We start from the raw sequence: 128,023 nt of genomic DNA on the forward strand, positions 1-128,023 counted from the left end.
AACTGCTTGGAGCTTGATTACAATCCTGCCTGTTAGCCACACACACACACACACGACCACCCGCCGGATGCGTCAGGTCCTTTAACCCCGAGCACTGAATTTAAATAGGACTCATGATCACAACATGAATATAATGTAAACACAAAACTCTTACTCTGTTACACTTTGAAAACAATTATATATCTTTACAAACCTCGAGGTGTCCACAAATATTGTCCTGTTTGTACCAACACTACCCTGGTTTTTACTGGTTAAAGCCTAATAAAATATTAAGTACTGATCTTTGCGAAGCATTTATTTGGTCTTGCTAAATGAGCAGCACTGGTATGTCCGTATAGCCTCTTCTGCCATGTACATTAGTGCCAGAAATTAATAAAAAAACTATGCAAAGCAGCAACAATTAGATATGATTTTGTAAACGCATCTATCGCTGACATGGAGCCTGGTGTCCCACCTGCTGAACATTCAGCCAAAAGACAAAAACAGGACTGCAGGTAACAGGAGGTAGATCGTTCCTGCCAAACAAAGCATGTTGCAACGTCTGTGGGAAAAATGACTGCTGTTTACCACTGTTTGTTGACACTGACTGTAATGCACAGGAGTCCACATGACCATAGCCACCACAAACTCCCCTGGTCTTATCTCGCCACCCTTCGTAACTCTTACTCGTCACCCATTAAACACCAACAAACACATTTGTCTGTACCCGCCTCCAACATGTCTGTCCTAGATACATGAATGTACCTTAAAAACCTGTGTTGTGTGTTCATTTGTCATTTGCATGGTTCAGTGTGTATATAGGATTTCTGTGTGTGCCTCAATCATGCTCGGCTGCACCTTGTTGTGAGGTAGCTGTGCCTATGTGTTGTCTCCCAATAGCAAGTGACAGTAGGTACCAGACCAGAGCAGGGAGAGCCCCAAACAGGCAGCATGGTGGGGGGAGGACACAGAGAGAGAGAGCACCCAGGGGCTGTCCATGGTGCTGGGCAGGACATGAAGGTCATGTCGCTAAGCATCAGATCAGCTGGGTGGCTGGCCTGGATGGGGAGAGTTTGTGAGTTTCTCAAAGAACGGTATCATAAAATGCTCTCAAGGCATCTCTGATTTTCTTTGTTCATGTGGTTCAGTTTGGGAGGTTGAACCCTGTAGAACAAGAATACAACAAGTCTTTCTGAAGGATGCCGTTTTCTGACTTGAGACATCTGTTTTGATTTTTACCGCATTTGTAACCCAAATAGATGGCTTCGTAATCATGTGTTTTACAAATTCCATTGCAATTGCTAGAGATTGTCTTAAACTGTGATCTATAAATATGTAAAGCTCTTAAAGCTGCATTAGTTACGAGCCCCGCTGTTCCCCCTTGTTCTTCAGAGCATTTTAGCGTCTTTAAAGCATTTTGATTTTGCAGTGTTCAACTTTACAATTTAGATTTACTTTAATGCCTCACTGTCTCAGCATTGTTTCCAGCAGCTGTTTTCAAGAGGCACTAATAAATCACTGTATACTTCCAGGCCATCGCCATTGCTAAATTGCAGACTGACTAAAGCTGCCTTCACATGATAAGAAGTTTGAACTCACTGCAAGGAGGGCAAAGAGCCTTGTAACAAAAACAGCTAGTTACTTACGTTTGTGAGGTAACCTTCCCAGCTTCACTGTGCCGCCTTATACAGCTGCTGTTATCTCATTGGTTGGGTGTCCAATTGCATCAGTCAGTCCAAATTTCGAGCGGTTCACACCAAGGACGGGACACCACTCACACATTGAGGAGCATTTACGTCTAAAGAGACAGGTTTTTCCCTCAGGAGTTGGTGGACAACAAAACAGAGCTAAAAGAAAATGAATACTAGACTTCAAACTCACATAACAGAAACTACAAATGAACTATGATGCTGGCCTGTATGTGATGGTTGTAATCAATTGTTATTAATGACTGATGTGGGTGAACAACATGAATTCAATCTGAGGATTAGTCAAGTCAGTTTGCATATTTACAGCCCGATGATAAGACTTAGTCGCCTTTTAGTTTTCCCTTTTTGTTCACTGAAAATGTTGATGTGAGCAGCAACTTATAATTATTGTACAACACTGACATCCTTGGACTAATGTAGCTTCAAAACATTGTCCTTCCCTTGCTTTAAACCCTCACTGGATGAATTGAATCTACTGAAACGTGGGTTTGACATAAGAATACATGTTTTCATTTGCAGGCAACACAATGAAGTTAAATAAACAATGTATTGTAAAACATATAAGAGTAACAGATATATTGTCTATACCAGACCATATGGTCCAAACAAAAGCCTCATTGTGAAGCAAGATAATAAGAGTGGGATGATGGGAGACAAATAAAATGCTCATGACTCTTGCTACATTTGGAGGTTGAAGATAATTTGATATTCTTTTCATAAAAGTTGTCTGACAGTGCAAGGAGAACATTTTGATTTGTGTGTGTGCATCTGGTAGTGTGACTGAACCTGTCAGTGAATCATCAAGTCTCCTCTCTACCAGTTCAACAAATAACCGTTCCCCAAAATGCCCGCTTTACTCACAGGTCAATTTCCTTTCCACTGCAGTCTGACAGAGAGGACTCCCCAGGGAGAAGGGAATGAGTCAAGAAGCACATGCTGCTTTCCAATATACAGAGAGGAGCTGCAGGAGAGCCAACATATGACTCACCATTCACCAAAAGATGTATCCACCTTACCTTAGACCTGCCTACCGCTGTGAACCTCTTTTTGAAATACTTTTTATTGCTCAAAATTCCTATTTTTGGGTGAGGCTGATATTTGTGAATTCTATTTATTACACATATGACATTTAATAAGAATATATATACTGATGGTGAATTGTTAGGTCAATTAATAGAAGGCTTTTTTTTTACACTTCCGGTTCCATTGTCTCAATGTCAATGGAATAATGGTTATATGCCTATACGACATAAAATGTGTCAACAAATACACAACACATGCATTTTCAAGTTTTAATTTGTCTTGAAAAAAAGACGTTAACTCAAATGTTGTTCTTCCTCGTACTATTGGCAACCAGTTAATATTTAATTGGTACCTGATTTATCAACAAATACACTGTAAATTGTGCGCTAGACCTTAAAGTGTTACCAGTCCAGCTTGTGTGCTTTGTCCAAGTAAATTGAATATCTTTGGGATTTGGAGTATTTGGATTATTCCATAATGAAAACAATGAATTGGAGCCCTAAACTGAATTGTATAGATTTTATGACATTGTATCTTATGAATTATGTAATGCGTTTGGAGATATTTTAATATATTTTTGTATGAGCAAATGGATTAAAGTGTGAATGCTAAATCCAGAGCCAAATTGTAATGGCAAAAAACACAGAAAGTCAAGTCTTACCTCCAGCTGATATGCTCGTCTTGGCCTACAGCCTATCACGAGTGGAGTCACGTCAGTGCAGCGACTGATCAAAACAGGAAAGATTCAAGAGTAGTAGCTTACTGATTGAACTGTACATTGTGTATTTATGTTGGTAAAAGAAAGGTCAAATGGTGAATGAGAAAACATCCTCTGGTGTTTTTACTCCATACCATCTAATGGGTGTCGACAGGTGTATGTGCCAGCCGGCTGCAGGGCAGTAAAACAGAGCGGGGGTCACGTGGAAGCTGAGGTCAGGGTCCCTACACTCTCATGAGGATCACTGCCAGGGAATAATGCAACGTGGTTCCCCTCTCTCAGCGAGGGATTGCAAAAAACGTATTTCATTAAATAACATGTTGATGATGATATCAACAGTTGGAATATTTTGCACTCACAACATCAAAATAGTTTTCAGATGAACAAACTATCACCCCAATTTGACACCGTACCTACTTTCAATTGTATGTTGGCATGCAATTCCAAAAGAAGAAAAACAGGAAATAATGTCATACAAGTTCTCCAACATCAATATTAACAATCATACCCCAATGTAAAATCTGCATCTGGTAGTGTGTTTTCCTTTAGTTCTTCATCAGTTTTGTTATCCTCCGCCATCGATACCTTGAACCAGGCTGTAACAATAAGCACTGATTGAAACAGATTTAATCACCAATACAAATATTCTGATTGTTTCTAACCATAATGGCTTGTATGTTTCAATCCAAACCATGGGTGGTTCACCTGTAGGTGCACTAATAGCCGCTTTAACATTTACAATGTCCACTCCACAGCCCTGCAAACTCATATTTCATATATAAAAAACGAACTCAGAAAGCCAGCGCCTGTAGAAACCAGCTCCGAGATGTGTCTTTTTGGACTTTTGAAAGCAAGCTTCATCTGCCTTTCAAGACCAGGCAGAGCGGCCCATGTTCACACATTAGAGTGTGACCTCCTCTAGTTGACAATGTGAGATCAAGCCACAGGCTGCCGGGAGAACGTGTTGCATTTGGATCAGCGGCATGGACGGATAACTGAGGTGCACACGGTGATTTGAAATCCTGAAAAACACAAATGTGGACTCTTGTACATACCAAAATGCCCACACAGGCATTTTTAACACCTGCTTTCAAGTTCCCTAAAATCACACGGACACAAAAGCACCCAGAATAACACATACGCACACATACACACAGATAATGTGTCTTCATAACAGTATGGATGGATGAGTGAGCAGCTCCATAGAGCAGTGATTACTGGCTGCTGTGTGTGAAAGGAAATAGATTAGTCACTGTCTCAGCTCTCTCCCTTTTAATAACACAACATATAAACACTCCTTCATGCTGTCTGAGTGGAAAAGAATAAACTCAATATTCAATGTGAGGCTCCAAGGAAACTGCTTTTTAATAGTGTGGCATAAAGTGAAAATAATATGAATTACTTTGATATCCTCTTCATCATCATCATGAATGTGTCTGCTCTAGTTTATTACACAAATTTGAAAAACATGTAAACAAAAGAAAACCTACAGTACTCTGAATATCATCATTGCTATTATTATAGTCACATTTATGCAAACTGTTTTTGTGCATCTTTCTCAAAGTGTTTCACAAGCAATAAAGGAGAATCATTTTACATAAACATTTTTCTCTGGGAATAAATGCAAAGAAAATAGACTGCAGCAGCCTCAGAGGCCCTTCAAAAGATATAAAAAGATGGAGGAGGAGAGGTTAAAGGGAAAAATGTGCCTTCCTTTGGGTACGCTTCAGGTCTTAGCGCGGCTTTCTCTCATCACAGGTGCATTCTGGGCAGATGGGATATGAACCCTGTCCGTGAGCAACTCTCATGCAATCTTTTTTTACAGATAGGCCTACGTGAACAGATGGATGGACGGATAACGAACAACCCCCCAGTTCAGCAGGATTCCCTTGATTATGTTCATAATAAATGCGCAATTTAAAAATCTATTTTCACACAATCTGAGAACAATGATATTTACTGATTTGTTGGTGGAAGGAGTTATAATCCCTAAATGCATAATGGTGAGGTTGGTAATGAGTTTGACTGTATTTTCCATTGCTATCGTCCCCACAGCGTGATGCTGAGGAGCATGACGCCTCACCTAATCCTACGTGAGCGTTGAAGACAAGACTTCTGACAGCCGACACACGCCGAGAGGTGTCACAGCGGCAACAAAGGCTCTTGTTTATTAACGGAGCTTGTGAGATGCCAAATGAACCATGAAATGAGTACTTTGCACACAACAGACATACCAGGTATGGAGAGGGCATCGAGGGAACGAAGGAGAGCTACCTGTGTCACGCCGGGAAGACGCTCACAAACATACAGATAAAAAGAATCAATTTCATGGGCCGTGATAGTAAACACTGTAGAGGCATCTGTACAACAGATTGTGTGACCCAGATTTTGAAGGCTTTCTGCTGCTGTGTGTCCTCCCAGTCAGGCCTCTGGGTTAAAGGAGTAGTTCAACATTTTGGGATACACTTATTTTCTTTCATGCCGAGTTAGATGAAAAGACTGATACAACATGTAGTTGGAAACAGCAGGTTAGCTTTAGCTTATAAGGCATAGAAGCAGAGGGAGACAGCCAGCATGACTCTTTCTATGCTAACTTATTTTTAAAATGTCGTTTGTTTATTTAATACAAAAGACAAAGTTTTACTAGACAAATTTGTTTGATGAATTGCTAGGCAGGCGCAGTGACAATGGCCAAGAAATAGTCAGATACAAATCTGATTTACTGCAAATGACAAATTAATTATACAAAATATAGAGGGAATGTTCTTGTAATACTATACTGACAAGCCATTAAAAGGCAACTTAACACCATGTTTTGAATCTAACACACCAACTTTTACAAAATGCATAAAAAAAACTGACAGTCCAATTCACACTGTCTATTGTAATGCCCACTTTAAAGTAGGACCAGGGCAAGGATCAATACATAGTGTATTAAAGTGAGTGTACATACAATTTACCAAAAGAAAAGAGGGTTTAGATTGCATGTTCACTATGATGTCTCTAAACTGACTCGGTGTCCTATAAGCAGCATCATGACAGCAGGAAACCTGGCCTGCCTTTGTGTACTCGAGCAGGAAACTGAGACTTGAGCAGACAACAACCTATGTTGATCTCCTTATGAGGTGAGGAGAGAATGTGCCTTTAGGGATCAACAGTGTCACAGAGAAAGACTTTGCTGTGCTGCAGTGAAACGGTTGTAAGAGGGTGTGACTCGGGCATGGAGGACTCTGAGTGTTATGCTGCCATCTATGGGTAGGACAAAGCTTCAATCGATTCCTCTACACATTCTCCCTCTCATATTAGAGCTGTGTCAAAATCAGTATCCTGCCTCCACCAGAAGTGTGTCAACTACGTCCCCCAAGAGTCCAATACACAGTTACACTACTTAGCTCTTTAAAACATTACAAAGTCCACACTGCAGCCTCTCACCATGCTCCTCAGTTGAGCACACATGACCCGCAGGCCGCTGCTGAGTGGCATGCAGTTGCCCTGTTGGCACCAGCCAGCTCCTCACCTGGCAGACACCCTGGCAGCAGGTATAGAGGCAGGGCACCATTCAGAGGTCCTTAACCCTGTCACTTATCTGCTGCTGCTCACACACACACACACACACACACACACACACACACACACACACACACACACACACACACACACACACACACACACACACACACACACACACACACACACAACACACACACACACACACACACACACACACAACACACACACACACACACACACACACACACACACACACACACACACACACACACACACACACACACACACACACACACACACACACACACACACAGGCTGTCTTCAGGGGAACGAGAGCTCACACAGAATCCACAAACTCATGTTCACTCACAGGCATCACATCAGGCTCAGTACATTAAAGAAGCTAAATATGAATTTCCTTTTGTTGTCATAAATAGCGGGTGTGATGGATACAGTCCACATGCCTATCATCAGAGCTACATTGAACACAGTGTGGCTGATGTACACATGTAGTGGGTAGCCAAAGCCTTTCCGGAGAGTGATGGATAGCTAAAGTGAAGGCAGCTAATTGGAAGTTTAAGGTAAAATCACATTGTCAGTGGGGAAGGAAATTGGCAGCGTTTACATTTTGTTCCTCAGATAATTCCTAGTTGAAGTTAGAAGACGAGAGACGCCACATATAGAGCTTCTTTTTTTTTTAAATGAAAAAAATACTAATAATCACAAACAAGAAGTGGAACAAACAAAGCAGCAGGGTTGAAAGGAAAATGATTTGGTGTATTTAAATCAAATATTTGTTTACAGCTTTCATGCTGTGCCAGTCTGCACGACATAATTTCACTGCAACAAATTGCAGCGTGCAGCATTTAATAGAACTTCACCGTGTAACTGCTTTTGTCAGAGTGATACAAAGGCCAGTGCCTGTCCCCGGTTAATCAAAGCTTCTGTTGACACAGGAAGTCTATGTCTATGGGAAGATACCATGATAGAGTGGTTAGGCTGTGTGTGTGTGTGTGTGTGTGTGTGTGTGTGTGTGTGTGTGTGTGTGTGTGTCGTGGGGTGATCCAGTTGTACTCACACTGCCTCTCTTCTCTTTGTGTGACAAAGCCGATAGCCCCCCGTCAATCTGGGAAGATATAATCATTATACAAACAACACCCTTCTATTATTGACACTACATCTATGTGTGTGAGTACATGAGTGGCAGAAGGAGTATGGAGAAGAAAAAAAGAATGATCAGTGCCTGACCAGGCCAGTCTTAGTGACAGTGTCTGTCACACAAAGTGTCTGTCCGTGCTTTCGTCACACATGTGTATAAATGAGCCATGAATACATTTGAAGAGATACTTTCAGAAATGTTTTTGTTATCCATGTTTGAACTATTTACATCAAGACCTTTTCTACGACTGCAGGCTCTTCACCCCAGCTTCAAGTGCAGGTTGCAACATCTTTGTGTATTCACAAGTCCATCACAGAAACATTTTCAGTACTCGTCCGTCATCTTCTTGATAAGTGCATTACCCCCTGAACGACATGCCCTCTAACTGTAATTGTTCACTTAAAAACGACTTATTTTATACCTTAGCTGTTAATTTCAGATAAGGTCTCCAAGGGCATCACTCTGACTGTGTTTTAATGTTACAAATGAACACAAAACACCCTCAAACTTAACACTCTATCTGAACTAAGAACTGCATCAATTGCTGGAAAATTAAAGAAAGCTGGGTAAAGATTTTGTGAATTGAATAGAGCACACACAAATTAAATGTTAATAACAAAAAGGCATGGGTAAACCAATATTTGAGTTCTGTAAGTGTCTTTTTTCTCAGTATGTTTGATGCTATTTAAGTGTTGATGGCAAAACTGGGGAAATAACACACATGGACAATGAGCAAAAAGAGTAAATGGTGACAGAACTTTTTTACATTAAAGTAGTGGAACCGGATGAAATGTAATGCGAGCGTACATTTTATGTTATCTTATGAGTAAATTAAAGATGTTATCAAGGTAACGTATTGTATAGATTGCCCATGTTTGTGTTTGAAAATGAAACTTTAAAAGTTTGTAAGAAATGATTTCAAAGTATTTAAGCCAGGCAAGTCACCTGAATGATTCTGTTTTACAGGCAAAGTTGGTTTGATTTCAAATTGATATCTAATATTATCAGTAGTCCCAGACAAGAGGGCATTTTACAATTAAGTGATCTGAGAAGTTCTGGACTGACTGACACATTGCACTTCAACTTGTGAGTTGCTTTAAAAACAAACCTCTCATGTACTGCCCCTACAATTCAACAAAACGTCAGACACTCATAAACCCGTTGCTCCAGGACACTTTCTGGCATAATATCAAATATATTACACCTTGCCTGCAGCCAGAAACATGATTGTCGATGGCAACAGAATCCAAAAGCTGCTCTCAAATCCTGCGCACAGCCTGGCAATAAGCAAAGTCGAATCCATGTTAGCCCCTACTGCCGGCGTAAGAAAACAAATCCCGGCTCTAAATACAGAATAATGAGGCATTAAAGTCTGGGGCTGAGGAGGGTAGAATGTCAGGAGGGAATGACGGGAAAAGGGACAATGGTTTCCCGAGGAAAGAGTGAGAGAAATAACGATGGGGGAGAAGGAAAGATAAGGATTCTGGTTTAGTTACTGGGGAAGGATTAAGTGATGTGCCACTTTTGTATGTTGAATGTGTGTGTATGCTTATGCTTACACACACACACACAACAGGCATGGTCTTTCAGACGTGCGCGCACCCTCTCTCTCATTCAATCACCCTCGAGACGCACACACATCCAGGCATGTGCTGAGCGGGGTTAAGGAGCTGCGTTGCCCTCTGAGCCAGTCTTACTGGGCTGTAATGACTTTAGTGGATGTTTGATTCTTTTTATCCACCAGTGTAATATAATAAAGCAGAAGGGAGGGAGCTATCTTCCTCAAGCTGCCTCTCTAGGGCCTCAGCGGACCGTGCTCTGACTCCTTCTCTACTTCACTCTCTACGCCCTGAGATGAAATACTTTGTCGTGAATAACCTTGACCTCCTTCCCTTGTTCCCTCTCCAGTCCTTACAATCTGTCTTCACTGGGGTATTGGGTTAGTTCAGCCTTCTGCTTTCCTCTTTGTTTCCTTTCTTCCAAGTTCATCTCCAGTGTCAGCCGCAGCACATAGGGTTTTTGAACTGCTCCACCCTGAGTGACGCGGTGTGTCAGGCCCTGTTTCACTCCACACACTCGGTTCAGGTCCCCTGCTGCTTCAGGGCCCCTCTGGTTATTTCTATTCTCTCTAAAGTCCTACCACCCTTTGTATTCAGTCTCTGTGTCTGTCTGTCTGAAACAGAAAGTGGGTCTCCCTGAGGGTCAAACTGAGACAGTACACCCATTGCAGCAAACATGAACTATAATATGATGGCGCTCATTTCACTATGTGTTAGCAAAGGAAAACTCTTCAAAAATAAACAAATGAAGACTTTACCTTGCATTTCCAGGCCCTTTTTCTGGCAGCAGATGTTTATTGTTATTGGATAACTGTCCGAACATAAATCACATGATGACATTTCTAGATATTTGCAGCACAGGTGTTAGTATCTGTTCCTCAGGGTGAAAAGGAGGGGATTTAATAGACCATGATGCTAATACATTGCATTATAAAAAGTGTTATTTGTAATATATTGTTCTCTCAGGCCACAGTTAGACAATATGCATCCTTATCAGCAAACACTTCTAAAAATAACAACTTTCAACATGATTTACTTTTCCAATTCTGGTCTCATCTCTTCAGGCTTTTCCTTTGATATAGAAGAGCAGTGAAATTCAAAAATATATCAAATAGAAATAAATATGTCTTCTAATATATGTCAAAACTAATGGTGACTTTGCATAACATACAGGAAAAAGAGAATGGAATAAGTGAAAATGTAGGTCTTGTAAAAGGAAGCTGTGTCTCACTTTCTTCTGACCTAATGTGCAAATAAGTAGGTCAGAGTTGTGTGGAAGGCAAACTTCTGACACACATGTGATTCACTGCTGATCAAGTCTGCAAGATAAAGGTGTCCGCCACTTGGCTTACAACTTAAAAGGTTGTTTTACCAAAATCAATTCGCACAAAACATATTTTCCTATTAATCATGTCAAAAGTTCTGCTTTGATTTGTCTAGGTGTTGAGATATCAGTGTGTGACATTTCAAAGGTTTGTATTACAGTTACTAATAACTAGACATCCTATAATCCCCATAATGCTTTGAGACTTAACATTTGTTGTCTGTATTATCAGGGTTAGATTTACATTTGATATAATTAATAATGAAAGTTTGGGGCTCTCTGCTGGAACTGCTACCCCCGCGACCCGACCACGGATAAGCGGGAGAAGATGGATGGATGGATGGATAATTAATAATGTAACCAACAACTTCTGCAGATGAGTAACCATATTGATACATCCGAACAGACTTAAACTAACTATCAATTTGTTATGATAGGGCGGAATATAAAACTTTAACACATCTCACAGTGAATCACAAAAGTTACAATAAATGTGCAGAAACACTTACCTCTCACTTTCTTCCTATTTACTCTTCTTCTTCCTCCCTCCATGCTGAGACCCCCCCACCCCACCCACCTGCTTCACAGAGCTGAGTGTGTTTATGTGTACGGTTGGTGATTGTGGTGGGGGGTCTAATTCAATCCACCAGCAGCCAGTTACAGTTCACATTAACGCAGTTTAATAAAAGACTATTCAATTAGCTACAGAGCTCCATGTGAGTGTGTGCTGCGTGCAGAAGCAGAATGGTGACTGTCATTGATGGAGTTCCAATTAGGCTCACTGTCGACTTCTCACATATGCAATGCCAAGTTGGCCGAGGGAAGAGAGAAGAAAGGAGGAGAGGGAAGCAGCGAGGGAGAGAGAAAAGTGTAGGGAAGAGAACTCTAACAGTGCGTGAACTCCAAATAAAAGTCTGTGGTGCATGTGTGGTAATGTGCGTCTGACAGCATGTGCATTCTACAAGTGTCTAACTTTCCTTGAATTGATCCCCATTAAGTGTTTAGAAAGGGCAGCGGTTTGTCAGAAGCCCTGACACCACCTCTCATTTGCTGACACCTCTTCAGCTGGATGAGAAGGAACAGCCGACAAACAGCGTTTCAAGAGCAGAACAAAGGAGACGGTGCAGGGATGCTCTAACATATACATTAGGCTGACTGTCCGACTCGTCTTCAGCTTGAGCTTCAAGAAGTATCAGAGGTCTGACAACAACTGAAAGAATCTTTTTTCAAATAAACACCTGCACTTAAAGGTAGGGTAGGTAATTCACTTCAGAAACACTTTTTGTTATATCCCATGGAATGCTCTTAACATCCCGATAGCAATGAACACATTAAATGCTTTGACAATAAATACATACACAAATGTCATCTGTGGAAGCCGTGGCGCTGTAAAAAGCACGACCAATCATTTTAGCTGGCCCGGCTAAAATAACTGGATGGCCTATACCTGCCTGTCAGCCTTCCATCTCGTGCACAAACTTATCTAGTGCCCTTACTGGTCATGAGGGCGTTCGTGTGTGTTGGAGGATAGGGCTGTGCATCTTCACTGGTCTCACGATTCGATTACGATTATCCTGTCACCGATTCGATTCGATATCCCGGTATATATGGGCTCAGAACAGTCTCATAATACACACATGCACACAGAAGGATTCACATTTGTATTTCATGATCCGCAAAAGGATTCAAACTTGTATTTCCGGATCCACACTTGTGTTTTTCAATGCACACACAAATGTGTTCCGTTTCATATACATGTGAATAAAATCCAAATACAGAAAAAAGTTTTACATATGTATTTTTGATCCTCACATATTTGTTTTCCGTTTAAAACCGCTACACCTGCAAACACAAACCGCTTTCTGTGCACGGATCGCTGTGCATTCGTGTGTGGGTTTTTTGAGACTCCCCTGACGGTCAGCCGATTCGTACTTGTAATTTTTTCTATCTATAGCCAATCAGATGTCTCCTCAATTCTAAGCCAATCACATGAGCGCGCCCCCACGAGGGTAGATTTCTTGCGTTCATGACGTAGCGCTTCATATACGCATTTTGCGCAGTCCGGAGCTGACAGCTCCATGGAGCCTGCCTGCATGCGCTAATCTCAGGACACCTCCACTCTCAGTACATCGCCACTTTCCGAACAGGAAATGCACGCAAATACAATCTTTTATATTTTTAAGGTACAGCGCCACTATCCGAACCATTCATGAATGCTTGTGTACACAAAAACGGCAGGCAAAACCGTTTTAAATGTGTGTTTCCTGTGTGGCGAATACAGTTGCTTTATTTATGTCTGTATGAAGTTGTTGTGAGTGTGGAGGGAGAAGCTACAGGTTAGCTTAGACTAATCGATCAGTGCACTACGAAGCCAGTGCTAGACAGTGAACTGTCAACGGGGGGAGCCCCGCCGGTCATTATCGGCCGATATTCACTCTTAATAGTTTGATCGGTGCTCTCTATAAAGGCCGATCAGGAGAGCTGGATCTGATCGATATGGACATAAACGCGAGTGAAGTATAACCGGACGCGAGAGAGAGATCAGATCAGCTGCTGAGTCTGACGGAGACACGCAGCTCTGCATAATCACCTGATGCTCCGCCCTCTGTTTAGCAAGCTGACCGGACTGCGCAAAATGCGTATATGAAGTAATCTTACCCTCATGGGGGCGCGCTCATGTGATTGGCTTAGAATGAAGGAGACATATGATTGGCTATAGATAGAAAAAATTACAAGTACGAATCGGGTGAGCGTCAGGGGAGTCTCAAAAAACCCACACACGAATGCACAGCGATCCGTGCACAGAAAGCGGTTTGTGTTTGCAGGTTCAGGGGATTTAAACGGAAAACATTTCATGATCCACACTTGTGTTTTTCAATGCACACACAAATGTGTTCCGTTTCATATACATGTAAATAAAATCCAAATACAGAGAAAAGTTTTACATATGTATTTTTGATCCACACATTTGTTTTCCGTTTAAAACCGCTGCACCTTTTTTTCTACCCTTAGCATCCTATACAGGGTCGCTACACTACCCCCCCACTACAAAGTTCCTCGCCCACGAGGAACAAATAAAACTCAGCACAAACACTACCCCCACCCTCTCCAGTGCTCTGCAGGGACCAACCCACTGGCTGTCCAGTTTTGGGCACCGGCCTTTCTTCCGTTGTGGGCTGTAGACCCAGACCAGCTCCCCGGCCCAGAAATGCTGCCCTCTTGTCCTAGTGTCATAGTTCCGCTTCTGTCCACCTTGTCCAGTCTCAGCTCCATCTCCTTCAGTTCGCCTCCGAGTCTGAACCTCACAGAGTCCAGGGTCTGCTCCGCCTCTGCCTTCATCGAGGCCTCTCTGTGTTGGGCGTTCTGCTCCATGGTACTCCTCTCCGCTATAGCTACGCTTGCCTGCTTCTTGGCCTCATCCAGCTGAGATTTACAGGTATCCAACTCTGCTTCTGTCCTTTTCAGGTCTTCTTGAGTTTTCAAAGTCTGCCGCTGCAGCTGCCGGACCACCAGCTGCTTCTCCCTCAGCAGCTCCTCCTGCTTACCAGACTCTGCTTCTGCTCTCTCTCTCTGTGCTTGCCTCATGTCCTCCTCCAGCCTGGCGGCCCGGTCGCTCTCGCTCTGCGCCTCAGCCTCCAACTCGGCCCGCTCCCTCGCCAACCGCTCCTCCTCCCGCTGCAGCTCGGCCAAGTGCTCCCGGTTGTCCGCCGCCTCCTGCTGGTAGTCTGCGATGCTGCCATTGAGCTGGGACAGCTGGTTCGTCAGACGCCACTCCAGGTTGTCCTTCTCGGCTTCCAGGCTCCTGAGCAGCTCTTTGTACTGTGCCTCCCTCTTGGCACCCTCCTCCACCAGGCTCCTTTCTCTCTCTTTGCCCTCTTGGAGGCACTTCTCCAGAGAGGCCACAAGGCTCTCCTTCTCTTTACTCTCCTGGAGATCTCGCTCAAGAGAGGCCAGCTCCGCTTTGAGTCTAGCCTCCTGTTGCTGCCGCAGTTCCCTCTCTGCATTGACAGCTGCTTCCATCTCCCTCATTTTCTCCTCTAATGAAACTTGAACACTTTCAGTCATTTCGGTAACCCATACAGGCTTCTCCTCCACTCTGCAGCTCCTCACAGCCGGTGGTACCGGCCCTCCGTTGCTCCTCGCCGCTACACTCCACACAATCTCTCTCTCCACAGCCATCTCCAAGGCCGCCTGCAAGGACTGTAGATGCTGCAGCTGTACCCCAACCCTCAAGTCCGCAGGGAGGAGGGCCCTGATGAATTGATCACGTACCAGCTCACTCTGCACTCCGGGTGGCATGTGTGCATATACCCGCCGCGTCAGGCTCTCCACGTCGTTAGCCAACGCACGCAGCGTCTCTCCAGACTTCCTACAGCGGTTACTCAATTCGTTCCGGAGCAGCTCTGGCGGGAAACACTGTCCAAACCGCCTCTTCAAAGCCCCCGCTAACGCTTCATAGCTGTGTCGGTCCTCAAGGCTAAGTAGTAGCAGACATGAAAGAGCCTCGTCTGTGAGGCACAAAGCTAGCTGTAGTGCTTTAGTCTCTATCGACCAACCCCCGGCATGTGCAAGTAGTTCAAATTGGGCATGGAAAGCCTCCCCGTCTGCCTTACCCGAGTATTTGGGTGTTTTCACGGACCCGGCGGCGGCTGCTGCTGCTGGTTGATGGGCGCCGCCATTGTTGTTTACATCCAGCTTGGAAATGGCGCGAAATGCCGCTGAAGACGGAGACATTCCCGCGTCTCTAGCCATCTTCACCGCCGACTCTCTCAGGCGCTCTCTCGCCTCCCGTGCACTCATGAACTCTCTACTCATGTCCTTCGACCACCCGCATGCTCCATCTTCCTCTTCATCACTACTTTCCTGCATCACTCCCATCTTGCTGAACTTTTCCATCTCCGCTAGCTTCCCGGCTAGCTCCGTGACGCAGTTACTGACTCCCGTCAGGATAGACGTCCTCCGTTCGAAAAGTCACTTCTGACACCAATGTAGCGTTCACAAGGTGAGTCGGAAACAGGCTTCTCGTTATTAGGCTTTAATAACTCTTGTTTGACAACAGATGATCACAGGTACATGTGCACTTGTGGGTTCAACCTCACACTCACTCTAACTCCCACACATACCCATATATATATATCAGTGTCTACGTCATAACTTCCCGCCCTCCCCCGTCTGCTCCCACAACCACAGGCCCGCACCTCAACCAGCATCACTGTGCAGCTCTGTACATGTCAAAATTCTTCCGAAAGGTCAAGGAATACCATGATCATAACACCAGAGGGAGCTCCACAAATCATGTGAAACCCAGATTTGGCACAAAAAAGGGGGAATACACGTTTCGCAATTATGCCACATCAAGGTGGAACGCTCTTCCCACAACTGTAAAGGAAAGTAAAACTATACTTACCTTCAAAACCTCTCTTAAAGAGCACCTTCGGGGGAGAGCATTGCAAAACTGGCCCCGGTAATGGTACAAATCTCAACCTGTCGTTCAATGGACAGCTTCCCCCCCATCTATGTATATACTCGCATTTTAGACTCTGTTACTAACTGTATATCTGTAGACTTGGTATGTCTTAAATGTCCGGTTAGGATGTATTAGAACGAAATCTAAAATGAAAATTGTAAATAAGCAATCTGTATGTAAAAAAATCTGTATGTCTTATATGTCTTAAATGACATGATGAATTGGAAATGGGGGACCCTGATGTAAACAAGACGAAAGTCTTTCTCTGGTCTGCATCCCCTTAACAATTGTATGTTTTGAGCTGTACTGTACTGTACCCAATATACAAGCTGTTAATAAACTTTTCAATCAATCAATCAAACTCTATGATTGGCAGAGAGACGGGGGATGCCTGAGTGACACCCTCAGCATCCTATACAGGGTCGCTACAGTATTATGAGACTGTTCTGAGCCCATAGATGTATCACGATGCATCACGATTCATACCAATGCGTTGCATCCTAAATTGTCTATATTACTGCACATGGCTTCTTTTTCATCAATGAATACATGCAGTAAATACATATAAACTCTCTTTTTATTATTTAGAAAGTGCTTCGAAATCAATAACATAAACGTCTTGACATTAATTTATAAACCAAAATCAATCAATTGTATAGCATCCCTATACAGTATCTGTGTGTGAAATGTTTCCATCCTCAAAAACAAAAAAAGAATGCTTCGGCAGTCTAGCTGCAGCTTCTAGCCACGGTCTTCTGCTAAAAAAAGGAAACTGAATGTTCTGAATGTGGCATCACAAACAAGACTTGAGTCTGAACACAGCAGACAACAGGAGTATTTACAACAGCATATAAAAACTAAAATACTGCATGTGGGTGCACACTTACATTCTCTGTCTTACTGTTACATACATCCCATGATTGTAGGAGATTAAAGTTAGCTTCCTCATATCTCAATCAGTGATTAAGTGAATAATAATCAGGTTACTATCAGCCTGTCACTCATTATTTTCAGGGTTTGGAGGAACAGAGGAGACGGTGATCGCGGAAGCTTTTTCCTCCTGCCTTCACAAACACCTATGCTTTACACACGTATATATCGTCTGAAAATAGCAAGAGGGCATTCATACTCTGCAATCCAAGACTTAACTAAATCCACCAAAAACCTGACATGATTGTAACGCGAGTATTTAAAAAAAACATAAATCCCTGTGTCTCTGAGCCGCAGCGACACGGACTGATTCAGAGCGGGTCCTTCTGCTGTTGGTTCTGGACTGGTGTTCTTGTGTTGATGGATAAAGCAGACTGCCCCGTGTTTGGTGTCGCTGTGCCGCTGTGCCGCTGTCACGTCTGTTCCCTGATCTCTGCGTCACCGACCGATTTGATATTAAAGTGACAGAGAAAAAAACATTATTGTAAAGCCGCGGCCGTAAAATCAGGAAGCAACGTCACTACGCTATAATCGATTATGTTGTGTCACTGCATCGATGCAGAATCGTCCACGTCCGCATCGCATCGTAGAAACGATTAATTTCAACACCGCTATTGGAGGAGGGGCTCTGTAAGGAAGTCTGAAGGAAGGGGCAGATTTTTTTTCGGCTGCGTACTTTCAAATTCTAGCGCACTAGAGCTGGTTTCTCCATTCTTACCTACCCTACCTTTAATAGAGTGGAACAAAGCAAGACAATTACTGTATGTGTGACGCAGAGAGAGCATTACAGTCACACACACACACACACACACACACACACACACACACACACACACACACACACACACACACACACACACACACACACACACACACACACACACACACACACACACACACACACACACACACACACACACACACACACACACACACACACACACACACACACCTCTGCTTTATGCACATTTTCCGGAGCTCGCACCATGAAGCTGTCTCCCCCAATCAAAGCCAGACCGGTTACCAAGGCAACCTCAATCCCCAATCTTTCATAGTAATAAGGCGGGAAAAATAAATGCTTGGCACTGAAGGTGCAGGGTTGATAATATAAAGAGAATATGTGAAATCCAGTTTTTGAGAAACTCTGTAAAAAAATAAATAATGAAATTACAGGCGCTGAGATTTTCTGCTGCAGCGCACATTCAGTGATGGGACTCGTTCAGATCCAACAAACCTCGGCTTCCTCAAAAAACAAACATAATCCCGCCATCAAGATTGTGTTTATCTCATTTCAGCACCAAAACCCATTCAAAACATCTCATAAAGCCCAGTCGTCTCTTTTTTCCACCCATTGTGCTCTCTTAACCCATATATTGGTGAAATATCCCTGATATTTCTGTAATTTAGCCAATTTAATTAAAAGGGGTGGGTTTCTAATAAAAGCCAAATGGAAGATAGCGGTGCCGGGGCTTTTCAGGAGCTTGTGTAATCAGAGAATTGCTGAATGGGAAAAGGCAATAACAGAGTGAATAGAGGCTGGTATTTGTAAAGAAATGTCAGGGAGAGCGCAGCGATATGAGAGTCGCCAGCTGAAACCTCTAATATGCTGTTGCTTTTAATATAGGTGATGTGCATCATGTCTGCTGGGTTAGAGCTGCCTAATCCCTGGAGAGGAAGTGGAGTTTGTGCTTGGAGCTGTTCTCTAGCTCACACACAGACACACACTCCAGTCCATTTCATTGGTCTCAGTATTTCACTTTACCAGTTTTGTGTAATAGAGCACTATATTTTATGGATTTGTCTTTGGCGTTATGAATGCTACGTGGGGATCGATGCCGTGGTGGCAAGTGAGAGTCAAACTGTGATCAATAGATCTCTTCTAACAGCCATCATTAACAAATACACTCTGCTACTTTCACATTGGCTAACACTTCTGTGAACATGTATTAAGACCCAGGAACAACTAGTAGGGGCATATTATAAGTCCATTATTTGTATCTGCTGTGTGTCTGTGTTTATGTGTGCAACATGTTTGTGTGTGTGTCCAATCACAAACCTCTATCACTCCGAGGGTGGGGAAACCGGCCAACCATGTGCCTAGATATAAGGGAAAGGCAGAGGGAGGGACGAGCGCCTCACACACACACACACACACACACACACACCAACACACGGACACCACACTACCACACACAACACCTAACACACTACACACAACACACACACACAACTACACACATACACACCACACACACACAAACTACACACCCACCCACACACCACACACACAAACACACACACACACACAACACACATATACACACACATACACACACACACCCAACTACACACACACACACACACACACCCAACGGACACACACCCACACAACTAACACACCACACACATAACAACACCACCACACACACACACACACACACACACACACACCCACCCACACCCCCCCCCCAACCCCCACCCCACACACCCACCCAACACCCCACCCACCCCACCCCCCAGCACATACACACACACACACACACACAGGTTAAGTGTGTGAGTACAGCGTAGAGCTGACCTTCAGGGTTATCTAGAAGGTTCCTCCACACCTTGCTGCTAGCTCCAACCCTTGCTTGTCACCATGGAAACACAGCTAGCAGGGACAATATGTGGCCTGTCCAGTGGGTTGCTCATGTGCATGCATTCAGGCAAGCACTTTTATGTGACGATGCGTACAATCCGGGGTTCACTACGGTGAAAAAAGCACAGCACACACACATATATATATAGAACATACACACTTCACTGTTCATCCGTCCTCCACTTAATTTATCCCTCATTCCCTTCACTCTCCTTTCCCTTCTCTCACTTAATGAAAACCATGAGCACGGCACACAATCAAGCCCCTGGGCCTGCACAGCGCTGTCAGAAGGGTGCACACGACCCCATTTTCAGTGGTGGAAGCATTATTAGCGTGCCGTGACAAGAGACAGCCATCCGCACCACACGTGCACACACATGCGCACACACACATGAAAGGAAGACACACATTGTACAGTCTCATCACCACCGGATAACTTGGATTTATTTCAGCGACAGCAGGGACGTGCCGGTGCAACATGACAATAAATCAGCACATCATACACTCTGGAGTGACATGTCAAGATAATACACTCAAAAACCAAGAAGGACAGTGAGTGGGAAAGAGGCGGAGGTTATTCAGTGATGGTGGATAGATAAATAAATGGATGGATGGACAGAGGAAGGACAGAAATGGACAGACTTGATATGCTCTCTCCTTCTTCTTCTACTTCTTCATCTCCTGCTTTCTTTGGGTTTCTCAGCCGTGATTGGTCAGTGAGCTCTGAAATAAGGAGGGAGGTAGGCAGGGGTGGAGGGAAGAAAAGAGAAACAATTAAATTAAAAATGTACCCAGGAGGAAAAGCCACAAAAAGTCAGGATGCATCATGGGAAATCAAATGATTCACACAAAAACAAGGCTTTCAAAGAGCACATCTCCAAAAATGACAGGAAACCATTAAATATCTAAATATTACAATGGAAAGCTGAGCGTTTTTCATATTCTTCTGAAACCTAACTTTTTGCCTAAAGAGAATTTCCTTTCACTTTTAGAACATGTCTTATATTGACAGTAGAGATATACTGTATGCATATTGAACTATCTAGCTAAATCCTCTTCGTTGTAAAATTAGAGGTTACACTTTCCATGCAGTCTCTCATATCTGCATTATTAGTTATCTGTTTGATATTACTGACTATTCAATTATATTTTATGTAACTGACATGCCAAGTTTTAAACAAGAGAAAAAAGGGAAAGAGGGAGAAACAACTGCTTAATATCTAAGAAAAGTATCAAATAACCTGAAGCCATTAGTTCAGACTTAGGGCTCTTTTTCTGATTGTGAGAGATGATCCTTTGAGACATGGCTTACTTTTGTTGGCTTTATTTTGATGTGGACGAGCAAAACTCAACATCCTTGAGTGTAAGACATGGAAAAATACATACTGTATGCCTACTGATGCACACAGAGCCTTATCGCTGCACTACCATGGCAGTGGTCGGTGCGTAGCTAATCAAATTGGTGTTTGACTGCAGGTGGCAACACAGGAAACACACACACACATTAACACACGCACACACACATCCAGTGAATCACAGAAGCTGCTGGGGAGGTGTTAAGTGGTTTATTAGCACAGTAAGCCACAAAAATTACCTACCATACCACACCCAAACCTTTAGAAAGACACTTCGTCAATTCCTCTGTGGAAGCTGCAGTGCAGTCATTTCAGTTCATTTATATAACTGCTTTTGATATATTTTTCTATTCCATCTTAAATTCCAAGAGCATATTACTGCTCTTTGCTTGCTTATTGGTACTCTGTACTGTTGTCATAGCACCCATGCTTAGCACTGGTTCTAATGTTTCTTTGGGATGTTACTGAGATTTCAATCTAGCCTCAAGTATTTCTACCACCAGCCCTAAATCAATACAATTGGTAACATCAATAATAATCCATCAACTCCTTATCCCTCTAGCCCTTAAATGAATGTATTCATTGTTATTGAAGGTTGTTTGCAAGTTACATGGTTGAAATCTTTATGAAACTATGTAAAATGACAAATTGATTGTCTCTGCAACAAATTAATAATAACCTCAAACTGAGGTAAGTATTTCCAAAGGGCCAAACATTGTACAACACAGTGATTGGAAGTGATGTTGGATGTTGTGTATTCATTTAGAAGCGTCTGTGTGTTGATGTAGTATTAAAAACACTGATAGCTGTTTTACAAAGCCAGTCTACTAGGGTACGACTCAACACGTCTTACATGAATACAAACACACAGTCATAGAGAGATACACAGAATGACCCAGGGGTAGTGGAGCATTAGCTTGTGGCTGCAGGGTGGGCTAGTTGGCATGCTAACTACCTCGGTGCTCGGCTGGCAGGCTGATACGCTGGCGGGCAGGTTAGCCCTTCACTTGCCAAGTGCATCCGAGGGCATCGCAGCCTGTGCCATTGAATTGGAGATGAGCGGCAAATGTGACAAGGGGATTTAGCTTTACTGTTCCACTCACGTCCCGAGATATAAAGGGGGACATGAAAATATGTGAAAGTGGCTCTGTGTGTGTGTGCAGTGAGTTTATACTCGCATTTACATGTGTGCAGATGCATTCACTTGTGAGTGTGTGTGGCGGCGGTGTGTGTAAGTATTGCCGTACTCATATACAGCAGTGTGATGGGGCATTACGCCTCATGCATAGTGTATGAAGTAGTTCTTGAATTTGAAAACTGACCCCCGGCACCTCCCACAGAACACGCAGTTCAATTTGGTGCCCTAGGTCCAAGTTTGGACTGCCGCCATCCACACTTGGATAATTTAAAGACAGGAAAAGCTTTTTATGCATGACACCTTGGGCAGAGAGGGCAGCCAAATATTCAAGCTCAAGGTCTGCAGTGAATTGAAGACGTACACTCAGTTCCCTGTTTATGAGGTACACCAAGCTACAGCTAATGCAGTCTTATCTAATAGACGATAAATCCTTCCTTCGTGAAGGTTATGATGTTCGCTTTTGTTGAAACTGCTTTTAAGGAGGTGCTGATTCGACTTTATGGTCATTCTGGGGATGCTGTTTGTGGTGCTGTTTAATTGTACTGCGTTACACTAAGAGCTTCTATGTACTTCTAATATCAGGTACACCCCATTTGCAGTAAATCAAATGGATGCTGTGGACAGACCCTCCAATAATACTTCTTGTTTCGAAGTTTAATCAGCTGCTTGACCTATACTACCATTAATAAGAAGCATGTTGCATTCAGTTTCTGTCTTAAGTGAACAAGTGAGTGAACCGGGCATGACACGCTGAAGATGAGAGAAGGTGATTCTGCTCAAACTGCAGAGATGGGATTTGACACATAGATCATTTGTATTACTTCATAGTAGAGATACATGGAAACTGTGGTGTGTCTTTTTCACTCACCTAAGACTAGAACAACACATGAAACCCCGGTACAAGAAGACACTGACACCTGTAGCCTCTTAACGCTTAAAGACATGAAACAATCAAAAACTGCACCACAAAAGATAGATACAAATTTGATTTAAAAAATATTTGAAATACATACAAAAATATATGTATACATCTAGTCCAAAATCCTTAAAACAAAATCAAACATCAGGTGCTAAAAAAAAAAAAAGCACCACACTACAACATCTAGGCATGATATGGCAGCATTGTTATGGTAAAGTCCAAAATAACCACAATGTGATTTGTAGTTTCTACATCTGATGCTTTCTAAACTTCTTCACTTGATGGAACCAACTCTTACACTCTATTTCACTTCATTATTTCTCACTGACCCTTGCTGAGATGGAGAAGTGTCTGCTGAGGTTAGATTCAACACACAGTGAAACAGCATATAGACACACCAACACACGTTCTGGTCCACCTGCCAGTTTCCATCCAATTAGTGAGCAGTGTGAGGAGTAGCGAAGAAGCAACAGTCTTCACACATGCTCGGTATGTTCGCACTTCCCCAGTCATAAGGAAATGCACAAGATACAGACAGCAAACCCGAATGTAAACACATATGCATCAAATGTAAGAAGACACTCACACACAAACACACTCGCTTCGCTCACTTGCATTTTCTCTGCGAAAAACAAAAATAATAGTAGAAAATCAATAAGTGTCTCCTCCGCTCAGTGCTAACAGCGCTGAGTTCTCTGCCTCTCTCTGGAGGAACGGAGACAGTTGCCAGGCAGGGATGTCAATCAGCAACTCAAAGAGTGGCCGGGGCTACGTCTGCTTTATAAACACACACACATTCACTGATTACACGGTCAGTAGGACAGGCAAACAGTCAATCAGTGGAGGACGCCATTTAATCAGTCAGTCGGCTAGTTGGTTACATCTTCACTAAAGATTTACTCAGTCTGTATGTTGCTCAGCTGGTCATTCTTACTACTCAATTATTCGGTCAGATAAAGGTTCAGTGCGTCAGTTATTTGCTGTATAGAAGCATTTAGGTGCTTGTTTGGAAAATACTCAATGTACTCTTCCAATATCAGAGTAGCACATGATAACAAAGGCCCAACTGTAACTGCGTACATGACGATGTATGATTATCTGGAAGAGCATCAGGACTGTTTTAGGCATATGATTGCTATGTGACAACGATTAACATGATGATTCAGTCTCTGTGGATATAGGCATATGACAAGCATCCTTTCTGACGTGGGCCTCGGCTAATCTGAAAACACACCTTTTTAAACTGGCATATTCAATATCTTAATAATTTTTCTAAACTGATTGTTGTTTTTAAGTCTTTGTTTCTAAGTCTTGTATTACTGTGTGATCTTCTTTGTCGCTTGTTTTTAATTATGCTCTGTAAGGTGTCCTTGAGAGCTTTGAAAGGCGCCCATAAATAAAATGCATTATTATTATTATTGTATACGGCTTTGAACCAGTATTCATGCATCTTGTGACTGCGTAACACCCTCTCTTGTATAGAAGTATCTGAAGGACGCTGTTCAGGAACTAGTTGCAAGTATCTGATGACTACTTCCATTCTTGCAAGGATAATAAATACATGTATCCTGATATTGAAGCTCAAGCCGGTGGCGAGAGATATTTTCCCGTCCGTGGATCATCAGCCATGAAACCACTGAAGATACAGGCATTGCTTTAATGCATAAGGTAAAGTCATTCATTTAATTTAAAATAATCTGATAGCTAAAATGGACATAAGGAGGTTTTAAATGGTGAGCAGAGTTTAAGCAAGTGTAAGAACATGTATTTGACTGTCAAGTGCACTATTTGTCAACCAAATTTGAGCAAAATCTATAATCTATTAGGCCTCGTGATGGTCCGTCAGTCCACTACTTTGCACCAGACTGAAAAATCTTTACTACTTCAACAACTATTGGATTGATTGCCATGAAATTGTGATCTTCACGGTGACAAAGTCAATGAATCCTGATGATGTTGGTGATCAACCAGTGTGACCAGCTGGCCAATGTTGTCACTTATGCAGTAACGTATCTGAAAATCTTTAAGATGGATGGATGCCACTTTTTGTTAGCAGCACTGTATGATGGATGACAAGTTATGCATTTCCTTAGCAATCTATTTTATTATTTCCTGTTCTGATTGATCTTTAAAAGATTCAGATTTTGTTTCCAGTTATCTCTTCCATCAACGTAATGTCATTGCCATGCCAAGTGCTTGTCGATTTCATTCATCTTATTTCATTGATTATTATTTTTGCACTACTGCACACAGACATTAGATTATCCCCCTCTGGGAGAGCAATATTATTCTTCAAAACAATATGGTTGTCCTCACATACCTTCACTTATAACCTGACGACCAAATGAACCAGTGTCAGTGAGATTAAGCATCTAACCCATCTAACAATATAATAATGAAGATGATAATGATGAATCCATTTTCAGATTTACAACACAGTCTTCTTCACCTAGTGAGTCCCTTTGTCACAATTTACAAATCAATCACATGCAACAAAGATGGTGGTCAGTGGAGTGTAGCAGCATGGAAGATTTGAGAGGATGAGAGAGAGAGAGAGAGAGAGAGAGAGAGAGAGAGAGTGAGAGAGAGAGAGAGAGAGAGAGAGAGAGAGAGAGAGAGAGAGAGAGAGAGAGAGAGAGAGAGAGAGAGAGAGAGAGAGAGACTGTTGGAGGATGGGGGAGGAGTGAGAGAGAACAGCTAATCTTTATGTGGCCTGTGCTTTCATGGGATGGTCGCCTTGGAGATGATGGATGTGAAGGAGAGTTGCGATGAAAGGACGGAAAGACATGAAGAGACAGAAAAGTGTGATGTGTGAGTGTGTGTGAGGGCAACATGTGTGGATATATAATACTCACATACAGGCGCATGGCAGTGTCTCTTTTCACATGCCATGCCAGAGCACTGTAATGATATGAAATGTGGCAAGTCATCTAAATAATAATAGTCATGTATAGATTAAAAACAGCAAAGAAAAAAGATATGCATGTATGTGTGTGTACGTGTGTGTGTGTGTGTGTGTGTGTGTGTGTGTGTGTGTGTGTGTGTGTGTGTGTGTGTGTGTGTGTGTGTGTGTGTGTGTGTGTGTGTGTTGCTGAACAGACAGGCTGTTATCAGACTAGTGTTCGCATACAGGTCAAGTCTCACACTTGGGTTCACCGCCTGCAACTCCAGATAGCCATATAAGTTTATATATATACTGTATTGATACATATACACACTTATTCATTATTTACTCGATATTTTACAATCCAAAAAGTGTGTTTAAAATGTCAGTCTCTTTATTCTCTTCCACATAAGTGAGTGACAGATCGTCCTCTCCTCTTTCTTCCATACTTTCACCTCAAACCTCCCGCTGAGAAACCCTCTCCTGTACTCTGCGTACATCCTCTCTACACTCCTTCCATCATCCACTCACTCCTACTGTATCTCTCTCTTACAGTTTTTCTATTAACCCTTCTTCACTGACAGGCAGTCTTAAGACTCTATCTCCCCCTACTCTTCCTCTCTTTCATCAGTCTCCATCCATTCCCCCGGTTGACAGGCCTCTCTATTGCTCTTTCATCCCTGCTGCAAAGTCTCATTCCTCTTTTTTCTCCCCTCTTTGAGGTAGGAATAGCAGAATTCCACTTCCTATCAATCAATGTCTTCACCTGGACACAAAGTGAACAGGTCAGAATGAATACTTGGAGTCTTAATATTGTGTTGCTAGTGTTCGTGTGGCAGGCAGATGGGGAAATAGCAAAGTGAAAGACTTTACTTTTAAAAGGCTCTATTTTTCATGGGGAATAGACGTCTAAACATTACATTTAGAAAAGAACATCTCCCTGCAAAATAGTTGGTGAATTAGTGTGTGGTTGAAGATGGCTGGTGGGAAAATGTCAACTGAAATGTTTTTGAAGAAGGGGGAATTCAGAGATACGGAAGATGCACAGATCCTGCCACACATACATAGAAATGCAACACCCGAACCGAACGCACACACATTACACAACTGATGGAGGTGACATTAAGAGAAGAACACTTAAACGCGGAAGAATCCATCTGTCAACCCATGCACTCCAAACCTGGCTATTTTTAACACACATTCACAAAAATCGATGTACAACTTATATAAAAAAAAATGTAAGTGTTTTGTTTGTCCTCAAGGTAAGAAGATGTGACCATATACACACTCTGGACAATGTTCAAAGAGAGGACCACCACTAAGAGGATTTTATCTGTTGTTGACACTTGAACAAGGGTCTGTTAAAAATAAAAGCATCCGTATACGTTTTTATTCCTTCTTGCTGTACAAAACTCCTTAACCGGGCACTGAACTGAGCTGTAACGGTTATGTACCGTTACAGCCCTAATGCATCAGACTGCAATACATTAAATAGTGTTTCTATGCTTTACCATTCCATTTTTCATATAATCAGCCACCCCCTTAACATCCTCCAGGTATATTTTCTACAGGTCGAAACCCGGAGCCTATTTTCAAACTGTTATGCATCCATAATTGAGAACATACTGATTTCTGAATACCTTGCACCATATAGCCAAGTACAGTGGATTCCTGTTCAACAAACTATTTTGTTCAACAATGCTATAGTTCTCAAAATCAAGGCAGAACTAGAGGGGCACACACTTACACATCAGGACGAATACGGCGTTCAGTAGGCCGATATGTTCAAGTGGGCTAAGTATGTGGGATATGGCGGCAAGTGTTGCTACGATGCAGTTGGCCCCTGCTAATGGTATTAAATGGCACAGCACTACTATTCGGGAAATGGTTGGCACTAAAGCCTTGGAGTATAGTGGAGGAGGAGGGGGTGACACTTACAGTAAGTGGTGGTTTGAGAGATGTTTGTTCTTGAATGTGACTTTGAGGACGGCTTTGTTTAGTTTGGCTAAGAAAGAGGTTGAAAAAAGACTAGACGGCAAGAGGTAAAGTGTGGACTCGCAAACTCTCTCATGAGCTTACACTTAACACACACACTGAATATAAAACCGTACAATAACAATGACTATATAGTGACAAAAAATAAGATAACGTCACACTAAGAAGATACAAAACCCAAAATGCTGGAAGGTAACGCAGGGCCTTAGTGAGCTGACATTTACCCTGGAACTGACACACACACACACACACACACACACACACACACACACACACACACACACACACACACACACACACACACACACACACACACACACACACACACACACACACACACACACACACACACGGTGACATATGCATGACAATGGGCAAACCAGACAGTAGAGGGACGGGGGTAAATGCAGAGAAGAGGTGTCAGGCCATATCCTGAAGCAACTGTATTTAATGAATGGCAAAGGGCAGAATGTGGGAAAAGTGTGTGTGTGTGTGTGTGTGTGTGTGTGTGTGTGTGTGTGTGTGTGTGTGTGTGTGTGTGTGTGTGTGTGTGCATGAATCTTAAAACATAAAATAAAAATTGAATGACATATATGGAAGGCTGCGCCACTGTAGATAGGGAGTTGGGTGGACTTCAAGCGGGAGACAGAAAAAGTGAGATAGATACTCTAGTGATGTTCAGATCAAGACATTGGCAGAGTAGACAGATAAGCAGGTTTCATTGGCAGATTGATTGACAAACAGACAGGCTGACAAAGACGAACAGATATATATATAGTCGAGCTTATATGAAAAAACTCTTGGAAAGTCATAAAAGAAAGTAGTAGCTGGGCAGAAGTGATCCTAGCTAAGAATCTAATGCTGCAGTGATTCCTTTATCAAAACTCTGCTTACATGATACAAAAGTAACCAGAAGACGAGGAGGAAAATAGGCAGACAATGTGCAGCAAAAGACAAAAGGGAGAAAGATAACTATATTCAAGAAACGCCGTAAGGTATCAACTTCAGACAAAGATGAATTGCTGTGAGAAAAATACAGCATTCTCCCTTTAATCACAGGGAAAAATGCCTTTGCTTTAGAAAATTGTTAAAAGCAAATATAGATAACAAAAGAACAGAGCTTTTAAGCTGTCGGGGGGTTTTCAGCAGGCTAAAGCTCTGCTGTCTATGGGCAGTCATGTTATTGGCACACAAAGCTGGAAAATGACTGCATCCAATTACACTGCATGTCTTTTCTAACTCAGTCACTCTTGTCTGCCGATGAACAGTCAGGGTTTTGCTTGTTTGCTCACAAATATTGTTGGATTATTATTGTCCTTCAGCGCAGCAGATAAATGGTCTCTTGAAGATTACAAAATGACAAAAACCCAGTGATAACACAATGTATTTCAGAAATCTTACATTACCTTGAGACATTTGATTGTTAAATCTTTTGTTTTCTAAATCAAACAATCAGTTTTGTTTTTGTAAAATCTCGCAATCCAACAAAACAACATTTTGCTATTGAGTTTTTCATAATGTTACTCGCAGAACATGATGTTGTGTAAATGCAATATCTGTTCCACTTTTTGAAGGAAAGCACAGGAAAGGTATACATTCCATTACTAACAGTATCACCTTTAACAGTATGTTTCCTCCGAGGTCTATTGAATTTCATATTTCATACTGTAATATGATGAGGTGCGCTCTCTCATGACTTAATCTGCAGTGCACGTTGCTCCCTGTTGACCCTGAACAACCTGCAGCCATACTTTACTTTCCCCAGTAAAACTCTAAAGCTCTAAAGCCTGTGTGTCCAGAGGGGTCTTGGGACTGCCCACTCATTTTATTTTCATTAGGTCTGACTGATAAAGAGCCTCTTGTGGAATCTTTACTCGTCTTTACTCTCTATTTGACTCATTTCCAGTTATTTAGCTATCATTCAAAGGGGCTACTTGAGTATTCATATTTTAACCCAGGGGTCCAAGAGTTTTCAATCTGAAAACTGATGGTGTTTACATGCAATTATTCATATTAAAATATACAGATACAAAGATGTGTGTCCTACTTGTGTAGAAATACAATGCTGCATTTATTTGGGCCACGGAAATTTGAGTTTTCAATGAATAAAATACAAAGTTTTCATAACAATATTAATATAAAATACGAAACCACTCACATTGGTCCAATACTATATATATATTTTATTAAAATGTTTCAGTTCATGACCAGTTACAGAAACGGTATGCTGCATAAGACACATTTATTATTACACATTTGTATTGTTTAAGTTCACTATATAACTTTTTATTCACTAACCCCTCACCCCTATTCCACCTAGCTTAGCACTTTTTACTTTTGTTGTTATTTTTTCTTGACTTGCTTGTAAAATGCTTTGAGCACCAGGAAAAGCGCTATATAATAACATGAATTATTATCATTATGATTATTATTATTATATGGACAAACTAGCCCTTTGTTGCCTGTATAAATGTGTTTTAATGACTCAGCCTCAAAAGGGCCTTTTGAGTAATTGTGTTTTCAACAAAGACAGCAGTGGGTCTGAAAGACATAACAAAGCTCCACAGCTAGTAGTGCAGCTCAGAGCTAATGCACTAGCTAATGTGACAAAGTGTGCCGTGAAGGGCGGTAAAAGAAGCTCTTATATATAAAGAGGAACAAATGGAGGATGGGGAGTGGCGGAGAAAAGATGGATCAACAACGACAGCTGCACGAAAGAGCCAAGGATGAGCAGATAAAACTAAAGATGGGTGGATAAAGAGAGAAATAAAACTGTAAAGGACACAAAAAAGGATGTATATAGGATGTGGACTGCTTAATCAGGCACTTAAATGGGAGGTCTTTTATACTTACATCTTAAATCTAGGAACATTTATATGCCCTTTTGAGTTTGAACCTGGGATAGAGCACTCTTTAGAAGTCTTAAAGGTCAGTCTGAAAATCCAACCATCTTCAAAAGAGTACCGCAGGAGAGCAAGATTTAATCTCTGCTAGATTATCCCAATAAAGAAAGGTTAGACAGAGAAGATGTCAGCGATAAAATGTTTGGGATCGAGATGGTACGAAAGAAGCTGTCTGGAATTTCAAAAAGGTGTAAAATCTTAGAGTTATGTCTTTCAGGCGGACACACTCTGATTTTTAAGATGAATACACTTCGGTTCACAGTCATTTGACAGTTTGGCCTGCAATACAACAAACACAGTAATGTTTGACCTCCAAACAACAGTTTGAAAAGGACTAGACCTCAATTATAAAGTCAAATCAACCTTCTTCTACAAACGTTAAGCCCACAACACTTTTACTTGTTGAATCAGACTGAAGCATTATTGTTAAATGCATTTTCCCTTTCACTCGTTCTCTTTTTGTCTCTTCTGTGTTCCCCCTCTCTTTCTTTCTCCTTCACACACACTCTGTCAAGGATAAGCCTGATTGAATCTGTATTCAAGAAGAGGAAAACAGCTTGCCTTTACTCTGACACTCACAATCTGAATTCATACCACACATGGTCACAAACAAAACCCACCAAACTCACATTAACACGGTTTTTTCCTCCAAAGAGCACCATCCCACTGGCAAATGGATCTTTGGAAGTAGTTTAAAAAGACTGATTGCTTTGAATTTGTGCCTTTGCTTGGCTTTTATCGACCGTTTAAACTGCCAAATTCACCAATTGTTGTGTTGTGCCTTTTATCTACTTTGGAGCCGTATCAGTGCATTTTGTCACGATAATAATGTGCAAATTGCCCCATTCATTATTGTTTTTTGATGGAGAAATTGGGTAAAATAAGCACTTTGTAGATAAGCGCAGGGTCTGCACAGTATTTGTGAAAGTATCAGCAGAAAACAGAATGCATTTCAAAGAGCTGAATGCCAAAACTGACTTTAATACACTAATAACTGTGTAATCTTCCTATCAGAAAGTTCCAAAACACAGAGCACGCCTGGCGAAATCTGCTCAATAGGCATGTCTCATGGATTTAGCTTCCTATCTGAAGTGTGGAAGTATGCAGATGACTATTCTCTGAAGTTAAATGAAGCTTAGCGCAAATTCAATTAGGAAGACCAATATCCCCTGGTGTTACACGTCATTTCAATACCCTCTCCTCTCCCAATAAGTGATCAGGGGCGTTACTCCCCAGCTAGCCAATCATTGCACCCGCTAACTCCTTTAAATCTGCTCTTCCCTCTCTGTCAGTTGTCATTTCAGGTGTCAACGCACAAGTATACGCGTCACTGTGTTCATGGTTAAGGCAAGCAGCAGCAGGGCTTCGTCCCAGCTCCAGGCATATATTCACCAGCTCCGCAGTCTTGCGGATTAAGCTACAGGCGGCGTTCCCCAGTCGGCTAGCGGTTCCAGCCGGCCGCCCCGCAAACCCGGACGCGGGAGGAAAAGACAAGGAAATCGGCTCCACGGAAGATCCTCCGGCTTAATGGAAATGGCTTATTTCACGAAAACAATTGACGCACGCCTTCAGTCTCTCGAGAGGGCATCACTGGCATCAGGGCCGCTCAAATGCGGCGCTTCCGGCTTCACGCGGAACGGGCCCTCATCAAGCCCCCAGGAAGTGCGCCGGACTCAGATGAAAATATTCGTGCTGGCCAAACGGCGGTACTACACTTCCGTTTGGTTGCCAGGCCCGGAAACACTTTTTCCCATTGACTTACATGGGGAAAGAGTGGTCTGTAAATCGTTGGATAATTTTTTTTAAACTAAATAAACTACCCAGTATGAACACTTGTATAGCCCTTATTAAAAACATTCGTTCCTCAAGTTGTAATAATGTGCTAATAACGTTATTCTGAGAGTTATTTCCCTCTGCATTATGAACGCGCATCTAACCCATGGATGTATAATAAGAACTAGATCTAACCCACGGGACGTTCATGTTACGTGTCCCGACCAATCAGAGCACACTGTGCTCACAGGGAGGGTGGGGGCTGGAGCAGCGCCATATAGACTGAGAGTTACGTCATCTCCGTTCACTCCAATGGACCACTTTTTTACAGCAATGGCGGATCGTGGAGCCTCTCAATCGTTCCCCGGAAGTTAGCGCCAAGGCTAGCAGAGCTGTAGAGTTGCAGCATAATAGACCGTTCGTGACGGACTTTTAAAGGTAAGAAGAAGTTTCAAGACTTATATTGCGGATATTATCAGTACATCTGATTCAAATTAACATGTGTATTAAAGGATGTCAGTGGATTATCCCTAAATTAGTAGATTTAGGGAACGTTTACAGATAACAGATTAAGCTAGGATACCGAAGCAAGTTAGCAACACACGTTGAACAGCCTTTTAATTGTAAATTCCGTTCTCTTAATGTCATTTCGTCCAACGTTGTTGAATTAGAGAAGAGGGCTTCTAAATGGGATTGTATGCGGGGGTGGAGGGAGTTAAATATTAGATAAATATAACTTTGGTGCGTGTAAGAGTGAGTGTTTTTAGCAGAGCCATATTGTGTCCTTGTGATTATGTTGATTATTACCTGACTTGATTTTGGATTGATGGCAAAGGGAGAGGGACTTAAGTGAGAGTGAAAACACAAGGTAAGTTTAATACTACTGTTTTATATAAGTAAACACCTTATCTCCCCAAGGCAATTTCCCATCCAATAGGTGTGCTATATAGGTGTGTATAACCCTTTCTGCTGTCTGTTACTCCCTCTTTCAGCACAAGAACCAGAGGGGGATTAAATGGAGCCTGAATACCTGCACTGAGACCCTCACCCTGCACCCTGAGTCTCAACTCTGTGTTTTTCAAGCTTTTCCCTGTTTTTTGTATTAAACAAAACATTAAGCTTTCCCAATGGTGTGGTTTTCGTTTTGTGAAAAAGTGCAAATGTAGTGTTTGTATATAATTACATCACATATGTTTTTGCTGTTGGTCGTAAAATTGCTCCTGCTGACTTGAGCCAGCCATTTTTTCCTCCGCTCTGTGTCAGTGGGGAAGCCGTACATTCGTACTCCTTTCTCGGAGCGATTTGAGCATCCCCAGGCAGCACAGCAAACCATGGTGGCGACTAGGAGGCAGCACAGCAAACCAGGACAACACGGAGGAAAAGGCACAGACAAACTGCATGATATGCTATTCAATGTTTATTGAATTCCATGTATTTACAATGGATGTTCCTAAAACAACACATTTAACATCATCATCATCATCATCATCATGCTGCTGCTGCTGCTAGTCCTTTGATAGTCACCTGTCGGTCTCCTGTCCTTTCTGAAAGCCATAAAGATGACATTAGTCATTTAGATAACTTGTGTCCTCAATTACCATGGGATTACTGAAACTACCATGAATTTAAGAAAATGGTAGACATTAATCTAATCTGAATTTTAAAGCATTACTTTAGATCCCCTCCCTCTAAATATATCAATAAACATTAGAAAGTGATGCTCCTGACTACAATACAAGTTTAAGAAGATAATATTGGTTTTAAAGAATTCAAAGCTATAAATAAACAGCAACAGGCTCTTTAACCAAGGCACTGTTAGCCTAACATGTAAACTAGTTGTTCACACTAATCCTAATATTATCACTTAATATTAGCAAATTCTATTTTATTTTTTAAAACATATTGATGTAAATACATACACATATCGATTTGTTGTATAAATATTGCAAATCAAAACCTTTATTCACTAATAATTACCAAAAATCGTAGTTCTATCTCCTGTTATCAATGCATTCACATTGCCCGCCATGAACTTCCGGGGAACGATCCTCGTCTACATGAACCACGTGACGATAACCGTTTTTGGACTTCCGTTGTCGTAACTCTTCTATCTATATGGCGCTGGGCTGGAGCTATTGGAGCTACAACGAGCCATTATAGGCAGAGAGTGAAATTCAGTGAATACAATACACGTAGTTTACAGAGATGCTGTTTGAAAAACCAATGTGAGTTGCGTTTATCTTTACCCAGAAAAAGCAGGCAAAGCTCAAGATCAAAAGTTTCCAGCACCGCATCTACACGCATAAAAGCTGAGGCCGAAGTGGCAGCCATGAAAGTACTCCAAAAACTCCTAAAGGACAAACATGTCCTGGAAGCACAGGAGCAGGAATTGAGGAGGAAAAAGGAGCAAATGGAATTAGAAGGAAACATTGCTGCCACCATTGCAAAAATGAAAGTGTTAGCAGCCCCCAGGGGATCAGCTAATTGTTCTATATTATCGAATGGCATGCAGTCATATTTTGAAACGGGACAAAGGGAAATACAGTTTGTACCATTTAAAACAACCAATCATAACCACCACAGACAGAGCTGTCACTAACATTGATACAGCTCCCCTAACACCTAATGCAAGCATCAGGAATCTAGATGAACATTTACATGTAGCATCTCCAGATCCAGTAACTGCCACAAGCAACAGTGACACGTGCAATATATTTTCAGTCATGGAAAAACAAAATGAAATAACCGCTTTATTAATCCAGCAACAGTGTCTATCATCCATGCCCAAGAAAGACATTCCAGTGTTTAATGGTGACCCACTTCAGTACCAAACATTTGTGAGATCTTTCAAATTTAATATTGAAAGCAAAAACAATAACCCCAGAGACTGCCTCTACTACCTGGAGCAATATACAACAGGACTGCCCAGAGACCTTGTACGGAGTTGCCAACATATGGCATCAGACAGTGGATTCAGCAAGGCCAAATGGTTACTGCAACAGAACTTTGGCAATGAACATAAAATTGAATTACAGCATACATGGAAAGAGCTCTTTCATGGCCATTAATAAGGGCTGAGGACACAAGGGCTCTACAGGCATACACGGTCTACCTTAGAGGATGTAGCAATGCGATGGAAGATGTAAACTACATGTTTGAGCTCAACATTCCAGCAAACATGCTAGCCATTTTAAAGAAACTTCCATATAGGCTGAGGGATTTATGGAGAACTGTAGCGTGTGACATCCAGGAAAAACAACACCAAAGGGCTGCCTTCAAGGATATTGTGGAATTCCTTGAAAGGCAAGTAAAAATTGTTACAGATCCCATATTTGGGGACATTAAAGACCCCCCTCCCGTAAGCAAAGACATAAGAAGGCCACAGCCTCATCCAAGAGGAAGCATCTTTGCAACCAATGTGAAAGTTACAGAAAATAAATATGACTTTTTTTTTTTTAGGGATTTTGTCTGCTGTGAAAAACTGCTTGTATTATAGATGTGAACATGCTCTGGAGATGTGTCCACAGTTAGAAAGGACACATCATGAAAAAATCACATTTCTTAAAGAAAATGGTCTTTGTTTTGGCTGCCTGTATAAAGGACACATAAGTAGAGACTGCAGGAAACGAATGAGGTGCAACATATGCAATCCAAATCATCCCAGAATGTTGCACATCTACCAACAAAGGAAGGACATGGAAGAAGCATCTGCAAACACTGCTGAAGCCTCAATTCAGACAGGTGGCCTTACTGGGGCCGGTGAAGATGGTTGCAAACTCTGCATAGTACCAGTCCAAGTTAAAGCCAAAAAGGGAAACACAACAGTGCATACCTATGCATTTCTTGACCCAGGCAGCACTGCATCGTTTTGCACATTAGGGCTTATGAACAAACTTAACCTCCAAGGAAGAAGGTCAAACATTCTGCTGAGAACTATGGGTCCAAGGAAGGTCATTGAAACCAGCATTGTGTCAGGCCTAGAGGTTGCTGGACTGGATAACAGCGACTTTTGTGATCTACCCGGCACATACACTCAGAAGACTATGCCCGTGCACAAAGGAAACATTCCACGTCAAAACGACATCAATCAATGGTTGCATTTGAGGGATGTTTGTCTACCTGAAATTGATGCTGAAATTGAGTTGCTGATTGGTTCAGATGTTCCAAAAGCCCTTGAACCAATTTAGGTAATCAGGAGTGTGGGGGATGGACCTTATGCTGTAAAAACCATGCTCGGATGGACAGTTAATAGACCATTAGGAGGATGTCCTGATGATACTCAGGACAACACTTCAATAAGTGTAAACAGAACATCAGTTGTGCAACTTGACAAGCTGTGGGAACAGCAATTTAAGACTGACTTTGCCGAATGTGGGAGAGACAACCAAGAACCTTCCAGGGAAGACAGTTCTTGGATCTGGTTTCAAAATCTGCCCACCTAGTCAATGTATATTATTCTATTGGATTACCATTTAGAGAAAAGGAAATATGCATGCCCGACAATAAAGGTGTTGCTGAGCAACGCACTCTGAACCTTAAAAGAAGATTTAAGAGAGATCCTTCCTTTCATTCTAAATATACCAACTTTATGTCTGAGATGATATCTAAAGGCCACGCAGAGAAAGTACCGGATCATGTTTTGGAACGTAGAGACGGCAAAAAATGGTATCTACCACATCACGGAGTTTTGCATCCACAAAAGAACAAACTTCGAGTAGTGTTTGACTGTGGAGCAACATTTCGGGGAGTTTCACTAAATTCTCAGCTCTTCCAGGGGACGGATCTGACTAGTACCGTGCTGGGAGTTTTGTCAAGATTCCGTAAAGATCTTGTCGTCATCACCGCAGACATCGAAGCCATGTTTCACCAAGTGAAAGTTCCAAGTGAAGACCGTGACTTGTTACGGTTCCTCTGGTGGCCTGATGGAGACTGCAGTCAGAACCTGGTGGAATATAGAATGACCGTGCATCTCTTCGGAGCAACCTCATCCCCAAGCTGTGCACATGTTGCCCTTAGGAAATGCGCTGAAGACAATCTAGAACAGTTCAGCCATAAATGCAATTATGAATAACTTTTACGTAGACGACTGCCTCACTTCAACAGCTTCAGAAGAACAGGCAACAGCCCTTTATCATGAACTACGAGCCATTTGTTCCAAGGGAGGCTTTCTACTAACAAAATGGATAAGTAACAGTCGGCATGTGTTGGCTGCAATACCTGAAATGGAAAGAGCAAAGGAAATAACAAATCTGGATTTGGACCATGACAATCTTCCAGTGGAGAGAGTGCTGGGTGTACAATGGTGTGTTCAGTCTGACGTCTTCAAGTTCAAAATCATCTTGAAAGATAGGCCGCTCACAAGAAGGGGGATTCTCTCAAGCGTCAGTTCAGTGTATGATCCCCTTGGAATATTGGCACCAGTTGTCCTCACTGCAAAAAAGATCCTGCAAGATTTGTGTAGGAGAAAGCTTGGCTGGGATGACAAATTACCAGAATCTATCTTGCAGGAGTGGATGAGTTGGACCCAAGACCTTCATAAGCTGCAAGACTTCAAGGTTGACAGAAGCTTCAAACCTACCGACTTTGGAACGGTGTCATCTGCTCAAATGCATCATTTTGCTGACACTTGCGAAGAGGGTTATGGAACTGTAAGTTACCTGTTTCTGCAGAACAACTCTGGCCATTTACATTGTGGATTCGTAATGGGAAAAGCAAGAGTGGCTCCATTAAAACCAGCCACTATCCCTCGCATGGAGCTGACTGCCGCTACTATGGCAAGCCGAATAGACACCATGTTAAGAAGGGAGCTACAGATGGAACTATCAGATTCTGTATTTTGGACAGACAGCACTTCCGTACTCAAATACATCAACAATAACACTTCAAGGTTCAGAACTTTTGTGGCCAATAGAGTTTCGGAAATTGCCAAAGTACCAAATGCACTACAGTGGAGATATGTTAACACCATAGACAATCCAGCAGACATGGCTTCACGAGGTTCGACTGTAAAATATTTTCTGAAGAAAGAAAACTGGTTGTCCGGACCTCAGTTTTTACTTCGACCTCAAGAAGAGTGACCCAAAACCCTGATGGATTGAAAGTAATCTCACTAAAGGACTCTGAAGTCAGGAGCATAACCGTTAACACTACTCAGATCATGTCCGAGGAAATGGATCCTGTCAACCAATTAATCCATCACTTTTCCTCTTGGAATGGTTTGAAAACTTTTACTAAATCAGCCTACTATCACCTAAAGAATATATCTAGGATTAAAAGACTAATGTCACAGCAGGATTTGGAAAAACTTGTCCATGCTTTTATCTTCAGTAGACTCGACTACTGCAATGGTGTCTTCACAGGTCTCACTAAAAAATCTATTAGGAAGCTGCAGCTAATTCAGAACGCTGCTGCTCGAGTCCTCACTAACACTAAGAAAGTGGATCACATCACTCCAGTTCTGAAGTCTTTACACTGGCTTCCTGTGTGTCAAAGAATAGATTTCAAAATACTGCTGCTGGTTTATAAAGCACTGAATGGTTTAGGCCCAAAATACATTTCTGACCTCCTGCTAAATTATGAACCATCCAGATCTCTCAGGTCTTCAGGGACTGGTCAGCTTTCTGTCCCCAGAGTCAGAACTAAACATGGTAAAGCAGCGTTCAGTTATTATGCTCCAAATATCTGGAACAAACTCCCAGAAACCTGCAGGTCCGCTGCAACTCTTACTACTTTTAAATCCAGGCTGAAGACTTTTCTTTTTGTCGCTGCTTTTAATTGAACTATTCATATCTTAGACTGCACTGTAACTTTTATCCATGTACTTTTTCTTTTAATGTTTAATTGCACTGTAACTTTTATCCATGTATTTTTTCTTTTAATGTTTATTTTATTAGCTTTTCTTTTTAATGACTGATTTTAAATGCCATTTTCTTAATCTCTTTCATTTTTTGTAAAGCACTTTGAATTGCCTTGTGTTGGAAAGTGCTATATAAATAAACTTGCCTTGCCTTGCCTTGCCTTGCCTTGAAAAGGGCAGTAGCATTATAATATTATTATTATTACAATTATTTGTTTAATCTCTCAAAGTGTATCAATATCCCTTGTTGTGAAGCACTTCGAGATTTGTCTTGGCAGATGAGAAGCGCTATATAAATTAAATGTATTTATTTATTTATTTTATTTTAGCATGGATGCTCAGACTTAAAAGACTGCTTTTGAATCGCAGCAGAAAGAGAAACCAAACAAGTGTTCTTCCTCAACTAATTCCAGATAACATACATCAAAGAGGTCTATCACAAAATGAGAGAGGGAATTTCAACAGGCAAGAAAACAATGGTCTCACAGTTGAAGAACTGGCAAACGCTGAAATAGAGGTAATCTGTTTCTGCCAAAGAAAGAGGTACACCGATGAAATCTCAAATCTGAGAAAAGGAATAAACGTCAAGAAAACCAGCCACCTTCATAAACTCAACCCCATCCTGGAAAATAATGTGTTACGGGTTGGTGGACGACTTAGCCGGGCAGCAATGCCGGAGGATATGAAACATCCTGTCATAGTGGCTAAAGACTTTCACATTGCCGATCTTATTCTGCGAAATGTTCATGATAAGTGGGTCATGGTGGTCGCAACCATATGTTATCCCGACTACGCCAACAATATTGGATTCCTGGAGCTACCGTAGCAATAAGAAGAACGTTGTCGAAATGCGTAGTCTGCCGGCGTATAAATGCTACTCCTGGACAACAACAGATGGCGGATTTGCCCCTGGATAGAGTCTCTCCTGATGAACCTCCATTCACATATGTTGGAGTTGATTATTTCGGACCCTTTGGAGTGAAGCGTGGAAGGAGCATTGTGAAACGTTATGGCCTTATTTTCACATGCTTAGCAATAAGAGCAATTCACCTTGAAATGGCATCATCTCTTGACACTGATTCGTTCATCAATGCGCTACGGCGCTTTATAGCTAGACGTGGTCAAGTCAAAGAACTCAGATCTGACAATGGCCCTAATTTTGTAGGATCCGAACGCGAGTTGAAGGAGGCAATTGAAAGTTGGAATCAAGGTCAGATCCACAATACACTTCTTCAGAAAGGAATTCATTGGATCTTCCATCCCCCAGCTGGCTCACATCATGGAGGTGTTTGGGAAAGATTAATCAAATCAGTACGAAAGGTTCTCAACTCCACTCTGAATGTACAAAGTCTCGACGAAGAGGGACTTAACACAGTCTTATGTGAAGCAGAAGCTATTCTCAATAGCCGTCCAATCACCAAAGCTTCTACAGATCTAAACGACCTAGAAGCACTGACACCGAATCATCTTTTGCTCCTTAAGACAACACCATCCCTGCCACCAGGACTGTTTCAAAAGGAAGACATTTACGCTCGCCGCAGGTGGAGACAAGTTCAGTATATGTCAGACTTATTCTGGAAACGGTGGATTAAAGAATATCTTCCCCTACTTCAAGAACGACAGAAATGGTCAAAAATCAGACGCAACTTCACACCAGGAGACATCGTGATCATTATGGATGACTCAGCTCCTCGGAACTCCTGGCTTACTGGAAAAGTTGCTGAGACCATCGTTGACAAAAAGGGACTCGTGCGTATGCTTCGGATCAAGACCAAGACTGGTTTCCTGAGCAGACCAATTAACAAAGTTAGCCTTCTTCAGGAGTCAGAGGACTTTTGCCATGTCTAAATGGACTATTTTTGCCTATTTTATTTGTTGTCTCCTACCCCCTGCACACACAAACCACACTAATCATTTTTTGATACTGATTAGTGAGAAAAGATTATCACTTTTCCAAAAAGACTGCAACATATGAACTCTGAACAAATAATCCAAGAAAGAGATCTGGACGTATATTTTGTGTGTATTGTCATTTATTATAGTAATTATAATTTTGTGAAATGATAATTAGGGGCCGGTATTGTAGGTGCCATAACACTACTTAGCTAAAGTTCATTATTTGTATTATCATTATTATTTACGTCACCTTTATTTGCTTGTTGAGCACTTCCGGTAATTGTCACATGGGTGTGGTTTGGTTTGTGCTGTCATTTTTTCTGTTGACCGTTTTGTCCATAGTAATTATGTTTTGATTTTGTTTATTAAATATCCTTACAACTATATTGCTTCAACATGGACTTTCTTTTCGAAAACGCGTCACAGTTTAAAGCCAAGCTTAGCCTCTCAGCAGCTAACTCATAGGGAGTTATTGCCGCTACACCCTCGTTCTTATTAAACATCCATGTTGTAGTCCGCTGTATAGAAAACTGTAGTTTCCATAGTTTCCCCACAGCAGCAGACGCACATTCATGACGTCCGCTGGCGCATCATAAACACGTCGGATAGTGAAAGTGCATTCGGATTCTCTAAAGTACCGCGGTCTCTTCTCCTAAGTCCTTTTGAATTCTCTTATCCACTATCCCTTAACCCCGTGACGTTTCACTCAGAGGTCAAGGAATAGGAGATAGGGTTAGAACTTAGGAGCTGATTTTTGGATTATCGGAACGCAACCCAGTTCTTATTATACATCCATGGCCCTCATCGCAGGCGAAGCTTACCCATCTCTACGGTGGCTGGGAAGTGCAATGGATTACAATTACAAAGTGTGAAACACTTTAACAAAGCTTGAGACAAATTTACATTTTATAAAACAAAATTACATTAGCAAAAACACTTTTACCAAGGAAAAAAAACGTTAACATTAACGAAAACAAATTAACAAGATGCAAAACACTTTTACAAAGCTAAAAACAAATTTACATTTTATAAAACACTTTTACCAAGGACAAAACAATTTAACATTCCTTGGTAAAAGTGTTTTTGCTAATGTATTTTTTTTTTATAAAATGTAAATTTGTCTCAAGCTTTGTTAAAGTGTTTCACACTTTGTAATTGTCCATTGTACTTCCCAGCCACCGTACATCTCTGGCTTCAACCACAACCCCTCCTGCAGGCAGGCAGGGCTTAAGCCACATCCCATTGAAGCTACTTCTCCTCCCGGCTCAGTAGTTACTACTGGACATGGCGGCTAGCAGGTTCATTGCACAGCCAGGCTCTCGCCTCTCTTTCCTGCGCCTCACCTCTAAAACAGGCGTCACGGCCCCTACACACGGCGGCGTGCGTTACCGCTTCAACGCTTCTGCCCATTCACTTTGAATGGGGTGACGTCACGATTCGCCGAACTGCATTGTGGGAGCAAAGCGTAGCTTCTCTCGCGGTGCTCGCTGCAAAAGTAGAGCAATGTTCTACTTTTGCCGCCTCGACGGAGGCGTCAGCCAATCAAATCCCGCGTATGCAAATCTGACATTACAAGCGCTAGCCAATCAAACCGCGTGTATGTTGGGAGAGCCAGACCGCAGTTATTTCCCATATGTAAAAAAATGGAGGAGAAAAAGATCGTGGCGATACTATATGACCAGTCCCTCTTTACATACATGGATACAAACCGGAGAAGCCAGGCATGGGGGGAGGTGACAGAGACAGTGGGTGACACTGGTAGGTTTTCGCCTTTTTGGGGAGTTTATATCCAGTGTACTTCGTTTGAATGGACAGCTAGCAAGCATAGACAGTATATTTAGCCAGCATGGATGTAGCATGAATGCTTTGCTTTGTATGTCCGGGGCGGGACATTCATGTGATTGGTTGTTGGTCGCGTTGTTCGTAAAAAATCCCCAAGCTTCAGACACGCGCACCGCCAAGCGGTAACGCACGCCGCCGTGTGTAGGGGCCGTCAGGGTAGCACTGGTAAGAGGCAGTTGCAACAAATTCACGAGATGTTCGTTATATCGGAATAGCCTACATGTAACGGCGTTACGTAATCAGAATACAAAAATCAAGTAGCCTAACTGTATTCAGCTCCCGTTACATTTGAAAAACAACTAATCTGATTTCAGTTACTTTCGTAAACCTGAAGTGAATACATTTTGGAATACTTATTGGAATTATTGGTGGAAAAGTTTTCTCACAAAATGTATCCTAATATTCATTACCGGCAGAACTGTGTGCACAGCGCAGCAGCATGTCTGTGAGGCCCCGCCCCCGCACGCAGATGAGAGAGAGATCTCTTTTTAAATATATTGAAAGTTAGAAACGGAGATGGTTCGATAAAACGTGCAAGATAACGTTTATGTAGCATTTCTTTATTGTCGAAATTATGACATTTCATAACGGGATACAATCAAAGTGAATAGCCTGCTGCTGCTGAAGGCATGGGGCAAATATAAGTCCTTTGCCTAATTTATAAAGTAAACCTTAGCATCTCACGTGGCAACTGCAATCAGTTACAGCTGCCCTAAGTCTGTAGCCAAGTCTAATAACACCAGTGTACACGTTGCTGTGTCAATACAGATTTTATTTGTCTTTACTAGTCATAATACACCTGGTTTATCGTAGCAAGCAGTGGAAACTCCCCTCAAGAAGCGACAATTGCCAAGGGCGTTGCAACCCTCACTCGCCAATATTTCATCATAAATATAGCACGTTTGTTTATTTTAGCAAACCATGCTCCAAGTAAAATTGAATAGAAATGGTAATGAATAATATTTTTGAAAAATAGAGATCGCACATCAGTCCTGTGTACAGATCAGTTCGATAAAGTCAGTGGAGTAGAAGTACAAAGTAGCAAAAGAAACATTGAAATACTTAAATAAAGTACAAGTATCTCAAAATTGTACCCAAGTAGTACTTGAGTTTATGAACTTAGTTACTTTACACCAATGGCTATAAAGATAGAAAGACTAAGCCTTGCACAGAGGCATGAAAATACATTTTCAAAATGCTCAACAGTGCTGCCAGAATTATAAACTGACTGCTACACAATTAAAATAAATGCTTTTATATATATTTATATTAGATGTGACTCTTTGGCGTTTCTATTCTTATTAACACTGCTGCTTTAGTTGTCGATAAAGTCATGCCTAAACAGTGACATTTTACACGATAAATACGGGTTTAAATAGCAGCATTTGCCACGGAAGGCGAGTGGCAGCTACAGTAAACCTTCTCTAACGGGCCGTCCACACTACAGCTTCGACAGCTTCAAAAACGGTTTCCAACGCGTCTGCCCATTCACTTTGAATGGGGTGACGTCACGTTGCCTCGCTTTTCGCCGAACTGAATTGTGGGTAGCATAGCGGTCCGTCTCCGGCGTCAGAAGTTGAACAATGTTCAACTTCTGAAGTCCGGAGTAGCCAGCGCCAGCCAATCAAATCCCGTTTCTGAAAATCTGACAGCTCAAGCCCTAGCCAATCAAACCGCATATAAGCTGGGAGAGATATCCCGCCGTTCATTTCTATATTTCAAAAAAAGATGGAGGAGAAACTAATTATCGCCGTAGCAAATCACCCGGTTTTGTATGACCAGACCCTCTTCACCTACCGGGATACAAACCGGAAGAACCAGTCATGGAGGGAGGTGGCAGAGAGAGTGGGTGAAACTGGTAGGTTTTCGCCTGTTTGGGGAGTTTATAATATATATATATATATATATATATATATATATTGCTCGCATAAAATCCCCGGGTTTTTTTGCTTTGTATGTCGGGGGCGGGAGATTCATGTGATTGGTTGTTGGTCGCGTTGCTTGAATAAAATCCCCAAGCTTCAGACACGCCCAGCTCCAAGCTTTTTTTTAAGCTGTAGTGTGGACGCTCCGTTACTCTGGCATCTTGTGGCAACTCCCGCAGATGCCTCGGCAAGTTGTGGCATCGGTGGCATATACCGGAAGTACTTGCCACAGATGCCACAGATGCCACAGAGTAGTGGCATCTGTGGCATATGCCGGAAGTACTTGCCACAGATGCCACGGAGTAGTGGCCTCTGTGGCAGATGCCGGAAGTACTTGCCACTGCCTGCAGATGCCACGAAATGAGCCAGGCCCTACTGTGTATATGTAAAGAACCATGTGTACAAACAATACAACTGATTCTCTTCTGTTGAACATGTTGGATTGTGTATTGTCCGAGTCAGGGTCCTTTTTATTTTACTGTAACTTTGGAAATTGTGTTACCAATGCTTACTGTTTATTTTATATCAATTTGGTATTACAATTAATAAAAACAACAAGGTTTGGGTTCGTTATTCAGATATGACTGACGTTAACGTGTAAGATCAATAATGAACTCCAGCTCAACCAACCATATTGTAATATTTAAGTAATCATCTTGAAATATGACATTAATAATTGTAATATACACACATCTTATTGTGAGGTTGATTTCACATACACTACTTCGACGTTAGCTAAATAGAAAATAGCATGGATAATTTACAAAAACACAGCAGGAGCCCAAGACAATTATAAAATGTGTCATTATTTCAGCACAGTTCAATTGGTTTTATTTGTATTTGTATATGCCAAAGCAGTAGGCTATAATATATTAATTACTGCTAATTAATACTAATACTGTAGACTACAACCACTACTTGTTTAGCTAGCATAAACTCAACAAAGCTAGCGTTAGCTGGCTAACTGACGTTATTTTTCCGCTAAACTGCACGATAGAAAACGGTGGTCTTCAAAGCGGATTTAATCATCAATCACAATAATAATATTCAAAGTAATACTGGGCAAGTAATGGGCAACATTTACCGTTGATTGACGCGCCATGTCAGCGGACTGGTAGCGACACGAACCGTTAGCCCCGCAGTCATCCGGTTCGACCTGACTGTGGCTGTGACTGTTACCTCATTCACACCAACGCAACTCCGGTTCAAGCTCTGTGCTAGAGCTTTTCAGGTTCAGAACCGGTTCTTCGGTTTAGCTCCGGCTCTTTTCACACTGCCCAGAGTCCGACTGGTGCTGCGTCATCGTTTACGTCATGACGTAACCGTTTGCGTGCCTGCTTCATAAAGCCAAATCGCGCGGAAACCCCTCACAGCTGACACCGACAACAACAACAATGGCCGATTGTGCTCCAGCTTCCTCTGTACCTCTTCGGAAGACCAGATTCCCAGTAGGTAGCTGGTCTCTTCAGTGGACCACTGCTGCTTGTTAAGTTTCTCCATCGTTGTGTACAAACTGGATACAACGCCGGCTTTTTGTTGTTGTTCAGGAGGTGATCCGGCCCCTGCCCCGCCTCGACGTAAGCGTGACGTATGTGGTGCTTTTGCTCTGGCCGGACAATTTTTTGGTGCTTGAAACTAACCGGATTCCGGAGCTAAGAGGCTGCTCCGCTGCGGTGTGAAGAGGAAAACCCGGTGCTTTTCAAGCTCCAGCTCCGAACCGGCCCTGAAACACCGTTGGTGTGAATGAGGTATTAGTCTACCTTCTTTCACCTCAACTTTTACCAATCCCATTCTGGTTGTGTTGTTTCCCGTTGATTCCCCTAGCTCAGAAGGGAATGTAATACATGGGGGCTCGTCCGGGATATTAACTACTTTCCTGGGGTTATAAGTGGGTTTGTACAGCTAAAAACAGTTTGGTAAGGTTGTGTGCAGTTTTAGCTGAGGATGGCAACTTATGATTTGGAGTCGTTTTTGGTCTGCCCTTCTCATGAGCAGTTCAGTGTCGTAGAGACGACTTATATGAGCTAGCGCAACACTTCAGTCTCACAGTAAGTAAATAATCGTTGAAGAAAGAGTTGAAGGCATTGGTGGTGGATGAGATGGTAAAAAGGGGGTTACTTATACTGGCTGCACCAGTTGAGCTCCCTATGTCCGATGCTCTATCTGAAGAGATCTTAAATCAGAGGCAGGAGGCGGAGTTTCCGTTTACTAAAGGGGAAGGTGGTGACAGTGAGGGCGGTGGGCAGTTTAAAGCACCATTCACGCCGATTCCTTACAACCCACCGCCTCCTGGCAGTTCGGACTCTGAGGAAGAGAGTGATCCTGAGGTCCGTCTCGTCCGGCTTCAGTTGGAAGCTAAAGACAGGCAGCTTCAGTGGGAAGCTAAAGACAGGGAGCAAGACAGGCAGTTCCAGTTGGAACTACGAAAGTTGGAAATGGACAAGGAAGTCCGGATACGTCAGCTGGAGCTAGACTCCGAGCTGCGCGCCTCCGGTGCTTTTGGCCATGTCGGAGAAAGCCTTCCACTTCCTTCTCATCCCCCTGCATTCAACGTAGTCAAAAATATTTCGTTAGTGCCACTTTTCCGTGAGACTGAGGTGGATGCTAAAGCCTGGGCTCTGTTAGCCCAGTGCAAACTTTATGGAAGAGCTCAGGAAGCGGTTGCTGCTCTTTCGCTAGAGGACGGTCTAAATTACGACTTAGTAAAGGGTGCCATTCTCAGGGTGTATGAATTAGTTCCCGAAGCGTACCGACAGAAATGTAGGAACCACAGGCAGGGTCTTAATCAGACACATGTCGAGTTCGCCAGGGAGAAGGGAATGATGTTCACTAAGTGGGTTGCTTCATGTGAAGCGGCGGATTATGCTGCTCTGAGGGAACTGATCATGTTGGAGGAGTTCAAGAGATGTTTTCCTGATCGTATTGTGGTATACTTGAATGAACAGAAAGTAAACTCTCTCTCTGCTGCCGCTGTGTTGGCTGATGAATATGTACTCATTCATAAATCTGTGTTTTCTCCTGTGTATACCGAGAGGTCCCACCAGGTGTCCGACGCCCCATTTACCGGGCCGTTGAATGTGTATGATGTAACTACAGAGGAGAGAGAGAGCCTTTATTGTCACCAACCTGGACATGTCATCGCCAACTGTGCAGCTCAGACGCATAAGGAGCAGCCACAAAACATGTCCCCCCCAAAAGGCATTGGCCTGATTAAAGGTGAGTCATCCCTTATCCCTGCATCTGACCGTGACGATGGTGAGATAGATCCCTGTTTTAAGCATATGTGTTCGAGGGGTTAATATCCTTAACTGGGGAGTCTGCCGATCAAAGACCTATGTGCATATTACGAGACACTGGAGGCTCCCAGTCTGTGATTGTTGCCTCCGCACTGCCATTTTCTGAACAGTCAGCCTGTGGTTATGGTTCCACATTATGCGGCATTGAGATGGGTTACATCCCACGGCCCGTACACAAGGTACATGTACAGTCAGACCTAGCAACCGGTTTCTACCCAGTCGCTGTGTGTCCAGCGTTACCGTTAAAAGGGATAGTGTTTTTAATGGGAAATGACATTGCGGGTAGTAAGGTGACCCCTGCACTCAGGGATGACTCAGATGCTTTCTTGCCTGAGCCTGCGATTGTGCCGGTGCTCCCAGACAAGGTTGTGCCCGAGGGAAAGCCAGTAATTGTGGCTTACCCTCCTCATGAGGATGTTGCGACACGGCGCAACCCGTCGGCTCAGACAAGCCTTTCGACTTTCCGACTCTCTCAGTAATCCGAGAGTGTCTGCTGATTTATCGGATACTCATCTTAGTTTTGGTGCTAGTTCTACAGCACGTTGAGATCTGGGTAGGACTCAGCCTGTGGCCAATCATAGTCGTGTTCCTCTGTTATGATCCCTACGTAGCCTGTCTTAGCGTACACAAGCATGATCAGCGTCTCATGCGCTGGGCTCTGATCGTGCGGGACTACAAAACAAGACATCCGTCTTAAACAGAGCTCAGAGAACGCGTTGGCTGATGTATTGTCCAGGTTAGTATACGATGTTCAGGTGTGATATCAGGTTGGTTTAGTGATGTTAGTGTGTGTTATTAGGTAGATTTGTTAGTGTGTTTGGTTCACAAGCTGTGGGTTTGTGTCTTAAGGGGGGGGGGAGTTACGGCTGCTGTTTCTGCCTGCTCGGTAACCTGTTTGGGATTGTCTGCAGCTGTGTGTGATTATGTAAATGAGCTGTGTGGTTTTCCAACATCATTGGCTGTCATCTCCTGGTCCACTTCCGAGGACACTGATTGGAGCCCGCCGGGCCCGACGTTCTCCAATCCCTGTGCAAGACCAGCGCACACCTGCTGGAGAGGACTACAAAGCTGGGGACAATCATCACTCTGGAGGCTCTGTTGAGTGAACAGATGCCTCTCGCTATTTGCTCTTCATTCTGGGGGTTAACTTGTGTGGACCGTGTTATTGTGATTAGCAGTACTGTTGTGATTAGATGTGCTTAGATTAGTTTGATTAGATGTGCTTAGATTAGTTTAGTATTGTTTGACTGTTGTCCTAGCTGTGTTTTCTTACAGCCTTCCTTTGCTAGTTGTACCACTTTTAAAGTGAGGTTTTGTTTTGTTCCCTATATTAGTATTTATTTATTCTGTATGCGTTTAGACTCACTTTTTAGAGTCCTCCCTTAGTTTGGTTGCCCATTTAAACTTGCGCCCTTGTGGCCTCTATTGTTTGTTATTTAAACCGGTGGTTGTGGCAATTTGTTTGTTCCAGGCTGCTTGCCTGCCATTTTGTTCACCTGTTGTGCAATAAAACAACTTATAACTTTGACCAATCCCATTCTGGTTGTGTTGCTTCCCGTTGATTCCCCTAGCTCAGAAGGGAACGTAATACCTGAGCATTCACGTTGATCACCTCTCATTATAACTCATTATAAATCTATAAAACTATAAATATTAAACTTTACTTCACGTGTTCATTTGAGAACAGCTGTTACATACCTGGGTGAAGGTTACAGTTCATTTAAATGAAAGATACAACGTTACTCCAGTAATGGTGGTTCAGTCCACCTTAAGAAATAAGACCGACCTCGGAAGCAGTTGTGTTTTAAAAAAACCTTTATTGACACGAGTACACTTTTTTATAAGAATATAACTAAACCACAGAAATGACTCCGGAAAAGCTGCAGATAGAGCCATAAGAAATGAATGCAACTGATTTCATCCGCGCGGTTTGGCTTTATGAAGCAGGCACGCAAACGGTTACGTCATGACGCAAACGATGACGCAACGACACATTACCAGTCGGACTCTGGGCGGTGTGAAAAGAGCCAGAGCTAAACCGAAGAACTGGTTCTGAACCTGAAAAGCACGGAGCTTGACCGGTGTTGCGTTGGTGTGAATGAGGTATGACTGACCCGAGCCTCGTCGTTCTGATAGCTCCGCCCCTTTGCTCCAACCCCCCCCCCCCCATCTACAGGTGAAAATTACTTTTGCGACACATTTATCGCAAGAAGTGTAGCAAAAGTCAAGACCGCAGATTCGTCGATTTATACTGCCACTGAGCAGATTCGTAATGACTGATTTGAGAGGTTGTAATAACCAAGTTGCAGTTGTAATGGAAATAATATTTAAAAAATATGTATTTTTCTGCAAGTGAACATTTCATCACTAAGTTCATTTTTTTTCTACAAGCTACAAAACTTTTTTTTTCTTCTGTGACTTCAAATTTGGTTCAGTTACGTGGATATTTTTTACAAGTGCAAATTTGGTTCACAGTTACGTGGATATTTTATACAAGTGTAAATGTATGCACACAAGCTCAGATTTTTTTTCTGCAAGTGCTCACATCAGGTTTTACACGCTCTCGCATTTTGCACCATATCTACCTTCATAGCGGGGGTTAACTTGGTTGGTGATTGGTTAATGGTTACACAAGCCAAAAAATCTTTATGACATAAAGTGGCCAAAATCTGATCAGCTCATCTTCAGACAGGTTTTTATATAAATTGACAAAATCAGAACAAAAAGTGAGCGAATCTTTGTTCCTGAGGGGACATGTACTTTTTTCAACAAAACAAAAACACAATTTCTCTGGCGCTCCCACACCCACGCACAGTACAGTGTGTAACCCCCGCCTACCTTCTTGGCCTGCTGGACGCAGCTCATGTACTGTCGGGCCAGGCTGGAGCAGAGCAGGGTTTGCTGTGGATGGTCGCTGTAGCATTGCAGCACCTGGGACTGTAGCCCGCTGCACACGGAGCCAATCTGCCGGGGTCTGCACAGAAACACAGGGCAGGGGGCAGGGTCAGTGCGATTAGAACACAACACTGCAAACTGAGGATGTCTTTATTAACTGTGTGCGTCAGCCTACAATTACTATGCTCTGCGTTTTGGTGGTTCATACTGTCGTTTTTAAACTCTGCCTCTCCTGTTAAGAGGCCTAGTAAAAAAAACGAGTGATAACTTTGATCTTTTGTTAATCCTGTGTGAGTTATTGAGCACTGTTATTGCTCTTGCTGTTGTGCTTCCAGAATATTTGATTTGTTTTACAATTGTCATGTTTAATCTTTCTTTTGACAAATCATTTTTCAAATACTTTATGACATTTTGTTATAATTAAAAGTGAACTGTAGCATGGCAGAACATCTTCAACACAGAAGATAAATATGTTAAAATCAAAGATTAACTTTTAAATAAACGTCTGTTTTATCACTTTCATCAAAATGAGGTAACATAATGTTAATTGAGTCTCAGCCCAATTATGAAAGCTTTTCCATGTGTGGTTTCACAAACTGAGCGTCTGTGGGGACATTACCGGGATGTAACATCTGTAAAGAAAACACCTGGAATCACAAATTGAGAAAAAAAGAGAAGAAAACGAGGATCTTCAAAATGTCAACTTTAAAGCTAATCCAATTTGATACGTTTATTAGTAAATTATTATTTATGGTATAAGGAAAACATGATTTTCTTTCTTTACAACCTGGGATCTACCGTCATATTTCTGAAGTGGATTTTCAACAATTACACATTTATGTTTAGTCTCACTGACAAACTACACGTTGAGATCTGACGGTGTCTTACTAGAAGGAGTGAAACAGGTCATAGAGCAGAAACATTATCAAACATGATATAAACAGCTATAACACAGTTGAATGTTTAGTCAAAGAACTAGAGAGCCGTAAAATATGACTTCTCTCATCATATCTCACGATGACATTAGTAAACAAGTCAGCAACAGCGTAAAGCTCAAATTTCAGCTTCTTACTGGGATAAAAAAAAAATAATGGCTCAAAATCAATTAAAAAGGAAATCGCAGGTACTTACTCAATTCAACTGTTGAAATTCAATATCAAATTTGCACAAACAAAACAAGAAAAATCAATTAGATCCAAGTGACTAAATGTAACCAATTCCTAGAAGGCTAAATCCAAACTACAGTAACAGCCGGCGTAATGATTTCTGTTTGTGTCATTCAATCTGATGAAGAGACAAGGAAAATAATAACATTATAAGATTGTTTATGTTGTTTTTTGTTGCAGTTGGAGAAGCTGAAATAGTTTTTAAAGGCTCCAAGGTGCAGCCTGTGGAAAGAGATGCATTATGCATTGACAAAGCAGCTTAGGAGTCAGAGTCAAACTTTCTCATTTATTTTTATCTTACTTACGCACATACAGTACAAGCCAGTGTGGATGAAGCACACAATCATATCCACACACACACACACACACACACACACACACACACACACACACACACACACACACACACACACACACACACACACACACACACACACACACACACACACACACACACACACACACACACACACACACACACACACACACACACACACACACACACACACACACACACACACACACACACACACACACAGGTACGAATGCTAATCCTACATGAGGGTAATCCTTGAGTGCTCCGCTGCTTGTAGTAATTTACCTGCTGTTGTGACAGAACTCGTAACTGGAAGGATTGGGATATGGATACACACACACACACACACACACACACACACACACACACACACACACACACACACACACACACACACACACACACACACACACACACACACCACACACACACACACACACACACACACACACACACACACACACACACACCTTATTATTCACAGCGCTGCATCCTGTTCAACCTTTCATATTCACACTCAGTCCACTGGCAATAGAAGAGAGCAAAACTGAAAATAATACAAACCGGAGAAGAAAAGAACAATTGAATATAATAGAACAATACAAAACAGAAGTGAATTTTGAAAAAGACAAGAACAAATCAATCAAAGTATATAAAACAACAAAACAGAACAGAATATAATGGAAAATAACAGAATATAAATATATTAGAACAGAATAGGAACAATATTCTATAACAATATTTACTTTAAGTTATTTAGGTAGTTGATAGTTTAACATATCAATTTTTTTTTGCTTTTGCCCAGTTGTCATGGAAATAAAGATGTTCTTGTTTTTCTGGCCACCAAATTAGTTCTTATTCATGATGTGTTTTCATAACCCCTCGAGGTGAGATTGTTTTTTCAACTGCTGTCACATAGGTCAAGACTGAGCTTTGAATCTCAAATAGAATACAATAGTATACTATAATAGAATATAAAGCAATGAGATGTTATTCCGCAGTCTGTTTACACTCTGTATAACACTGAACTATTGAGAGGAAAAGAGTACACAAGACAGAGAGGGAAATAGAAAGAATTTGTGTTCAATTTGATAAAGAGATGCATGACTTCCTTTAACATGATGAGACATGCCTATTTATTTTTGGAAGCTGACCACCTTACATTCACATACGCAATCATGCACGCACACACCACACACACTCACACAACTGCCCTCATGCCATGCCATAAAGCAATTACAGAATCATACATCCTTCACATATGAATGAGCTCAGTAGTCCCTTCCTTCACTGACAAATACACACAATAAATTAGTGTGCACATTTTAACTGTGCTTTGTAAATGCACGGCATGTGTGTGTGTGTGTGTGTGTGTGTGTGTGTGTGTGTGTGTGTGTGTGTGTGTGTGGTGTGTGTGTGTGTGTGTGTGTGTGTGTGTGTGTGTGTGTGTGTGTGTGTGTGTGTGTGTGTGTGTGTGTGTGCCGTGTGCAGCAGAGGGTAGAGCGACAGGATTAAATAAATCACTGGCGGAGAGAATATTCATGAAAGGGAAGTGAATGCAACCTGAGAGAGGGAGACAGAGAGAGAGAGAGACTGAACTTGACAGTGACGTATTAGATGACAAATACCCTTGCAGCTTGCATAGACAAACAGTAACCCATGGCAACCACCATAATCTGCATTTTACCTCTGCCTCGTGGTGCGGTGCCACGCCACTCTGTGCCTTAATGTTTAGTTAGTGCACTTTGTGTAATGTTTGGCATTATATTGGGATCTGAAAAGGTGCTACCAGGTTCCATTTAAGTAATTGGTTGATGTTAATAAGAGTAGACTAAAATAATTTAAACCGTATTAAAGAAAGCTGGAAACACTCACCTGTCGTGGTGTTACCTTGAGATATTTATAAAATACTTAATAGTCTTTTGATATAGGGTATAGGTGTTTTGGGCTGAATGGCTCCTATTCAAATTAAAGAAACCTTATGAGATTTAAAATATAGGATTTGCCAGGTCAGCTCTTGAAAACAAACAATGTGTATTGTTGCACTGACAATACAAATGCTGTTGTTGTGTTAGTCAGTTTTAAACCTGTTGCCGAGAGTTTCAATCACATGATTTAAATGATACGACTGGCTGATGTTTGACAGCTGCTAGGCATTCTGAATGACTCCCTCAGAGAAGAAGATAACAGCAACAATAGCCCAACGGTATTCATCCAAGCTCAAGTAAAAAGGAAAAAAAAACTTTTCTCAATCCAACAAGAGAAACTTTCTGATAGCAGGAGTCCTTTAATAATGGAATCTGAAGCAGAAAATTGCCTCTGCTAATCTTCACCAACTGCCTCGTTTGACTGAAATTAAAGGTGAGCTCTTATTAGAAAAACATTAGCCGCCCCAGCTAGTTTGATAGCCAACTTTTGCAGGGAGAAGGAGCAAAACAACACTCCAATTGCTTTGTGCTTGTGATGTTTTGCATAAATGCGTGCAGAGTTTGGGGAAGAAGATTAGGTTCAAATTGGTAAAGTATTTCATTATTTTTTGTCTCACCTTAGCAGTGCGTGGTTTTCATGAAGAGAGCTCAAGTTCTTCGCCACTGCAAAGCGTGACATTAGGGAATTAAGCAATAAGAAGAAAAAGGAAAAATCGTAAGGGCGTAGCATCTTATTATTCTCCCAGTGTCAAAGTTGGTGTGTGTGTGTGTGTGGTTATTAATGTATGATGGCAAGGATTTCGTTTTTTCTTTTAGGCGGCAGCCATGGCATTGTACATTTGATTTGTATTATTACGCTGAGTGGAGGGGGCAGGGGCGCCGTAAGGGGGTGAAAAGTTAGGATGATTCTAAGGGCCCGTGACTGACAGGGGCCCCAAAAAATGTTAGAACATTAAGAAAAAATGTTAAGTAACCTGTCATCAATCATTAATAATTAACATTAATATAACATGATATTGATAATGTACTCACTAAATGTATGATTAATTTAACTTATTTTCTTCCAAAAGTTAATTATCCAAAGCATCGAACACCCCCCTCTATTTACATGTAATGGTTTGGTCCTGCCTCCAAACGCTGTGCAGCACCGCACTTTCTAGCAGAGAGACTAGTGAGAGCATGTGAGGAGGGATGCTAGTAAGGGGGAGAGAGGAGAGGATCAGAGATGTCATGGCTGGGGTGAGATCAAAAGGAATGACAGAGCATGCACACTGCATTGTTCGAGGCTTTGTAAAGCTTTTATGATACTTCCACAAGGATCAAATCCACATCATTATAGTTCAACTGGCAGAGATCTCCCTGTTCAGTAGTAGTAGTAGTTATTTTAGTAGTCATAATACTCAGTAAACTTACCTTTTCTAAGGTATAGAGCAATATCCTAAGCTTATGACAACAATCTAAAAACTTCAGAGTGTAATCTTCAGTCCACCATTTCTACGTCTCAAAAGGGAACAGCAATCAAAAACAAGTCCAAGCAGCACACAGACACAACTACACACACACACACACAACTACACACACACACACACACACACACACACACACACACACACACACACACACACACACACACACACACACACACACACACACACACACACACACACACACACACACACACACACACACACACACATGGATGACCCCCCCCTTTGCTGTCTTATTTTATTATTATTATTATTTGTATGTATTTATCTTTTCATATGTCTATTTTATTATTATTATTTGTATTGATCCCTTTTTGTACTTTTTTTATTTTCTTATGTTGGCTATGTAGATACAGCTAAATGAAAATGGAAAAACTGTTGACCAAAAGGTGAACATGTATGTTTAATGAAACTGAATCTGAAATAGGAAATAAGAAAACAAAAAAAAACAAGTCCGAGCCACGGACTGGAGACAGACAGAACTCTCCGTATCTTCTCACGCTGACAGCTGAAGTGCTGCAGGCAGATAGGAATGTAGGAGAACAATTCTCACTCTGTTAGCCTTGCTGATTGATCCCCACCAAACTCACTTTGTGGGAGTATAGGGACAGGGAGATGGGAGGGGATAAGGAGAGTGTTTCATTAAAACAGGTGACATGCGGGAACAAGATAAGGGCCGCATGTGCACTTGTGTTTGTGTGTGACATCTCATCACTGATAACTTTTCAATCAGGAGACCTTGCGGTTGGACGACTCACTCGAGTTGATGGGGATGGGGGGGGGGACATGCTCTCCGGAGCCATTGGCTGCTATCACTCTACATCACTAGCCTTTTTATCATCAACTATTTCAATTCCAGTTTTTTATCATTTGAAGCTCCTTTTACTTCAAACAACTTCACTTTTCTTTAAAAGAAGCACTGTAGCTTTTAAAATCCATGACACAAAGAGAAATAATCTTTTACTTTGCTTTGCTGTATGTTACATTGCTACATGAGTGTTAAATAATCTCCTGTTGTCTTGTCCAGAATGCAGATGACCCGAGCAGAGTTACATCACAAAGAATGGCAACAGTAGACTAAACAAGCAGAAAAGGTCAATAAAGAGTAGGAGGAAATACTTTTCCGACTACAAAATTGTCGTATTTCTGCTGTGATGAATATGACACACCACAATGTCAGAGTTAATAGGGGAGTTCAATCTAATCCATTTGGGAATTACTGTATATTTAACATAGAGACCCAAAACTGGTTGCAAAGGAAAGGGACCCAACCTTTCCTGATTAGAATATATGTGATTCTGATGCCGCCCGACTCAAGTTCTGGGTCAGGCCTCGGTTACTTAGATGATCCCTACTTCTTATACTAACAGCAGGCAATGTCTTATTTAACTAGAAATGCAAATGGCAAATAGACCAATTAAACTGTAACGTACATAACTGTCTTACATCATACATCATCAACATGTAAAAGGAAATGTCTTGAATAAATGATGGAAATGTGAAAAATGTAAAATGAGAATTTACACTGTCTTTATTTATCACATCTATTGCAACTGCACAGGCTAAATCTGTACTGTATCTGTGTGTAGGTGTTTATATATCTATATCCACACACACACACACACACACACACACACACACACACACACACACACACACACACACACACACACACACACACACACACACACACACACACACACACACACACACACACACACACACACACACACACACACACACACACACACACACACACACACACACACGAAGCACTGTGTGTACGAGCCTTCTGTCTTAATGGTAAATCTTTGTTGAACCACACAGTGCAGACAGGTCCTGTCTCTGGTAATGACTAGCAGTCTACTACCGTGTGGGGCACAGAGATCCTTAGAGTTAGCTACCTGTCTGTTTCACTAATTGGACATGCTACCCTCATACACACACACATAGACACATAAAGAAGAAATAACAAACCCTATATAAAAGAAGGCTTTTAACTACAAACTGTCAGCAGTTACTTCATGGTGAATACTCACAACAACATCCACCTGAGGTTCACTCAGGTTCTGTCTTTTTACAAACACTTTGAGGTTAACCAGTTTTTTTTTTAAGAGGATTAATGGATTTTTAGATCCTAAAGTAAGCTAAGCCGCAATCTTGTGGGTCTCTCGGGTGAGGTATTTTTGCGGAATATAGCTAGTCGGATACCCCAAGGCAAGGCTAATGGATGAACTTCTTTAAAATGCTCCATGTGTTTGGGCGAGGCAAGTAGACAACATAACCTTTTACAGATTTGTCCGATGCAGGAATAAAGAGGCAATAGCACAGGAGGCTTCCATCTTAAATTCAACCTCATCAGGTGAGAGAGGCAGCTTCTAGATTTCACATTTGCATTCAGATGTTGGGCTGGTTTTGGAATCACAGCTATTAAGAAGGAACCAAAGTTGGAAAACTGTCAATAAAAAAAGTGGAAATCACTAGAGATTTGTTATGGTGATGTCCTTTACAGCTACTCAGAACTGTACCTGATTTCCATCTCCCTGAAAACTAGATTTGTTTTGTTTTTTTCGTTAAATTGTAATTTTCTTAACATATAGGTTTAGTCTTACAGAACAGACTGTGTTATACTGCCGCTGGCTCTTCATTTCAGATGCTGCTTAGGTTAATGATAAAACTTGTTCCTTCTTCTTACAGCAGGAAATCAATTTGTCAACATCTTCCACCAATACTAACAGCTCCAATCACCCTCTCCACAAGTACAAATGCGCCAATAAAGATCTCCCGTATTACAGGAATATTGATTCCTAACTGCTAAACTCCTTTTAAGGTAACAATCATTGTGTTGTTGTCATTGAAGTGTATTTTGTGACTTTCTTGCGGCTTTTATCAGCCAATGTTTTTGCATGAATACTGTCTTTCTGCAAGTCAGGTACAACAGTTATACAGCCAAAACTGTCAAGAGGAAGGAGATCAAAAATATTATAACTAACACAGGCTACCTCATCACTCCTCTTCTTTCAAGACAAAAGGAACATCAAGAGAAAAGGAAGATCAAAGTTCCAGGAGAAACAGGCTTAGAACAATAAAAGAAGTTGCAACCATGTGTAGCTGAGATGGAAAATATATTTAAGAATTAGGTGAATGAGACAATAAGAGAGCGATTTATAGGTCGACACTGGAGACAGATACAAAGACAGAAGAAAGAGTCAGGCTGTAGCTACATAATGTGTTGGACTGCGCTGCACCCCCTCCCTTCACTGGTGGGTAAATAGAATAATTACTGGGTGGTCAGTGTAGTGTGAAATGACAGCGTGACCACGGCACAATGAAACGCTGCCCAAATGCTGACTGAACATGACGAGCTCGTGGCTGCCTGAATACAAAGTGTGCCTGTATGTGTGGCAGAGATAGAAAGAAAAAAAGGGAGTGAAAAATGTGGTGTGTGTGTGCGCACTTCAACAAAAATAATGAGCAACACATTGTGGAAGGACAAAATGCTCTTCTTTCGGCAAACTCGTGCAGAACTGATCTCCTAACCTTTTCAATGCAGAGACGGACAATAGCAAATCCTTGCTAATGTAATCATTCGGACAAAATGTTGGACTTGAATTGTGTTCTGTTCAATTCAATGGACCAGGTGCAAGAAAATGTGGATGAGGTCACTACCTATCATACAGTGCAAAGCTAGCAAGACGACAGAGCTTCTACCTTTTCCTCTTGCTGTTGCCAGGGAAGAACTGGGATGTGTGCTGCGCTGGTTTCTCAATTATAACATTCACAAATTTATTCCAGAACAGCGTTGCTTTATATTTTGTCTGACACTTTAAATGATAGAAGGAGGAAAGCCAATCATTTGATAGGAAGTTGCTTTTTTATGCACCTTAACTCACAAGGCCTCATCATACAAACTAATGCTGCAAAACTGTGCCGACAATGACAGTGACTTTCTTTCATTTCCCACCTTGTTAGTAACTGATGTATATTCAGATGGTTGTGATATTAAAGAGAGTTTGCTCTAATTCAATTACGCCTCTGCGCTGCTCCCACATCAACAAACCCTTTAATGACTTGAGCCACACATTTGCTCTCCCCTCATTATCCAATGGAAAGCTAATCGACAACATGTGTAATATCTAGTTCAAACTGCACGCAAATGAGAGGATCAAGAACAATTACAATTTTTCTTTTCAGATATTGCCATTTAAATATAAATGTAAAACTTCCCAATCAACCCAATACAAATGATTAATGCTCGCAGAGAGATTATTCCTTTTCATTTGTATTTGTTGTATCCCCAGTGAATCCAATGAGACTTGCATAAATGAAACACTTTTAATAGCAGAGGGTAATATAACTGGCTCCTACATTGTTACTTTTACAGGTTTGAATGCGCAACCATAAGTGTGAAGGTAAAAAAAGGTTTTATGTGTTAATAGGAACTAAAAGGTGATGAATGAGTGTGTGAAAATAACCAATGAAAAAAAAGATCTGAATTAATTAGTCGTCTTTCATCAGTTTTGCAACAATCATTGCCATGCATGCGGGAAGAAGATTTTAATGGCTGTCTGACTAAATTGGATTCACAGACCTCTTCGGCTCATTCTCCCTTCAAAAATGGTTAAGAATCGGTGTTAAAGAGGGGCGTAAATTGTCACAGCCCACACTCTCTGGCAGTTCAGTGTTGAATGACTCAGACATGTTTTTAACAGCAGAAGAAGAAGTCTGAACTCTGAAGAGGAACCTCTGCTTCTTGTCAAATCCTGCTGTTTCTGTTTTACTACTATTACTACCAGCCGAATGGGGCCATTGCAAAGGCCAGGGAGTTCATCATGTATTGCTATGATTACTAAGCAGGTACTGGCTACATGACAAAGGCTATTGAGGTGCATTATCATAAACAAAAGAAGAAGAAAGGAGAGAATGTTAATGTAGACATTTTAGCAGTTATTGGACATCGTAGGAAGAGTCTCAATATGCCACAAGAACGTATTCATTTTTGTACAAATCAATACATAAAATCGAGCGCACATTCACTGCTGAAATTATATTTAAAACCAGCTAATCCGCTTCACACGATTCTATCTGTCTCTCCGAGTACTGGAAAGACAAATAAATAAAATAAAATTGATATTGTTATGTATTTTTCACTATTTTCTTCCAAATGAAGCAAGACATTGAGAAAGAAAGCAGCAGGTGGTCTAGATGAAAGTACTGCCTCATTATTTAGGTATTGTTTTGTTATTAAATGCATGTAATGACAAGATGACAATTAAAAGCTATGTTAAGAACATTGTTTAACAATTCTAAAATAAGATAAATATATTCTGAGAGTCTGAGAAACAACAATGTCAGAATTATCTAATTTATCTTAATAGGAAAATGGTGAGACATGATATATTAATTTCATAGTTTTGTCACAATACTATGACAAAGGAGAGGGAAAAGATAATAAGAAAGCATCGTTTAGCCTAAACATTGTATGTGTGGGAAGTAATGTGTGGACTGTACCATTAACGGTATACACACATGGCAAACTCCTTCAAACTCAGGCCTCTGACCACATCTGCTTTCTCACTGTTGTTACGACATCAAAAAAAAATCACAGCCTCAACTAATAGATTATTTAGAGATGAATTCGGCAAACTGCTTTAGCCTATGATGGGCTCGTAAAAAACATAACGGTACTGAGGCAGTAAGGAGCAGCCCTGTAATGGTGCGCTGAATGGTTCATTCCACAGGAAATGGTGTTGCACAGTATTTACCTGATGTCGGCCTCAGCTTTGCTCGCTGCCTCGTTGTACTGTTCAGCCGTCTGCTTGTAGTTCTCTAGGTTCTGGAGGCAAAGAGACAAAGAACCTTGAGAATTAATTCAGTGGTATTAAAAAGCTCAGAAGAAGTTGCACTTCACTATTTAAACATCAAGCCAGGTGCTTATGCACACTTTTAATGATGGCTTTCACATTATAAAATGTTTAAAACATGAAAACAAGATTGCCTAGGCCCTCAAATCAAGTCCTGTGAATTACAGCTTAACAACCTGCATTTTCCCTTTTTTAGCTATAGTTCAAACTCTAATAAGCCAACGGTGATAAGCAAAATGCATTCAGCACTATCCCAAATGTCATTTGTTAAATTAGCGACCTTTGAATTTCACAGCGCTGCTTACAAATTTGAATGCTGATGTTCGTTGGTACTCCGTATGCTTTATTCAATGCGAGAAACAGTGGCATTTAAACTGCAATTGCTACACAGGTGTACCCCATGCCTAGAGGGCAAGGTCATATGCAGAATTAACTACACTGCATTTTGGGGAGTGTTGCACTGACGTGGAAGAAGCCAAACAATAAGTATTTTGTATAACTATGTGTATGGTGTGCTTTTTTTCCAGCTAAAGTACTAACCATTTGTTTAAAATCATCCTCTCTGTAGGATATATGACTTCCTTTGTCAAAAAATGTGAAATACAGTTTGTCTAGAATGCCCCAAACTCAAAGCAAATCTCTCTCACCACCCTCTCATACACATCCACTGCGCAGTAATCACCGCTTTAAACCAATAACCTATACAGTGCTCTTACGCTTTTGCTTAATTATGCCATATATTCCCAATAGATGGGGTGATGGGAGAGGACGATAATTGAAGTGACGGAGCAGGGAAAGAGATGGGATCAAACGCAAACCTCCTTCACAATCCCCAGCCCTCTACTCCTCCAGTGCCCCCTAGTCATTTTCATATCTCATTATTTCACAGTGATCCGCAGACATGCTTCTCCTGATCTGAATGTCTGCAGCTGGAAATGACTCAAGTAATGTTATAGCTATCTATTTTTCCTTAATCCTATCTGCAAGTATTCACTACAATGTAATAATCTGCCTCTTTATCCTTTCATTTCCTGATCTTTAAAGAGAAGACAGTCAAATATAAGTCTGCAGGAGCTGGCATCTTGTCAGTCATGTTGGCCAAATCATCTGTCAATCACTTTTTCCTACCCTGAAAACTTCTGCAGTTTATAGGCGAAATTAAGTGCTGTTGTGTTGTGCCCATGTTTGTGGCTTCGGAGTAGGAAGATAACGTCAAGATTCTTAACTGTCTTGCGTAGGCCTTGAATCAAGCTATTGACCATGTACATTCATTTAGAAACCAATTAAATGTGTCTACAGTTTCACTTCATTATATCATCTGAGTTTGTGTCCCATTTTGGCTGTTGCGGTAATTCACAATGCCAAACATCCCCATGTGTCAGACTTTATCCCTGTCAGTTGTGTTTACTGGCTGTGTTATATTGGATTTACCAGGAAAGGATTCAGGATTATACTTCTCTTGCTGCTAAATCTCCCCATTGCTAATATGTGGACTAAGCTTAAATATCCAACCTCGACAGGAAGTAGTTAGGAGGAGGGGTAGTTACAACTGCAGCTCCAAAACTTGAAGCATACCTTTGGGATAAAAAAAAAGTCCAAGACCTCAAAACCCCATCTAGGTGGTTTATGAATCTACAAAGCATTAAACATTGCCAATTAATACCTTACATTTAGAGTGCTAGAAACGTAGCCCTGAAGTCATGGACTTTAAACATTGAGTCCTATTTCTTGTTGGAGAGTTAGCTAATACCTTGGCTGGCTCCCTGGAAATATGTGGTAAGAAGTTAGCTACATGGTAACGCCTTAGCCTTTAGCCTCAGGTCAAGGGCTCAGCGGGTAAACTCAACAGAGGAAAGCTGAGCTGAAACTTGAAAGTCGGTATTTGCCTTGTGGGACATCCAGTGTTCGAGCCGAGATTTTTAAAAAAAAGGCACCACAGGGGCTTAAACCCATGGGTGCCTCAGATTATTCAGGACATAGAGTGTTGGGAAGCAGCAAGCAGATGGTTTAAAGGTAAAGAGAGTTTCTGCTGGTGATTGTTGCCCCACTCTATGTTGTGGGTTTGGTGGGGTCAGGCGGAGGTTGATGTAGTGCAGTGGTTCTCAAAGTGGGGGGCGCGCCGCCCCTGGGGGGCGCAGAGGCATGCCAGGGGGGGCGCGAGAGACCAGGAGGAAAAATGGTTATAAAAAAAAAAAGAACATAATTTGAAAAATTATTGATTCGAAAATAATATGATGCAGTACAGTACTATTACGTCTGGGTCTCTGTGTTTCATTAAAGCTCGGCTCTGTGTGTGTGTGGAACGAGCCATTTTGTGTGCGCGAGCGAGAGAGAGAGAGAGAGAGAGAGAGAGCACACCGGTACCGGAGATCGTTGTTGTTAGCTTCTGGTGCTAGCGAGCTATGCTAACGGATATAAGGAGTTTTTTCAACAACAAAGTGGAGGAGAGTCCTCTCCTGTCAGACTGAGAGACTCAGTGAGCTAAAGGACTCTCAGTGTTATCTCAGAGGGTCTCAAACGTTTTGGTCACCATTAATGTAAACAATTATTTCCGAGGCACACATTTATATGATCATTATAGTTATAAAAAAATAAGAGAATAAATGAAAAACAGCTATGAAATACTATATGACAGTAAACAAGAATAAAGTTTAAAAGGGTGATTTGTAAAATATCCATAAAGAAAAAGTTAAATATGTTTACAGTTCTGTTTCATATGGGTGTTGATAGATGTATCCATAGCTCTCTTCATTTTGCTCTCAAGTGCACCAGATTGATGCTTTTAAACTTCAATATTTAAAAATAAATCTTCCCGGGGGAGCTTGCCCCCGGACCCCCCCTTTGTGAGGTCCACACACCACCTATAAGAATAGCACTTGACCCCTGCTTACACCTATATGCCGTGAGCTGATTATCGAGCCTTCATTGTAACAGTTGCGGGAACACTGTGCGTGTGGGGAGTGTTGCGGTAGAAAATTCCACTGTAGCTCCCGGTACATTAATGGGAAACCCTAAATGTTTGAGCACCCTCTATGAAACGTCAAGCTACCCCACAGCACCCCCAAAATAAATCTCTGGCGCCGTCACTGAGCCTGACTATTTGTGTTGGGGGGGGCCCGACTTTTTTTTTTCTCCAAAGGGGGGGCCTGACAGAAAAAGTTTGAGAACCACTGATGTAGTGTCTCGTACTTGGAAGAAAATAAACAAATAAACACTAGCCGTTTAGGTCAATTTATAGCGTAAAAAACTGAGAAACAACATTTAAAAAAAAAAACATTTAGTTTAGATCACATAATCCTGCTTTAGTATTAAAATGATGAAAATCATATGTACATGTATATACTCTACTACTCAATACAATATGTTACTGTCTTTGTTATTTTTTACCTCTTTTTTTGCAATAATACTACACTCATTTTGGTTGGAAAATAATATAATAAACAAAATATTTAGGGAAAATCTAAACAGGAAGTGTGAATGAGGGTTTGGACTGACAGGTGGAGCTTATGCGTCAAAGTGTTGGCTGTGTGTTGTCTTTGTGTGTTTCAACATGTTATTCTGGTGTCTGTGGGCGGAAAAGACCCAGAGCAACAGCCCCAGCTCAGCCCTCATGATACCAGTGAAGTGGCAGCACTATCTCTCTCTCACACACACACACACACACACACACCACACACACACACACACACACACACACACACACACACACACACACACACACTACACACACACACACACACACACACACACACACACACACACACCACACACACACACACACACACACACACACACACACACACACACACACACACACACACACACACACACACACACCACACACACACACACACACACCACACACACACACACACACACACACACACACACACACACACACACACACACACGAGATCAGAGAGCTCTTCCCAGTCGTTTGCACCCATGGGGACAAAATCCCAATGTGGAGAGACAGAAAGGAGGGATGATAACCCTCAAACTCAAGGTTTTTGGGGTGTTGGAAAGACTCATGGAGGGGATTAACGTGGGTACATGTGTGTGTGTGTGTGTGTGTGTGTGTGTGGTGTGTGTGTGTGTGTGTGTGGGTGTGTGTGTTTGTGTGTGTGTGTGTGTTGTGTGTGTGTGTGTGTGTGTGTGTGTGTGTGTGTAAGCTTGCATACATGCAGGTGTGTGACTAAATCTGTGTTTGTATGAGTACGCTTGTGTTCAGATGATCCTTGCGTGCACACTCGTCTGAACACCCTCTAGCAGCCGTAGATTGAGATAGGCTGATGTCAGGATTTTCAGGGAGGGGTTGTTTCACGCTCCACGCCTGGACGAAGGCGGATTAATTTTTGCTTTTTTTATTTGGGAGGAAGCAGTCGACAAGGGAGAGGGGGGTTGGTTGGGGGATTAAAAAGAGGTGAATTTTAAACTGAGACTTGTTTACAGAGTCACAGGCTATGTTGCCACAGGGAGACAGATATACTCCACCTGTACACTGGGAAGAGATTAGGAAGGCATCCACAAATAAGCGGAGAGGGGAAAGGATTGGTAAAGAGAAGGAGAGGATGTTTGCAGGGTGTCTTGGGATGTCTCTCCGTGTGGGAAGAGAGGAAACACAAAGTTGTACAGTGGATTGGCCACTCTGTCACAATTACTTCTGAAGTGACAGCATACATACAAACATGTTGTGCCAACACACACACAAACACACTGCTGCATGCACAGCCTTTAGACAAACACAATAATGGGTTATCGTCATTTATCCCTTGGGCAAACTGGACATCAGAGTGTGTAAGTGTGTGTTTTCATACAGGTAATCCACACACACACACACACACACACACACACACACACACACACACACACACACACACACACACACACACACACACAACACACACACACACACACACACACACACACACACACAAGCCAGTTGGAAGGGGCTGCTGATTGGCCAGAGTGTTGATTCAGGGGAAGATCACACACCAATTACCAGTGGATTCTCCTTCTAATTTGGCTGCCCTTGCCTTTTGCTTAAATCTTTTCCTCATATCATCGACACATCAGGGCAATTGCGTGTCTGCTTGTGCATGTATTTTACATTCTTACAATTCTATGGATAAACTCTGACCTATTAGCATATGTAAAGACAACCACACAGACTGATATACATGTGTGGACCATGGTGTTCAACACCTTTAAATCTCTGCTTTGCATACAAAATATCGAATAAAACATTGAGGGATGAGAGGCCAGGACAGAGCAATGTAAAGCTATCTTCAAATCATAATTTATACTCTTGAGACATTAGGATTTTAAGTAGTTTTTGCATTTCATGTATATAAGCTTTGTCAGTCACAATTCAACTTCTAAGTGGCCATTTATTTCAAGCCAACTGGTGTTTGCTACAGGTATGAGAATGTGAAAGGAAAGTAAAATAGGCAGTGTAAAGGAAAGGGGGCATAAAAGGAGGCGTGGATGAATGGAGTGCTAGATTGGAAAATGAAGGAGGGAGAGTTACGGCGGCTCAGGGCGCTGGCTCAGGATAGACTGTTTAATGCACAGTCCATATAGCCTCTTTATCTCCTGCTACCAGTCTGCCTCTTTCTCACTCCCTCATCCGCATGCAGGTCAGCTGCGAGCAAGTGAGGGGTGAAAAAAGGCGATAGAAAAAGCGACTGCGGCGGCGAGCGGAGAGAGATAGAGCATCCTCCACTCTTCTGCCAATCAGTCTCTTCCGTCAAGCATTGCGGCGCAGTGTGCTGCTTGCCGCACGGCGTGCAGGGGCCCCTCCATTTAACTTGGCTATGTAAAAAGGTTTTCTCAGAGGCCTAAAGGAGGCGAGTGCCAGGGACTAGATAAGGTCCCCCGTCTGCCTGATGGGCCCTGCCGGACGCAGGGAGAGACGTGGAGGGGGAGTCAAGTCCCACAGACTGTCTACTGAATACTGGAGGGAGATCTGCGGTTGTGAGGAGAAACACAGGATAGGCAGGCGAGGGGGGGGGGGGGGTGAAGTTTCAGTTCATTTAGGAAGCAATGTGTCTATGTTTGAATGGATTGTAATGTAAGTAAAGGATGTGACATTGCGTCGCTGAATGCCTTGCCTCTCGTTAGCTGCAATACAGTGGTCTTGTGCAACACTTACATTAGATCACACAATATAGCAGAGAGTCCAACACAAATTCCATGTAAGCATTAAAAAAGGTTTTATCTAGGGGAGCCTGTCTTACTGACGTCAGACGATCATAAAAGAAAAAGCACACAGTAAAAGTTGACTTATTAATGACAATATCATAACACCCCTAATAAAACTTGTCAGGGCATCTGATACATCGAAGACCCTTTGTCTGTTTCTGGGGATCACTTTAAACGTCACTGTTTTCCATGATGAACAGGATGCTGACTGCAGTTCAATTAGCAGCCACCAGTCTCAATAATTACTAACGATTTTATTTTTGTACTAATCTTTTTCTCCAAGTCTTATTTTAAAATGTTCAGTGTACTATTCATCTGTGTTTTTCTGAAATGTCCTTCCTGTCTTTACTTGCATGGTGTAGTGTTACTCTCCTACCTAGTGTGCTTCCTCTAAGCCACTTTCCATTCCCTAGAAGCATAAAGCACTTTTTTCCTGCCCTGAAATCATGCACCATCACTGACCTTGCTTCTCTCAGAGTACTTTAACAAATCCGCCCAAGTTTACTCTTTAAGCAAGCAACATTATCAGACCCCTGTGCATTTGGCTTTTGCGAAAGGATGCGAAATATCAACAACACATTAGTGTTGAGATGGAGGGAACACAGGCCATAATTTCTTAAAAGCACCCGACAAACTGCTTTTATTTATTTTAAAAAAAGACCACTGGGTTGCCGGCTAAAGGACACAGTGAAGAGAAAGCCACAGTACTTTTGATTAGACGACTGCAGCTCTCAGCGCGCTGGGAGACCGCTGCTGAGTGCTGGAGAGCCGTGACTCTCATCCGCCTGCTGAGACTTTCAATTCATTTACATCTGCCTCCTGACATTGGCATGTGGGCTTGACATTTCCAAGATAAGGAAGAGTGTCTTGTATCGGCAAAGAGATTGAGGAGAGTGAGTAATATGTCATGTTAGGACTTGTTTTGCTATTCCTGAAGTGTGAGGACTTTTTTCAGTAAAAGCCTAGAGGACGTTTGAATCTGGTTTCTAAGGTCTTCTGTTATACATATCACAAGGAGTGCTAGACGTTCTACTGCTCTCTTAACTGAAGAATGTTCATAGAAAGAGCGTTTCTGATTATTTCCTCTTAATGACATGTTTATAAGATGAAACCGTCTTTACCTTTTTGTCCAGTATTTCTAGTTGCTGTTTATAGAAGCTGGATATGCTGGCCAGTTCCTTCTCTTTGTTCTCCAGCTGGTTGGCCTGAAAAGGGGAGGGGAGAGTAGAATTATAAATGACATAATAAGGTACAAATTAAATAAATAAAAAACATTGCTTTTAAAAAGCTATTGAACAGGTTCTTTATATTGCATCATGACATTTTAATCTATTAATATGACCTGTGAAAATACATCATTCTGACTGCTTGCTAAATAACAGGAGAGAAAAAAATCAATCCAGGTACTAAAATAGATATTTCATGCTGAGGGGGGAAGAATAAGGCAATGTGTTTCTGTCAGTGCCCAAAAGACTAACCAGAACCCTTACCTAAACCCACTTCTTCTGCATCAGGGAGCGAACAAAACATAAAATAGTGTCTAAGACATTTTAGGACACAACAGAACTCTCCAAAAGTGTGTTGTTAATGGATATAGCATCAAATTGCAGGTTCATGATGTCAATGCATTATTTTTCTGCATGTGTTACCTGAAACATCACTATGTTATGGATCTATGACAAATGTATGATGGAAATATAAAACAATATGAAAGGTAGATCACATCACATACACAACAAAGTAAAACGCAAATGGCTATTTCGTAGCTAGTCCATCGACTGTAACAGAACTTACAAAACTACTCCGGCGGCGGCAGAAGCTGACATGGTGATGCTGGCGTTAGGATGAGGTGAAAGGCTGTTACATGCCCACTGAGCCAAGCTTTGACAAGCAGCAAGATGGAAGTCTGTAGGAAGACCCAGAGTTTGGGCCATGGCAGAGCAGCATGCAAGCAGAGGAAGATAGAAGAGACACTGTGAAAACAAGCTCAGCTCCAGAAGGGAACATGCATCAGGGGTTTAGTTAAGATTCACTAGAAGATGTTAGACAACTTGGTTTAATATCTGGAGGCTTCACAGTGCGTCAATATCATTACACAATCACATAAAGTGGAATTAAAAGGGATTACTTGCTTGTGGTAAATATGTATCACGGTTATATGATAAACAGAGAAAGAGTAATGAAGAGCTATTGCAGCGCTGCAAAAGGAAAATAATAGAGAGATAGTCAAAGAAGAAGAGCATGACGCTACATTTAGATTCTGACTTGTATCTTATTTAATGTTTATGTTTCAAAGAAGGTTTTCTCTTGGAACATAAAAGCAAGGATTATACATGTCGCATGAAGCCTTCTAGTCAGTGGTGTATTTTGGCAGTGTTTTTACATGAAAACATATCAAAGCTATTTCCAGAAAACATGCCATATACTGTATCTGACGTGAATAGCAGCAAACTGAATCTCACTGATACACTCCAAACCTTGCAGCCTGGTTTAGAATCTGTTGGTCTGTCAGAAGTGTGCCCATGCTGTGTGTAGAGTGTGCAGCAGATCAAAGCAGAGCCTGAGCAGCCTCACAATCACATAGAAAAGCTAAATGCATCAAAAGGATAATAAACATGCGCACAGTGTGGTTGAATTGTCCTCGCCATTCAAACGTTTGATCTGAATAATGTTTGCCTGCATATTCACATGATTATCAATCAGTAGCTAGCTCACTCATGAATGCACATTGTTTAAACACAATCAGTGAAACAGTGTTATAGCAGTATCAACATTATATGGTGCATGAACACAATGAAGCTACTGTAGATAGGAGTGAGGGAAAAAAGGCAGCAATGGGGCATGGATTTATGTAGTATTGAAAAAGTGTATTACAAACAGGCGCACATTCTGTGCCATGTGTAATGGTGACAGATTGCTGTAGCCGAGTTGTGCATTAGTGAGTGTGATATAGATCAGATGGAGCAACACCATCTTCCTTGGATGATCTACTCTTCTTCTGCTCTCTTTGCTGGTGAACACACACACACACACACACACACACACACACACACACACACACACACACACACACACACACACACACACACACACACACACACACACACACACACACACACACACACACACACAGATTGACATTACATTCATTGTAATCCAATCAAATCTTATCCTAACTTAACAGACACCAAAGAGCACATCTGCAAATCCCTATACTGTGCTCAATGCACTCTCTCTTTCCGCAGCGGCTGTTTGATGCTTAAGAGCTGTGTGTGTACGTGTGTTTGTGTGTCAAATCACCTCTGCTAGCAGCACAGATGATGTGTAATTTTCTAGCTGAATACCTCCCAAAGTGTTGTTGTGTGGAATGGTGGCACTCGCAGCCTCGCTTTAATGCACAATGAAAACATGACATTTGAATAGGCAAGAGAGAGAGGGAAGGGAAAAGGTAGAGAAATATAGTATTTTTAATAAAAAGGAGGCAGCAGCAATGGTAGTGTTGCTTACCCAGGCATCCAAATCTGCTGGCTAGGAGGGAGAGAAGGAGCCGGGTTAGTGAGACAGCCGAGGGTATGAAGAAGCGCGGGGATGGGAGAAATGATAGAGACAAAAAGGGTTGATTAAAAGGAAAATAAAAAAGTGAGGTGAGGTAAAGCTGAATAAAGTGGCACTCAAGAATGAGGCGGTTACGGAGAGGAAATGCTGCAAAGAGAAAGCAATAAAAGTTGAAGTAATTGATAAAAGGAATAAAGGTTAAAGCTGCATTCACATGATTTGATATTTTTCTCACCCTGAGGTTGGGCGCGGAGCCTTGCAGTGAGGACAGCTAGTTAGTTTTGTTTCTATGGTTATGTCCCCCGCTAGGTGCTAGCTTGCAAAGCTATGTACATAAGTCTGTCATCAGATTGGTTGTTGCATTGAAATCATTTAAACTTTGAGCGCAGTGCTAGGCAATCATTTTCAGTGTGTCATGTGAATGCAGCCAGTCAAAAGGGTCACAATACCTTTTTGTACAAGTTGCACATTTGAGGCTGAAGGGCTATTTAAAAAAAAAAGTTTTATTAGGAAGTTGAGATGCAAGTAAATGTCAAATTACTGAAGCAAGTATCTCAGTGTTTCAACACAGGCCTTAAACGTGTTACCAGTGTGGTTAACAAGTACATGCATTGGCCACTTAGCTATAAAGGTGAAGACAAAATAATGTTATTAACATGTATAAGGATATAGTGCCAATAAGTCTCACAACAGTTGGTGCTCGTATGCCGCATGATGTACTTATGCATAAGGGATAACATCAAATGAAAGTCCAGTTTAAATATTGCTTTAATAACAATCCATAAAACCAATGAAAATCCCATGCAAACCCTCTTAAATTAGTTATATTAAAATACAGTTTGTTTTGTGCTTGCACATGAATATTTAAAAAGGCAACGTTGCTATACAGATATGGTTTATTGTGTTCTTTACAACAGATAAACTCACAACTTCTTTAACAACTTGGGTCTGGACTGAGAACTAGCAGCTTACTATCCGTTTTTTTATGAGAATTGATACAACTGCGTACTTAAAAGATTACTAAAACATTGCAAAGTATGATAGTTAATGCTAAAGTATTATCTGTAATATAGTTTTATCACCAAATCAAACAATTATAGTTCAAGTTTGTTAAACAGACAAACAGGACGCTGGGTGTAGCCTTGCCCACTCGTCCAAGTGCTCCCCAGTCCGGCATTAAAAACAGAGCAGGAGGGGATAGATTAGAGCGGTGGGTGGCTTTAATGTTGCCATGCCTCATAAAAACTCCATTCAGTTAAATGAGGTGAACTCACAAAGCCGGTTGCTGCAAAATGTATGTGTGTGCGTGTGTGTGATGGTGTGTTGGGTAATCTGTGTAACAGATACAAGCGATACCATCTGTTTAACCTCGCTGCTCTTTGGTGGCGGGCCCTACACTGAATATATGACTGCGTCTGTCTGTCTGTCTGTGTGTGTGTGTGGACCCCCACAGAGTGCTCACAGGAGTGTGGAGGTCCCATTTTCCATTAGACTAAATACTTTTGAAGTGAGGTGAAATGGCTTGTTGTGATACAGACGCAGACAAACACACACCCAGCAGTTTGGTGGGTCCATGGGCCAAAACGGGCAACAGCATTTCAGGTACATCCACTCGTTGTTGGTTTTTTGCGACTCTTAGCTCCCTGGGGACCAACAGTCAGCAGCTTCAGTCTGCACATTAAGAGTCTGGAGGCACTGAGCTAGCAAAAGCACGAGCAGGCAGGTATTCAGTAGGTCGGTAATAAGGATACGGCTAATTTATTCCCGCAGATTTTTACTGAGATAAAGTTTGTACAAGTAGCATTAATGCATTATTAATCAAGCTAATTAAGAAGAGACGCTGATTAGATACTTATAGAAAGCACATATGGATATTAGGGCTGTGCAATGAATCGTATTTTAATCGCAATTACGATTTTGGCCTGCCACAATTACGAAACAACGTCATCGAAAAAAAAATTGGTTTGCTTGGTTGTGACAGTACACTGCAACATATTTGATCTAATTTATTTTTATTTATCATATTAATATATGTTTAGTAGCTTGTGGAAGTGCGCTCCAAAATATTTGTTGATCTTGTTTATTGGTATTTATTATTTTGATATTATTTATTTAAATGTAAATATAAATGTATCATATTTATATTTGTATTGGTTTTTCAGTTGAATTATACGTTCAGGGTAATCAACAGTTAAAAAGATACTGTTTAAATTATTATTTGAATTTGTTTTAAAGCTCAATAAATGGATATTTTCAAAGTCAATGGATAATCGTATTTAATAATCGTGATATCAATTATTGACCAAAATAATCGTGATTATGATTTTTGCCATAATCGAGCAGCCCTGATGGATATACCATTGATATACTTAACTGCAGGTAACCATAGCAACAAAACGTATATACCGTTAGTCAACAATAAGAATAATGACCCTCCATTTCCGTCACTTTATAGTCTAGGAAATAAGTAAGCAAGTATAAGAAAACTGTTGCTGTCACACTAAAAAGCTGTACGTACACATTGGAAAATGCTCATACTGCAAAGATATTCAGATTTATAAAACTTCTTGTCTGAATACCAGTGGGCAATTTCCTTTTCTTAAAATCCTAGATCAACATTGAATGGTCCACATGTGGATCAGCCTGATATCCCCCCCACAACATGCCCGTATTTAACCATAAATGGTTAAAGCCAAGGATGTTTATTCATAGAAATAAACCTGCTGTGTTTTTTTTACGGTTAATCATGGTAACTACCCTGAGGAAGAGACACAAACATCAAGGTGTGTAATCTTAACAGTGGCAGTGCATCCATCATGCAGCATAAAGCAACGCAGCCTTTTATATGTTTCCAGCAATCAGACTGATTGCTCCACAATTTCCCAAAATAATCGCGACAATCAGGAGCATCCCCCACGCTGGGATATCAAGTTTGATACGTAAACACAATTATTTATTTATTTATCAAAGTTATGTTGTTGTGCACTTGGCCTGCATTCATATTAGGACTGATAATGAGGACATGATGTGTGATTATTGTGCAATAGCTGTTACTGGCTATATTTCCAGACTTTTGTTTTGCTCGTTTAAAAAGCCAATATGTGGTGGAGGTGACAGGAGAGTGTGTGCCTGCTTCAGTGTCTCCACTTTTCTGCAGACACAGTCTTATACTTGCATTGGATAGCTGTTTTCAGTTTGTACTTGTATACTGTATTTGTCGCTATAAAATAAAGCATAAATAAATAGTTTTTTGCAGTGATTTTACACATCAAATTTTAAAGAAAACGAAAAAAAGTGATATATGCACAGTAGAAAGAAGAAAGTATTGATGCTCTCTGACATTCCCCGAGTGGATCAGGAAATGATCGTATAGGCGTAAACACGGAGCCGTTTGCCCCCCCAGAGCGTTTTGTTTGCAGATCTACCCACCTTGGGACCCGTTATCGTTATCGTTTTCTGCGTTTCCATGTCGGCCTCGTGTGGCCGAACCGTCTATCTGATAGTGAACTGTAGCAGATTCGACCGTTATCGTTCTCGTGTGGCCGGGGCCTAAGTTTAATAACAAGAAATGGTAGCTAAAAAAAACCTACATTATTCAATGTATCTTCAAAACTATTTTACAGTTGAAAAGGGAAAATAATTCCCAAGCAACAGTTATGCCCCTTCTAAACACACCGACTCAATGGATTTCAAAGCATTTGAATATCTATGCTTAGCTGTATCATGTTTGCTGTGGTTGTAGCATGAGGGTCACCAGATGCACCGGCTTCATGCTTGATTTAGACTTGAAACCTCAATGGTCTGCCAACAGAGCGTGTTTATGTGTGTGTGTGTGTGTGTGTGTGTGTGTGTGTGTGTGTGTGTGTGTGTGTGTGTGAGAGAGAGAGAGAGATCTCACATGGTGAGAATGGTTCCTTGGAAATCAATTATGTAAATACTGTATTATGTAAATGATGCAGTTGAATAAATCTATGTGTTTGGGGAGAAAAGATTTTGGTGAGAGAGAGAGAGAGAGAGAGAGAGAGAGAGAGAGAGAGAGAGAGAGAGAGAGAGAGAGAGAGAGAGAGAGAGAGAGAGAGAGAGAGAGAGAGAGAGAGAGAGAGAGAGAGAGAGAGGGCAAACACGAGGATTAGGCAGGAGAATGTCAGTGGCAGACACGGTTTGTACAGCCAAACTCCTGATTTGGCTTTTTAATTAGGGAGAGAGGGAGGAAGACAGAAATACAGACAAAGAGGAGAAAAATAAGAGCTAATTCACTGACAGCTTTCTTTATACCATATCACTATGGGGAGTACAGTAAGAATATTCATAATGTGTATCAGTAATAAAAGCCAATGGTACAGCTAAGTGCTTTCAGCAATGATGATGCTTAGCTGAAACCCCTTAGTGTTTCCTTATTGCCTGAGCCACTAGAAATCACAAAGTCGTTGCTTATACTGAGCCTTCAATTTATTTAAACCAAATTTGTATCAAACCAAAGAGTGAAAAGGGAGTTATTTTCCCTTTTTGTCTCCAAGTTTCAATACACATAATATACTTGTGTAGTCCACAAATATACCAAATAGAGCGCTACACACACCTAAGATGACAACCTGCGTCAAAACTCCAGAACACACTGTTTTCTCTTTAAACCCATACACTGTCACCCTCATCCAGGTGTCATATGCCAGAGTCATAATTCCCAGCGTGTTCTTACACCAATACTCAAGAAATCAGCCATTTGTTAGACTTTGGTATTGTTTGCCAGTGTGTCATCACAGTAAAATAGGATGTTGTAGACATTTACTGTAGCAGGATCTACAACTGAAGAAATACTGGACGAATCGGCGGCGGAAGGTGTCAGCACGGCCGAAAAGACACGACGGTGCGGGACACACCAATCTGAGTAGGGCGACAGGACGCTCATCGACGGCCAGACATCTATCGACGGCCGAAATCGGCTCGGTGTGTCCGGGCCTTTAACAGTCAAACAAAGGCATTCGCAGGTCTCTGCATCAGTTAAAACTCAGAATGCACAGCCTCCTACAGTCGGCATGACTCATCACACCTGATGATGTGCACACCTGCATGCACACGGCACAGTGGGAATAAGAGAGGCATGAATTGGTAAGTCTTTCTGTTTGCTAATTAAATGTGTGTTTCGGGGTGGGGGGTAAATGAATCAAAACTTGGTCATGATCAGCCTGCTTCCACACCACAGACTGTCAAACAGACAGATGGTAAAAAAAAGACTGACAAATATAAAGAGGATTGAGAAACAGAGATGCCACATGAATAAGTGGAGATAAGAGAAGAAAATTCAAAACAACGATAGTAGTGTGATAGAGAGAGAAGGAGGCAGAGACAGACCAAAAGATATTTGATTACAGATTAGATTAGATATACTTGTATTGACCTGAAATTGGGTGTTTATTTTAAAGAGAGAGGGAGAACAATACCTAATGGCATTTTCTGCATCCTCAAGATTAAGAGAGATGGACTTTTATTAATCCCTCGTGGGGAAATTGTTTCTCTGCATTTGACCCATCCTAGTGTTAGGAGCAGTGTGCTGCCATTTTGAACGGCACCCCGGCACCTCGGTAGCACTTGGTCTTGCCGGGACTTGAACTGGTGACCTTCCAGTTGCCAAGCCAAGTCCCTATCGACTTCGCCACCACCTCCTTTTCAAACTGTTCCTCAATCACTCATTAGCTCCATGTTCTTTCAAAAGATGTACACTTTGTATGTCTGTAAACCTTAGTTAGTAATCACTGCCCTGGAAAACTCATATTGCCTATAGACAGGAACAGTCTGGTCAGACGAGGCTCTTCTATGGTCTAGCAGCTATTTCAGTCCACCAACAGGAACATGTCAAAAGGTTCTTCATCCTCACCACCTGTACACTTCTGCTTGGCTGCACTTGGATTGTTTTATTGACTGGATTACTTGAAATCTTTCTTTGAAATTGGAACAAGAAATAAACTTTCCAATGAAAAGATATCCAGAAAGATCCAGGGATCATTCGTCAACGTACTGCTTCAGTAATATATTAATTTCCCTGGCAAATTCACCAGATTTACATTTTGACATACTGCTTACTTCCGCGTATTATGTAAGAAGCAATACAATATTACAATCATTTTGAAAAACAGATTGTTATACAGACACAAGTGGGATGTTTACTTGAAAAAGTTGCTGCGAAAATCCAATTCTGCAACATTAAATCAGACACACAATCTGTGACAGCCCACTGTCCTCTGCCCTTATCTGGACTTCAAATACTAAACTGCTTAGAGAACAATACATCTTATAAATTCAAAAACCTTTGACCCATGCTATGATTGTTCCAGCATAAATCCTTATTCCCCTAAATGAGAACAAGCATGTGGGAGACATTATTTTTCCTCTGGATAATAAGTCTTGTCCAGCTGTCTCATTACATCACGGCTGCTCTCTGATGGGAGAGGTGTCCCACTCCTACACATTCGTCCTTTGAACCGACAGCTTTTGTGCTAGGTGCCCCCCCCCATCCTCTCTTACCGCTCTAAACCGATCAAAATCTCCTCAGCCCATGAACGCTCTGCTCGTCAGCAATTACCGTCGCCACAGACGACAGAGTACTGTAGGTGTGTGTGTGTGTGTGTGTGAGGTAGTGAGAGAACGTGCACAAAGGGCTTAGCTGCTTTAACATGCAGAAAAGATGTCAAGTCTGTGATTATACTCGCTGATAACAAGTGGTTTAGCCCTGTGTGAATGTGTGTGTGTGAGAATCGCTGTTGTACTTTGTCGATTTCTATGAGAAATAGTTTATGTGTGTGTGTGTGTGTGTACCTTCTGTCACACTTACAGACTCAAAAGCCATCGTTACGGTGTAGACTGCACTGCCGTATCTCAACTTGTTTTTCAATTCAATCTTTTTTTATCTTCATTGATCCATCTTTCTCCTCTCTCCCTCTCCTATGGATTCTCACACCCTTTCTCTTCTCCCTCTCCTCCCCTATCTTTGGCTAACAAGCAGCGTTAGCTATGTGGCCGGCTGGCTGTGGTAGTCAGACGTCTGAATGTATTAATATATGATGCTCCAAGTGTCTCCTCCCGGGTTTTTCATTTCCTATAGCCTGTCCATGTTTCTCTTTCTCTGAGCTCTCTGGCATTTTGTTTTCATGTGTTTGCTAGCTGGTCACTGTTGCCATATACTGGTGAAAATCACTCTCCAGTACTGTTTCAAAGGAAAAGAGGAAGCTAGTAGATAAAGCCAAAATAGAAATGTCAATGTGTGTGCACACTTAAATGGCTCACTTAAATGCAGGTGCTTTCATTAAAATGCAGACTTTCAACATCCTGAGTGTCTCTGGTTATTCTTGCAAATAACGACTGGATGATGAATAGAAAATAAAAGACTGATATTGTGTTGCTAATGTTTTATAAGTACTGCTTGGTAATCTGCTCAAAGATGATGCTGTCATCTGCCGAAAACGACTGTTTCAAGGTTTTTATTTTAGGTACATGTTGTCACCCTGGATCAAGGGGTAGAGAAATCCATCCAGAGATTAATTTGGGATTGGTAGGATACAGCTAAACCAACATGTCCATCTGGTGCTAGAGAGCAAACACTCAGAGCAGCTGAGGTGATATGAGCTGACAGATTGATGTAACCACAGGCTAGTTCACTGAGGAGGGAAGAGAGGGCTACGGCTACCACCGTTTTATTTGCCTTCCAATTCTTGATCTCACGTGTGATGAAGTATCCTATGTTTCATACTGCATAAATGCATGTTGTTTAAAGAAATCAATAAAAATAAGGGACAACAGGACAGATCTGTTGGAGAGAATTTCATTTGGTCATAATTTACAAATGTCTTTAAGACCGAGAGTGCAGGGGGGCCTGCTGGTTAGCAGGAACATCCTAAAACTAAAAGGATTCATATTCAGTGCAAACACAACATATTAACCCTGGTCAGAGTCATTTCTCTGAATTCCTGAGCAGCAGAAGGGCAATACTGTTAACATGTGTGGCAACATCTGCTGTGGTCCGAGTGTTTGTCATCTCAGGTCTGACTTTAATAAATGTTGGGCTTTTCACCCTGGTTTTCATCATCTCTCTTTTGGACAGTGTCAAATGCTTCCTGTGAGTCATCATTCACACAGACACACACATGCACCTAGGAGAGGGGGTGACGGAAAAAGACGAGAAAAATATATAAAGAGGAGAGACAGAGGAGGAGAGATAAATGTTAGGAGGACATGTTGTCTAAGAGCACATGTTGCTGTGCAGAGCAGCATCCATCCTGCTTTATATTCCACTGGCAAACCCAAACATGCTTCAACAATGCCATCTAGTGACTGTTTACGGGGTAGCATTGGGTTTCCTCATCACAAAGTCACAAACCTTCCTCCACCAAGTTAAAGAAAAAAACAACCAATAACTCTAAATGTGCCATCACAGGCAACATGTGTTGAAATGTGATGTGGCAAAAGGGAATGGGCTGGGGTACAGCAGGTAAAAAGAAAACACTTGAACAAATACAATTATGCTTCTTGTAATGCCTACTAATGTGCTGTTTACACGGGAACAGTGTTGCCAACTTGCCGATTTTCTCGTTAAATTTGGCGGCTTTCCAAACCCTCCGGCTACTTATTTGTGTCAAAAGTGACTAACGACTAATCTAACGATTTATAATGGTGTTATTAGGGACTTTTCTAGTGTTTGGAGACTTACGTAAATTAACGAGCCGCGGGTGCTGCCGTGAGCCCCTTCCATATAGGCTACTCACAGGCGCTCAGACTGACAGTTGCCTGGCCGCAGCAGAGCTGCTGCTGCAGTCAGAGCAGAGAGGAGACAACCACACTCCCCCGCGTCGAGACTGCAAATGAATTGCGCATCAGCCAACTGCCAAGCCGTCCTGGTTTTGAGCGGGATTTAAATGTAAATGTTTCTTCACTCACTTTCACACTATAATAAATAACGACGGGAACGAAACGGGTTGAATCCGCTACTTTTCTCTTTCGTATAGCCCGTTCGTTTTGATTGATTGATTGATTGAAAAGTTTATTAACAGCTTGTATATTGGGTACAGTACAGTACAGCTCAAAACATACAATTGTTAAGGGGATGCAGACCAGAGAAAGACTTTCGTCTTGTTTACATCAGGGTCCCCGTTCACACGAGGCCGTAACGGAACCGCAGAAACGGACCCCTAAAACGATAATGGGTCCCAATGTGGATAGATCTGCGGACGGAACGCTCTGGAGGGCCAAACAGCTCCGTGTGTACGTCCTATACGATCATTTCCTGATAACGATGAAGCCATAGCCCCACCTCTCCCCACCTCTGCTGCTCACTGCTGTAGCATGGTCAGTAGCTACTGACCATGCTACAGATGTTAGTGCAACATCTACAGCTCCTCTACCACAACCATCAGCAACAAGTGGACATGGAGAACATGGAGAACTACATGAACAGGCCCGGTTCCAGAACAAAATGACTCAGGGTGCATCTGAGATTAGAGAGGGTGCAGTGGTAAAGTGCTATTTTTATAAGTGGGGAGTGGACCGAACACCCTCTAGGGGGGTCCTCACCTCCTCTAGGGGGATCTGGGGGCATGCTCCCTCGGGAAGATTTTTTTTTTAAATATTGAATTTAAAAGCATCAATCTGGTGCACTTTAAGAGATCTATAGATCTATGCGCTCTTTGCTTGATTCCTGCCTTCCCAGTCCCTTATCACGTACAAGAGCATGGCGCCAGTTGTTGTAGCCAGTTGTGGTGAAGGCATCTGACTTACTTGAACCGAAATGTCTACATGCATAGCAGAAGATGGCATCTTTTTTTACATGAATATTCCAGCCAATCTCTGTTTTGAAACCATGAGCTGCAAAATGAGCGCCTTACCCCACTGTACAGGCGAGTTGGGTACTTTTTTAAATATACCTGGGCAGGCTCTGTTTTCCCGAGGTCCTCTGGCACTTGCGGGTCGTCGAGGGGTGGCGGTGTTTGGGGCAACGAAGGCGGCTGAGGCTGCGCCGCCTCCGTGGGCGAGGCGGGCAAAGCCGGCGAGTCGGGCGTTAGTGTCCACGACAGTGGTGCGGGTAACGTAATGTCCCCATGATCTGAACTGTTATTACCTGCAGTAGATGCAGTGTTACTGTTGGCGATTAGGGCTGGTTGTTTTAACCATTTTCTGATGTCTATCACTGACTGCTGTGTAAGCACTTTGCAGATGACGAACGCGACATAATAACGTTACTTACCGTTTAAATTGACCAAATAAATGCAGCAGACAATGTTATTTAACCACAATTACAATTTGTTTTTATTTCAACTAAATTCTTCTTCTTATTACTATTATTATATATGTAATATTTTTCACTTTGAATTATTTATTTTTTTCACTTTTCGTTTTTCAAATGAGGGTGCATAACGACTCAACTGAGGGTGCAATGCACCCTTATGCACCACAGTAGAACCGGGCCTGAACTACATGTTGCTAAATCCACGTGGAGAATAAACAGAAGGGCAACCAGGCAACCATGGCAACCAGCGGGTCGAGCGGTCTCGTGTGAAGCGACAAGTTTATTGAGCCGTCTCCGTGTGAACGGAAGACTTTTTTGATATATCGAATTTGGTTCGTTTGCGTTTCGTTTGCGTTCCCGTGTAAATGGGGTCTAAGCAAGCTAAGCATGACAGTGATATTTACTTATATAAGTCAACCTGATGTGTTACGTAACTGCCTATACAACAATCTGGCTAGGTTGTGAAAGGAAAGAGGTGTGAGAGAACAGGGACATTAGGATTGAATAAATGGGCACATCGCCTCTTATCACACATTTAAGCTCAAACTTATACATCTCTTATATAATGATACCCTATACAGTTGTTAGAGGATGGAAACATCTATCAATCAATTCAAGCAAACCTGATATGAAGTTGTTCCTCCTTTGCATTCGGGGAAGTTTTGATCATGGGGAAATCACGGTGGACTGAATGGTGGTGTCTTCCTACTGGCTAAACAACTTTTATTGTACGTTTTCGGGAGTAAAGGAACTGTTCCTCCTGGGTTTGTATAGAGTGTTTTGATCCATCACTTTTCAAATGGAGACAGCAGAATAAAGAAAGCTTTTAATATTTCGGACTAAAAGCAAATTAACTGACAAACTCAAACGGGAAGAAAGGTGTGTTATTCTCACCCACCTAGGAATCTTCTGAAACTCAACAGCTTAAAGCAGATGCGTGTTACAATCTGTGTGTGTGCGAGTGTGTGAGATGCTCAGCCATGAATGCCTGTGCATACTAATAGCTTTTTGTTTGCAGCACGATGACACCTCTGAGGCCGAGAGAATAGTCGGAGGATAAAAACAAACACATGAGGTGCTAATGAAAGAAAGGAGAGGTGAAGAGAGGAGGTGTAAATGTAACTTGTCTTCTCTGCATCTTCACTCAAGGTGCAACTGTTAAGGCCTAAATGTAGTCTCTGAACCACAGAAGATGACACGCCAAAAGCCAAGTTGAGTGTGATTTTTAACAGCACTTTTGCAGGTGGGGTGAAAAGCAAGATGTCATTAAAAATAATGATTGAAACTAGCAACTTCGTACAATAAATTAACAAACAAAGTACAGAAAATGAAATGTTTAGAAATACAAAGATTGCAACACATCCTGGTGTGTGTTTGAAATCAGCTGTGTAAACTTTTGGAGTGAAGGTGAAGGGATTTCCAGCAATACTAGCAATAGTGTCATCGTTCAGAACCTGATCCTGATTTAAGTGGCACTACTTCATCTCTGATAGCAAACCATGTATCCATCAATTTCAAAGCAGAGTCCACATTGGTGGGGGTTAGTAACAAACACAGACAATGCAGCAGGTAAGAAGGAGTTTCGCCAGGAAAATGAAAATAGCTGTCCTCATTGTCCCATCACTGTGGAACATCAAAAAGTAGCATTTCAGACGTGAGAGCAACAGTTCATATTGGCCTTAAGTATAAGACTTCAACTTATAATAATAATAATACATGTTATTTATATAGCGTTTTTCCTGGTGCTCAAAGCGCTTAACTAGCTACAGGTCTGTTTTCATACTGCACAGGAAAAACTGCCATGTAATGCCATGGAAGGAATTATTATCATTATCAGATGCTACACAAGGAAACTTAATTTAGTCCCCAACAATATCGTAAACACCACAGTACAAAAGAAGATTAAAAATACAATATGCTGGAGGCTCACAGAGTATAGAGTGAACTGAAGGTGAACCTTGCAGGCGAATACAACACACATTCCTCTGATGAGTCTGTTTAATGCACAGGTATGCACACACACACACACACACACACACACACACACACACACACACACACACACACATACACACAACACACACACACACACACACACACACACACACACACACACACACACACACACACACACACACACACACACACACACACACACACACACACACACACACAACACACACACACCACACACACACACACACACACACACACACACCACACACACACACACACACACACACACACACACACACACACACAATATCCCCAGTGGTGGCGCAGGGTGCTGAGACAGGAGTAAATGGCTAATGTGAGTGTTTGTGACAGTCAGCCTGAGGCAGTGTGTGGGGGGGGGGCGCGCAGCGCTCTGACAGGTGTTGCTTTCACACCTTCCTCTCCCCCACCCCCCCTCTTCAACCCGCCAGCAGTAACACACAGCCTGCCTGCTGGGGGGCAAGGAGTGCACGAGGGGAAATAGACTCGGGGGGTGCTCGCTGTACATGTGATTTTGCGTTGTGATAGCGTCACAGCAGAGTGTGTGTGAGAAGGCATGTCTCTGGGAATATGTGTGTGTGTCTTCTCTGGGAAGCAAGACCCCAAACTACTCAAAAGGGAGTGTTTTCAAGTGGAATGGGGAAAGGGAGGGGGGTCGGAGAGACTTTTTCTTAAAGGTATCCAGCTGTGTTGTTGCCAGTGGATGCAAGTTCGATGGGAAATGCAAAGAAGGGAGGGAAGCCCACCTGCTGAGCCCAGAGAGTTTGATGGTGGCTGATCTCAATCAGATTCACAGGTACTTTACATCTACTCAAAAGAAATGCAACAAATATACAGTCACTTTTTGGAACTGAATTATGCGGTTTCGGGTCTCCTTTGTCCCGTGGTATTTTCCCTTTGCAGACATGGGAGAAATGGAGTTGGGAACAATGAATGAATTAGACAGTTGAGCAGAAAAGGTGAGTGTCAGAGGTGAGAATGAGGAAAAGGTGGGAAAGGAGAGGCATTTGCCGAAGGGGGAGGATAACACTCAGTTTTTACTCTCTAGGTTTTTCACATACTGTGCAACTCTTTCAACATCTTATGCTTTACACCTGTTCATAGCGAAACTCCAAGCTGTCTTTAAAAAAAAAAAAAAGCCTTTGAGGTGTTAAACCACTTTCTCACACACACACTGACAGGCTGTATTGACTTGTCAGGAAAAAACTAGAAAACAGGTCTTTGTGTTACGAGTGTTGAGTTTCACATTGCGATGTAACATCATTAAATGTTTGGAGCCCATATCAGTGTAAGCTCAGCCAGAGGCTTCATTCACTATTCATTACAGCTGGCTGGCTCGCCAAGAACACACAGGCAGGGCAAATCAATGTGAGAGAGAGAGAGAGAGAGAGAGAGAGAGAGAGAGAGAGAGAGAGAGAGAGAGAGAGAGAGAGAGATAGATGAGAGAGAGAGAGAGAGAGAGATGATGAGATAGCATAGAGACGAGAGAGAGAGATAGAGAGAGAGAGATAGATCTATAGAGAGCGAGATAGGAAGATATATAGAGAGAGAGAATCCACCATGTTTAATAATATCAGAGCAAAGCAGGTGGAAAAACACCAGGGAGGGAATCACAGATCGCCAATACATCACTGCTCATCGATATACATCTAAAACCAGATTCTGACAAACACTCACACTCAATCACCTGTCACACACACAGCACTATTGGTTGACTTGTTATCAATTTGAATTTGACAAGATTATGTGTCAACAATTGTGCACACAACAATCAATACACATACTTTATCTAAATGAATACACCACAAACGCTCTTATAGCTTCAGGTTTACATAGCGTTTTAGGAAGCAGGCTACTTATGGAGTTAACCAGATTTCATAAATGCATGTCAACTCTGTGATTGTGATGGGTGTTTATTCATCTACAGAGGAAGAAAGCAGTGGTTGTATATGTTTGGTTATCTCCTTCTTTGGATATTGTTATTATTAATATAGCCTGTTTACATAGAGGATTATACTTGTACCTAACAGGACCATCAGGGATTTGTTCTGCTGTGATAAAGAAAGGATGTTGTGCATTAGGGCTGCACGGTAGTGAAAAAAACTGACATCGCGATTCCCCCCCCCCCCCCCCTGCGGTATATATTGCGTTTTTTTTAACCTGTTAAACCGCAAAGTCCCGGCGGGTACTTTACTTTTTTTTTCACGAGTGTCTCAGGGGATCGTAATATTTAAGAACCTATTAATGTGTTATACCAGATTAACGGAAATAATCTCAGCTAATTGACGATACAAACCATTGTTACCAAAACAAAACACAAGTCTCATAAGAAGCATCTAAATGACCCCTGAGCGAAAAATGCTAACGCACTTTGGCACAGAACTCAAGATAAAAGTACCCTTATTATTACTTATCGTAGCTGCATTTACAAGATATCCGATTAAAGCTGAGGTTCCACAGATTATTTAGGTATATAGTATCATCACTGAGTGATCTGAACTCGGACAGGGGAAGCAAACACAGACATCACAACACGTACCTTTACGTAGCTTCTAGGGGAGATGTCTCACCGTAGCTGTCAATCTGATCAAAAGACGTGTTCAATGGCATTAAAACGAGAAAGAAAAAACGCGGCTGAATCGGTTAATCCATAGGTTTTTAAAGTGTCTGTATAAAAAAATGATTTAATTTATAATCCATAATTCCATTTTCTCCGGTATTGTCCTCCTGTGCCTCGCTCATTTTTGACCAGTGTTTTGATGGTCTGCAAACTAGCGGGGTGGGGCCTGCTGTGATCTGATCAAGAATGATTGTGATTGGTGGTTTGCTGTGCATGCAGGGGAAGTTCTACACACACCAACACGTGAACAAATAAGGAGTGAGAGTGACGTGTAGCCAAAACCGAAAACTGCATACACTCTGGTAGCTACCATTAGCAGCTAACTTTTGTGCTCCGATTTTTACATACAAATGGAATTATGGATTATAAACAATTGCTTCAAAGCCACATATACATTATCAACCTATGGATCAACCGATTCAGCCGCGTTTTTTCTTTCTCGTTTTAATGCCATTGAACACGTCTTTTGATCAGATTGACAGCTACGGTGAGACGATCTCCCGTAAAAGCTCCGTAAAAGGTACGTGTTGTGATGTCTGTGTTTGCTTCCCCTGTTGCGAGATCGGATCGCTTAGATACTATACTTAAATAATCTGTGGAGTCTCAGCTTTAATCGGATATATTGTATGTGCAGTTTCGATAAGTAATAAGGGTATCTTTATTTTGAATTCTGTGCTAAAGTGCGTTAGCATTTTAAAAAAAATGAATAAAACCGCACGTCCCTGCGGTGTGAATACCGCGCATGCGCATACCGCGGTTCTCGCCATGACACGGTATATCGTTCAGCCCTATTGTGCATTGATGTCATCACAGTTCTGTTGCTTCTTTCATCAAAGGTTGCGGTAAATAAAGGTCCTGCAACAGCTGTGATCTTAATAAAGTGAATATGAGTGGCGTCATTCTTCCTATTTCGCTTGGACAATTTCAAATAAATACATGATGTCACGGGGGAAGTGAAAACCGACTGAGGAAACACTATGCTACGGAGGTGATGGAAAATATGGAAATGTGCAACAATGTTACACCGAACATCTCAACAGTGTTACTAACAGTAGAACAGCGAGAAGAGAATCCTATTTAGAGAACCCGAATCAGCTAACTTCCTCTAAAACAAAACGTAGAATATTTCCAAACATGAGCGTGTCAGGTGCAAAGATCCCCTTTTCTGGTCAACACTTATGACTAATAATATCAAGGTCTCTTCTTTAAATCATTTTCTGGTATAACGTAATTTCAGGATAACTCCATCTCCCTGCACATTTACAGTATGTCATTATGTTTTCATCAGCTAGATGCACAATTATATGAAAAGACGCAACAACTCCATCTCACAATCAATGGATTAAAATGTGATGCAGAATATAAAGTTGAAAAAATGTGATGCACCGTAAATGAATGTTTGGATATTTGACAAAACCTGGAACGGATTAATATACCGTGTGAAAAGTCTAACCGGCGAGGAACTATCGACATGTGCAATCTAATAATTCAACGAGTCACTAGTGCCTCAGTCAAAAGGTGCTATTCAAAGACTGAACAGTAGAGGGTGCTGCTGACCTATAAGAAATACATTGTAAATCAGTTATTTTAAAATGTAAGTAGTAACATGTTAGTTTCTAAATTGCGCATTATAACGCAAATGTTTTCTCTTTTCAGGTGAAACGTTTAATGTCCAAACAAATGCACCAGGGTTTCCCAACCGGAAAGGTTTTTTAAATATGTATTGCTGGCAGTTTTTAGGCTAAAAGTGTATTGGCTATGTGTGCAATTCTTTGTTAAAAATAGTCAAATATGCAGTTTGCGGTTGCCTTTGTCTTCTTCAGCTTAAGATCAGACACTTATACAATGACAAAGATTATGAAAGTAAATGAAATAGTTGTCTCGATTCATTTGATTGAATAAATGTGTAAGGAACGTTTGTTTGAAGTACATAGTTACACGGTCACAGGTACTGTATCGAAGATGATCTGATGTTTGGTGAAGTGTAAACTAATTATTAGTTATTGATCAGAGTAAACATGTCAGGTCCACTAAATTAAAGCACAACTAAGAAACCATAGACCCAGAAAGCCTCACTCACCAGTGTCTTGGCCTTTCCTTGCTCTTCATGGGTCTTTCCTTTCTCGATGAGGAGGGCGGGGGTCAGGTGGTCCAGCTCTGTGGGGGCTGCTGCTTCTCTCTCTCTCTCCCTCTGGGCGAGGGAGGCCAGCTGCTCCTGCACCTGGGCCTGCTGCCGCTCAAAGCTGAAGTAGGGGAAGATAAGAGCTGTTTTAAGCCTTAACCTTTATCTATCCACTAAGTCTGCTAAACATTTAAGTTATTGTTCACGCACCAGCTACCCAGCAAGGTCAGATATTGGTTTTGTTTGTTTATAAAACAATACTAAGACTGAGAAACAAAAACCTCTTGACTGACTATGCATAGTAAAAAGCAGTTGTTCTGTGAGTTTATATACATATCATTTAGGTAATCGTGAAAAGAAAATACAAATTCATGAGGAGAACAAGCTTTAGATTTAATTCCAAACTTCCATATATTGCAATCCAATCCAGTAACATCATGACATAACCAAAGTTTACTGTGGTATTTTGTTCAAAAGCCGATTTCTGTAACTTTCTAATGTTCTGTTGACTACATGAACCTACATCAATAGGATGATTACATTACAGAGGCTTAGCACACAAATATGGAAAAAGGTTTAATAATATAATGTATATTAATATACGTCCAACAATTTTTACAGTGAGTGGGTGAGAATTGTTGGGCTTGATAACATGTAAATCTATAGAGACTCAAGATAGTGTACAAGCATTTCAGCACCATAGCACCACGCATGCTACACACACACACAGTAAGTCAGCACGAGCAGTGTTGACAGGTCACTCGTGGTGTGTATGTTTTCCATAAGCATCGCCCATTAGCATCAAGTGTCTGTTATTTTATAAATCTGTCACCTCCACTGGCTATGTGTAGCATGTGCCAACACAGAGGGCCTGACATCAATAAATGATAGGATCTGATATGCTGCACAGGTTTCAATACTTCAGGAGGCGTCAAATTCCTAGTAAGACAAAACTAATGCACTACCATAATAAGTGACATTCAGAGTTAGAGGAGGTCGTTCAACAAATATGGCTGGATAAAATCAAAAACAAACAGTGATCTTGACATTATGAGCACCTACTTTTTGCGTATTTCTTCATGTATTTCGGTATGGGAGGGTCCTGTTGGTTTTGGACCTGAAAATCAAATGGGATGAATATCAATACAAAGGGTTAAGGTCTAATGCTTTTCTCACCATGCACTGCATGAGAACATGTCGACACAGTGGGCCTCCCTATGGGAGCTCTGTGAATGAAAGCCAAGGTCTTTGACCCGGACTCACTTGGTGGTTGTTTCTGACCGGGTTCTGGTGGAGAGGGGGGTGGCTTGGTGCTTTCAGACCCCTCAGCATCCCTCATCCGCTGGAGCACATCGTCTGAAAGCTGGATAGGAATGTAAGAATTAGGAAATCTGAACATAAAAAAACATTAACCAGCCCCTTGGTGTTCATACAGGACAGTTGTTTATCTTGAAAGCAGCATATTAAAGTCTCGAAGGTTAAAAAGTCCATCATTAACTTTAAAAAATGTAGGTAGGCCTACTTGTACTGGACTTAAATATTTCCTCATTATCCTACTTTTACTTTACTTCATAATTTCCCAAACACAATTCTTACTGCATTTATACAGCAGTTATCACCGGCACTCAAGGCAAATGAAATAAACAAATGATTTACTGTGTTGTTGCATTAAAATGATGACAAAAATCTATTCATATGTTCTGCATACAGTTAACCACCATATGAATACTGCCAGGGGCGGACTGGCCATTGGGAATACCGGGAGTTTTCCCGGTGGGCCGGTGCTGAGCGTGGGCCGGAGGGCCAAAACCTTTTTTTTTTTTAAATGTAAATAAAATTAAAAAAATTGTTTGCCAAAATCCTACCGGCCCACATTTGTAAGTGTTCCGGCCACTCCCTTTTCTTTTTTTTTTTGCTTACCTAAATCCTACCGGCCCACATTTGTAAGCCCCACTGGGCTGGGCTGGGCTGGGCTGGGCTGGGCTGGGCTGGGCCGTTTTGATAGGCTACCTATGTTCTATCAGATAGTTTCACTTTCACACATCAGGCCCATAGCAGCTGTCACTGCACAGTGAACGATCAGGAGTCAGTGACTGAGAGACCTAGCTGGCAGTTGCTTACAGATGGATAAACAAGCTCCAAAGCGTAAAGGCGTTTTTGTATAGCTTGTGTATACAGTATACAGTATTGTATACTGTATTGTATCGAGCCCTGGGTTCAGAGGGAGGGGCTTGCATAGGGGAGAGGGGGGGGGGGGGGGGGTTGGCATGGAAACGGGGTTCAGGGGGAGTGGCTGTACCCGTAGGATAGAAAAGGGGGAATTGACGTCTGACTCAGAGGTCACGCGGCTGTGGAGAAGAACGTGTTGCCCACATTCTGTTACTGAGTTTAGGCTAGTTAGCTAGAAGGTTTATTGTGTTGGGTGCAGTCACTTTTGCCTCCACTTGCTGTTCAAATAAATGTTGAAAGAAAAAGTAAATCTGTTTACAGTTCTGTTTCATATGGGTGTTGAGAGATGTATCCATAGATTTAGTCCCTAATTTTGCTCTCAAAGTGCACCAGATTGATGCTTTTAACTTCAACATTAAAAAAAAAAATCTTCCCGGGGGAGCATGCCCCCGGACCCCCCTAGAGGAGGTGAGGTCCACCACCTGTCCACACCCCCTGTTAAATTGTCTCACCCACATTGAGGATGCTTCCTACGCCCATGTTTTATTCCATGCGTCAAGTCAGATTTGACTATAATACAAAAAAAAGTATATTCTTAAATCAGATATGAGCCACACTATAACATTTGTACTTAAAGTATATTTTGATGCCAATGCTATTGTACTTTTACTTGAGGACAACTTTGAATGCAGGAGTTTTACTTGTAATAGAGTATGTGTTTACAATGTAGTATTGCTACTTTTTACTAAGTAAAATATTTGGGTACTTCCTATGATGTCCCTCCTGAATAGTAAGAGAATGAGAAGCTATCTGCCTACATGGATCCAGACAATAGTAATGTATTCTCTTTCTGAATCATTTAACAGTTCACATGTGGAGCTCAGTTGCAGATTATGTCTTTATGAAACTGAAACTGTCCATGTTTTGAAACGTTTACTAAAGGTTACTGCTGATGTCGTTACAGTAACGTAGTAGAGGTACTTCAGTTGGTGCCCTTAGCTTACTTAGCTGAGTGGTACATAGCAAAGATAGCAAGTTTAGCACAAATTAAGATAGTGTTGCGTTTTGGACATTTAGCCAGAATGGTAAAATTGCACTGCGTTCCTTGCGTCTGCTTCAATGGTATTATAGGATATACGTCGTAATTCCTCAAACTGTTGCAAGGGTAATATTAAGCGTAATAACTTTTAGACAGCGAGGAACAGCTACTGGACATAACGTAGAATGACCCAGGTCATTTAAGGACATGGGAGCTGTCAGCCTTTCAGTGCATCTTGGACGAACACTGCCACTAGCTAACCGTATTAGCTTCAGTCGTCATGCCTCATAGCATAATTTAGACTTTGTCTCTGAATTGCAAACAAATTAGATGAAACGTGAAGTTATATCTACCTTCACTCCTTCAATAACTGTGACCTTCTCGTTTTCGTCCAGCCCGAATGACACTTTCTTTGACGTGCTACCTCCCATTTCCACCAGCTGTTTGTTCCCACTTGAATATACAAAATAAATAAAAACCTTAACTGTAGTTAGGACAGATAGACATAAAGGAGAGGAATCGCCACCACAGCGAGCAGTGGTTTAAAAACTCCAATAAAGGTCAAACTGGCACTACAGTATCCTCTCAGCTCATTGGTTGGATAAAATAATTCAGACTCCTTGTGGTTGCGTATCTGGAGTAAAGGATAGATGGGAAATGTAGTTTAATTGTAGTCGGAATAATGTGACGATTTATAGACAAACACAAGATAATAGAAACACCGAATAATGCAATCATGTGGGGAAATCATCACAGGAAGTAATATGAAGAAAAAGGATAAACATATGTTCCAGTGTAGTTACCACAAGAAACCACAGAGTGGAGACTGAATTACCTCAAGCAGCCAGTGGTGTATTGCCCCATCCCCAAAAACAAAGAAATGAAAGAGTCCATGGTTTATTTTGTTGGTCACGGAATGCTCAATACATTGCAATAATATGGGCTAAATATCATACAATCAATGCCCTTAAATAAAAAGGCAATTTACAGATCATTTGCAAAATTATTTCATATTCCAAAACATTTTCTATCAGGAGAGAGGACTTTCTTAAGAATGCACCTTGTGAACTCATGTCATGATTAATAAATCTAATTTCCCATTTCCTAACTCCAAGCTATACAGAATGTTTCACCGGCCCCTACATTTGAATATACACTATTTCCAGAGTCAGGCATATACTTTAATTTGTTGAAATAAACAACTTATTTACGGTGTTGTTGCTTTAAAATGCTGAAAAAATAAATGTATATTTTCTGCATACACTTAACCACTATATGAATACTGCTAGCTTAAATACAGTAATCAATGTATACCAAACAAATAGCATTTTCAGAGGGAAACTCACATACATCATATTTCCTTGATAGGAATAAGGAAATGTGATTTTACCCATCGCCTGAGTCTCTCTTGTTCAGGGGGACATAAGGGTTAATATATATTTTTTAAATACACTGCATAGACAACCACGTATCATTTTTTGGTCTAATTTGAACATTTGTTATAACATTTGAGAATTCCGGTAACAGAAAAAAAAGATATTGGCAGAAAAATAAACAATAGCACACAGTGACCCTTTGCAACAAGCAGAGCGGAAATAGACATGCTGATATGGAATGAGGGCATGTCTAATTAGGAATACTCAAAGAAGATTTCTGCACATTTGTTGTTTGAATCACACACCTAATAACACACTCTTAACGACTATGATGCTCAAACATGTACCAGTAGCAGGAATGAAAAATGTGTTGTAAGAAATTAAAACCCAACATAAATAAAAGTGGAATGAAATGACAGCTAGAGAGTTTATATCTAAGACAATTTGCTCTTGTGTCAGAGCCAATCCTGGCAGAGTTACAGGTGATCTGTGGTCTTAAGTGTGAATGAATATCCTGTATTTAGGAGCGACTGGTTTTCTTATCATATTGCAGTGACACACATCCATTAACACATTTCACTTGTTCACAGAAGGGACAGCGCCTATCTCAGAAGACAAAGTACACCTAACTAAATGAAGTACCACAAGTCCTTTTCCTGTGTGGAGAGGCAGAGTGATTCAGTAAAAACATCATTATCCAAATCGGGTCACAAATCTAATACATGGCAGCCAATAACGAAGAGATACTCTTAGATTTTAAGTAGGAATTTACAATGAGTTAATCATTAAGCCTTTAGCTGTTGTTGCAGGATGCAGGAATGACAGTAAATGCGCTGATTCGAGTCAATAAGCTCCCACATTTAAAAGCACATCAAGCAGAATCAAAACAGAGTCTGTCCAGGGCATAATCAGGGAAAGTGCTCCTAGTGTGGAGCTACAGCAGCAGTGCACTCTGGCAACAGTGTTACAAAAGCAGTTGCTTAATTCACAGTCTTCCAGATAATTGGCTAGCAAAGGTTTCTCCTTAAGTGTCCACTTGTTAATTTAGCTGGCGTCAAAGCAAGACCAAGATAACTTGTTCTTGTGATCCAACTTCTTTGTTCAGCTTTTTTTTTGGCCATGTTGCATTACACACTACATACACAATATTAAGGTCCAGCTGTTTAAACCACAACACTCCACTTCGTTCATTCACACGTTGATAGGTCTCCAGCGGTCAGCTTCAATGCTGTTAATGCTGCTGGACCCATAAGGCCCGGAGGCGACATCATCCAGGTACGCTCCAACCATACGAGAGCTGCCGGGACCGGAGCCATCGATTTGGGTGGAGGAGTAGAACAGGCCCTGGTCAGTCATCTCCTTTCGCCCAGTGGTAGCGACGGTGGGAGGAAGGTGGACGTCACTCTCATCTGGCTCATCCATCTGTGACTTGTAGGAGAACAGGATCTTTGGCTCTGACCTATGTAAAAGGAAGAAAGTAGTTCAAGTAAAGAAAGAAAACAGGTCGAAGTGAGGAATGCAACGCTTAAGTGTTCTGTGTATTGTGTATGATTATTTGTACTAACCCGAAGAAGCCTTTGAGGAATGTGACATAAATGAGCGGCGCAAAGGCGGAGAAGTACAGGAAGGTGGTGACATCCACACAGCTGGTTGAGAAAACAAAAACAAAATAAGTTTGATACTTTGCGAAGAATCACATCGAAAGTAGCAGCATTGTTATAAGCTTCATACACAGAAAACGCAACCAATGGGTTTTTTGCCAAAAGGACTCTTCAATCCAAAAGAGAAACATCTGTTATGTTCTCATTTAATCGCCCCAGCTCCACTGATGCTCATTGGACCCACCAAAAATAGTGAGTCATCCATCTAGTATGCAACTCAGCCAAACAAAAACAGCCACCCAGCACTAGATCCAGGACATGTTACATAAATACAAAGCTCCAAAGCAACTCTGGAGCCAGAACCTCTTCAACCTTTTATTTTTATTTCCTAAACATTCCCACAGGTCAATTAATTCAGTATAAACTCAAAATGATGACACTGACCAGAGTCCCTCTATGATTCCAGCACAAAGCAGAGCACTGCCCAGGCCCTGGACGAGGTTCAGTAGAGACAGGATGGCAGCGTACACATAGAAGCTTCTCTTAGCTGGACAAAGGAAGCAAAACAAATGTTATTAGGCAACAATGGTTTAAATGTTTTTTTATTATGGCATCACACAGAACAATTACTAAGAGTGGAGCACATCTTTGTGGGTTTATATGAATGACATGATATATATTGTACAAGTTTACCTAAACTAAAATAAATATTTTATAAGTTTACCTAAACTAAAACTATTATTTAGAAGCCAAATCATGAATGGTTATGAGCAGGACCTGTAAACTCATATTTGTTACTTCTTGTAATCGTAAAAGTTATTTCTTTTTGATTGTTTTGTAAAAAAAGAGAAATTGTAATCTTTTATTTTCACGAAAAATGTATTTTAAAAAAAACCTTTTTCTTGCCCCTGTTGAACATGACAGAAACTAGACGTTTTATTTTATTTTTTTCTCTTTGTTATAATTATTAGGACAAGATTTTTTTTAAATTATTATTATTGTTGTACGTTTTGTTTCTGACATGTTCAATACATTGACAAAAAAAAAATCTCTATATATAATGCTTATTTTTCAACCTCTTCAATGTCGTTTTATTATTTTCGACAATGAAATCTTTCACTTACATGGAAGAGATATCCTATCCCTCACTGGAGTTTTAGGCAAGATCACAATCAAAGAGTACACCTATATAAAAAAAGAGAGAATTATTAGACATCAGTTATCAGGTAACAGCTATGACTTTTAATTTCACTCTTCATGCTGCTTCTTCTGCATGGTAACAGGTTACTCACCAGGAAGAAGAAGCAGGAGCTGACCAACCAGAAGTGGCGTCCTCCGTGACCGTAGATGTTGAAGTCCTCAGCAGAGAGGTGACTGTCTGGATACAGGATCTCAAGTGTGCCCTGGAAAAACATGTCATTCATTTAATTGAATTCACATCGAGAGCTTACCAAAAACATTTCCCGCTGCCTCTTACAATGATAGATACCTGTGTGATGGAGTAGCCTAAAGCAAGCACAGCAGTTATCGCCAGCACCCGCTTTATACTAGACTTGCTCTCCAGGTGACCTGATGAATGGATAGAGAAAGGCTTAACAGAATGAAAAAAAACTGTACAGTCATTCAGTTACATTCAAAACTTAGATTCAAGGCTGAAAGGGATCATTACAACTTAATAAACAAAAAAAGGTGTGTCATGTGAAAGGACAGAGGTTGCCATAAACCACAATGAGAACTGAAACAAGTAACGAACCGAAAGCAAGTCCCAAGATGACAACACTGAGCTCAATAGCCAGCAGGAAGAAACGTGTGATTTCCCACAGCACCTGAGGAGACAACAAGCATTGTGGTTATGCATCACGACAAGTGTCGGCATTTAACACATTTTGAACCCTAAAATGTTATGTATCATAATGTTGGCTTATACTATTACATCTTGTTCTTTGAATTTGAGCCTTTGATTTTGGGGATCTACAACCTAACACCCACATGGTTTCAACAATATTATTTATGCTTCATCAGCCTCCTTACTTTGTCTATGATGGTGGCAGCACTGGACGCGCTGACAGTCATGGACACTACGGCACGGGTGATTCCAACCGCTGCTACAACAAACACCTAAGGATTACAGTTAAAAACAAACACGTTAGTTCGTATATCACAATAAATAAAAACATATCCTTGAGTAGAAATTTGGGGAAAGTATATCTGAAATGAACAATCCACTGGTAACACTAGTAACAAACAGTTGTGATTTCACAAGAAGGCTAACTTCAATAAACATTTGGAGTAGAGTTTGGATACATGAGTAAAAACTTTCCACAGAGGAGAAACATATTAAAAAGTGCAAGCATTAACTAAATGAACTCATCAGCAGGTCTTTGGACAAGGTTGTTTTCCCTTGTTGACAGACTAAAGTCAAAGTTATTATCAGGAGCAGTGTCCCTACAGACTTAAGGAGATCAACACTGCAGTCGTTGTAAATTATGTGTAGAAATGCTTTTATTCCTAAAGATGACTGCTTCAAAACTATTACTTTGAATACTGTATATATTGGTGTATCTGTAGTTAATGTCCTACCAGCAAGTAAAAGGTGACGAAGATAGGGCTGGAGGTGAGTCGAATTTTTGCCCTGGCTGAGGGCAGCTTCCACATCAGGAACACAAAGAAGGCCACATTAGGCACCAGCAGTAAGATGTCCCAGAACCGCACCCTGTGAGGAAGAGACATATGTGAGGGGATGACACATAACTTCTGAAAATATATTTCATCTGTAGTAGATATCATGAGTCAGATATGTATCTCAAAGTTAAGTCATTGAGTCACAGATACATTCAGACGCAAGGTATGTTTTACTTAGGCTGAAGTCGAATAGTCCATTTAGCTTAGGAATCTTCCTAACGGAGTGAAATGACCCGGAAGTCCCTCAGTGGCAGCCATGATAAGTGCTGTTCGAATTCTCTAGATCAGGGGTTCCCAACCTTTATTGTGCCAAGGACCAGCAGATACATTTTTTTTTAAATCGCGGACCGGTTGTCAATTTGAACTGATTTTAATATTTACTCACCACCAGCAGGTGGCATCAGAGGCTAATTGTATGTAACTGAACAAATACTAGAACAATATGCATCCAAAACATGTCACATGTCATGGCCATTTCCACTGATCATAATTCCATTGTTGAGGTATACTAGAATAGATTTATACTGTGCAACTTTCCAAACTCACATTGGTTTCGCATACAGCATCTCTGTAAAGTATGTGTATTCAGCAGTATTCACTCTCTCCACTAAACGGCTCGTTGCAGCTCTTGGACAATTTGGACCAATCAGCGGGGGCTTAACGTAACGGCTACGCGGACGTAACGTAACGGCTCCACGGATTGGTCCATTTCGTTCCGGGGACGACATGACATCATGATGTACCCGGAAGAATCAAATGGACAGTGACTATCTCCAACGAGGCGTTTTGGAGAGGTATTTTCTGTTTTAGAGTTTTACTCGCTACATGGTGTACTTTGAGGGTTTTGACTCTGCACACCATTTACATGCATAAAAACCTTCATAACACACAAGGGGGCGGGTAATAACCGGAAAAGCATGACATGTCACCTTTAACAACGTTTAAAAAAGAACCAGTGTCGTTTTTTGTTTTTTCTGATTTTAACCATTTCTTCTGAAGTGTGCTACTGAATACCTGGAGTCTCCAACATCCTCATACAGAACTTGTAGACATTTGTGAGGCTTGGAGATGTTGGCTTCAGAATCAGGTTGCCAAGGTGGGAATGCAGATGTGTTCTCCAATGGTGTAGGTGAAATACTGCCATTGTATTGAGCAAACCTAACCACAGCAGTCACTGTGGCTAGCATGGTGGCTTACCCTGAGGGGGAAAAAGATGGTTAATTTAAACATGTACTGAGACTGATACCAGACCTTTTAAATCTCTTATTCTAAGAAAAGACATGTTCAGGACAGTGGGATTTGTTAAGGGGTATTTCATCCAGAGGTGGAAAGTACATTTATTCAAGTTCCATACTTAAGTATAAGTTTGGCATAATTGTACTTTACTTGAGTATTTCACTACATTTTGGATGCAAATATTGTACTTTTTACTCCACTACATTTATTAAACACAGCATGTGATTTCCTTCTATGATAAGATGCAGTACTGCACCACCAATGTACAAAAATAATACTTCTGTACTTCTGCATTCTACATTTTGCATACAATATGTTTTACTTGTAATGGAGTATGTTAAGACCATAGTATTTATACTTAAGTAACATATGCTTATTTGTACAGCAACATTAGCTTACTAGGGTAAACAACATAGCATGAGAAGGCTTCAACTCTACAGCGCTCTTTCTTGTAATTGAAACGTAAAGTGGTTAGTAACCGACCGTTAAGCATAACGTAGAAAGCCTTACTTACAGTACGTGTACTGTAAGTATGTATGTTTTATAAGATGTTCATGTTAGCTAACGGTGCTACATACTAACAGCGCTCGGAAGAGGATGTTTTGTTAGTGAATTAAAATGATTGTTTGACCTTACGTAAGAGACACATGCAGTAAATATAACAATGCTAAAAGTGAATGTCTATTGCAATTTAACATCACAACAAACGTAATACTAGTGCAAGTGCACTGACGCCGCTCCAATGTAACGAGGGCTTTAACTGGTAAGAAAAACACAACATCTCACCGATTCAGTAGACTCTTCGTCAGGAGAACAACTGGTGTAAAATGCTCTCAAAATATGACTTCAGCGTATGCCTTACACGCTATCATACGCACTGCAATCGATCCATAAATTGATCACCGATACGGGACATGGCTGTACTGGATAGTTTCGTTAACAATTTTTTTTCAGTGAGGTCAGCTGACACTCTCTCCAAACAACCGGAGAATCTCGCGAGAAGTCATTGAGAGTGACGTGTGAGTTGTTTTTTGTAAACCTTGAGGCAGGTTGCAATATTTTAATCCAAAACGTGAATAACTATGCATATGATGATAATATATTATGCATTTTGAGATACTTTGAATAGTAGAAAAATAACGGGTTGGGAAAAAATAAAAATAATGACAAGACAATTACATTTATTGACACACCATTTTGAGCACATTATGTTTTAGGCACAAGGCAATGAGTTATTCAGTCACATTTGTATTTTATATGCCTATGTATACTTGGGAATCAGTTATATATTATCACACAAAGCATCCAAAGTGATCGGCCAAAGTAAGTAGGTGATCAGGAAGTAGCTACCATCATAATACCTGAACAGAGAGTCTTTGTTTTCTTTCAAGATATAACTTAATAGTTTAAATGTATTAGTCATACAAATGAAGTCGCAAAACAATGTATTTACTTCCTCTTCCTTCTATGGAGCACATTTACTAAGAATAAATGTATGATTATGAATAAATAGTGACACGGCCTTTGGGTTCCCCTGACATCATCCTGTAGGCTATGTGCACCGGTTCAGTCAGGTTAGCCTTGAATGTGTACACATGAGTCTTCCCACTGGAGGGGCTGATGTTGTAGAAACTCAGCCTGTGGGTCTTGAAACTCAGTCTGATCTCTAGCTTACGTGATACAGTGGTCTTCTTCAGAGGCACATTGTGGCCCTGCTCGAAGGCTGTCAGCAGGTTGTTGAACCACATCAGACACCAGGAGCTCCGGCTGCTTTCCAGAGCAGAGGGCAACCCGCTGCGTGCCAGCTTCGCACTGTAGCACACGCCGATGATCCACGGGGAACCTTCAAGCTCCACATCCCAGCAGTGTTCACCTTCATAGAAGCTCTGGGTGCTGAGGACCTGGAGGAAGTTAGTGAACCTCTGAGGAGAGGATGGGTAGGGCTGTTTGGCAACACTATAAGACACTGTCTTTAAGTCCTCTGAGAGGACAAAGTTGGGGTGGGCTGTTTCTGGGTCAAATGTCACCTCTGAGGGGTTAAGTGTGTTTCGAATGGAGCGCTGAATCTCTCCAAATCTTTCCCTTAGCTGAGAATTCATCTCTTCAAGCTTGGGACAGGCACGTGCAGAGTTGACCTTTGACTCAATGTAGTCTTCCTCTTCTCCCACAGGCTTGGCCAATAACTCCTCAATGTGCGGTTGTAGAGTCTGAAGCTCGTCACTAAATGCAGCCTCGTCATCCTCAGTCAGAAGGGACTCTGCTCTGAGCATCGCTTGCCTCAGCTGTTTTGTCATCTCAGAAGCTTGGCTGACTCGACTGCCTACACTGGCCTCACCTGGAGCGAGCTCATCTTCTATCAGCTGATGCACCTGTGCGCTGTATCCCTGTGATAAATATGTTATCTGCTCTAAGAGTCTGCTTGTTTTCTCTCTCAGCTGACCATTAGCAGTGCTCACCTCTAACTCCCGCTCCTTCTCCTTCCCCAGCACTGTTTCTGCCATCTCCAACTTGAGGCTCAACTCTGTGACTTGAGATGCCATTTTGAATTTAGGTTCATCCATTTCCATCTTGCCTTTGCCTGTGGATCCAGACCCAATAGAAAAGCCATAATTTCCCTTTGACTCTGAACTCTCCTTGGTTGTTTTTGTGTTTGATTCTTCTTTAGCATGGTCGATGTCAGGAGGATTTGCAGGGGAGTTGACTTTCCCAGCAGTGGCTTTGTCGGACTCCATGATGCTGCACATTTTCAAGCTTTTCACAAGGGCTTTGGTTCCCTGATAGTCTGCCTGGCACTCAGGGCAGCTGTGTTGGTCAAGGCCTTCCCACATGGTCTGAAGGCAGGCAAAGCAGTAGATGTGACCACAGGGGAGAGAAACTGGATCAGAGAAGAGCTGCAGGCACATGGGGCAAGTGAGCTCCAAAGTTATAGCTCCTGGATGATCCATTTTAGAAAGGTTTGCTTCAGGTTCACTCGCAGACATGACGGCAGGACCTGGAAAAACAGATAACTTAGGGTAAGACTTCCTAATAACAGTTTTTACCAAAAACTTTTATGTAATTGAACCTTCATTGCTTGTTAACGTTTTATAAGTTAACAAATCTGTGTAAATAGCATGGATGGGAAAGTAAGAACAAAAGCATATAATATCAGGGCATACATACCATTAGTTCCTCTCACTAAAAAAATATATAAACACATTGTCAGTTTTACTTTTTGCATTGCATTGTATATTTTATAGCAAATCTTAACATTAATATTTAAATGGCTAAACACTAAATCTGTTCCAAAAACACGGGATTCAGTGTTATCCAGCAACATGTGTGGAAATGTTCTACTACAAGTATTTATTTTTAACTAAATGAGAACTTACTGGAAAATTCAGCATGCAACCCCACTGCCCCAACATGCACTGAAAATACTAAATGAATGCATAGTCATGCTTCTTTCTTGCAGGTGTAGCCGGAAAAACAGGGGAAGTAACCAACAAATTAAGACACAGCACTGTAAGAAACCAAACTGTCCATGCATGCAAGATAAATACGTTTTTAAAAGTTAGTAACAAACCAAACTGTGGACAAGCTTGACCAAAGTTTCAACGAATGTTAACGAAGTCGCAGGAAAGTGTGTCCATTAGCCAAAGGCTAAAATAGGCTAAGTCTCAAATGTTTGTGCGTTGTTTGGCAGCGCGTGAGTTGTTTATCTGTTGCTTAAGTTTCGATTTCCAGCGAGCAGTATTGCCCCACGCGGCCATATACCAAGTTTAGACTCCTTCACTTGAATTACACTAACTTTATCATAATGTTTATGCTGCTGCTATGTATAGATTTGATTTCAATATATTCGGCTTTACTTCTTTGAAAAATAGTGAGCACTACGTTATTAAGTGTCACTTAAAGCCAGTTATTTATAAAACAGACTGTCCGTCATTTAAGAAGAAATAATTAAGCAGTATTAAAGACAAATGTAGAAAAACACTCACCTTTTCACACAGCGCAGTCTTCTATCGACTCTTCCTGTTCAGGTAAGTACCCATAAAACGCACTGACGCACCGATCAGCGTTCAAATCCGCCTTTCAGAAACATTGTGACACAATGGGGTAATCCATGCTGTGTAGTCAGCCTGACTTCATGCAAATTTGTATTTGTATTTACCTACCCTTTGCCTCTAGATCTAATGACATGTCCTCCGAATTCAGCATTATGTTAGTTTTTTCTTCTTCTATTGCAAGTAAGTGTACTAAAAGCTATTCAGTGATAGCAATTGGAAATGTACTTGGGCCCTTTTGAAAAAAAGAATACAATTAAATCATACTCAATGTAATTTTCAATCATGACCAAGAAACCGGTAGTGTTGCATTTACATTTTATTTATATATATTTGGTTTAAAATATTGATCTCCAATGCATCTCCACACAGTTTGACAATAAAATATATTTAGAATGAATACATATAACAGTCATCCAACAGAAGGCACTTTGCCAGGCTACAAACACCGCTGTTCCCCTCCGAGGTCCATTTACACTTCTCTGGAATAAAAGTCTCAGTCTGACCCTCCTTCGCATTCATCTAGTGTACACACATTTCTAAAACTGGTAGTGCAGTCTGTGAAAAGAAGAAACTCATGTTGTAGTTTCACAATGATCAATGCTCAGATCATCTTGTTATTGCAATCCTCTGGTATTAAGGAAAACATAATCCTAGCGTCCCTCACCACAAACTACTCCTCCATATTCACCTGCAGGCTGTGATTCCACAATTACCACAGAAAATAAAATCCAACTTCCCATCAAAAGCTCTCCTTAGAAAACATTATTGTGTTTGACAACAACAGAGTATTGTCAAAAGACCCTTACAAAAATACAAATAATTTAAAAACGTTCTCATACCATATTAAACATGTTTACAGTAAGTGTTTAGAGCTGAAATGTGCAAGTGTTAAATTCTGGAATGACTAGGATACTGGTATACACAATAACAAAAAACTGAAAAAGTCCAAAGGCACAAGTGTCCAGTTGTTTTCACTGTAGGAGTTTCACATAAAAATAGCTTAATTGTGTGTTAACAGCCATCATCAGTGATAGAGCACTGAGATTAAGTACTGCATTATGTTTGGACACTTAGAAATGTTAAGTCCATGGACATTATAACTTAATTTGGCAATTCTTCTTTGAGAAAGACAGATGCTCTTTCTGTTTATTCTGTCTCATAATCAGGCACTACAGTTGGCAGTTCTGTCAAAGGCAATATTCAGACATGCTGGAAACAGGAGATAACATATAGAGTTAAAATGGTTGCTTTAAAACATATGTGTGTGTCTACAGTAGTGCATCCAAGTCCAGTTCTGGCAGAGGATCTCTCCAATAGGAGCAACTGCTGTACTCAGGACAGTCCAAAGCGGACGACGTGCTGCCCCCGATGGAGAGCATGGGGAAGAAATGTTCCACCAACTCACTGAGGTGGCTGTACCTGCAAAACACAAGAACACACAACTGACTCAGAACTCCAGGAATTAGACATAAGCACATCTAAGATCAAACGTTTTGAAAATGTGCTGTTAAAGTGAAATGTTGTATAAGTGGCTTTCCCATTGACCGATCATCTGATAAAGAGTGCTGCATGTGTATAATGTTCATGCAATTAGGTTTTGCAAGTATGACTTCATTTTGTAGGCTAACCGCAAAATTAAAACTCACTGGTTCCCTCGATGGTATTTTTTTCATGACATTTTGTATCGTTGCTAAAAAATAAGCTCTTTGGGGAAAACAAGTTCAGATGACTCTTTACAAAATTACACAACTTGTTATGATTTTTGAAGCAATTGTCAGAAGTCAAACTAAATTAACAGACTACACCGATGTGAGGGTCTAAGGACAGAGGGTGTCGTATTGTCATACTGATATTTTGTACAAACTGTAAAGTCCACTGAGACAAATGTAACATTTGTGATATTGGGCTATATAAATAAACATTGATTGATTGATACACCCCTGTCGCATGGTTTCATGTAACCGCCAATGGGATGTTGTTTAATGGACACAATCCTCTATCGTCTCTTGAGTAAACATTATTTTAAGTTTACAGATGTGCTTATTAACGAAACGTTCAAATGTCTTAAGCTGTTAAACACAGACCTTATTTCAGGCATCTAACCAAAACACATTAAAACCTAAATACATTGACTTTAAGATAAGGGAACTTGAAGTGAAAAACCGCATACTCATTTCTGGGTTTTAGGACTCATTTTCTGGTAAAATAATCATAAAGGAAATGAGTGCAGGATAACGTGTGACTTATCAGTATTTGTGTGGGTGTTTGTGTTCTGTTGCACACTTACGAGGACTTATTGACTTTAGTCCTCTCCTGGATGAGCTCTCCTTTTGGGTTGACGGTGAATAACCTGGTGTCGGGCACCCCCACCTGCTTATAGGCAAACGCATCCTGACAAAAGAAAGGTAGCAAAAGAACAGTTACACACACATCAACTTCAGTGTGACTTTGAAGTATACCTGTGCACTAAAAAGATTGTTTGGCTGTATTAGCACTAATCCCTGATCATAAATCATTAACCAGTGATTACTCTATCTACAAAAGCAAACCCCAGACCCACACATCATGTCTACCTGCTGGAGTACATTACAGGATAAAGATAAAACCATTTCAAACTAATGGTGTGTGTTCTTTGTCCTAACTTGAATGGTTTCTTTATGTACACACAGTTTTGTGCCATGTTCTAAAACACTTTCAAATAGGCAACTAAGCTCCTAAATAACCTGATAAAAGATGTGTTGCTGAAAGTGGTGGCGTTACCAATTTATGCTCAAAGACTATATTTAGTATGATAGAGAAAAATGCTACACATGGGTTGTGATGGTCTATAGCAGGGGTGTCAAACTCAAGGCCCGGGGGTCAAATCCGCCCTGTGACTTCCCCACAAGAGCTTGCAAAGAATATATGTTTATTATACGGTTACATGCCGATTTACAGAAGCATGTTGCTCATAAACTACATGTCCCACAATGCATCTCAAATTTGACTTTTCTTCAGGGTTAGGGTTCAAAATGTCATTTATTTTTGTTGATTTTGACTTTTTCCAGAATTTGGCTTTTCTTTTTAAATCATTTTGTGACATTCTCACTGAAGAGACTTGCAATTATTTGCCATAGACTTCTGCTTTATATATATATATATATATATATATTATATATTTATTTATGTATTTTTATATAGTCTTATATATATATAAAACTGGCCCTTTGAGTGCAACCATGATGCTTATGTGGCCCTAGATGACATTGAGTTTGACACCCCTGGTCTATAGTATCTGACAGTCTAACTTTGATATTTTGGGTTCAAATTAAATTAAATTCAGTGAAAAATTGTAAATAATACTATAAGTATGTGGACATAGCTTTGATATTCATGTTGTTATGAGTTCATAGAGACCACATACTTGATTTAGTTATTTGTCGTTTCTCTGAGATACAGACATTTTAAAATCATTCTATAATTAATATTTGGGAACATTGTATGTTTTTTCTTTAAAAACAATACTCTAATGTCCAAACAGTTTGACTGATTTTAAGAATTCTACTAAGTCAAGCCCAGAGAACATGACTTACAAACAAAGGAAATGTAAACTTTCAGTATTTGGTACAAATGGGTAAGAGACATTCTGCAGCGCTGCTTACGTTCGTCCTGTTTCCGAAGGCTGCGTAGAAGGGCTGCCTCTGGGGGTTGAACAGGTCCCTGATGTCACCCAGACAGGCAATTTTAAACACCTCCGGCTTCTTCTCTATAACCTCTCTGCAAAGTAAGAGACAGACAGTTTAAAGTCAAAATGAACATCTGTTCAAGTGTTGTTTCCTAGCATACGTTAATGCATATTATACAGTGTAGTGACTGAGCAGAGTAGCACCTGTTTGGTGTAGAGAAGTGGCCACTAGAGGACAGCAGTACATTGGTTTTCAAACATAAACACTTTTCTCAAACAGTGCAGAGCTGTGATACGTAACTCACAGATACAGTATGTCTTATCTGTTTTTATACAAATCTGTTTTTAACGGTACAGTGTATTAGTAGGACGGTCCCTGTGAGGTAGTATTTGTTACCTGTGTAGTGCTGAGAAGAGACTGCTGGGGGCCAACAGCACGGGGCCCTGAGGAAGGACTATGCCTTGGTCATTGACCCACTGAAGGTAGTCCTTGGTGATGGCAGCCATACCTATGGCCCGCGCTGAACAGTACAGGAACTTATAGCCATTTCTGCAAGAACAGAAGCGACCATATTAGCATTTTAGTCTCATAAAAATAAGAAGTGTTCCACTTCTGCTTGTAAATGAGTTGACCGACAGCATTAAGCACGTTCTTCAGAAATAAGTAATATATCGTGAATTGTGCAACATAAGATAAGAACCTTTAATAAAATAAAAACTAATTCAATTAACAGCTAAATTCCCATATGAAACAGGAACAAACAGGGAAACATCTGGCAATGCAGATTAGACACTCCGCTGCCAACAGCATGACATCAGAATTAAATCCTCTGCATGAACACATTTGATCTGTTCTGCTTGTTATGTTGTAGTGAGTACTGTGTGTTAAAGTTCAGTTAGAGAAATTGACTAAAAGGAAAAACCTGTTAAAGACAATGACGCTTTTACTTTATGAGAAAAAAAGTAAACAGTCATTTCACATACTGGTGTATTTTGTGGTAGAGTTTTGCGATGCCTTTGTGTGTCCAGTCCTTTCCAAACTGAGGTAGAATATGACCCAGAGCATCAGACCTGCGGGAGAAAATCAGTAAAGATTACTATATTGATATACATTTGGTATAAACGTATGTTCAAACATCGATCTACTGTGTATCTTTCATAATGAGCAGGAACTATTATTGCTCGGTGTGTATTGAGACATCTAAACTGCATAGTGTGTATAGAGAGGCAGTTGTTTTTACTTGGTGATAGTGCCATCTATATCTGAAATGATGACTCGATCGTCCCAGTTCCACAGGTAGATGGCAGCCTCACAGCGACAGGTGCCTTGGTACTGTGTGGTCACACTGAACACCACCTTGTTGGCCCCCTCGCGCAGGTTGAGGTGCTCCTGGTAATGAGAAAGGATCGAGTGAGTTCGGAGTACAGTATACAAAATGTTCATCCTATTCATAAATTAGATAGCAGTAAAAGTAAACAAAAATTGTATGTGGGTGTATGAATTTGTGTCTCTTACTATCTGTTCAGAGGTCAGACGCAGTGATTTGCGGTAGATCTGTGTGATACTCTGAGTGGCATTAAGGGTTTCTGTTGATAGGCCGGCAGGAAGCATGGCTTTTCGGCCGAGGCCCGCCGCCTCATCACTGTCGATGTCATCCAGTGTGCCTCTGGAGAAACAACAGACATCAAATCAACATTTATGGTTATATGTTTATATTTTCTCATCACAGCGCATTATTTTTATCTGAACAAAACCTACATGGCAATAAAGAAACATTTCAGAGAGTTTTGATACACTCTGGTGGCACAAAGGGGAACTACATGATGAGTTAGATCAAATCTTGTTGAGGTGACTTACTTTACTGTGGAAGAAACAGTTGCCAGTGGCTCCTCTTGTTCCTGCTTCGAGTCCTTTTGCTAAAAACAAAGGAAATTAAAATATAAGGTATATTCTAACAACAACAAGGTCAAGTGTCAATGGTCATTTAGACAAACAGAGCGTCTGGACTAAATCTTTAATGACTTTCATCTCTACCATCCGCAGTATTCTTGGGTCTACGTGGACAGAACGTAAAACTAACTCTAGCTAAGTAGTGGAGATCACAGCATTTAGTTTTTGTATGTTCGACACTTTCAAACTATCACTCACCATCATAACTACATGTGTTAAGGCATGAAAGTACTTGAGAATGTACCTGGCTGTCGTCCATTTGTCTCCTCCTCCAGGAGAACCACCAGCGTCCAGACTTTTTGGGCATTTTGTCCTTCACCAGCTGCTCTATCGCACTCTGAATGACAAAGGCACGCAATCACACAAACAAAAAAGGCAATAATTATATACCTCCTAAAGTCACATTCACCGGCTAACAATTATCTTATCTGACCTGGACTATAAACTTGTGAATCAATTACAAAATAACTTGTAATTATGTTTTACTAACATCATTAATATCTCAAATGTTTTGTTTTTTATATCTTGATTTCTTTTTCCTCCTATTTGATGTTTCTCATTGTAATGAGGCCACACCTCAGGCCATTATGATTATAATTTATTATGCTGATGACATTTCTCTCTGTGCTTTTATTAAAGGAATGTGTATGTTTGCTGAGATATACATAGATATCTTGCTACATGATTGTATTAAGGTGATGTTACTGTCACCCATGGAGAGATGTATGTTATACGTGCAGTAGCCATTCTGCACACATTTGTGTACTATGCGGGTTTATGTTGTATGTATGTTAAGTCTGAGTGTTTACAAAATAAAAACAGTACTAAAAACAAAAACAAAAATATCTCTAGTGTGTGGAAACACTAAAATACCTTGGGTAGGCTTTTCTGGAACGTTGTCATTGACAAGACCATCGGAGCAGCAACGGCCCAGTTATAGTAGCTGTGGACCAATCATTGACATGACATGTTTAAAAAGGACTCCTAAAAAATACATACAGTGTAACAAATACATTTATAATGCCAATTGTATAAGTAAACAACCATCTAACTCCAGATCTTACTTGGAGTTGATGCAGATCACAAGGTTTGGATCCTCAATGATTCCTGGATTGTTGGCAAAATCCAGGTAGGTCACGATGTGCTCCATGAACTTCTCTGAATTAAAGGAAAAATCGACATGTGTCAGATTAGACTTCCTGTCCCAGCACAGACTGCAGACCAGCAGCATCCTTCACTCTGACTCACCTTTAGTGATTTGGCTGGTGTCTCCCACCTGTCCGCAGAGGGACATGCTGACGTCCATGTTGTAGGAGATGGAGTCTGACAGGTACTCTGTCCCGCTGTCCATGGCCCCGCTGCCCACCGACTGAGGAGACTGGCTCCCCGAGCAGGAGCCCTGCTCCCCCCCGAGCTGAGACGCCCCCTCTGTCTCACTGCAAGGGACAACAGAAGACAATTTGTCAACACTTCATAGACAGCGCAGAACAGTCATTGGAGTTGTTTCAATAGAAATAAAACAATATGGACACTGTAAGAACATTTGAATAGACTTCAGTATTGGTTATTATGCTTTGTAATATTAATATAAATGATTACTTAAATAATCCTGCATTCACTTAATATTTTACTGATATCGGCACATTTGAATAAATGTCTTCTGATTGCATAATAAAAGATCTATGAAGTTTCTGTGATGAATTTAAATAAAGGTCCCATACTTATGATTGCTTAAAATGCGGTGTTACTTAATTTGACCATAATACTATTTGTGAAGAAGTCTTATGTGTTTACCTCTTGGGGAAGTAGAGTGCAGCCACCTCGGGTTCCAACTTGGTCAGATCATCCAAGTAAATACCTGTTGGTCCGAGATGGTGATTACGTTTACCTGAAACAAAATGACAAATCAATCCATGAGGAGAGCTCACATAAAGGAAATTGTTTTACCACAAGGTCTGAAGTTAGACACACCTATAACATAATGTATTAACATAAATAAGAGAGTTTAATACAATCTGTCACCTTTCTTCTTGTCCTCCACTTTGGATGATGCCTCGGAAGGGTCGGCTAATCCCTCGGTTATGTTTGTCAGGGAGCCTCCTGCTGGCCCTTCAGTCCCTGCAGCGTTCTGCTCCCCCCCCTCAGCGCAGGGGTCTATCCCGCTGTCCCCCTCGCTGTTGGGGGCACTGCCGGTGGAACCCTGCTCACTTTGCTCCGATAAAGCACCCTGCTGTGGTGGATTTGATACCTCTGTACTACTTGGACTTGTTGATGTAACTGTGCAGTCGTCGCTCTCTTTAATGAGTTGTATTTGTGTGTCGTTTGGTTTGGTCACACTATCAGTGCTGATGTGCTCAACACTGATGGTGATTTCTTTGCTAGCAGGAGAATCTGTGCCATTAGTTTGATTATCTAAACATGAAGGTGAGTGTCTGTTCTCCTCTTCCTCTAATGTGGCCCCTATCGCCTGTGCTGAGTCCACATTAGTCTTTGCTGATTCAGAGAAGTCGGTGGGGGTGGAATGGGCCATGTGAGAGTTATTCTCCAAAGAAAAAGCTGGGGTCTGCATAGTGTGGTTACTAAGGTCTAGGGATTGAGTCCTGGGCTGTGGCCGGACCACTGTGACACTGTCCACCCTGCCGCAGCTGATCACAGGCTCACAGCTCATGTCAAACGAGTCCTGTCTTTCAATGGTGCGGAAATGAGAACTGCCAGAAGGGGAGATGTGCTGTAACTCCACTGGTGTCCGCTCAGATTGACACAGCTGTGAGGGGGAGGGCAGAAAAGAGCAATTTGAGACAGTGTGTCAGCATGACAATCTCAAATTGACAGCATAACATCTAGATGTGTGTGTGTGTGTGTGTGTGTGTATGTGTATGTGTATGTGTATGTGTATGTGTGTGTGTGTGTGTGTGTGTGGCCTAGCATTACTATACTTGTGGGGACCTAAATCTGTTTATACAGTCACGTGTGGGGACTCGCCTCCCTTATGGGGACAAAATGGAGGTCCCCATGAGGGGAATCATTAATTTTAGGGTGAAGACTTGGTTAGGTTTAGGGTAAGGGTTAGGCATGTGTTGGTTATGGTTAAGGTCAGGATAAGTCTCCAGGAAATGCATGTAAGTCAATGTAATGTCCCCTGAAGTGATGTATACATGGTATGTGTGTGTGTGTGTGTGTGTGTGTGTGTGTGTATATACCATGGGAAAACCTCCCCAGTTCCACTGCATCTGAGGCCCAGACGACTCCTTGGGTTTAACTAAAAGCTCGGAGTCGCTCTTAGGAGATGATGAGCGGCTGTAGAACACATTGCTGTAAAAGAGAAAGACAAATAGAGAAAAAGAAACCATTACTGAAAGTGAATAAACAGTATGACGTTATCTCTGTCATCCTGCACATCTTCCGGCGCAGACTGAAAACTCATCTCTTTCGACTGCACTTCGAGCGATAGAATTACTAACAAAGAACTGCTAACAGAGCACTTATATACTAATAAAGGACTGGCTTATCTAAAGCCAGTTGAGTAGCACTTGAAATGTTTGGCTCTATGAAACCTGATGTACTTATATGATTCTGTTTTCTTCAAGGTTGTGTCTTCCTGGTCGAATGTAATTATTGTAAGTTGCTCTGAATAAAAGCGTCAGCTAAATGCAATGTAATGTAATGTAATCTTACACTGACTCAACCAGTGGCGTGCACAGACATTTATAGGGGCAGGTGCTCAAGAGAAAAAAAAGGGCACCTTCTGAGTCGTCGTGGCGGTCTGGCGTTCGCCCGCGCGCGAAATTGTGCGCGGAAATTTGCCGGATAATGGTGGATTTTGTTAGTTTCTTTTCGATTTTTGGTTACTCCTTCCATCTCTCCCTCATTTTGGTCATCATCAGAGAGCACTGTTTCTGAACATGGTGCTGCTCTGGACTCTGACATTTCTGCTTCATCTGTGTCTGACTCAGAGATATTTTCTATGGATTTGTCTCCCTCATCTTAGATGGACTATTGCAGGACAGCAGGGGGCTGCTTCCCTGAGCCTGCTGTAGCAGCCTAGAATACAAACAATATAGAATATGATGTTTATTTCAATTATTTGGGTAAGGCAATGCAATGCATGATAACATTAAGACTCACCAGACTTTAACTGTCATGGCCAAAATTCAACACCCTACCACATAGTTGTTGTTTTTTTGTCATTTGGTAAGTAGCTTCATGTCTGATTTAGTATCACTTAGTGTGGTTAAAATAAATTATGGGCCTCTCAATACAATTATATTATTATTTATTATTATTATTATTATTATTATTATTATTACTACTATTATTATCACAGTTCAAATCTGAGCATGAAAGGGCTCTAGACAGACAGTGTGTCCCTTAACATGACTCTGGTATTGACTCTGACCTTTCTTCTTCATCTTCATCATTGATGATGGGTAAGGGTTCATCAGGCACATCTGCATCCTCAACTTCCTTGCTGGTAGGCTCAGGCTGCTTTACCCAGGAGAGCAGAGAGCTGCTTCCCCGGGCTGCCTGCTGTAGCTCTCTTTTCTTTTCTTATCCTGTCTCTTCTTGGCATTATTCTACAAGTGGTAAATGCAAATGAGCTAAATCAATGTACTGCTCTGCTGTGCATGATAATTAAGGGTTAATCTCCTAGAAACATTTAACAGCAGCATTAATGTAAACCTATAAGGTTACTACTACTTATATTGTAGGCCTACTTTATGAGGCATTTTTACTTTACTTGAGTATTTCCCATTTTCAATACATTTACTTCTACTCCACTACATCTCAGATGCAAATATTCTACTTTTACTCCACTACAATTATTTGAAAACTTTAGTTACTAGTTACTATGTAGATTTTGATTAAGATTATTACAAAACATACATTTAATCACTTCAGCCCTAGCATAATGACGCATTGTGAGCGTGTAGATCTGCTATTTTCAAAAGTGCACAACGAGACTAAATGGATGGATGCAAGAAAATAAGTAAAGTTTTAGTTTAGTTTTGCATCTGATTTAGGGGACTAAACAATACACTCGTTGTATTTGTTACCTGGTGGTTACTTACTTGGTCGTCACTAGGGCACTTTTAATCGTGTTGCTGCGTGCTGCTGCACCACACACCCGCCGTGGCCTGTCTGACTGAGTGACTGACTGTCTGCTCTGCGCGCTGCGCGTTCACATCAGTCTATGGTTCACTTTGAGAGCAGGGAAGGGAGGGGCTGCAGCCAGGGCACGTACGGGAGTGCCGCGGGGCACGTGTGGGGATGTCTGACAAAATTACATCGCGCATTTGGGGCATTGTTGTATATATTAGAAGCTTTTAATCCAGAATTGATCGATGTTACCATGAGCCACATACAGTACACTGTAAAAAAATTAAATAAAAAACTGTAAAAAACGAACTTTCAAAAGGGCACATTGCTGTCCTGAGGGCAAAACGGGCAGGTGCTCAAGCACTACCTAGAGTCTATGTGTGCACGTCTCTGGACTCAACAGCTGTGCGGCTGCTCAATGCAAACAAGTAAATACATGAATGAATCCGTTCCTTGCTCACCTTTCTGAGGGTGACTGCTCTCCATCTGAGTGTGGATGAGTGTCTCTTGTCTGTGTGGCCCCCAGATCCTCATTTGGCTCCTCAGACAGCGAGTAATATACTGACTTACTATAACACACACATGAAAGAAGATATTTTTCCACTACTGTGTCAACTTTCAAGGTGTCAACATTGAGCAACATGATACCCTGTAAAAAGTTGCTCGTATTGACATTACAGTATGTAAATATCAGCTGCTTTCTATAGGAGCTGTACTCCACACAGAACTTAAGGCACCAAAATACTAAAATACTATGCCGTCTTTGCAAAGATGAAAAAAAAAATTCCTCTTTAAAAAAAAATCACTGACCTGATTTGCAATGGTGTGAGGGGCTCGTCTGTAGCAGGGCTTTCCCCCCCGGCCGGGTCACTTTCTCTCTCCCACTCCTTCTCCCTTTCTCTCTCCTCTGATGAGGAGCTGGCCTCTTCTCTCAGGTGAGTATCAGACCGGATGCGTTTGCGACGGCGCTTCTTCCTGCGGGCACCAGACCCGGTGATGGAGGCTCCCTCGGGGGTCTCCTCCATCTCCTCAGGGCCCTCAACGGGAATTGGGGAGGTGCACAGATGGGCTGGGACTTGGGACTGATGAGGATAAAAAAAAAGAGTCAAAGATAACAGACTGATGCAATGTTGCCAAAGATTTGAGACATGGTCATCGAATGTCCGTCATCATACCTCCTCGTTTTCATTTTCCTTCACAAAAAAAGCTTCTCCGTTGTCGCCCAACTTCATGTGCAAGTTAACTGATTCTCCGTTGATCTCAATGTCCACCTGAAGACACAGTGATGCATGCCAATATGTCAAAGAATTCCCAGTAGCAGAGAGCTTTATATATCATATTCTATTTACATGTATATAGACTTCTTGCACTATTTTCATTGCCATTTTTACAGTAGCTTATGTGCATATGACAATAAAACCTTTGATTCTTGAATCTTTGAGCTATGACGGCAGTGGCAGTTAACGTAATTAAGACACTTACAATTTTCTCCTTGGAGCGCAGCACACCCAGTTTGCCGAAGCGGACGTGAAAGGGGGAACACTGGAAGGATCCATCAGGCTGTCGCACCACAATGACATCGATCCCCCCGGTCAGAGTGGCGGGGTTCAGGCCGTGGTACAGCTCCTTCACCGTCACAAACACCGTCTCCGCAAACTGGCCCACAATATTCATGGTTTGGGACTGGAAACACACACAAAAACAGGAAGTGAGAACAGTTGAGGAACAAAAAGTGTCTTCGTTCAGTGTGTTCAGCCATCTGCGGTTTCATCCTTCACTTTTTCTTACATTGTCAGCAAGCAACAATGTCATTTGTTTAGAGTAAGCTGCTTTCATGGGATTATAACTTCTCATTCCAAAGGTCTGACAATTAACCAATACATAAAGCAGGTGACAGTAACTGTTAAAATACTTAATATGGCACAATCGCCTGACATCAAACAGAGTTTAAAAGCTACTTAAATTCATATAAAAAGAGTTGAAGTCATTTCAAACCTTTCCACCAAGTTGCTACAACAGAAGAATTATTGCGAGAGGTGTTTGTAATGTTTTGGCTAAACAATATTGACCTTTAGAACCGGATCTTGATGGTGACAAATAGGTTAAAGTTTAACAGCTCAGAGAGAAGATGAGGTCTATCAAAGACACTTATCTACAGGTTAGTCACTTTAAGATAACGGGAACTACTGCTGTCATTATCTTAACCTGGAGTGATATGTGAAAAGTTTCACAAGCTGGAGTTCTGATTAAATGTACATGAACACATCACTCATTAAGCCACACGTACACGTCGTACACGAATACGAGACAAGAGGACTTACATTCTGGCTCATTTTCAAAGTTAGCTCATCAAAAAAAGGGAAAACACAATTCCTTCCATTATCTACCCTTTTTGCCTCAACAGACCTGGGGCCTCATTTATAAAGGGATATACGCTCAGAAAATGGCGTACGCCAGTTTCTACGCAATGTTTGCGATTTATAAAATACTAACTTGATGGGAAAACATGCGGTCCTCCACGCAAACTCTAACCCATGCGTACGCACTAAGCACAACAACGGGAGACGAGAAACTGCGACACCGTTGGCAGAAGGAAGAATGGAGAGAAATATGTGGAAATAATACCATAAACAAAATGTTACCTCTCATTTATCATATGAAGAATTCATTTTCAAACATTGATTAAAGCCAATCTTAAAATGATTAAACAAACGCCTGTTTGAGACTCCTCAGTGCACACAAAAACATAACTTGGAGAAATAAATAAATACGGATATGTTATTTAAAACCACCTTGAATATGTTGTGTTAATGTTATGAAATGTTTTCTCATGATGCTGTAAGCAGGAGGAGAGAATTACGTCTAAACTGACGCCGTTTTGCATTTCTATAGAGGCTTTGCAACTCAAAAAGTCAACATTGAAGGAGCGTCAAAGTGTCTTCTGTTGGATTTAGAAACAAATATTTTACCTCAAGGAGCTCCTGTCATATCTAGATAGTGCTTCTTTAACGATATAACAGCATAGAGTATTATTACCTGGTAGTAATTCATTCACTGTAATATTGTGATTGTACAATATATTCTTAAAAAGAGCTAATGCACACAATGTGAGAGGGATCAATTGAAGTATTGTTGAAACAACTCAGCAACCAAGGTAATCACAATGGACTAGATTTCTCAGACTCAACTGAGCTTCAGTTCCAAATTGATTTCTGAAAACATAGAGAGTGACGCACACCAACACAATGAATCACCGCTGCTGAGTCACATCTGTCCGAAGTCTACATTACACATCTTACCCACAGTGAAGGATGCAGATGTCCCCTCCCAACCAGGCTGCGTTTCCTTGACCTCCTTTCTGCCATACGACACCGCTACAAAGACTTTTCCCACCACTGGAACTCAGGAACAGTCTCAAGAAACTGTACCTCCATTCCCAAGAAAGCTGAGGCTGCCTCAAAATGCTACGGCCACTTCACCTATCTGTCTGTAGATGTAAGGCTACATTTTGTTAGATGTAGCTACAAACGTTTTTACAGACGAGCTGCTAAGCTATATAGGACTCCTTCGATCAGTGGTCATTTGAGATGACAGCGCTCTAGTTCTTTGTGCTTTAAGCTCGGGACGTAAAATATAGCTATGAGAGAGTCCTGGTATATTCAGTCACCCGCCAATGCTTCCTCTATCCCACACAATTTCACAAGCACATTCACACCATCCTGTCATACCGAATTCATACTTCCCCACTTGCACTGCACATGACAGCCAGACCAGCAGTTTCTGAAAGGCTCGGACAGGCTATTCAAAACACGCTTGGCATGAACACACACAAACTGATCGGCCACACATTTTCTGAGCTTGACCACAGCTCTCTGGGCCATCAAACATGGAGGGACTCTCCGGCAGTCATGCTATACCAAAACTGGAAAATCCTTCATAGGCCAAGGCAATTCAGGAGGAAGTCAAGCAAATCTGTTGCAAATTGTGATGGAGACCATGGAAGAGGACATGACAGAAAGGTAGGCTTGAATTGGAAAACAATGTGTGACAAAAAGTGATTAGTTGAAATTGCTGTAAGCCTTGCTGTGCAGGTAAAAAAATTAAATAAAACGACAGACATAACAACACCAATGTGAAAAAAGGGTAGACTTCTAATGAGAATAACCTCTTTCTGTGCCTATTCAGGCTTCTGTATTTGATTTGAAACTGCCATGTCAGCTGTTTTAAGAAAGTTAGAAGAACAATAGCCCGCAGCAAACAATGGCTTTGAGACACGACTAAATGTAGGTCAGCAGACAGATGACAGGAGGGGGAGAGGAGGGGGTTCATAACTGATGTTCAAGTAAGAAATATTTCTATCAACATGCTATTACTTAAGTATTCAAACATATTCCTCTACTTATCCCTCATGTGTAAATTGGCTAATGATGTTGACAGAGCTGTAATCCACCATTGTTTTCATTATTTGTTTGTGTAGATTCTTAAAATGTGTTGTTAACTAGGTTTTGTCTATAAAATGTTAAAACAAAGATTCAAAAGCCCAATGTGAAATGTTTAAATGTTGACATTAATGACATACATAAGACAAATAAGTACACAACCATAGCTAGAAATGAGTAGCAGTTATTTCAGTAAACTCAGTGACATACATGGCATTGAAGTACTGTGACCTCAAATGAATATAAGTTGGCACATTTACAAAAAAGTACGTCTACATTAAAGTGATTATAGCGCCATAGAATTGCAGAGTGTTTATATTGCACATTGCAGGTTTATTGCAAAGGATGGCAACATTCTTTATTGTGTCTAAATAGTTGTTGTCATTAACAAACTTCTCCAAATGTGCTTTAGGTTGACCAGTTTCCTATTGTTAAGAAACACACAAATGTGAAGAGAGGCCCCTTTGTTTTACTGACCTTTGCCTTCAACAAGAAACTGACACACAGGGGATTTGTAACTTCATTGCAATGTGTTCAGCAAATATGTCACAATCTCCTAACTACTTAAAAAAACCCTCAAAAAGTCTAATATAATTATATGTATTCCCATCACTGGCACCACTGAGAAACTAATTTTATAATATACTTTGTTTGCATGACTTTAAAACGAATGTGTTGCTATACAATACATAAAGCTAAAACAACACTACAAGAAAATATATATTTTGAATGGAACATTATTTATCGTCCATCACTTTCTATATAAATCCTGTAGCCTATACATCTACACATCAACATACATGATCATACAGTAAATGTACTGTATATCCATTGAGTACAAAGTTTACAACAATCAGAAACGTCGTGTATAGACGATATATTTGTATTATTGGTGATTTATTCTGAGAATTTGTATAGCCTACTCCTATTTGTTTCCACATACTTCTGTACATAATGTACATGTCTGTTCTGAACATGTATTTGTTCAGCGGGGTTGTCCTGGTTCCTAGATGTGATGTGTATAATTGAGTAAAAGCAATGCCTAAAGTCTAATTCCTGGCATCTGTTCACATACATGTCGAATAAAGCTAATTCTGGAACCGAAACAACTTCCGCAACAGCTTTACGTGTATGGCACAATACACTGTTAGCTTCTTACACTCCAGTCCCAACACTAGCAAATAGACACATCATGTACTCTACTTTTATTGTTAATTAAAATGTCTTAAAACTGCAGAAATGTGCCCTTTATGACGCAGCTAAAGCCACGTAATCACCGTTCAGAACTTCATTATAATTTGCTTTGTTTTACAGGGAAGTCTGTCAGTGGCGAAACATTACAACTTCTCTTTAAACGACGTGTAAGTTATAGCAAGTAAAACTCATCTTAAGAAAGGCACATTATTCTGTTTAGTTAACTTATATCAAGACTGCTAAATATGTTACAGACGCTATATTGTTCCTACGTGGATGCTGAGAGAGTGTAGAGCGTAGTTTACCTTTGGGGTCGCTTTTCAGATTAGGAAAATAACAGCCATCCTGGTTATGGCTAGAAAGGATCCGTCTTGTGTAAAACTCTCGCGAGAGTTTGCAAGTCACGTGGCTGAATGTTGTTTACGTTTGGCAGGCAGCCTTTCAGTTACGAATGATCGTTAACATTTGCCAACCGCCAATAAACACTAAAGAAGAAGATCGTTAACATCAGTGGGCCACAGCAAATGATCGTGAGAAGCTAAACTATCTATTAATTATGTCGATTACAGGGAGTGTGATTGTTGAAATAGGGTGTTAGCGGTCTTGCTGTTCAAAGAAGAATGACAACACTGTCACCAACACTATGGTTTATTTTGTATTCACAGGCAAGTCAACGTTGTCGCAGTAAAATATGGAAGCAAACAAGAGACAGAAGTATTTGAATTTTATTAGACACCGAATTTATAGCATTGAAAATAATTACTTTGAAAATCATGTATCTGAATGTTTTTGCTCCGAATTTACCTATGTGAAATAAAAATGTAAAAATTAAAGTGAAAAAAATTCGAATGTTCAAATTCAGATCCCAAAAATTCAAGTGAAAAATTTCGACGTCAAAAAATTCGGTGTATAAAATTCGATGTCCAAAATTGCGATGCAGCATCATCCGGGCTACTCAGACAGGATAAGCAATCGAGCCCTAATGCAATCAAACCGACTTCTGGCCTATCAGAACACGGCTTTGTCAGTCATGTGATCACAACAACCCGGGAGAAAAATGACGGAGAACAGCGGGGCTCGCCGCTCGGGTAAGTAGTCAGTTTGTGCTCTTTATTTTACTTGCTCGACAGCATTTGGATCTCACATTAGCTAGCTAAATGAGTGAAGTAGCCTTGTGCCTTGCTGTTAGCAAGCTCCGTAGTTATCATTAATTGAAGTGAATCACGTTACCGTGTGTGTGTGTGGGGGGTGACGGTTTGCAAAGTAACGTAACGATCACTTCGGTTAGATAAGTCAAGTAGACCATGCTACACTATACGAAATACACTCTTACAAAAGCCCTGCATTTAAACATGTTAATGTTACTTTAGTAAAAGTATGCTAGTATAATTAGGAAAGTGTTGTTAAAGTATTTAAAGTAGACACAAGTTATACTATTATATGATATCATTTGATTTATTGTTATTACCGATGCACGAGTTGACTTAACTGTTGTAGTTGGAGCTCATTTTGAACAATGAGCTAACTAATTATTAATTTCATAATGGTTTAATGTGCTGACTATTTTCTACATTAATAGATTAAGGTCTGGTTTGTTCAAAGTCTCAAAATAGTAGGACATGCTGTCATAATTACCCAGAGTCCGAAGTGACACCTTTACAATGTTAAAGCTGTTAGATAAATGTAGTGACGTAAAAACTAAAGTATTCAAGATAGTGTAGTGGAAAATAGATAATGTTTTTTTTTTTTTTTAAACGTTACCAAAACAAAATCTCTTGTTTTGGACTGACAGTAATGATTCAAGAAATAGTAGATAAATAAATACACACATCAATTTGTTGTGGATGGAACACAACAAATGGTGCTCTTACCTGTGATGCCTCCTCCAAACATTATAACCAGACTGTATCATTAAAACTATAAGTAACAGTTCTAGCTACTTGACTTCAGACAAACAATTCAAAAGACAAAATCAACACAATTTATTGAAAGACCAATCTTTATTTCTCTCCTTTTGTTTGTGTTATTAAACCCTGTCAATCTAAAAAACTGAGCAACTCAACAGTTAACTTTATATTTCTTATCCTCCAAAGCATCTATTACACTATTTGTTCCCCTCTCATATTCACAGAATGGATAATTAGAGACTTTGGGGTAAACCTCAGCTTTATGAACGTCCTGTCTGTTGGTTTGGCCAGAGAGGGCTGAGGGTCTTTCCCTGCGAGGAGGACCAGGCCTGAGGGAGGAGGACCTGCACCAGCTGCACCTACAGAACTTGGCCCATGCTGGACATAGCTGTTACCACCTGCACAGACCTGTCAATTAACAGATTAACATTGAGTGTAACTTATGTATATTATTTCGTTTTTATTTAAAAAAAAAATGGTGATGGTTCATGCTTGATAACTTTTAGTTCACATTTCAATAAATTGTATTTGCACTCCTTTTGTCCGTTATTCTTACTGAAAATGTTAAATTACACATTCACATCTGACTGAAGATTGGCACCATTTATTTATGACGTTGCAAACTCGGCGGTACAAGGCACAAGTATTGTGAAGCTCATATAGTGAGGCAAATGCATTTGATCAGCTGACTTTTATCACATCAGCTTCTCCTTTCCCTCTTGGATGTTCTTCTGGACCCTCAGAGAAAGAGAACATGGTGAAGCAGTCCTGTCTCTCAGGCGTGTCCTTTCCTAACAGAAATATCAAGAAACATATTATTGCAGAGCAAGTGTGTTATTTAAGAAAGAGGTGTGTTTGTTTGTTCATAAATATAATGATTTTCTTATTTGAATGTGTTTTTTAAATCCAACAGTGTACTACAAAGATAATCAGTTTATGAATAAACCGTTCTAAATTCATCAACATTGAAATAAATGTATTATTCAAATAATATTTAACTGTTATCAAAACTTAGTGCAACTGTAGAAGCTTGCTCTGTCCGGTTGTCTCACTGAAAGACAAAGGGTCGCAGCTCTCACTATGTTCAATAATATTTGCCTTAAATACATTGAAATGTGAAAGTTGAACAAAAAAGTGATGTTGCTTGGTAAAATGTAACCTTTAGCTAAGAAAGTGCTCTCAACATCACTGATGTGTAGGTGATCTAGTATTCAGTCATGTTTAATGGCATGTATATCAGTGTATTAGAGTAATTACTTTATGCATTCTTTGTAAAGTATGAAAAAGGTATATGCACCTTGGAATCCGTGCTGAAGTTCTCTGCTGTGATGAGTCCAGATCTGTCTCTCCTCCTCTGGTCCAGCCTGTCTGGATCACCTTGAGGACACTTTGAACAAACAGATGTAAAGTTACATGCGTGGCTTACAGACTTCTTTACATGCAAACTACTTTTTTATCTTCTTTTAAAAACAGGTCATAATCTTATTGTTATACTTAAGAAATTGCTGGATATCACAGTCCTTATACTGTATCAGTTTGATTGAGCATTATTGTGTAGGTCCTATTTATTTTACTGTTACTTTGGATGAGGTTTTCATGAGTCAGTCAAATTAATTTGTTTTCATGCCATATTCATATGCATCACACACGTGAGGGTAAGACACAAACCTATTGAACAAATGCAATGGATAAGCTTCATTTCCACTGAAGTCACAGATAACGTCATATCTACTATTTAAACATAATTTCCTTGTCACTAAAGCATTGACTACGCTATTCATCGTCCTTAAATGCAGGCATTAAGTTACATGTTCCGTTGTGCAGCCACGATAAGGCTGTTTCTCAAGTGTGATGATAATACAATTAAAAGAGGCATTGGTAATAATATTAAAAACAACAATGTTTGGGTCGGATAGGCGGTTAGCTGCAATAAATAACTCCAGTTCAACAAACCATATTATAATATCTAAGGGAGCGTTATTTCTGGACCATCTTGAAATGTGACGTTCATATTTTAAAGATACACACATTTCATTGTGAGGTTGATTTAATATACACTAAGCCTCTCTTCAACAATACGTTGACGTTAGCTAGTCTATTTTATGCTATAGTAGAGCATAGCGAATTTAAATGAACCTTAACAATGCATACAGTAACCTAACTAGCAAACTAACTATCTAACGTACAAGGATGACCTTATTTTAGCAACCTCGCACAGAAGCCTTTTTGTATACAGTAGCATCCCACTTAATGTTTTACACTCTTGGATGCTACGCATAGCATCGTTAGCACAGATGGAGCTACGATTGCTCAAATGCTAACCCAACTCTAAACATTCATTAACGTTAGCTTAATAAAAACACCAGTAACATAACATAAAGTACGCAGGGTTGACTTACCGAAGAAACTGCATTCATGGACGGTCTGTTTCAACCGCTGATAAATCCTATATTTGCATGACGAATAGTCCACCAGGAGCCAACACAACAAACACGGCCGAGTTCAAGTAGTGTTCTCCTCATGCGCTGAGCCGCTTTAGCATCACGGAGCTAACAGTGAGACAGAGGAGCTAGGAGCAGCAGTCCCGTTGTCATGAAGGGGGAATCTAACTATATACAGAATATGTTTTTGTGGATCCAGGCTAGAAACATGTTCATTTTCTGATGTTAAGTTGGACATTTTAACAAAGGGTAGCAGTGCTTCTCAAAGTGTGGTCCGCGGACCACTGGTGGTCCGTGAGCGCCCCCTAGTGGTCCGTGAGTATATTGGTAACATTTCACATTTGAAATAAATAAATACATTTCAGTTTTCCGCACTCTCGCGGGAATATCTCCGCACTGGAGCGAGGTTAAGTTTCACTTTCGATTGCATGATATAGCCCAGCGCAACACCTTCATCACACATGTTGCCACTTGTTTGTAGCATTTTCAGGCGATTTGTAATCTGTTCTAGAAAAACGATGTGTTTTTTGATATTTGTGGAGTTAGGTGGTCCGCGAGTGTGTTTTTATTGGTTAAGTGGTCCTTGGAATGAAAAAGTTTGAGAAACACTGGCCCATCTGCATCCATCGCCTACAGTTTGCAGCATGGGGCTTCACCGCACTGTCCCGGGGTTTGCCGCTTGGCTCTAATAGGCCAGAAGTCGGTTTGATTGCATTCGGACTCGATTGCTTATCCTGTCTGAGTAGCCCGGATGAGGCGAGAAGGTCCTCGCTGCGGAACGCAGGATGAGGCTGCATCGCAATTTTTGACGTTGAATTTTATACACCGAAATATTTGACATCGAATTTTAAACACCGAAATATTTGACGTCGAATTTTTTTCACTTTAATTTTTGGGATCTGAAGTTGAACATTCGAATTTTTTTAACTTGTATTTTTACATTTTTATTTCACATAGGTAAATTCGGAGCAAAAACATTCGTAAACATGATTTTCAAAGTAATTATTTTCAATGCTATAAATTCGGTGTCTAATAAAATTCAAATACTTCTGTCTCTTGTTTGCTTCCATACTCAGGGTCCAGATAAAAGACAATACATTACATAGATAAAATACAAGGCATTAAATATAATAAATGACATACACAGCATAAAAAATTCATAGTTTAAGAATAATTTAAATCAGTGTCCTACAAAGAGACAACTAGGCCTATGTCTCCACAACTGCGATTGGTAGCGTGTAGTACTAAACCTTATGTTCGATAAGGCCAAGAGGATAGCTCCTGGTGAAATACAATGTTCCCTTTCAGTGTTTTACTATTAGCCTATGTCTGATGTTTCTCTTTTAATATTGCTGCTGCATAGGCTATGTTGCATGTTACTGCTGTAGATGTGTTTACCTCCTTGATATCCCGTTGGGTAGTTTAATCTGCAGCAATGCATGATATTCTATAAAATCGTCATATATGTGTAGCTTTGTCTCTGTCCTGTGAGAACCACGTATCTTTCAAAAGTAAACTTTTCAAGAGTTCCTCAGAAAAACAGCTGTTTTCAGCTTTGTGACGATGTATTTTCCCGCTGATCCAAGAGGCTTTTTAAACACCTTACTTGGCTTAAGAAGGAGGGGAATTTTCTCAACACATAAAGGAACACTTTATCCTTCAGTTTATCACAAACATTCAACATCAACACATTTGGAGATACTTGGTTTTCACTGGACAGGAAGGGGATGAAAAACTGTAATCTAAAAAGTAACTAAACCTGTCATGTAACTAAATGTATTGGAAGTATATACAATGGAAATACTCAAGTAAAGTACAAGTACCTTGAATATGTACTCACTGTTTGTGTACCAATATCTCATATTGAGAGGAAAACTAACAATGTAACTAAGGATTGTGTATTTCATTTGTTGATTTAGCTATATGATGATTTACTAAAATAATGAAAAGTTCCAACATCTAAATCAAAATAAAGTATGCAAAAGTACCAGACACAGGAACAGTACATATCAGACTGACATACAGCTATACTGTATATATTGTATATATATATACATACATACATACATACATACATACATACATACATACATACATACATACATACATACATACATACATACATACATACATTCATAGATATATATATAGATACAATTGTATATATATTAATATCTGTACAGTAGTCAATGTTTATGTTTACTTCATTCAGCTTTGTTGTCCTTGTTTTTAGCTGTTGTTTATTTCTATGCAAGTACATTGAGAGTTAGAAAACAGTCAAACTCCTTGTATGTGTACACACTTACTTGGCCAATAAAGCTATTTCTGATCAATCTGAATTATTTCCCCATGTCATTTGAATACAAAGCTATTTTATGAAGACCTGGGTCAGGTTATTATTTTCTTCTTTCCATTAGGTTTTTATCTCCACTTGTCCCCAGCAACCATTCTTTCCTCTTTAATTTGTCTCATCACTACTATTGTTAGTACACACATTAACATACAACATTAATATAACAGTAACGAATAAAACAAAATAACATTATGCAACTCTGATCTTCTTGCTGTTACTTTTCAAAGTGACTTTTACATTTCCTCTACTTCCCCTGCTACTGTTTGCTCTGCTTTCAACTTCTCTTTCAACTCTGCTCTTTACTCCGCTTTCCCTGTTTCCTTTGTTCTCCTCTCCTCCTCTACTCCTCAGACTCTCCTCCTTTCCCTGTTTCCTTTGTTCTCCTCCTCTCCTCCTCAGACTCTCCTCCGTTTGCTGCTTTTGCTGTTAGATATTTAGACTGTAATGACAGCTTATGATATACTTTTTATAACTACATCAATCACATGCAATGCATACAAAAAGTTGTTTTACTTACCACCTCTTTACAGCTCCATTAATCTTCAAGCTTCCGACATTCACCTGGTGGTGATGCCTTAGATGAAAACAACTTGTGATATGATACAATGCAACACAAATAGTTAACACCTATCCACAGCAATAAGCACAATGAGAGGACTAATGGTCTTCTCTTTTATACCAATTTCTATTGAAATGAACTGTGCCATGTCACAGGATTGGATGATTGGCTGTGTTGTGTGAATATAAAGGTAGGCAACTGTTGCATAGCACAGAGGAGATGGCAAAAGTAAATATACTTTTTTCTTACCTAAAGCATCTCCCCTCCTCTTCGTACCCCTGCCTGCTCCTCCCGCATTAGACTCTGGGGACTTAGCTTTCGAAATCTTGTTCAAGCTGTCCACTCTGTAGTTGGACCTCATGACCTCAGCTTTATGACCCTGAACAAGGGTGTCTACGATGGCTGGTACTAAGAGGTTTACCAGCCTTTTGTGTTTGGGGGCGTTGGTGAAGGTGAGGAGGAAGACAACGCATGTGGGGTGATGTGTTTGCTTTACGTCTCCAAAAGATATTAGTCTGAATCACCTGAACACCCATGAACGTCTCCTCATCCATCCTGTAGGTTGTTATGTGTGCCTCAGTTCATTTCCCGCGATAAGGTCCAACACTGTGCCGTTCCTATCTCTTGGAGGACTTGAGTGGTTACCCTGTTCTTGGAATAGGTTTCATCCGTTGTCCCAAAACTGGTTGGTTTTTATGCCCTCAATTTTGGGAAAGTATGGCTGCCGAAGAGCCCTACTGTCTTTACCTTTGCTATGGTCTATTCTTTAAGTGACTGTTAGTTGTTGGGATTGCCTCCACTTTGAAAGGAATTTTCAAAGTTAAAATAGCAGTCCTCAAATGAGAAAATCTATAGAGCGATCCTTCTATAGAGAGAGAGTAGAGAGAGAGCAGAGAGCAGAGAGAGAGAGAGAGAGAGAGAGAGAGAGGAGAGAGAGAGAGAAAAGAGAGAGAAGAGAGGAGAGAGAGAGAGAAGAGAGACTCTCTCTCTCTCTCTCTCTCTCTGCTCTCTCTCCTCTCTCTCTCTCCTCTCTCCTCCTCTCT

General features: G+C 41.0%; 5 protein-coding genes across 14 annotated transcripts; all 5 read right to left on the reverse strand.

Annotated features, from left to right (window-relative positions):
* Positions 1–13,964: 13,964 nt before the first annotated feature.
* LOC117533418 (myosin heavy chain, embryonic smooth muscle isoform-like) lies at positions 13,965–16,003 on the reverse strand. Its single transcript, XM_034197139.1, has one exon. It carries the CDS (start codon positions 15,875–15,877, stop codon positions 14,075–14,077), a length of 1,803 nt encoding a protein of 600 aa, XP_034053030.1. The 5' UTR covers positions 15,878–16,003; the 3' UTR covers positions 13,965–14,074.
* Positions 16,004–20,431: 4,428 nt separating this feature from the next.
* On the reverse strand, positions 20,432–93,027 carry LOC117533419 (MICOS complex subunit mic25-a-like). 4 transcript variants are annotated; one of them, XM_034197140.1, is made up of 9 exons: positions 92,785–93,027; positions 90,487–90,586; positions 90,286–90,340; positions 89,182–89,344; positions 72,169–72,189; positions 69,783–69,866; positions 62,359–62,429; positions 51,640–51,775; positions 20,432–20,742 (listed from the first exon to the last, which is right to left on the reverse strand). In XM_034197140.1, the coding sequence occupies exons 1-9, from the start codon at positions 92,860–92,862 to the stop codon at positions 20,719–20,721; spliced, it is 732 nt and encodes a 243-aa protein (XP_034053031.1). In that variant the 5' UTR covers positions 92,863–93,027; the 3' UTR covers positions 20,432–20,718. The 4 variants fall into 4 exon arrangements, with proteins under 4 accessions (XP_034053031.1, XP_034053033.1, XP_034053032.1 ...); XM_034197141.1 differs by lacking the exon at positions 20,432–20,742 and adding an exon at positions 34,481–34,530; XM_034197143.1 differs by lacking the exon at positions 20,432–20,742 and adding an exon at positions 53,649–53,725 and having other exon boundaries at positions 51,663–51,775.
* Positions 93,028–93,314: 287 nt separating this feature from the next.
* On the reverse strand, positions 93,315–100,320 carry tpra1 (transmembrane protein, adipocyte asscociated 1). Its single transcript, XM_034197133.1, has 11 exons — positions 100,113–100,320; positions 99,105–99,288; positions 97,989–98,121; positions 97,440–97,526; positions 97,162–97,234; positions 96,898–96,977; positions 96,701–96,811; positions 96,533–96,593; positions 95,853–95,955; positions 95,373–95,453; positions 93,315–95,266 (listed from the first exon to the last, which is right to left on the reverse strand). Exons 2-11 carry the CDS (start codon positions 99,275–99,277, stop codon positions 94,999–95,001), a joined length of 1,170 nt encoding a protein of 389 aa, XP_034053024.1. The 5' UTR covers positions 99,278–99,288; positions 100,113–100,320; the 3' UTR covers positions 93,315–94,998.
* A 170-nt stretch (positions 100,321–100,490) lies between these two features.
* On the reverse strand, positions 100,491–103,425 carry trim107 (tripartite motif containing 107). Of its 4 annotated transcripts, none has more exons than XM_034197136.1 (3): positions 103,307–103,402; positions 102,489–102,503; positions 100,491–102,318 (listed from the first exon to the last, which is right to left on the reverse strand). In XM_034197136.1, exon 3 carries the CDS (start codon positions 102,305–102,307, stop codon positions 100,826–100,828), a length of 1,482 nt encoding a protein of 493 aa, XP_034053027.1. In that variant the 5' UTR covers positions 102,308–102,318; positions 102,489–102,503; positions 103,307–103,402; the 3' UTR covers positions 100,491–100,825. The 4 variants fall into 4 exon arrangements, with proteins under 4 accessions (XP_034053027.1, XP_034053025.1, XP_034053026.1 ...); XM_034197134.1 differs by lacking the exon at positions 103,307–103,402 and adding an exon at positions 102,698–102,761; XM_034197135.1 differs by lacking the exon at positions 102,489–102,503 and having other exon boundaries at positions 103,307–103,425.
* Positions 103,426–103,673: 248 nt separating this feature from the next.
* Positions 103,674–120,180, reverse strand: zgc:123305 (uncharacterized protein LOC641489 homolog). 4 transcript variants are annotated; one of them, XM_034197117.1, is made up of 20 exons: positions 120,026–120,180; positions 115,570–115,770; positions 115,263–115,358; positions 114,898–115,169; positions 114,549–114,656; positions 112,191–112,302; positions 111,013–111,754; positions 110,785–110,878; positions 110,239–110,426; positions 110,055–110,148; positions 109,864–109,933; positions 109,235–109,327; positions 108,898–108,956; positions 108,556–108,706; positions 108,281–108,429; positions 108,024–108,110; positions 107,437–107,589; positions 107,017–107,131; positions 105,663–105,766; positions 103,674–104,794 (listed from the first exon to the last, which is right to left on the reverse strand). In XM_034197117.1, exons 2-20 carry the CDS (start codon positions 115,759–115,761, stop codon positions 104,644–104,646), a joined length of 3,030 nt encoding a protein of 1,009 aa, XP_034053008.1. In that variant the 5' UTR covers positions 115,762–115,770; positions 120,026–120,180; the 3' UTR covers positions 103,674–104,643. The 4 variants fall into 4 exon arrangements, with proteins under 4 accessions (XP_034053008.1, XP_034053009.1, XP_034053007.1 ...); XM_034197118.1 differs by lacking the exon at positions 120,026–120,180 and adding an exon at positions 119,993–120,014; XM_034197116.1 differs by lacking the exon at positions 120,026–120,180 and adding an exon at positions 117,387–117,766.
* Between the last annotated feature and the right edge of the window lie 7,843 nt (positions 120,181–128,023).

Source organism: Gymnodraco acuticeps, unplaced genomic scaffold (genome assembly GCF_902827175.1).
Source record: "Gymnodraco acuticeps unplaced genomic scaffold, fGymAcu1.1, whole genome shotgun sequence".
NCBI lineage: Eukaryota > Metazoa > Chordata > Actinopteri > Perciformes > Bathydraconidae > Gymnodraco > Gymnodraco acuticeps.

Coding starts and splice junctions, on each gene's coding strand:
- zgc:123305 (XM_034197116.1), bottom strand. CDS start 117,452: ATGGCAGAAAGGAGGTCAAGGAAACGCAGCCTGGTTGGGAGGGGACAT. Junction 114,657..114,897: donor CTCACACCATTGCAAATCAG/GTCAGTGATTTT, acceptor TGTGTGTTATAG/TAAGTCAGTATATTACTCGC. Junction 105,767..107,016: donor CCTTCGGAAACAGGACGAAC/GTAAGCAGCGCT, acceptor TTCTTTTGTCAG/GATGCGTTTGCCTATAAGCA.
- LOC117533418 (XM_034197139.1), bottom strand. CDS start 15,877: ATGGAAAAGTTCAGCAAGATGGGAGTGATGCAGGAAAGTAGTGATGAA.
- tpra1 (XM_034197133.1), bottom strand. CDS start 99,277: ATGCTAGCCACAGTGACTGCTGTGGTTAGGTTTGCTCAATACAATGGC. Junction 98,122..99,104: donor GAGGATGTTGGAGACTCCAG/GTATTCAGTAGC, acceptor TCTTCCTCACAG/GGTGCGGTTCTGGGACATCT. Junction 96,812..96,897: donor TAGGCTACTCCATCACACAG/GTATCTATCATT, acceptor ATGTTTTTCCAG/GGCACACTTGAGATCCTGTA.
- LOC117533419 (XM_034197140.1), bottom strand. CDS start 92,862: ATGGGAGGTAGCACGTCAAAGAAAGTGTCATTCGGGCTGGACGAAAAC. Junction 72,190..89,181: donor AAGGAAAGGCCAAGACACTG/GTGAGTGAGGCT, acceptor TCTCCCTCCTAG/CCAGCAGATTTGGATGCCTG. Junction 69,867..72,168: donor CAGCAGATTTGGATGCCTGG/GTAAGCAACACT, acceptor TCCCCTTTTCAG/GCCAACCAGCTGGAGAACAA.